Source organism: Zalophus californianus, chromosome 8 (genome assembly GCF_009762305.2).
Source record: "Zalophus californianus isolate mZalCal1 chromosome 8, mZalCal1.pri.v2, whole genome shotgun sequence".
NCBI classification, from domain to species: Eukaryota; Metazoa; Chordata; class Mammalia; order Carnivora; family Otariidae; genus Zalophus; species Zalophus californianus.
In genome coordinates, this window is record NC_045602.1 from 104,430,817 (window position 1) to 104,549,186 (window position 118,370).

Sequence of the window (118,370 nt, forward strand, 5' to 3'; positions counted from 1 at the left end):
ATTGTAAGTATGAATGGAGTATTTTCTCAATTAAATTTAAACCTCTGCTGCCAGGGAAAAAAAAAGTCACTGATGAAAGTTGCATACTTCAGGGTAAGTGGATTTAAGAATACTTCTCTGTGATAAAGATATTTTATTTGGCTTGTTGGCAAACTAAAAATTTGTGATCAGGAAATAACAGCATGATATGAAACAATTTCTGCAAATAAGTGAAATGAGCTCAGTCAAGAAAAGACAACATAAGCCATCTTGCTCGAGTACAGTGACCCAGCATTACAGGCAGATGTTACACTTGATGCTAGCCATTCAACTTCTGAAATGTCCCCAAGAACGAAAACCATCCAGGGATGAAGAAATAATAAAGGAAGTCTCAACTATGTTGCAAATGTTGCATTTCTGATCTTAAGAGGAGCAATTTCCAAAATAAATTCAACCATTTTATAGACATTTTGCCAGAACTGGATCTTATTCCATAAAGTTTTTAGCCACTCTTTTTAAACGTTTTGTACTTTCTTAAAGTCTTTTTCAGCCCTGATGATTTAATGTCTACAATTAGTATTTGTATTGACCTGAATCATAAAGCCCTCTTTACCAAGCCCATTTAGCAGCTTTGCTAATTGCACACCCATGTCCTTTTTCCACTACTGCCTCACTAACTGAACCCTGATTCTTTTTCAGAGCAGCAAAGTACCCAGCTAAAAATGCTCACCACTCCACCCTCCTTTGCAGCTGCCAGTCTTGGCCAGCAAAATGTTAGTGGTGATCACTAGCTGAAGCTTCCAGGAAACTTTTCAGAAGTGGAGAGAGATCCAGCTTGCTTGTACCCTTTACCTCTTGCTCTTCATCAATCATTCTTCTCATCTCATCTTTCCTGACATGGATGAGAGGCCATCCTGCAGGCTTGAAGTGTTGTACCTGAAGACAAAAGCCACTTACCAAGGCTGGCAGAGGGTGAAGGTAGAAGGAGCCTGGGACAATGATAACAACGTGGGATTTGCAGCATCAGCCCAGGTGTGCTGACCTCCAGTCTTCTTGTGACAAAAGAGAAATCCTCATTTAGAGAGACCATGATGGGCAACTCTCTGTGCCTTGCAGCCCCAAACAAACCCAACTGGTATATTCACTCTTTTCTTTAAAATAGCTCTGTTACTGGCAATAGGTAGAGTAATAATTCTCAGACTTGAGCGTGCATCAGAATCAGCGGGAGGGCTTGTTGAAATACAAATGTCTGAGTCCCAGCCCCAGATAATCTGATTCAGTAAATCTGGGGAGAAGCCTAGGAATATGCATTTGTAAATATGCATGGCGATGCCAATGTTGCTGGTCTAGGAATCACACTTTAAGAATCCACTGATAGAGATGCACAGAAAGAGGGCAAACCTATTTCAGATAGTTTCAGTGGAAGCCTGCCTCAATTGAGAGTTTGAAGTGGGTGATACTTCAATGTCCGTTTCTTGAATCCCCTAGTTCTGTGACTCTTTCTACACTGGCCAAAAGACCTGAATACTCTCCATATTCAGCTGTTGGGTGTTGGTAGTCAAACTCTCAAAGTGGCTGGCTAAATATTTTCAAGACATCCTAGGTATTTAGCAGTGGCTAAAAACAATCTGTGGTTGGGTCAAATAGCTTCATGAAATCTTATCTTTCCCTTAACATACCAGGGTATTTCTTGGGATCCAATTCACATATGTAGTGAGTTTCAGGCACCAACAACTTCCCTTTTGCTGCACCTGCCTGCAGGAACCACTCTTGTCCACAGCTTACTTGAGGGAACAACTTTTCTCTAATATCAGTGAGTTTAGAAGAAACTCAAGGTGACATTGTCTTACCATTCCTCTTTTGAAGACTCTCTCTCACACTAGCTACTAATAATTGCTAACTTTCCAAAGGATTCCGGGGAAATTGGTTTTCTGCAAAAGCTGATTTATGGCCAGCCACCTCTAAGAAGATGGCCTGAGTCACTCTCCTGGACTCATGCTCACTGCAGAATATTCAGTGATAAAAAATCTTCCATTTAAATGCTGAAAATTTATGGACCAACTTCAAGGTCCTCCCCCTAAACTCAGTAATTAATCTTGAGGCTGGATAGGCAAAGGAAATAAACACCATTTGCAGAGCAGCAAAAAGGGATGCCCCAAATTTGGGTTTTCAGGCATTATCCTCAGGTTACGAATATTGAGCCTTTGCCCTTCACATTCTTTGTTTTTTGTTGGTTTCTTATTTTTTCTTTTTTCTTTCTCTCTTTTCTTTTTTGTTTTTGTTTTTGTTTTGGCCCTTCACATTCTTTGTATTTCCCCAGTTAAGGATAAGGCTGAGTCTGCTCCAATAAGAAGGCTAAGTAGTTTAAAATTTAAGATGTTTTTGAGAATCTGCCAAAGAGTAACCCTAAATACTACTGCTGTTATCATGTATTGATCATAAATCCTTGTTTTAATGACTGAACCCTGAATTTTTAGGAAGTCATTTAGGCCTCCTAATGACCTCGTGAGATGAATTCAATTATTCATCCCATTTGACAGATAGGGCAAAGAGAGGTAGTTAACTTAACCTAAACCATGGCTAGTAAAGTGGTGAAGCCAAGGATTAGCGGCCCAGCAGGCTGACCTTAGACCTCTTAACCACACAATGTACCAAGCCAAGCCAAACCAAACCAAACCAAACCAACAAATAAAAACTCCCTGTGGTGGTAGTTGAGATGGCATATTTATGTAAGGAGGAAGTTTTATGAGGGTCAAACGAGCTTAGGTGTCTTCAAAACCAGACCAGGAGAGAGGTATAGGGCTCATTAACAATTATAACATGCCCAATTACTTATTATCATTTTGTACACTATAATTACATATGCATTTCATAATATATAGTTGACAATACATAATATATATGATATATATGTAATACACACTATTTGATCATCATGTCTTATATAATATGTGATATTTAACATATATAGTTTTTGGAACAGTTTTATCAAGATATTATTCACATACCATAACATTCAGTAATTTAAAGTATACATTTCAATAATTTGAAGTATAGTCACAGAGTTGTGCAACCATCACCACTAATTCCAGAACATTTTCATCACCCCGAAAGAAGCTCCATACCCATTAGCAGTCACTCGCTACTCCTCCCTCTCCTCAGTGCCTGGCAACAACTCATCTACTTTCTTTCTTTGTGGAGTTGTCCATTTTGGATAGTCCATATGAATGAAATCACATAGTATGCAGTTTTTTGTAATGGGCTTCTTTCACTTAGCATCAGGTTTTCCAGGTTCCTTCATGTTTTAGAATGTGTCCGTGTGTTATTCTTTTTGTGTCCAAATAACATTCCATTGTATGGATACATGACATCTGTGGATGGACATTTGGTGGTTTTCACTTTTTGGTGATTATAAGTCATGATGCTACTAGCATTCATGTACAGTTTTCATATGAACATGTTTTCAATTCTCTTGGGTATATATGTAGGTATGGGATTGCTGAATCATATCGTAACTCTATGTTTAACTTTTAAGGATCTGCCAAGCTTTTTTTCAGAAGTGGCTGCACTGCTTTACAATCCCATCAGCAAAATGTGAGGGTTCCAAACTCTTTACCCTCACCAACATTTATTCTCTGTCTTTTTTATTTTTGTCATCTTCGTGGGTGTGAAGTGATATCTCATTGTAGTTTTGATTTGCATTTAGGTAATGACTAATGATGTCAAGCATCTTTTCTTGTGCTATTGGCCTTCTGTATATCTTCTTTGGAGCAACGTTTTTTCAGATCCTTTGCCTATTTTTAAGTTAATTTGTTTTTGTCTTTTTGTCATTGACTTGTAAGTGTTCTTTATACAGTCTAGTCCCTTATCAGATATATGATTTGCAAATATTTCCTCCTGTCTACAGTTGTCTTCTCACTTTCTCTGTGGTTTCCTTCAAAACACAAAAATTTTTAATTTTGATGAAGCCCAATTTATTTTTTCTTTTGTCACTTGTGCTTTTGGTGTCATATCTAAGAAGTCATTGACTAATGCAGTATCATATTTATTGTTAGGTTCTCTGCCACGATTTTGATAATTTTAGCTCTTATATTTAGATCTTGGGTCTATTTTTAGCTAATTTTTGCATATGATGTGAAGCACACATCCAGCTTTATTCTTTTGCATGTGGATATCCAGTTGTCCCAGTATCATTTATTGAAAACACTATTTTTTACCCATTGAATTGTATTGCCCTGTCAAAAATCTATTGACTCTAAGCGTAAGAATTTATTTCTGGACTCTAAATTGGATTCTATTGATCTATATCTTTATCCTTATGCTTGTATTCACGATGATTACTGAAGCTTTTCAGCAAGTTTTAAAATGAGGAAGCGTAAGTTCTTCAGGTTTACTCCTCCTTTTTTAGGATTGTTTTGGCTATTCTCAATTTTAGAATAAGCTTGTGTAAATTTTAGAATAAGCTTGTCAATTTCTGCAAAAGTGCAGCTGGGATTTTGATGGGACAGGTTTTTAGTCTGTAGATCAATTTGGGTATTGCTACCTTAACAGTCTTTAGCCCTCTAGTCCCTAAACATGAGATGTCTTTCTACTTAGTTAGGTATTCTTTCAATTCTTCCAGTAATATTTTGTTATTTTCAGCATTCAAGTCTTGTACTTTCTTGCTTAATTTTTTCCTACATATTTTATTCTTTTGATGTTATTATAAATGGCATGTTATTCTTAATTTCATTTTTGGATTGTTAATTGTTAGTATATAGAAATACAATTGATTTACATATACTGTCTATTTGCAAACTCATGAATTTTTTATTAGTTCTAATAGTTTTTTTGTAGATTCTTTAGAATTTTCTACATGCAAGATTTTGTCATCTTTGAATAGAGATAGTCTTAATTCTTTCTTTCCAGTCTGAATGCCATTTGTTTAATTAATTAATTAATTAATGCCTAATTCCTCTGGCTAGAATCTCCAGTAAAATATTGGATAGAAGTGTTGAGAGCAGACCCTCCTCTTCCTGATCTTGGGGGAAAACTTTCCAATCTTATGTTGGTATGATGTTAGCTGTGGGCTTTTTCAGGTGGCCTTGTCAGATTGAGGAAGTTCCCTTCTGTTCTAGTTTATTGGATATTTTTATCATGAAAGGGTGTTGAATTTTGTCAAATGTTTATTCTATGTCTATTGAGATGATTGTGCAGTTTTTGCCTTTGTTCTATCAATAAGGGGCATTACATTATGTGATTTGGGGGTGTCAAACCAACCTTTCATTGCTGGGGAAAATCCCAGTAGATTATGGTGTATATTCCTTTCTATATGTTGCTTGATTCAGTTTTCTGGAACATATAATATTTTCATTATGAAGTATAATTAGGTCTCAGAAATTAAACAGACATGGCTAGGGGTGCCTGGGTGGCTCAGTCATTAAGCATCTGCCTTTGGCTCAGGTCATGATCCCAGGGTCCTGGGATCGAGCCCCACATCAGGGTCCTTGCTCAGCTGGAAGCCTGCTTCTCCCTCTCCCACTCCCCCTGCTTGTGTTCCCTCTCTCACTGTGTCTCTCTCTCTGTCAAGTAAATAAATAAGATCTTTAAAAAAATAAACAGAACTGGCTAGATAGAAATATAACCTCTGGCATCTATACTAATTGTGTGACCATGGGCAAGTTATCTCCCCAATCTTTGCCTCAACTGTAAAATGGAGATAACAATAGAATATACCTCTATTCCCTTGAGTTGTTGTGAGGATGAAATGAGATATCTAGAAACTTTTAGTATCTGGGACATAGTAAGTACTCAATAAATAGTAGTCATATGATAATTACTTTAATAAAACATTACGACCATTTCTCTAGCAGCCAATTTGTGCTTATTCGTGGAGTCAGTATTTGCGGCACAACTGTGGGGTTATTTACTTTGGCCTAAATGACTTGGAAGGTTACCTCATAAGGGGCTGAACTTTTTCATTGCAGAGGGCAGAAATATGCTCACATGCTAGCAAAAAAACAGCCCCTTGTGAGGGAGACACATGATCTAGAGTCAGAGGAGGAAGAGAGCTGGGGCTGAGGGGGCTGAAAGCAGGAGAAGGCCAGGGAGAATGCTTCAGCATGGTAGAGCTGGTACTAAACCTAACCAGAATGGAAGAAGGTTTGCCCCACGCAGAGCTAAGTAAGCCAACACAAGGGTAAGGTCGAACAGTCATGTAGAGATGGGAGTGGGAGCAGTGAGGGGCTGGTAGGACTGGTGTAGGGGCTTCTTTCTGTAGACCAGAGGCACATCTTCTCTATAGACAGAGGGTTCTCTCTGGGGGAAGGTCAGAGGGGTCTTGTGGCACTAGTGCTGGCCTCTAACATGTAGAGACTGACAGACCTGCAGTTTTGAGCATTGCCTGTAATGTTCTTGTAAAACGAAGATCTGATTTTGACGTTCTTCTGCTTCAAGCCCTTCAAGGTTTCTCTTTATCACCAGCATAAACCCCAAATTCCTTAAATAGTTTATAACATCTTTTGCATATTCTGTCTCTCCTCTTGCCACTCCATCATATTCAGGCTTCTTCCTTCTTGACTATGCCTTTTCATCACTGAGTTTTTGCAAATGCTGTCCCCTCCTCTCAGAACCCTCCCCCTTCTCCTCTTCCCCACCTCCCAGCTGCCTTCACATGGCAAGAATTCCTCCTCAATCTAAAGTTGTCAGCTTAGCCTGAAATTTCTCCCAGGAAACCTGATCCCCAAACTTTTAGGTAAAGGCCCTCCCATGTGTTTCTATAGCTCCCTGTTTCCCTATCTACCCCTCACATGTGAGCTAAATTATTGCTTGTTGATGGCTGTGGGCTCTGAGAAGGCAGAGGTGATGTGTGTCGTTCACCACTCAAAATGGGGTTCTCACCCAGCAGCAGCAGCAGCTGAGAGTATGTTGGAAATGCAAACTCTTGGGCCTCACCTCAGATCTACTGAGTCAGAACGTCTGGAAGGTGGGACCCAGGAATCTGTGTTTCACACACTTTCCAGGTGATTCCAGTGAGTACTAAATTTTGAGAAGCATTTATACAGTCACGTGCCTGGCTACTGGTAGATGGTCAGTCAATGAATAAATGCATTTACATGCATTTATTATATGCATTTATTATATGCATATATTATAGTAGTAACTATACTATTCATCATGTAATCTTCACCAGATCACTTAGCCTTGTGATTCTCATCTGTAATATGCTCACCTCCTCTCATAGGGTTGGGAGGAGAAAATGTAATGTCTTATGAAGAAGCTCCTGCACACTGTCTGACACATAATAGGTTCCTCCTTTCTTGTTTCTTCGTTTTTTGTTTTTTGTTTTTTTAAGTAGGCTCCCTGCTGAGCATGGAGCCCAACGTGGGGCTTGAACTCATGACCCTGACATTGAGACCTGAGCTGAGATCAAGAGTCAGATGCTCAATCAACTGAACCATCCAGGTGCACCTTGTTTCTTCATTCTTATTTGTAGTTCAATTGACTGCCTGCCAGGGTGGTCTTCCAACCCTCAGTCTGTTTACAGACCTTGGACAAGTTTGGAGCATCACTACCTCTGTTCACAGATCCAAAAAGGGAATAAATAAAATGCAGCTGATAGAAAAGAGTGTTCTTAGGAGTTTGCAGATGGCCCATCTGAGCAGGAGTTTGTCTGGTTATGTGGGTTGATCAACATATGTAGCAGATGACAGGATATTGAAATGTTTTCTTTCCCAGCTTCAAGCCTATAGGCTAGGTGAGAACCATCATTTTTATTTTTAAAAGATAAAATTTTGGTTATCAATATTTTTCAATGCCAAGTATAATAATTGCATTCAATCTGTTTATTAAATGGTTTCAAAATTTGAAGTAGTATCTCTCCTAGTTTTGTGGTTTTAAAGTTTTTCTTAAAAGCAAAGTAGGAGAGGATTTAAAAGTCCCTAGGCTGTTTCCTTTGACCACATCCAACCACATCCGAGTCTGGTTCCTAAGTTCCTAATGGTTTCAATCAAGGTCTCATTCTCCTTAAATTGTCATTGAGCTGTTAAAGAGGGTTATAATTTCCTCCACATTTATTTGAATTGAATGGTCAATTAAAATACACAGTAACTAACCCTTAAATCGACTGGACTTCTAAGAGATTTTTCAAAAGGTAGTTAAGGGGATATGAAAGTAAATGATGCTTGAATGGTTAAGAGTCCTGCAATTCTTTTCAAGGCCCACTTTAATTTAGGCTGAAATCTATGCAATATAAAAAGCACTACAAAGAACAGAGTCGGGGCAGTATGGGCGTTTGTGTTCTTCATCAAAGGGAAGGGATAGGTGGAAATTAATGGAGACATAGAAAGGGATGGTGGCTTCTGATCTTGTACCCTAGCATCTCCTTAGAATTCCCCACAAAGGAAAGCTTGACACTATGCTCTGGGAAAACAGTCTCAGCAAAGTAAGTATCCTGTATCCAAGAATGACAGACGACTGTCGGAGCCACTTTCATTCCAGGGATTGCACAAGTCTGAACAATGAGCATACAGGGTGACCAAATACCAGGGAGAATCCTGACCTCACCCCCACCCCCAATTCTATTCTGCATGCAACTTCCTGGAACTTTCTGTGAGCTGAGAGGTGGGAGAGAAGAACCCACATACCCACTGCGATTGAATCCTCCCTAACCCAAGTGAAATGAAGACTTGGAGTCAGCTACAATTTGATTTTTTTTTTCTAATTAAGAGTAAAGCATTGTGCCATATTTTTAAGCATGAGAATTTTGGGAAACAGAGGCAAGTTGACAACTTAAGTTAAGACTCTTCTCTTTGATCTCTGCATCTTCTTACCTCTGGTAAAGATGTCAGAACCAAGTAGACATGAATCAGGTAGGTACTTTGTGGCATGTAAGACAAAGGTTCCAGAACTTTTACTCGACAAAATGTACTCTACCTTGTCAGAGGTGGTGTAGAGTATAGCTAAGAGAATAAGCTGGGTTCTATCTGAACTTCTCCATTTACTAGCTGTGTGATCTGCAGAATGTTATTTATCCTCTTTGTACCTCAGTTCCATCATTTGTATATGGGGATAATAATGGAGTACTCTATAATATTAGTGAGATGATTAAATTAGCTAATATATTCATAGCACTTGGAACACTGTCTTGCCCAGGATTAGGGCTCAGTGAATGTTAGTATCATCATCATCATCACCATGATTATTATTCCATGGAGTGGTGTCAGGTGACTAGGGTACTAATTTGACTTTACTCAATTCCTTTTGCAAGACAGAAAGTATTAAATAAACTGGACCAAGATCAGCCATTTCTAAATACAGTTTTAGCACCAGAAATAATTTTCAAACACAAAATTCAAAAGGATCTTAGTGTATATATATATATATTCATTGATGTTCTTTGATTCTAGTTGCTTAAATCAACAAGAAAAATAAAAGAAATCTGTGGGCTCACACTACAAAATAGTCCAGGAAGATCCAGCTTCAAGAATAGCCAGAAATACAGGTACAAATAAAGTTATCAAGATCAGTTTTGTTTGCTTGTTTCTGCCTCCTCTTCCCCTCTGCTTTCCCTCTTTCTGCTCCATCCCCAGGATCACCTGTCCCTCCCTATCACAGGACAGCTTCTAGCAGCTCCAGAACAATATCCTTCTCAATTCTAATATACTGAAAAAGAGAGAGCATATTTTCTCTAGCATTCTCTGTGAATGTCCTGACTTTCATTTTGATTGACCTGGCGTGGGCCACATGTCCAAGGCTACACCATTCACGAAGGCCAGAAGAATGTGTTGCGCTGATTGGCTACTTGAGCCACACATTCCACCAGTGAGGCTGGGAAGAAGGAAGAAGCCCCATCCTTGAGAACAGACAAAGGAAATAAGCTATACCCACCAGGTTTGCTTTGCACCCTACCTCCTTGGCAGGGCCTTCTCAAAATCCCAAGTGTTCCTGGTTTGAAGCCCATTGGATGTGAGGATCTCTACATTCTGCAAGTCTGCCAGCTTGCAGATCCTATCAGAGCAATTACCATAGGAGCAGTCAGGGGCCTGAGCAGTCCCCTGAGGGAGGTTCCATTGAGTGTCTCTCAAATCGTAGCAGGCTGACAGCTACCAGCTCTACTGTCCCATGAGGCATTGCCTTGTCTCTGTGTGTCCTCATTAGTGCTATCATAGACTTGTGTACAGTAATAGGTAGGAGAATCATTTGGGTTGAGTTCTACACCACACTCTGTGCCATGAGCCTCCTGTTCCAGTCATTTATTGCAGCTTAAAACAATAATAATGTATTACTGTCTCATATGGTTCTGGAGTCAACCAGGTCCCTCTGGGCATTTCTGGCTTCCAGCTCTTAGTGGTTACAGATAGCAGCTAGGGCTAGCGTCCTCTTGAAGGCTTCTTCATTCATATATGTACTGCATTCCCTAGGCTGAGAAGATCAAATGGCAGGAGCTAGAACATCTGGGGCTCATTGTTCATCTCTCTCTCTCTCTTTTTTTCTCTCTCTCCATCTCAATGGTGTCTCCACATAGTACCCCTAGCAGGGCAGCCTCCAGGTTGTCAGATTTCTTATAGGGCAGATGAAGACACCAAGAGTGAGTGTTCCAAGAGAGCTAGGAGGAAGCTATATGCCCCTTTTCATACCTGGCCTTGGAAGTCACACAGTGTTATTTCTGTTGCACTCCTTCAATTGAGGCAATGACAAAGCCCATCCAATTTCAAGGGGTGGGAGCATAGATTCTATCTCTTAGTGGGAGGTGTGTCAAAGAATGTACAGCCCTCTTAAAACCATCTTACCCCCTGGGGATGACTTTGGGTCAACCTAAACAATGTGTGCTTTCCATGTCTCCAAGAAACCAATTCACACTTTTAAAATCACATTTTAGGGATTATCCTTGGTCATGCTGCTCTGATTCTGTCTTCCTCTTGGTGGAAATGAGGTGAGATTATCAGGGCAGAGCAAGAAAAGTGGTTTCTTAAACAACCATGTGCCAGAAAAGAGGCTTAGACATCACATGCAAATGTAGTGGTCTCCATCTGGGTACACTGACATATTTTTGATAGTTGGGATCCTTTTCAACACTTGTGAAAATATTGCAATACGTCACCCGAGTAGTTTGGGCTTTTGCTATAGAATACAACTAAACTCAAGAAAAATAGTAGTCAGGCACTCTGGAGGGACTGTGATACAATCTGTTATTACTTGGAGTTTGATCATTTCTGGAAAAAACAATGTTATCTTTAAGATGAGTTCTAGTGTTAATTGAAAACTTTGGCATGTCTTCATATTCAGAGTAAAAGGGAAAATATACAAACATCTGACTGCACCAAGGCTCAATGCTCTGCTTTCTGCAACCAGGCCATCCTTGTGGTGATTAACCAGCATGTATGTAAAATCAGAAGGCAGGGAGAAAGCAAGATAGGAATGCATCTACCTAACTCTTCAGAGGAAACCGCTTAAAAGTGGCTTAGGGAATCCTCATTCTCACATGCCTGTGATGGTGTTTAAGAAGGAACTGCATAGGGTGCCTGGGTGGCTCAGTTGGTTAAGCGACTACCTTCGGCTCAGGTCATGATCTTGGAGTCCCAGGATCGAGTCCCACATTGGGCTCCCTGCTCGATAGGGAGTCTGCTTCTCCCTCTGACCTTCCTCCCTCTCATGCTCTCTCTCTACCATTCTCTCTCTCTCTCAATAAATAAATAAAAATCTTTAAAAAAAAAAAAAAAGAAGGAACTGCATAGGCGAAAGACATGCAAATTGTCTTCCTTTTAATATCTGACACCTACCCCAGGTCTAACCCATTTCATTGGACCCTAAATGCCCTCAAAATAGTGGAAGAATAAAATTCTCCATTGTAGAATTGGCTTATTATTCGGAGCTAAGTTCTGCTGAGTAAAGAGTCCTAGGTAAAATTATAAAACCAGCAAAGAAGTTCTTTGGTTTTCTTCTCCTTAGTGTACTAACATTTGGGCCTGTTAAATCCATCCTTTTACTAGTGACTCTGGCAGAACTAACTTGGGAATGCTACAGCCAACATCTTTCTTCCCACAGCTTGGGACTCTGGTTAACTGGTAAATGTTTATGATGCTGGCCACTGGGGTTCATTCCACAGGCATTCACTGCACATTTATCGAGCGCCACCACATGCCAGTGGTTGTTCTAGGTACTTGGTTTACAAAAATCAACAAGGCAGTCATAGTTTTGATGTATGGAACTTATAATTTAGTACCATGTCTTTCTGGAAAAACAATTGGCTGGGGGAAGTTCTATACATTATTCATTTCAACTGTAAAGCCAAGAGGGAGACCAAGAGAAAGTTCTGAGCTTTACAGTTGAGTGATGCTCTTCCTTTTCCCCCAGTCCTGTAATACTTTCTAGAGAAAGTACAGAGAACCCCAGACATGGCTGATATAATAGCAAATGTTTTCCGGAAGCCTGAATCTATTAGTTAAATTTCCCCAAGATAGAAAATCACAAATACTTGTTCAAAGCATATGCTTGTCATTCTCTATCAGTGTGAAATTTTGTAGCTTGGGACAGAGCTGGATTGGACTCATTAACTTAGGGTTAAGCTAAAAGGGAAAGTCCAAGATGCTGTTGCTGGAAAAAAAAAAAAATCAAGGGGCAGGTAGAATACAGTATCCATTTAAGCAACAAATATTTATTAATTTCCCATAGGTCCTAAGGTCATTGTGGTAAACAGGACAAAAGGACTCTCTTGTGCATGTTGTATTCTAGTAGGGGAGAGAGAAAAGAAATGAATGCAAATAAATTCTAGAATTGCAGAGTGAGGTGAAAGAGAATGACAGAGGTAGGTTGTGTTTGAGATAAATTTATCACAACAAGATACTCTAAGGAGTTGAGATTTAAGCCAGATCTGAAGAGTATGCAGGAGTGAGTCATGCAGGGATCTACAGGAAGGTTTCAGGCAGAGGCAGTAGCATGGGACAAAGCAAGTGATGCCCCAGTAGAGACAGGACACACAGGGAGGCACAAGGAGGATGGGAACTTTCAGTAGCACATACCCAGTTGGTGCGGAGCCATCTGGTAGTGGGCTGTATCTGGAAAGAAATGATCCAGCTATTTAAACAGGATTATAGACAGCTCAGAGCCAGAGCATTGGGGAAAAATTGATACCATGAAAGCTGGGTAAATTCTACCTTCACAGGTCAAGATTGACCTTTGAGATTTGGGTAAAACTGAGCTGAGTGGTGAGGTTCAGCAGCTGCTGAGAAAAGATGTGGAGGCCTTGAAGCAGAAAGGGTCTGACAAGGTTAACTTTGGAGTCCACCGATGTTCAGAATTGAGGGTCAGGGGACCTCATTCTATGCGGTGAAGGTAGATGATGATTGCTTCCTTCTTGGCTTAATCTGCCATCCTGGAAATGTACTGGAGGACTGGGCTTTGTATAAACTTTAACTACAGTGTGTCTGAATGGAATTAAGCTTTAAAAAGAAAAAAAAAAGATAAAGGATCCAATGTTTTCTGTTCTGCAGTAGGCAGGTGAGAATAACCCAAAGTTTCTTGGGGCCCCAAAATACACAGAAATCCCCAAATCACTTAATTCACCCCAAATCACCTTAATTCACTGCAAGTCACTTAATTCACCCTACTACATCATGAGGCCAAGATCTTCTTGCTTTTGGCTCCTGAGGTTGTTGTAGGGCTTGGTGATTCTCTTGGAAGAAATTGCTGTACATCCTCAATAATGGAGACTATTAATCCAGAGTAAGGCCTGTTTGCTGCTTTCTGTGGATGTGGAATGCCTTCAGATTTCCTTCTTTTCTGAGATGCTATGGCCAGTGTAGAGTTGACTCTCTGCTTTCCACTGCAGGTTCTGCCATATTTCCTATGAAGATTATGATGTTTTTTGCTTCTTCTCTGATACCTCTCTTTGCTTCCTCTTCCTTTGGTCTATTCTCCCAAAATGGAATTTTCCTTGAGCATGAATTGCTTTCTACCTCTCAGGGATATGGACTATTCTTCACCCTTTGCTCCTATCTCTCGCTAGTCTACATGGTCTGGTCCAGGGTCTTCTTCCAGTACTTCAGTGGACCCTTGTTCTTCTTGGACATCCTAGAAGTAGAGAGGTTTTCCTTTGATCTTCCCATGGACTGTGTCTTCCATTTTTTAAAAAGTTTATCTAAGTAATCTCTACACCCCACATGGGGCTCAAACTCATGATCCTGAGATCAAGAGTCACATATTCCTCCAACTGAGCCAGCCAATTGCCCCGACTGCGTCTTTCAGTAGCATCAACAGAAGGTCACCAAAAGACTTCACTAAACTTTAAAGCTAAAGACCTGCCTCTCATGATTCCTTTTGATCTCCCCTGTTTCCCATAACTCTTGTCTACTCAGTCTATGGACACTACTCTCCCCATTATCAGGCTCTGGTAAACTACTTCACCCCAGCTTTGTGGTCCTTAGTCAAGCTTAGAGGAAGGTTAACTTCGCAAAGTTGAAATTGGCTCACCAAATCTATTTTTCTTTCTTCCTGGCTACACAGCTAGACTACATTTCCTAGACTCCTCTACAGTTAGTTGTAGCCATATACCTGAGTTCTAGCCAACAGAATGTGACCCGTGAAAATTTTCCATGAGCTCTCTACCATTTTGTTTTTCCTATCAACCAGGTGAATGGAGAGGATTCTAACAAACTAAGATGAGGAGTCATGAGATGGACGAGTCTGGGCCTTAACCAAACCAGGAGAATCTGGTGGAATTTATATGAATAAGAAATACATTTTTATATCGTTGGATTGCTGAAATTGCAGAGGTTGTTTGGTACAGCGCTAACATTATTTACCCTAAGTAATACAGTTGGTCACATCCCTTTCCTAAGGTACTGCTCCACACAGACACACATACAATCTCCTAAACACCCCTTAGGGGATGCCTGGGTGGCTCAGTCAGTTAAGCGTCTGCCTTCAGCTCAGGTCATGATCCCACGGTCCTGGGATCAAATCCCTCATTGGTCTCCTTGCTCATCAGGGAGCCTTCTTCTCCCTTTGCCTGCCACTCCCCCTGCCTGTGCTTGCTCAATCTGACAAACAAATAAATAAAATCTTAAAAAAAAAAAAAAAAGCCTAAACTCCCCCTAGATTCCAGACCTCCTGGACAGGTCTTCAGGTCACTTCCAAGAGGCACTGGGTCTAACTAGGAGAACATGTATAAGAAGCAGAGGCCCCTCTTTCCCAGACCAAGTCCATGATGGTTAACCTTTAGTGAGGACTGGCTAAATGCCAGTCATTGTGTTAAGCAAAGGCAGATTTAGAGTAAAGCCAGTGAAGCTGAAACTTGGGGCCCCTCACATGCAGGACCCTTCCCAAGGTTCTGGAAGGTGATTGAGCAGTTCACATTGTCATGCTTTCATAAAGTTTGCAAATGTAAATATTTTCATTGTTTTAATTTGTGGGAGGGGTTATTTGTGGAAACTTCAGGCCCCACCAAATGTAGATACAGCCTTGAAGCAGAATGTTCAATATGTATTTTCAAGTGTTATCCTCATAACAATTGTGTAATGGTTTCTATTATTTTAGAGAGAAGAAATTTGATGCATGAAGATTATAAGTCACTTGCCCCAGATCACCCAGCTCTGACTTGTTGGAACCAAGATTCAAGCACAGGCTCTCAAACCCAAGCTCACTGCAGCCCTTATGGGGTCTCTAGCCCATGGATTACATGCATGTGGTCCAGGCAATCTGAAACAGGAATGGCAATGGTTAGCATATTTCTCTTGGCCCCTCTCTGCACAACTTCCTTTGGACCCACCCTAATTTCTTTTTTTTTTAAAGATTTTATTTATTTATTATTTGAGAGAGAGAGAGCATGAGCATGAGCATGGGGGAGGGAGGGGCAGAGGAAGAGGGAGAAGCAGGCTCCCCGCTGAGCAGGGACCCCCCAACTCAGGGCTTGATCCCAGGACCCTGAGATCATGACCTGAGCCAAAGGCAGATGCTTAATGGACTGAGCCACCCAGGCGCCCCCACCCTAATTTCTTTAGTCCCAGATAAAACAGGCTGGAGAGCTTTTTCAGGGCTGCATTAAAGTGTTAATTTTATACACTAGGAAGCAGATAGGATTTAGCATTGTAAGACAGGAATTTTAGAATATGGAGATAATGGGGTGTTAATGGCACAGATTTTGCCAAGAGATTGCTGGAGGTAGCAGTCCGCAATTGAATCAAATGACTGTCAGGGGCTGTCAAAGGCAGTGGAACAGCTTGAGAGCTCATTTCTGCCTCAGCTTCCTGAGGCCCACACCGTGCAAAGGAACTGGAAGATGTAGAGGATAAACAGGCTGGCTTGGAAAGGGGGATTAAAACATACAACTCCAGATGAGCCTTCAGGGCCAGCAGTGCCCCAGGGCTTGTGGGTGCACAGCCAGCTGTTACCTGTGTGGTGGTTTTATCCCCAACTAATACACCAGCTGGTGGAGTTTTATTTCCTTGTTGACTTTTTTGCTGCCACCTGGGGAGTCTTGGTAACTGTCAACAAAGATTTAGAACACTAATAAAGTGTCAGGCGCCGATGCAGTTGACTCTGTGCAGATACTAAAATCAAGGAAGCTGTGGATGGGCAGCTGGCATGGGGGACCCCAGCCACTGGTGGGGAGCAGGAGGAGACCAGGAACAGGGAGTGAAAGAGAAAGGGATTTGGTTGTTGAAACCCCCATGTTCAGGGCCCATGGCTTAGGCACTTGCGGTAGATGCTGTTGGATGGGCAGGAGATCCCAGGCCCTGGCTGCTGTATTGGCTGCTAAGGGCTCACAAAGGCCCCGTTCCCCAAGAATTACCTTCATCTGATGCCTAGGAGGTTACATCTCTATGCCCCCACCACGAGAAGCCTATGGTAATGACTGACTGATACAGGGGTACAAAAGGCCAGCCTCCTTGCCTTAAGGAGGGGACAATGGTGTCAACATTGTGATTTATGGAAGGCTCTGGAAGCCTTTCATGGATCAGGCCAAGTTTAGATTTTACCTGAACACACATCTTTGACTGGCTTCTTCCCCTATCCTCTCTGCTTTCCTCCCTTAGATGCTTCTCCTAAAGGTCCTTTCTCAATGCACTACAGGCACCTGATTTTCCCTGTCTTGGGTTCTGCTTCTGGGGATGACCTAACATGGCACTGAGGATTTTACACGCTCATTGCCACAGCTAAGTTTGGCAGGAGGTGAGTAGGGATTTGAAGCAGGCAGTCCCCAGAGATGTGTATTCAGGCAAATCCTCCAGCTATGTGTATATATAGGAGATGGCTGGTAGAGATTGAAGATACATTTTGAGGAGCATGTGTCAACTCCCAGGGAAGAAAACAAGTGGGCCAAGGATGGATGTCAGGGTCTTAACCAGGAAAACACAAGGAGAGTACTTAGCAAGAAAACCAGAGACAAACCCAGTGCTACAGCCCAGGTCAGCAAAACCAGGGGCAAGAAATGCTAGGACGTGTAATATACATGGAAGTTCAGGGATCTTGTAAGACTCACCAAATCCTTGGTCTGTTGGTGGCAAGACTTAACTACATATTAACCATGTGAATCTGCACAAGTTAGTTTTCTTTTGTCAACCTCAGTTTCTTCATGTGTAAAATGGCAAATAGCATACATTCAGGAAATGGAAACTATTTTATTATATAAATAATATTCTAAGCCACCGTGAGTAATGGAACTTTTGCCTGCTATAAAACGGCCCTGGATATCTGTATAGGGCCCATGTGTACATCCAAACTTGGAAAGTGAAGAAATACAAAGCTATGCAATACAAAGTAGAGGCTGAAATAATGGCCAGACCAACCTGAAAGGTCATAATGATGTTTGCAGGACTCTCAGTGGTTTAGCATCTCAAAGCCCAGAGCCCTGAATTGCCATTTTTACATCTTCAGAGCCAGTCTTAGAGGGGAAGAGGGAAAGGGAGAGAGAGAAAAGGAGAGGAAGAGATGGGTATAAGCCAAGAATCCTCCAGCTTCGATCATCATTCATCCAGAATTGGATGACCCCAAGAGGGTCTGTTAAGGGAAAGTTGGCCAGTCAATAGTTATTGACCCCAAGTCTGAAATTGCAAGAGAGTTTTCCTTGACTTTGGTAGACATTACATTCACAATGCCAGATTCCCAGTGCCTAAATAAAACTGGAAATTCTAAAAGACAAAAACATCAGGAACCCTGAGCCACTCAAATGCTCTTTCACTAGGACCACTCTCTATTCTCTCTATACTTCCAGTATGGAGTTTTATGGTCCTTATTTTAGGAAAGGGTCCCAAGAAGCAGATCTTGAGATGATAATTCATGTGCAATTTGGCTTATAGAAGAGGTTCTCTTGGGAAAAACTGGGTGTGGAAAGCAGGACAGAAAAGGAAAGAAGCAAAATAGAGTTCACACAGGGGAGGTTGGAAGAGTAAATTACACCTCAGATTTTGGCCTAACCCCAAGGCAAGGGAGGTGGGCTTTCATTTTTCCACCCTAGTTCATTATTGGATAAGGACCACTCATTGAGAACACAAAATCCTAGGAATTTCTCTCACTGGCCACCCCAATGGCCCAACAGTGGTTCTTTATAGAGAATCACAGAGTTGGACAATTAGAAGCAAAACACTTAGAAGGCAAAGGAAGGCAAACTGAAAAGGTCAAAGGGACCCAAGGAAATGTGAGTAGAACACCAACGTATATGCTAACTTAAGATGTGCTAACAGATATGCTAACTTATGCATACTTAAAATTATTTTAAAGGTTTGGAAAAAGGCTAGCCAGTTCTGCAAATATGCAGTTTATTCTATATGTTTTAGTATTATAAGATGGGTAGGGCATAGGATTTAGCATTAGAATATGTTTTAGTCCTGGCTCTGACTCATATAAGCTATGATCTTGAGGGAGTCACTCAACTTCCCTGGGCCTCAGTTTCTACAGCTATAAAATGGGTTTTTTTTAATTATTTTATTTTTTTAAGTAGGCTCTACACCCAAAGTATAGACCCCGAGATCAAGAGTTGCATGCTCTGCTGAGTGAGCCAGCCAGGTGTTCTTATTTAGCTTTTTAAATATACATTGATATTTTCTGCTGGTTTCACAGGTTTTGATATATATTTTAAAACCTTGAATGGGATGGTAGATTGTTCTATTTTGTCTTGTAATTTAGTTAGTGGGTTTTTTTTCCTTTATATTTGAAGCCATGGTGTTACCTATTCAAATATAGAATTGATTCTTTTATCACAATGTATGTCTCTTTCTATGCTTTTTGGCCTGTGTTCAGTTTCATCTGATATTGATATAGCTATACAGCTTTCTATTAGTAATTGCCTTTTTGGCTTTTTCCATTCCTATATTTTCAAACTTTCTTTTTTTTTTTTAAAGATTTTATTTTTTATTCATGAGAGACGGGGCGGGGGGAGAGAGAGAGAGAGAGAAGCAGAGGGAGAAGCAGGCTTCCTGCTGAGCAGGGAGCCCAATGTGGGACTCGATCCCAGGACCCTGGGATCATGACCTGAGCCGAAGGCAGACACTTAACCATCTGAGCCACCCAGGCGCCCTTCAAACTTTCTTGATGATTATATATATGTGTGTGTGTGTGTGTTTCTATTGTAAACCACATACAGTTGGATTTTTAAAAGTCTGATAACCTTGTTCTTAAGACTTAAAGCATAAAAAAATTGACAAAGTTTAAGTTATTCAGTGTCTCTACCCTCCTCCCAAATAACCCAAGAACTTAGTATACTTTAATTACTCACTGAATACCTACTCCATCCATATTTTCCTTGGTAGTATTTGAATTATACCTAGTTATGTGAAAAGTATCATTCTCTTTTTGAGTCAATAGCAAACTACATTCATCATATTTTATGAAATTCTATATTATTGTTTATGTACTCTATTTCATCCCTCTCTGTTTCTCAGGGTGCTTTCTTCTTCTGCCTGAAATACATTCTTTAGTAGATATTTCGGTGAAGATCTGTGGGAAATAATCTCTTATTATTTCCATTTCATCTTGAGTAAATTCATTTCCAGTTGTTGATTTTATTGCCATCTTAGTATCTCATGTGTTTTGGAATTTTATTATTAAATGGAGGTTCTCTCCCTCCCTCTCTCTCTCTTTCCCCCACTCCCCCACCTCAACCCCCATGTCTCACAGTTTTGCAGATTTATATGTGGTTTCTTCTTCCACTACCTCCTAAGAACTTTCAGTCTAAAACCAGGTCTTATATTGGTAGCTCAGTGCTCCCAAACTTCACTGATATTAGAGTTATTACATATTCAGCAACTGAGGATGAAAGACTATTTCTTAAAGTTTCCCTGCCACACAGCTTTATATAAATGGTAGTTGAGACATGGTTTTAAGAATGCATTTCAGCATTGTTTTAAGAATGTATTTCAGCATGCTTTAATGGGTGAGAAAACCTCAAACTTTCTTCCAATTTCAAACAGTGAGGTGTTTTTATTTTCATTTTAAATTATTTTTTAAAATTATTATTTTTTATTATGCTCAATTAGCCAGCATACTTATTTATTTTTTTAAAAGATTTTATTTATTTATTTGACAGAGAAAGACACAGCAAGAGAGGGAACACAAGCAGGGTGAGTGGGAGACGGAAAAGCAGGCTTCCCACTGAGAAGGGAGCCCAACCTGGGGCTCCATCCCAGGACCGTTGGATTATGACCTGAGCCAAAGGCAGACACTTAATGACTGAGCCACCCAGGCGCCCCTAGCCAGCATATTTAAACAGTGAGCTTGAAGAGTAAGCCTCTTCCTTCCATGGGACACTTATGCTCTTGTTACTTCACAGGAACCCAAATTTCTCCATTTGCTTCTGGATCTGGAGTTAAGTGAGTCTGAAAACTCAATCCTAGCTACTCCTCTGCATTCACTTCCATTTCTGGTCTCCCAAGTGGTTTATCTCAGTTTCTAGAATGGTAGTATTGTCTTTTTTTAAAATTTTATTTTATTATGTTATGTTAGTCACCATACATCATTAGTTTTTGATGTAGTGATTCATTCATTGTTTTCGTATAACACCCAGTGCTCCATGCAGTACATGCCCTCCTTAATACCCATCAGTGGGTTAACCCATCTCCCCCACTCCCCTCCCCTCTAAAACCTTCAGTTTGTTTCTCAGAGTCCATAGCCTCTCATGGTTTGTCTCTCCCTCCAATTCCCCCCCTTCATTTTTCCCTTCCTTCTCCTAATGTCCTCCATGCTATCCCTTATGTTCCACAAATAAGTGAAACCATATGATAATTGACTTTCTCTGCTTGACTTATTTCACTTAGCATAATCTCCTCCAGTCCCAACCATGTTGATGTAAAAGTTAGGTATTCATCCTTTCTGATGGCTTGGTAATATTCCATTGTATATATGGACCACATCTTCTTTAGCCATTCATCTGCTGAAGGGCATCTCAGCTCTTTCCACAGTTTAGCTATTGTGGACATTGCTGCTATGAACATTGAGGTGCATATGGCCCTTCTTTTCACTACATCTGTGTCTTTGGGGTAAGTACCCAGTAGTGCAATTGCTGGGTCATAGGGTAGCTCTATTTTTAATTTTTTGAGGCACCTCCACACTGTTTTCCAAAGTGGCTATACCAACTTGCATTCCCAACAACAGTGTAAGAGGGTTCCCCTTTCTCCACAACCTCTCCAACATTTGTTGTTTCTCGCATTGTCAAATTTTGCCATTCTAACTGGTGTAAGGTGGTATCTCAATATGGTTTTGATTTGAATTTCCCTGATGGCTAATGATGATGAACATTTTCTCATGTGTCTGTTAGCCATTTGTATGTCTTCTTTGGAGAAGTGTCTGTTCATGTCTTCTGCCCATTTTTTGACTTGATTGTTTTTTGGGTGTTGAGTTTGATTTGATACCAGCCTTTTATCTGTAGTGTCATTTGCAAATAGAAACTCTTCTTTCACCATGTCATATTTTGTATCAGCTATTGCTGTACAATACACCACTCCTGAAAATTGAGTCATTTACTTTATCAGTCATTTATTCTCACTTGTATGTCTGAGTTTTGGCTTGGGTTTGGCTAATCTGGGATGAGCTCAGCTGGGCAACTCTACTTCACTCTGCAGGAAATAAAGGAATAAAAATTTTGGCTTTTTTATTACTTGCTATCCAGTCTCCTATTGGTAACCCACCCTACATTAGCCAAGCTCAGTGGTGGCCAAAGGACTGGGGTACCATTGAGGAATCCATAAATGTCAGTCCCCTGGGGCACAGAGATGATAGAGAAGATGCAAAGGGCAACAGAGAATATCCTAGCACATGACCTAAGGAGAGTCAGAGGCAGTTGGAAAATCACTGGGAGACACAGGGCATGCTCAAACAGAAAACCAAGACCTGCCAGTCTCAAAAGGGTGTGATTACCCAAGACACATTTTGGAAAATCACTCTTTTGGGGTTTTTGGAAACTGGTGACTTTCAGTTCAGATGGGGGATACAGAGGTAGAGGGGACTCTATATCTCTAAGTGGGGAAATTCTGTCACATTTGAAAGCTTGTCTTGCACTCAAAGAAATATTGCATCCTTTGGACTTTTTACTACTTAGGGCCCATTAACCTAGTCTTTTGTACTGGAGAGAAGGAGAAGGCAAATTTTTCCATTCAATTGATACAGGAGTGGTAGTCAGAAAAGCTATTGAGTTCCAGCTCTGCCCTTGTCAAGTTCTGTGACCTTGGACAGTTCCTGTGGCTTCCTGAGCCTCTGGTTTCTTCCTGTGGAAAATGAGAAGGTTGAAATAAATGCTGTTATGACTCTGAAAACTCAGTATATATGGCTTATAAATGGGATGAATGGCCCTTTTTTTAATTAAAAATATTTAGGACTGACTGTCCATGTTCTGGTCTCTTTACTGAATCACTGGGAATCCTGAGAAAGAACTTTATATTTTCCGTTTTCCCTTTCCTAATTTTTAAATTTATTATTTTCTTTGATGCCTCCCAGGCAAAGGAGAGCAAGATCTGACAGCCACCCTGACAGGCCAAATGTGGTTTGATGATGGTAAAATGAAAAAGCTAGATGCTTGTAAATTTAGATTTCCAGCATGTGTACTCATTTCCTGGCCTCATGGACATCCCAGTAATTATCTAGAATTATGCATAATTTACCTACTTCCATTTTCTAAGAAATTGTTGGTTTTAAGGTCGGAGTTTGACAATTTATTGGTTTGCCCTGCAGAAATAAATTGGGGGCATCTGGGGCTGGAGTCTATAATGTGTGCAGTTGGGGCCATAGATGTGAAGCTGCCTCCTATTTATAGCTGAGCAAGCTTAATTGTTGCTTTTCAATCTAAATAGAAAGGCTCTGTTTACTGCTGCTTTTAATTGTAACAAGCTGGTTAAAAAGCATGCAGGGCCTCTTCAGTAAAGGCAATTCAATAAAAGCATTTTGTCAATAAATTATTATTGCCATCATGAAAACCATGCACAGCATTCAAATATAAAGCAAGCAACAGCTCAGCTTCTCCCTTTGATGGACCCAGCATAATGCTTTTAAATTTTCTTAATTCATTCTCTTTTTCTCCTGTTTTCATTGAATGTTAGAGCTGATAAGGGGATTGTGGATCTTCTTAATCCCTACCCTTCATTTTACAGAGGGAAATCTGATTTCCCTATCCCCTTCATAGCATCCCTCAGCATGACTGGTTAATCCAGGGGTGGACATCTGGCCCAAGGGTAACCATGTATAGATTTGGCTGAGCTAATAAATTTTCTTTCTTTGGGAATTTGAAACACACACACACACACACACACACACACACACACACACACACACACACACACACGGACTATTGCAGCCTGCCAGTAGTGGAGGGCAGAGATATAAATTCTTGTAGCCTTGGGAGTGTGGCTGCCAATAAAGACTATGAGGAAGTTTGCAAGTAAATGGAGAGGTTCTGCAGAGAAGAGAAAATAGAGCAGATAGGCAGAAAGAAGAGATAGATACTTCAGTCCCTGAGATGTGAGAAAGCCCCACTCAGATTACAGAGCTGCCTCCCACACCTGCCACTGACCCTACACACAGGACAGCCCAAGTGAGCCTACAACTTCCCAGCTGAGCTCAGTCCCAATTGTTAGCCCCAGAAATAGGAGCTAAAGAAATAGTTATTGTTTCAAGTCACTAAGTTTTGGGATGGTTTATTATGCGGCATTGTTATGGCAACAGGTAACTGATAGAAAATGATTGGGAAGCCCTGTACAAACACACACAAACACACCAGCTCCCATGGACCCTGGAGTGTGGAGAAGACTGAGATTATTTGTAATCCCTGCATAGAGTAAGCCCAGCCCAGTGGATCTTGGCTCTGCCTTCTCAGTCTTTGTTCAGGGACAATCTCTTCCTGATTCAGAGAATTTCAGATAAAATGAGACCCTGAGGAATATTCTGTTCCTTTCTGAGGCTACCCTCAGCTTCCCAAGCAAGATGGAGAGAGGCCAGAGATGCCTTCTCTCCCGGAGATCAGGTTCTAACTCCTCAATTCTATAGACTTCATTCCATTCCTTCCACTCTTAGAGGTCCATTATCCCCCTGCCTTTAATCCTCATAGCATGTTGTGCTGTCAAGGCTAGCCATGGGCCTTCTCTAATTTGTATAAGGAATCAAGAGCTCTCATTTCCACTCAGAGAAAGGCAGTAGCTCTTTCACAAGCCACACAAAAGCACCTAGGTCTGTTCTGGAAAAGGTTAGTGCTCTTGCAAGATAGAAAAGCTTAAGGCCCTGAGAAAAGTCGAGAATTGATAAATTCCACAATCCCTTTTTACAAAGGGAGGATGTCCCTCTAGCCATATTTCCAAGAAACATTTTTTCTTTTTTAAGACCAACTCTGTCTCTGGATTCAGAGGAGTCAGGATAGGCTTTAATTAGGATGTTCCTGTTTCTTGCTACTTCTAGACAACTAGCTGATTGTCTGTTTGACTCGGTGTGACGGAGGGCCTAACCCTTGGACCCCTGGTGCTAGGTGTCTGTGGGAGGGGCAAAGGGAACAGCGAGCGTTTTTGGGGGGGACCATCTTGCTTGGGCACTGTACTAGGTACTGCAGGTATGTTTCCTCATTTGAGGTTTGTGACAACCCCCTGACATGGCTACTATTAGTATCTTCTTTTTATAAATAATGTAATAGAGGCTCAGAAGGGAAAGTATTTGGTAAAGGTTACTCAAGAAACAGATCAGTGTTCCTTCTTGAACCCTACGGGACCTTGCTAGTTACAGAACATCATACCCACCCCCCACAACGTACTTTTTTTAAATTTAAGAAAAAGTATAGATAATAATGATAACCACCTAATATCCATTATGAAGAACTGATCATTCCTGATATTTTGTCTTATTTGTTTCAAATATTGTAAATAAAATATTAAATCACTTGACCCTTACTTTCAACCTCATCCTACCATCTTCTTCCCACTCCCACCCCCAAGAATAAATCTTTACTGTAAGTCTCCTATTTTTTCCTTCCAGCCCATTTTTTTTTTTTTTTTTTTTTTTTTTAGACACTTCAAAGACCTTTCTGGGGGTGGAAAGTGTCATCCTCCTTACTGCTGCCTTCCAGGGATTTTGTGAATCCCTCTCCTTAGAAAGCACCAGCGACCGCCACCTTCCCCTCTGAGCTCTGTCTGCTCCCCACCTTCGCCCAGTGGTGTGTGAAGTTGCTGCTCACAGTGGGCTCAGACAGAGTGGTGGCCAAGTGGCCCCCACCGCGACCGGCTGCAGACACAATCCTTCGTTCTCGGCTCAGGCTGGTATTGTTCGGTTCCAAGGACAACTAGCAACACTGCCTGGCATGTTTCCTGTGCTGCAGGACAACTTGATAGGATGCCATCTAGTGTCCCAACCTTTGTCAGCAACACAAAAGAAACATCACCCAAAATAAAACAAATAGACCAAAAAAGAAAGAAAGAGAAAAGATGTTTTGATTAACTTAAAACTGAAGCTTGAGGGGTTTTCTTCTTTGTTATGACCACTGCCCTGCAGGAGCTACTGTACCCATCCTACACTTACTTCTTCAGCACCCAGTGGCCAGGCCACCAGCTGCCAGGATCTGCATACCTCTGGGGCCACTTTGCCCAGTGTAGGAAGCTGAAGTGATGGAGAATCAGTGTCCCCTTTAAAAGCAGCCCTCAACAAAGGACGGATGTGAACGGATGTGTAGTATAAATATCCCAGCTCCCTCTCTCAGGCAGAATAACAAAGAAGCCTGTGTCCAACACTTCCTGAGTTTTCCAATGGCATTAAGCCCCAACTGCCCAGAGTGCCAGCTGGCCCAGTAAGGGACCCTTTACTGGCTGTTTTTCTGTGTTTCAATCCCCTACTTCCCTGCCAGGATTTCCTTCACTTCCCAAGTAACCAAGTAAACCATTAGCTTTGGAATCTTTGTCTCAGGATCTCCTAACCAAACGAAACGTCTCTGTGGTACATAGCAAAAATGGCCACCTCTCCCTGCCCTCTATTTCTTTACCCAGGGATGTTACAGCCCCTCCCATCAAGCGGTGGGCCCGGCTGTGGGTCTTGCTTTTCACCAACAGAACATGGCAGAAGGGATAGCAGGAGGAACCTTGCACACTTTTACTTTTTTTCTCAAAACTCATAAGCAATAATAGTTGCTTTTTTAAAGCCACTGAGTATTGAGTGATTCGTCACATCACAAAAACTAACTGTTCTGACCTCCACCCCAAGTCCACATACAAAGCCCTCTTTTATGTGTATTTGCTTGAAGGAGAGTATGGTTTTTCCAAAAAAAAAAAAAAAAAAAAAAAAAAAAGGCAATTTCTCGGGCACAGAGAAGCTCAATAACCTTCTCGGAGTTGCCCAGCAGAAGGTGGCTGGCAGTTGCTGTCGGTCTCCTGGGTCATTACTTTGCTCCAGGCCTCCTGTGCTGAATCACCTTGTCTGGGTTTGCCTGCACACTGCTGCATTTTCTGCCCACCACGGCTGCCAGCCCTGGCTGCTGGTTTTTTCCAAAGCTCACTTTTCACAGAACTGTGAAGTAGGAGGCCCCTGTGTTTTCACGGATTGTGCCGATGACATATGTGTCTGACAGGGATTCAAGTGCCTGCAAAGCTGGCCCAAGATGGAGAGCTCACCAAAAATACTGCAGTTGCTGGACACTGGAGAATTTATCGAGCTTCAGAGGCGCGGGAAGCAGAGTAAACAACCTTGAATTGAGACAGGATGCTTCATCCCGGCTTTGCCTCTGGTATCTGAATTCTCTTTCCTTTCTAAAAGGACAGGACTCGGGGACTGAGTAGAGCTCATACAAAAGCCAAGCCAGAAAGCATGAGGTTCATTGTCTAATTGAAGGAAGTTCTGGTACGGCTAGAACAGTTGTTCTCAAACTGGGGTCGCTGTACCTGCGGCATCAGCATCACCTGGGAACTTGTTAGAAATGTAAAGTCCTGGGCTTCATCCCAGACCCTCTGAATCAGATTCTCCTGGGATGGGGCCCAACAACCCGTGTGTTAACAAGCCTTCCAAGGGATTTGAATGCAGGCTCAAGTTTGAGCACGGTTGATCTAGAGCCATGTTATTGCAAGTGTGGTTCAGGGCATTGGTATCATCTGGGAGCTGGTTAGAGGAGCAGAAGCTCAGCGCTATCTCCTTAGCCCTCCTGAATCAGAATCTGTATTTAATAAGATCCCCAGGTGATCTCAGTGCACATCAAAGTTGAGAAGCCCTGGGTATAGACTCTTGGTCACCAGCTTTGAAGATTGTGATTCACTAGATCTGGGGTGGGGCCCCAAAATTTACATCTCTAAAAAGCTCCCAGGTATTGCGGACCCTTCAGGGCAGAGATCATACTTTGAGCAGCTAGGCTCTAGATTTTAAGCCAGGCTTGCACTCTTGGCCTTGGGCTGGTTTCAAACCAATCTAAGTTGGTTTGAGCCTCTCTACAGATATGCAGGCTGTGCACTGCCCAAGTCTAGGAGGTGGGAGTTCCCATAGACTATGAGACAAGAACCTGAAACCCAAAGCTAAGTACAAGAAGAGGCAGGGGCTGGCTAAAGAGTGGGTTTTGGAGAGAGAGCTGGGTTTGAATCCTAACACTGTGGCTTACATAGTTGTGCAATCTTGCGAGATACATTGAACTCTGAGCGTCAATTTCCTTGTCTATAAAATGGAGACGAGCATACCTGCCCCACTATAGGAGAGACTCAGTGGTCAGCGCACAGCACAAGCCAAGGGGATAGCAGGTGTCATCAGACTTGGAGGCTCCTTCTCTTTCAGTTTCATCCTGGCTAGCGGCCTAATTGCCTGGTTCGGGCTGAAGGCCAGGTGAGCATGATGGGCTTTTCTTTAGAGCTCCCAGGGGTCAGATGAAGGTGAGACAGCTGTAAGTCAGTCTGTTTATATTAGGAACACTTCCCATGGGTTTGTACAAATCGATTCATAAAAATGACCAACGTGGCCAATTTCAAACCGCACCCCAGATTCACCTACCAAAGTCACAAAAGACAGTAAGCAGTTCCTGGATCTGCCAAGGCTCTCTGCGGTGCCCCTGGAATCACCCAGAGGCTTTGTGAGGGCACCTTGGCCAACAGGCAGGGAACTCTGCCCTCTTCCATGTAAAGGACCCAGCTAGACACTTCCTGTATTTTTAGGAGGAAAAGACAGTCAGGAATGCTCTGAAGCAAACCTAAAGACCAAATTAAAGTCCAGATTTGGGGAGAGAGGGTGAGGGGAGAGCCATTCTGGGTACAGAGCCCTCAGCGAAATGCTTTCAAAGCTCATCAATAACAAACCAACTAGGGCAACATTAAGAGGTCAGATTAATCTTGATGGTGTCAGAAACCAGACATCCCCAAATTTTCTTTTTAGGACGAGCAGAAGAAAAGTATTTTAAGGATTTTCTTTCTTTTTCTCTTTCTCAGGGCTGGCGGAATTTTTAGGTGGGAAGGGCAGCTGTTAGGCAGAATTTCATCCTAAAATGGCCACTAGAGGGCCTCAGAGATCCAAGAAAACTTTTCCAGTATTTCCAAGGAGAGGCCCTGAGGAGGGGACAGGTCTGGTCTGGGTGGGGTGATGAGGCTGGACCTGCTTCCTGAGAACCTTCTCAGCAGGTGCTCACCTTCCCATGAGAAAGAAGTAGCCAGCTCTGTTAGTTAAGTTAGGTAATTAATTGATCCGTTTATCCACTGATAAAAGATGTCTGCATGCAAAACCCTGTTCTGTCCTTGGAGTGAAAGTATAGGACTTTTATAAGAGAGTCTCTAGCTCAAAAGAAACCTAGTGTTAGGGCTCAGTACTGGTATCAAGGACAATATTGGAAGATGGGATCTAGTACCCCTTTACTTTCATGTGCTGCCCCATTACATAAAGTCAAAACCAAAACAGCATTTTGCTCTGCAAACATAGCCTCAAGTACAGTCCCATTGGGTAACCAGGTTGCCACACACTGGTCCCTCCTGGATAGAAATCCTAGCACTGTCCTGACCGGCACTTTGCAATGTACATTGAAGCAGAGACGAAGCTGTCTTCTCTATTACTGTTCAAAGGCCCTTACAGTGTACAATAAGAACACCAAAGAAGTTTAGGAACTCATCTTTCCTGAAGAGATCTAGAAAACAGGACAGGCTATCTAAGTAGGGGGACAAGCTAGAAGATGACTTACAAGTGTGTGCTCCAGTCAGAGGAGCTCCTGGTCGTGGGAACCAGAAGGACAGAGCACAGGACAGAATCTGCTTTGCTTCATCTGCCCACATCTGCTGGGGCAGAGACTCCTCTCCCTCCGCCTCAGGGCTCCCCAGCGCTCCCAGCAGGACATTTTGGCTAAGGAAGCCCTTTACCAACATAACCTACACCTGCTACCCTCACTCCCGCTCCAGCACAGCAGCAGCAACTTAACTGAGTAGGAAAGAAGGGTTCCCCAAAATTGAAAGGTCTCCCAGTCCATGGGTTTGCTCTGGGAGAGTGGAGTCCTAGATGACTTGCAAATATGGTCTCCTCTGTGCAGAGAATTTCTGGAAAAGGAAAGAAATTGGTTGGGTTTCAGCGTATTTCCTTGGTTATAGGAGACAGATGGATAAAACAAATGAGATGAATCAGATTATATTAAGCAATGTAATTGTTTCCCTTTTAATAGAAATTTTCTTTTCAGAGGCTAAAAACCCAGCGAACCTCTTGTATCCCAGTTTCTCATGGATGAAAGGAAGGACGTTTTCCTGTGAGACTCTCTATTGTTGTCTGGATCACCGTGGCCAGTCCCTCTTGCTGCTCTCTCCAGATGGCATAGTCTTGTAGACACTCTCTTGGTCTTGTTGCTCTTTGCTCCTTAATTCCCACCACATTAAGTCAAGCATCCTTACCTGGCTCCCAAGGACAGGTCATCCTTTTCACATAATACCCACCCTTTACTCTAATCCTGCTGGTCATCTCACTGTCCAATAAAGGACCCTTGACATTGACCCCTCTGAGTGTTTAGGTATGCTATTCCCCTTGTTTGGACACCCTTCCTTCTTTCTGGCATAGAAACTGAACCCAAGCTATATTTCCTTCAAAGGGTCTTTCTTAACTACTTAATCTTTATTGACTGCCTCTTCCTTTAAACTCCCATATTTTCCTACAGACAATGGGGAACTTAATCCAATACTGTTTCTTTTCCTCTTTGTTATCTTATTTTAGGAAACTTGATTGTGACCTGGCAATTAGATGGCTAGATTTTTTAGGGTAGAGGTTTGAATATAGCATCTCAAGACCCCGGCATGGTGACCCCAAGCACACATTAGAAACACAGTATTTACCTGGTTAACTCCTATGCATTCTTGGGATCCTAGGTTGAACCTCACTTCCTAAAGGTAGTCTCTCCTAATAGATCCAAATCTCCTACTATAGCTTCCCAGAGAACCATGTATCTCTTCTGCATAGCACTCTTCAAAAACAGAAATTTTTATTTATTTGTTTTATTTCATTACTCAGTTTCCTCCATGAAGGCCAGGTCTATGTCTAGCTTTGTCTGGTACACAATGGGTACTCTGTAAATATTTATCTAAATGAATGAATACATGTTGGTTGGATGGCTGAACTGGAATGTGACACAGACTTCTTGGAGAACAAGGAGAACAGAGTTGAAGATGTTAATCTCCTGGGAGCTGGTATCCTTGAGCACAGTCCTAAAAAGAATCTAACAGCAGAGGCTTAAATGGGCCAAATCAGCAAAATCATTTTAGGGTCATTATTGACTATGTGTAACATAATATTTTCTCAAAGATTTTATAATCAAGTCATAAAAGTAATACATGTTTATTGTGGAAAACATGTAAAGTTTAAAAAATTATAAGGAAGCAGAGGAAAGTAACTATAAGTCCACCCCTCAAAGGCTTTTCAAAAAATATTTTCTTCCAACACTAAGTACCTTTTTCTTTACATATTGGAAACCCTACTGAATATACAGTGTTGGATCTTGCTTTCTTTTTAATCATTTAACATTAAATGATAAGTATTTTTCTTTGTTATTGAGAATTCTTTGGGTTGGATTTTAATAAGTTATAGAATAGAATTATAATTTTAAATAGCTCTAGAATATTCCACAGTAAGAATGTACTCTATCATTCCCCAGTATAGGACGTGAGGGTTGATAAATGTGAATTTTGACCATTATGATTTTGAAAACATTCTAAAATCTAAAGACGATAAAGATAAATGTGTGACAGATTTCCCCAGGTGTTTCAAGGCAACGCCTACCTTCATTCATTGGCATCTTACTCTGGCTATCCAGAATTCAGCCCTATGCAACTGATGCTCCTCATCCCTGGCACCTTCATCCCCAGTCCTCTGCTTCTCCATCTTCTACTTCTCCCCATGTGGCAGGCACTATTGATGCCCTGCCCAACTGTCAACACTCAGCATTCCTGTACATGCCAATGGCTTCTTACTGCAAGCACCTCGGATTCTCTGCTTAAGGATTTTCTTGGCTGCAGGAGCATGCTCGGTCATGAGTGAGGCAGGCTGGGAGTGCCAAAGTATTAATGCCCCCAAATGGCCCTCAACCAATGACAAATGGGAATTAGCGGATAATATCCCAGCTTCTCATCGCCTGTGAGGAACAATCTGGAGGTGGGTTCTACACTCAAGGCTGAGTTGCAGTTAGTCATGGACATAATTTTCTCCTTAATGCACCTGTATTAGCTTTTCCTTCACTGCCTCATTTCCATATTCTCCTGCTGTGTTTCCTGGAGTCGTCTCAGAAATAAACCACTTGGATTCAAATCCTTGTTTCAATGCCCACTTCTGGGAGACCCAGTCAAAGATACCCCACTTCTTAGTTATGAGTTCTAGCACTTTGCAGCTTAGAGAGTTCCTCTTCTTTTTCACTAAAGTGGAAGCTAAAAGTCTGCGATCCAACACATATTTTTTTAAAGATTTATTTATTTATTTGACAGAGAGAGCGACACAATGAGAGAGGGAACACAAGCAGGGGGAGTGGGAGAGGGAGAAGCAGACTTCCTGCTGAGCAGGGACCCTGATGTGGGGCTCGATCCCAGGACCCTGGGATCATGACCTGAGCCAAAGGCAGACACTCAACGACTGAGCCACCCAGGCGCCCCCAACACATACTTTAAGGAACAGGGTAAAAATGAAAAATCATACCAGATGGCTGACTCTTTATCATCACAACGTCTGATAGGAATGCTCCCAAGAGGGAATAAATTATTCAGAGACTCTGGTCTCTTTGGAGGTGACTTTGGATTGTTCTTCCTCCTCTCATTTGCCCTCTCATTTCTCTTAATCTGCTTCCTCTGTAGTAGAAGCCATCCTAAACTGAACTATTTTTGTTGCCAATCCCTAATTAGTTTTTCAGATATAGCCATAAACCTGGATGTGAGCCTAGGTATGTTATCCGGCAAGTTCATGTTCATTTTATTTAATTCATGGTTACTACTAGTTACTAAAGGTCTGATGTGTGCTGAGCAACTCTACTAGGTTCTGCAAGAGATTCTGCAGGGACTAGTAAGACACTATCCTTGTTGAGAAGATAAGACATAAACACCTGGACTCCTGCAGGGCTGAGTGTGATGTGTCAATTGAGGGGCAACACACAGACCAAACAAATAACTCCAGGAATTCAGAGAAAGTAATGGTTCATTCTGGCTGGATTTTGAGAAAGCTTCTTGGATCGGGCTAAAAATGGTGGGTGGGTTGGATTTTATTAAGCCAAATAGATCAAGACAGAGGTAGAAGTGATCCAAACTTCCCCCATCTCAGTTCCTAAGGGACTCCTATTTGATGTTCAAAGGCAAACTTCTGCTTCCCCTCCACCTCCCCACAGGAGGTTAGGAAACTTTCAGTTTTCTTCTATCTCAGCTCCTCCAATACACACTGAGGAAACTATAGCATCTTTCTGATGTAAAGACTGGGCCAGACCCAAGTCAAACTGTCATGTAGTAAAATAGGCATATCCATTAGGAATGCATTTCATTTTAGATTTGAGAATGCCATCTCACAGTGGTTTAAACAAAATAGACAACCTGATTGTATCTCACGTTAAGAGAGGATTGGAGATAGGCATTTGCTGGTGCTGGTTTAGCTACTCAACATCATCAAGGATCCAGGTTTTTTTCCATCTTCCTACTCTGCCTTCCTTAAGCCGATGGCTTTTCAACCTCATGCTATTCACCTCCTGGTTGCAAGTTGGCTGCTTTGGACTCCGGCGTCACCAATGCCTTTTGGGCAGGAAGAAGGGACAAGGACAGTAACAGAAATTCCTTTTCTTCCTAGCAAGACAGCAAAAATTTTCTTAGGCGTCCCTTGCAAAGTTATACCTATGTATCATTGGCTAGGACTGGATCATATGCCCACCCCTGGCTGTAAAAAAAATTCTGGGAATGTAGGGATTTCATTTTTAGAAACTATAATTGTAGAAAGTAAGGAAAGGGGGTAAGAAATGGCTGCAATAAAGTTCCTACAAACTCTGCCTTTCTTCTGCTGTGGCCAAAACTCAGGGCCTTGCTCCCTGATAGCTGGTATATTAGTCAACTATGACCACAGCTATCCTGTAGGAACCACCCCAAATCTCAGTGGCATATAATAAGCAAAATTTTGAGCATAAGAGAAGCAAGCAGAAAGAGACAGGGACCACGGGAAAGAGCCCCACGTGAAAAACATTATGCACCTACAGCACTTTCCGTTGTTAAGCCTCTCCTCTCAAAAAGTAGGGTAATGATGAGGCCAGGATGCGGCCCTATGTACAAGCCGGACTTAAAATAGAGGACCCTGGCTCCGAAAAGCGCCAATGAGCTGCCTGAGTTGCCAGCCAATAGCGACCAATCGGGATGAAGCCCTTCTGACCAGCTTTCCAACCAATCAGGGTGATTTTTTCTTTCCCTCATTAGCATATTGGACCGGAGCGCGAACCTGAGCAGGCACTTTCTCTCTATAAGCGGGGTCTTCCAGGTGTTTGGGGAAGCTAGTATGATTGTTTTCGGTTGGGTGTAAGACTTCTCAGTTTGAGCTGTAGCGCTAATACAGACTTGCCTGTGCCTTTGGTTTTTGGGTCCGGCTTCGCTTTTATTGTTCTTTGGCTGAGGAGCCCAACCAAGTCCTTTAATAAAGAGGTGCTGCTGCCTCAGGTGCAGGCTCGGAACTGGCACATCTCCATTTTTGTCTATATTCCCCCAGCTAGAGAAGCCACACGGGGCCAAAGCAAGACTTTTTGTGGAAGGAACTGTAGAGTTACTTCGGCAGGGATGGGGACATTGGGAGGGATAAGGAATGGGGACAATTCCCATACCCTAGCTGGGTGACCTGTATTATCTGTGTGCGGCAAGTGGTGGTGGAGTTAGGATGTTAATGTGTGTCCCTGCTGGTGGCAAATGGGCCTTTGACGGGCAAGGACCTACTGAAGGCAATATCCATCAGGAAAGTGACCCTAGAGGTGTAATTCTAGACCAGGTGTGAGGGAAGGGGTGGATAGGGCACACTTGTCCTCTAGGGAGGGCAGAGCATGTTGTACCTTGAATCACCTTTCACAGGCGGCTCTTTTTACTGATGAGTATAATCTATACAACAAAAAAGGATTCTGAAGCTCAGCTTCCAGCATATATCAATTTGGCATTACCAGGGGCGGGCAATTCCTCTGGGTTGAATGAATCTTGTTTTCCCCAGTAGTGGCACCTGGGGCTGTTAACCTTCATTTCTCAAGGAGGCTTTCCTCAGTTAAACTCCATTTACTGTAGTTACTGTAATTTAAACCAAATATTGTGACAATAAGAATAGAATAGAGATGGAGGTGTTCCCCATGACGGTCATGATACCCAGATTTTTGTTGGTGCTGTTACATAGGGGTGCATACTTGACAGGAGGGCTGCCTTGGGGTTTAATTTAAATTCTGATGTGTGCTCAGAGGAAAAGGACGATACAAGCAAACTGTATTTAAGGACAGCGTGTGTCTCTGAAAAAACATGTACGTATTCTTTGAAAGTAGGAGTCATTCAATAAACATCTTCGGTTTCTCCTCTTTCTGGAGGCCACCTTGATGGAAGAAGTGTATATGAGCTCATGTGAGAAATCAAGGAATCTTCTAAGAAAAATATACATTTCTGCATATTTAGTGTTTAGTGGGTTTTTTTAGCACTTGTCATGTGCCAGACTCTATTGGTAGCACTTCACAAATATTAACTTATTTAATTTTTATTATAAATGTATGAGGTAGGTCCTATTTTTGACTCTGTTTCACAGATGGAAACCCAAAAGCAGAGTGAGTTTAAACAACTTCTTCAAGGTTGGGTAGTTTGAAAAGGGTATGGATCTCCACATGACTAATGGCAAAAGGAGACGAGGCACTCGGCGGATGATGCCATCTTCCTCATGAAACCACATGAATTCTGAATAACTATAATCAGTTTTGGAGAACTAAAAAGCCTCATTGCTAAGAGTCTTGATTTGACAGACAAAGGATTTGTCCTGCCCAGTAACCCTTCTCTCCCTTCCTAGCTACAACAACCTGATTTTCCCTTAGGAGAATCACTGTTCATCAGCTAGAGCATGTGGTTTGAATAGGCAGATCTGACCCTTTGTCTCCGAGGCTAGGAAATAAATCAGTCCTGGGGATTAGGTGAGAAATGAGCATCCACTCTAGGATTTGGTTCAGGCTTTTAGGAAAGAAGCATGCCCTTTCTGGTAGGGATGTTAAGGATGGGACGTAATGCTGGGATAGCTCGTGGCCATCTTGCCATGGTTGGAGAAACTCTGAGATTTAAAGCAACCCAGAGGGCACAGATGCCGGGGGACTGAGAAAAAGAAATTCCTAATGATGTTATTTGAGCCCCGGATTTTTTTTAAGGTTTTATTTATTTGACACACAGAGAGCATGTGTGAGAGAGCACAAGCAGGGGAGCTCAAGCAGGGGGAGCAGCAGACTCCCCACTGAGCAGGGAGCCCAACTGGGGGCTCGACCCCAGGACCTTGGGATCATGACTTGAGCTGAAGGCAGACCCTTAGTGCACTGAGCCACCCAGGCTCCCCCTGAGCCCCTGGATTAACCATGCTTTAGCTTCTCATTACAGAGCCTGCAGACTTTTTAGTTACTTGAGCCAATAGAGAACCTTCACTGTCAAAGCCAGTTTGAATCAAATTTCTGTCATTTGTACCAAAGATACCTGTCTGAAAGTGTACATATCACTTTCCAGGCCCCTTCTGCTGCCCTGGAGGCCTCCATCCTTTCTGTAACAGATCTTGGACAGTTAGGCTGATTCCCTTTCTCTGAAGCTTCCACCGACATCCACACATTCTTACCTGGAGCTTTGCTCCTTGAAACTTCACTTCCTTATTGACACCAACAAGAACAGAGGTTCTTTTCATTCAAAGGCTTCAGGCTCATTATTATGAAGAGAAAACAGGTCACATAGAAAATTAGCGTACAAAAGTTTCAAGTGGAAAAAATCTCACATGTTCTGACAGTCATGGTCTCTGATCCAGTGTTTTGTTTTTCCGTGTGGTAGCCATGAGCCACAGCTGTCCACTGAGCATAGCAAATGTGGCCATTGTGAGTTGGAAACTGAATTTTTAATTTTATTTAATTTTAATTAAAATTACTTTTAAAATTTATACTTGACTTAGTTATTGGAAGATATTTTTATGCATGCTTGGAATAACTCGAGTATATGAATTTTTCTTACCAACTGTATATTTTTTAAATCTAAATACAGATCAGTATTTTGATAAAAATTCAGTATCTGAATTGACACAAGGTATAAGCATAAAATACACATGATTTCAAAGATTAGATTTGAAAAGAAGCAAAAATAGTTCATTAATTTTTATGTTGATCACATGTTGAAATATTTTTGATATATTGAGTTAAGAGTGTTTGTTTTAAAGATTTATTTATTTGAAAGGGAGAGTGGGGGAAGGGTACAGAGAGAAGGAGAGAGAGAAGCTCAAGTCGAGTCCACGCTGAGCGCGCAGCCAGATGCAGGGCTCGATCTCACCACCCTGGGATCATGATCTGAGCCAAAACCAAGAGTCAGATGCTCAACCCACTGAGCTACCCAGGCACCCCTACAAGTATTCTTAAAATTTTACCTGTTTTCTTTTACTTTTTCAAACATGGCTTACACCATATTTCTACTGGACAGTGCTGGTCTATAGTTTTTGTCTAACCAGTGATTTGAAGACCCTACCGGTACTCTGTAGGGCAAGTTCACCAAACCAATGGTCATGGTGTTTTGTTCTGACAGTGTTCAGGATTTGTGCTTTTACCTCTGGAAAAGGCATTGAAGAAATGTGTCAGCAGCCCCTCTTATGTTAGTCTTCTTATAAAAGTCTGAAACAATCTAATTAAGTAGTTTTAATTATTTTTCATATCATTATTTGATCAATGAACAATCCTGTTTGTTCTCTATGTGATACTCTTACAGTTGAGGGTATAAAACATAAGTTCCTGAAAGATAAAAAAAGTGGGGTAATATTCTATTTAATGCAAAATACTAGATGTTGTATATTAGTTCCAGAAATCTTCCCTTATTTTATTGCTTTGGTTGCTGTTTTGTTAATTTTTTACTCCTATATGTCTGATATTGTTATTGAAATCATCTGACAACCCTGGGAAAACCCTGCTTTGCTTCATTTCTTCCACTTTCCAGAGATCATGATTCTAGAGTACTTCTTTCCACTCAGAAGCTGGAAGATAAAATTACAGCAGATGGTGAATGAGGGCTCAAGCTGCAAGGGACCTGCCAAATGGGGGGCTCCTGGCCCAGGAGGTCCCCTCCTGCATGGTAGGCACTCCCTTCGGATTCTCCTTTTGAGCATTCAAAGCTCCCTTGGAACAAACAACAAAACAAAGCTATGTTCTTCACCCTGGAAAGCTGAAAAGCAAAAGGTTTCTTTTCAAAGACTTCATGGTAAATCCAGAATATACCCTGCAAAGCATGTGCCAGATATTTGCGTGCTTGCTCTCTGATCCACTCTCCACATTTCCCCTGCTCTCCTCTGCATTGCAGAAGGCTCATCCTGCAAGCTACATTTCTCAGACTTTCCAGCCAGCTGGCTTCTGGCTCAATTCAGCTCATGGGAGGCATGGGTAAAAGACAGGAGGTAGGGCAGCAAAGGGAAGACAGGGAGGAATCAGGAAGCTTATCTCCCCAACTCTTTCTGAAGATGTGTCATCTTTGGTAGTGGCTTTGTGTCCTTTGTTTTCCAGCTCTTGTCACACAACCCTTCATTCTATGACCTTATATGTAAAAATTTAGAAAGCGCACAACCCTTCATTCTATGACCTTATATGTAAAAATTTAGAAAGCGCACATAGAAAGCGCACTGTATTATTACAAAATAATGCTGTAAATTGATTATGGACTTAAATTAATATTTTTAAAATGGATACATATACATGTTGAAATATTATGCTTGATGGAGTGGATCAGGGAATGCCCCTGGGGGTTAAGATTAAAGGAGACCTGATGTTCAACTGTCATGAATATTTTATTCTTTTACAAAAAGAATGAAAGGCCATAACATGAAGGAGAAAAGAAAAAAGAAAAACCACACTTTTGGACATTGTGGGGAAGAAGAAATAAACTTTATTATCATAATGTATTTTTTCTTACATAGGTTTTTTTTTCAGGAATTACTTAAATATCGTAATTATTAGTTTTCTGTTGCTGCTGCAACAAATCACCATGAATTTGGTGGCTTAAACACCACAAACTTATCATCATACAGTTCTGGAGGTCAGAAGTCTGACCCAGGTCTTATGGGGCTAACATTAAGGTGTCAGCATTGTATCCACCCTTTTTGGAGGCTCTAGGAGAGAATCTGTTTTTCTCTGTCTCTCCCAGCTTCTAGAAGCCAGCCACATTCCTTTTGGCGCCTTTCTCCATTTTCAAAGCCAGCAAGATTACACATCTTTGACCCTTCTTTCGTGGTCCCATTTCCCTCTGACTGCAGTAGGGAAAGTTTGTATGATTTTAAGGGTCCTTGTAATTAGGTTGGAACTACCCAGATAATTCAGGATAACACCACATCTCAAGATCCTTAACTTAATCACGTCTGCAAAACCCCATTTTGCTATGTAGGGTAACATATTCATAGGCTCCAGGGATTAGGATGTGGACATTTTGGGGGAAGGGCCCATTATTCTGGCTACCATGATGATTTACAGTAAGAAGATATCCTGCATCTGTTAAACTAAAGCCTCTCTCTGTCTAGCATGGATGTAAACCCTCCTCCATTTAGCATGCTATTTTTCTGAGAAGACAAAATGTTTATTGAAGTTCAAGTCTACAGCCATGAGGGTGTTCCTTATCTGATTATGCATAGCTGAGCAGGAAACTTGCTATACATTTTTACAATAGAAGACAACAAGAATTTTACCAGTTCATTACAATGGTTCTCATCAGGACAGCCCGGCAGATCTCAAATTAAAGTTATGACAGAGCTGTCTTGTAGATTTCCCCAAATGAAGAGACAAGCATCATTTGCTCTAATTGTTGCTTTGCTATCACAAATCATTTTGGCTATAATGAAAAATTAACACGGGTCTATGAGATATTATATTTTGCAGTGGTTGCAGAGGTTCAGCTGAAAATAGGTCAATTTCTTATGAAGAAAAATTTTGCTGAACTGGCTAGTTGTCTAGAAACTGGGGCTTGGAACTAATTATTAGAAAGTGCTAATGTTCACTGATCTATGAGGTACAAACCTTCCTTCCCAAGCAGATTAACTTCTCTTTAAGGAAAGAGGTAATGAAATTCAGAATCTTGCAAAGAGATCACAAGTAGACATTGGATTAAGCAAACAAGTTAAAGCAAGAACTTGGTAGATAATCATGAAAACAGTCCTTGTCAAGTCTTTTCACATTTCATTGAGCAATTTCATTCCTCCAGCAAACAAAGGAATAACACATTAAATGTTCAAGAAGTTGAATTATGCAATCAACCATCAGAAATACTCAAGCTGCTTGCTCTTCCAGTTCATCAGAGGTTAACTGCTTTTTTCCTGTCATCTTTTTGTAGGGCTTTTGTATGCTTAGTTTCTGAAAAATGATTTCAGCAGCTAGACATTGTTCCAAAATTTAAGACACAAGAAAGGGGACATTTCTCTGATTTCATAGCCCAAGTCAAATGTTTGTGAAGTTTGGCAAGGTGTCTAATCATAGTTATTTTTTTCCTGGCTGCTTTTTCTTTTTCTTGGACTAGTGGAAACCAAGACAAGTAGGGGTATGGCTATTGGGCTGCCAAGATACATTACCCATCCCAAATTGGGCCAGTAAATTGTGGGCCAGCTATATTGTCAGCACCTGGCTTCTCTAGGCCTCGCTGGATGCTGTGAACTTCACACTGCCCCCAGGATGTAGCGCTTTTTGCTTTAAACAGATTTTCATGCAGCTTCCCTTTTATGGATGCTTCCCCTTTTAAGGGACAGAGTGGGAGTTGAGTCTTCTATTCTCCCAGTCTTGAGAAATCCAACCCTGTCCCTGGCCTGACTTCTCTCCCTGTGAGGGAGAAGGTGAAAATTACCTTTTCATTCATTCCATAAGTATTTATTTAGTGTTGTCTTAGCTTAGGTTCCCTCAAAATTAGACCCTGGGATAAGATAAGGTAAGCAGTTTATTTGGGAGGTGACCCCAGGAAACACTAGTAGGGAAGTGGGAAGTGAGACAGGAAGGGAAGGCAAACATAAGGAGTGCCTTATTAAGTTACCGCTGTGGGCAACTGGAGTCAAGACCACTGGGGAACTCTGGGAGCCCTGTAGAAGACCCCGAGTTGAACTATGGAGGGCAGGGGAGCTGGGTTGTAGATCCACAAGTTCCTAAGGACCCTTGGTGGAGGGCTACCAGTAGTTAATTTCTCAGATTGTCCAGTCAACTGTGCTGAGGCCAGAGTGGCTTTCTGCTGTTTGGAAGAAAGCTGTCTGGCAAAGAGATGCAGATACTGGCCATTGGAAGTAGAGCAAGCTCACACTGTAGTAAGACAGTCATACAAACAACTTTGTGTTTCAGCCTATGAGTAAAGCATTGAAATAAGTGTTGGAGAAAAGGTTAATCTGCTCCAATTGGCACATTAAGCAGAAGCAGCTATGTTTTACTGGGTGCTCAGAATGATGTCAGGTGCTGGGGAGGAAGCAGCAGAAGTAGGAGGCATGGTCTCTCCCTGATTTTGAGGTGCTTCCTAAGTAGGGAAGACAGCCCGGACTTTATCATGTAACCTGGGTAAAAGAACAAAATTGAATGGTGCTGTAGGTGTTAGGGGAGGATGGGAAAAGCTTCATGGAGGAAGTAGGAAATAAAGGAAGGAAAGTGTTTGCAGAAACAGAGACAAAGCCCATACAGCTGGAGGAACTGGGGAAAAACATCAGCATTGGAGACAAAGTTAGCCTAGCATGTTGGTAGACCATGAACAAGCCCATGAGATTGGAGTAGAGGAGACAGGTTCAAGAGTGAGAATCTTCAAGCTGGATTGGGTAGGCAGGGCCAGCTTGAGAGGTTTGAAGGCAGAACAAAAAAGTCTTGGCTTATTATTCTCCTAGAGATATCAATCATTGCCTCGAGCCTATAATCCCTTGTGTAAAAGTCCACCCATGCCACAGTACTGCTGAAGAAGGGGTTGTGTCTCAGAAGAGGACCCTGCCTCCACAGCTGCATCTGATTGGGTTGGGGAAGACACCTGACCCCAGATGGGCTAATCAGATTTTGGTGTTTGGGTTGTTTATTTTTTTTTTTCCCTTGGCATTTGGCATTTGGACCTAGGACACTAAGAGTTCGAATAAGCTGATTTTCTGTAGAACGAAGGCAAGCGTTTCGTTTCCTTAGTAAGCCACAGCCATGTGCAGGCAACTACATTAGAGTAAAGCATCACAGGAAACATTGAATTGCAGCAAAATAGTTGAGTGCCTGTGCTGAGAGAAGCAGAGAAGGGAGACTATGTGGTCCCAACAAGTTACAGGTAATTTTCTAATTCCCCCAGGGCATGGTATACTTCTGTAAGCTTCCCATTCAAGCAAATTTGAGTGGGTTTCTCCTCCCTGGAGATCAAGGACACTTAACTAAAACAAAATGGTAGCCATTAATTTGCATTTTGCTAGTGCTCCAATTTTTAGTCCTAAGGGTTGACCTCATAGCTAGTGATCCACAGAAGAAAACCTGGAGATGAGAATCATGTGCAAATGGTTTCTTAAGGAAGGGCTCCAAGGGAGATAGTAAAGGAATAGGGGAAGCAAGAGGGAAGGGAAAGAAGTCAAGCTGGGGGTGAATTCAGATTAAGTCGGTGGAGCCCGCAGGGGGTGCTGCAGTGGAAGTCTGGTCTCAGGTTTGCTTTCCTCCTTAACCCCAGGCAAAGGAGAGGGGTTTTCACTCTGCACTGTCCCAGGGATGTGGAAGTAGCTCAGGTAAGACCCTTGCTCTCAACTCCTTTACAGCCTAGTAGGGGGAGATGAACTTGAAAAACACGTATAGGCAACTAGAAAAATGGCTTCCAGGTGGTAGAGGAAATCTAGACCCAAAGGAAGTTCTCTGCAAACAGTGAATGCTTTAACATCTATGTGCCATATGTTACCACCACCCACCCCAAACAGAGAACCACTGAACAGCATAAGCGTGGCTGACTTCCTCCCAGGTACTTTTGGTTTTTCCCTCTAGAAAGCAGAACTTCCTGAAGAATGATAAGGACCTGGCACCCAGTTTACCCTCAACAGCCTTGACCCAAGAAAGAAAAGAGTAAATATCAAACCCAACATCGATAAGACTGCTGTGTGTTTTTCCTCTTTTCCCTAAAGGCATGTTTGCTCTTTCAAAGACTAGGAACACACTGTTTAAAGTATTTTTGGTTGAAGGTCCAGGCTGCCAAGAAAGCAGTGGGCATTTGCTTGCAGTAGTGGGGTTTTTACCCCATGTGACCTCTAGTTAGGGCAGGAATTGTCAAAGTGTGGACCAGCATTCATGAGGCTTTCAAGAGTTTTAAAGGTTCAAACTGATGAAACGCTGAGAGGCTTTTTCTTTATTGTGAGCAAATGATACACCATATATCATTTTATTTTTTATATCTAAGCAAGTGCTATATACTAGTAAACTACTGTATGAAGAATTCACTATTACTAAACTTTGGTATTCATACATTTTAGATAGTACAATATTGGAGTTTACTGAGAACAGTAATTCAGGATTCCAGTGAAAGTCCGCTTCCCATAAGTAGTTCACAGCTGTGCACAGGTGGATAGGAGGAATTCCCGCAAGGTTTGGGGAAAACCTGAGCAGTGCCTCCCCAGTGAGGTCATCTATAGCTCTTAATCACAGCTATGCTTGATTCTTAATCATCAGCCATTGTTGGCTCAAACTCCTCTTAATCTACTTTCATATCTGGTTCATTTTCTCATGTGGTAAAATGCTGTTTTGGCTTGGGTCTCCCCAGAAGTAAAGTGTGAGAAGATGTGAGTGCAAGTAGTTTATATGGAGGGTGATCCCAGGAACCACTTGGAGGCAAAGGTGAGTGAGGAGATAAGACAAAGAAGGGAGAAAAGCCATTAAAGGTATGCTAATGAGCAGAATTTGCTCAGGCCTTTGGGGATCCTGGGGAGACTTTGCATAACATGCCTCCGTGTTGCCCCACCAGAAAGGTGAGGATTGGGGTATATACCCAACACTTCCCACTGGGTGGTGTTGAAGGGGGCTTCTGGAGGCATCAACTCCCAGATACTTCCAGCCTTCCTAGCACACTGGATCAGGCTCCTGCAGCTAGAGAAAGCCTTCAGGAGAGTTGCAGGTGCTTTATAAGAGGCTGTTCGGTGAAGAGAAGAATCAGAAGAGAGGACCAGCAGAAGCTGGGCAGGGCACAGGTCTGCTATGGATGCGTATTTCCACAAACAGTACTTGGAGTCCATAGTTTTCTAATCACTTGACTTTGAAACACCCATGTGTTGCATTCCAAAGAACTACATAAGCCCAAATTGCTTAGTAGTCACAGAGAACTTTATGTAAGGATATAATTTTAATGTTGAACTTGGAGGATGGGAAGAAGCCAGACATATGAAGAAGGAAGCATGGTCCTAAAGTCTTCTGCATCAGTTTGCCCATGTAAATTGAGTCTCGAATGTGCAGATTTAAATCCTAGATTGCTTGAAGAGTGATTCTTAGCAATCCTGTTCTCATTCAGAATGAAATTGTTTTGTTTTTAGCCATCTCCTGCAGGATAAAATTTCAGATTTTTCATTTGATCCCATTTTAACACCATGCTTCTCATTTCTCTGTGCCCACCCATTAGTCACATTTCCCAATTCCATTTTCACCAGTCACTGCTTTGACAGTTCCCAACTTCCATCCTAGGTTTCTCTCATCTAGTTTCTTAGGAAAAAAAAAAAATCCCATCGGAGACACAGAAATCTTCAATCCCTCTAAACGTGGTGAGGATGACAATTCTGATACCTGGTACGGGACTTGCTCCAGTTTGTCTGGTTACAGATTTCCCCACTTTGTCTTGCCCCTCAGCCTAAAGGTAATTCCGTATCTCTCAGATACTAATTCTGAAGCTTGTCTTCGGCTCTTGACATTCTGTGAGTAATTGAGGCACATTGAAACAGACTTAAATGAGTATGAGAACGGATGTCTTCCCCAAAGACCTTGCATCACAGATTTTTTTTTCTTTTTTTTTTAAATTTTATTTATTTATTTGAGAGAGAGAATGAGGTAGAGAGAGAGCATGAGAGGGAAAAGGGTCAGAGGGAGAAGCAGACTCCCTGCTGAGCAGGGAGCCTGATGTGGGACTTGATCCCGGGACTCCAGGATCATGACCTGAGCCGAAGGCAGTCGCTTAACCAACTGAGCCACCCAGGCGCCCCAGAGATTTTTTTTTTCTTGCAATGGGAGTCACTGTCAAATTGCCTGAGTCACACATTTTTTTCTTTCCAGTGTAACACACTCCCAAGGGACTTGTGGCTTCATCCTGAGCAAGTTCAGTCAGTAGTGTTAGAGGGAATACTAAGAACTTTAAAGAATTATGAAGCCAGCTCAGACCTCATTTCTTAAAAGATTTCCTGAAATCTTCCCTGTAGAAACAGCATCACTTGTCCTCAGACAATGGCATGTCCCCTTCAATCATATTCTACCATAGATGGCATCGCCCTTCCTTAGGCTTTCTCTGATGTTTCCGACCTTTGGAAGAATCATGATCTCCCATTTGTATTTGGACTTGTCACCTTCTCTGCACATGATGGTTTTCTATCTCTCAGAGATTCTTCACAGTGTTTGTTCCTCTGATGGAAAACTTTGTTTTTACATACCATTATGGATTATTTTCATCAACTTTTCTTTCATTAAAAAGGCTTTACAATGGAAATAGACACCTGTACTCTATCTGTAATTTGATTCAATTTTCAATAGCCCTTTCCTGTGACCTATTTTTTTCATATCTAGTAACACAAAGTTAGCTCTCAGTGAAGGCTGAATGAATAAAACATTTAGGTCATTGCTTTATAAGAAGATCCAACCTAGTCAAGCTGTATGCAGACTTCAAATATATGTGTTAAAGGAAGGTATCTGAGTTTCTGACCTTGTATCTGAAATCTTATACCAATTTCGTTGACTTTGTGGTGCTGGATAGCAGGAAAGGAAAAAAGTAATACATAAGCATATCTTTACGTAACTACAACAGGAAAAAAAATCCTCACCTCAAAGCTGTAAACCAGTATTTTAATCCACCTAAAACCTCTCCTCCAGTGGTTTTTCAGCCCTCTTTTTTTTTTTAAAAAGAATACTTCCAGTGATAGCAAACCCATTATCCCCTCACAAAGCAATTCAAACAACTTTCAGAAAGTTCTAATTGTTGAAGAAAAAAAAGAGTATTCAGGGGACCTAATTATGGACAGTTTTAGGTGCTGTGCTAAAAAAATGTGGAGAGCTTTCTGGGTTGGTCATCTTAATTAAGGGAACTCTGCAAAATAAACCATGTTACCAGCCCATGTGGGAAAAGAAAACAATTTATATTGAACCTCAACATCCCCTGACCTCTGTAAAGTCCTCATTCCCTAACCAATGGATTTGTTTATCCAGCAAGTGTGTACCCCTTTGGGTCAGTGTCTCATCAACATATTGTGAATGACTATGATTCAGTAATTGTGTTGAATAGATTTACTCTTCTTTCAACCTGTAGGTCAGATAAAATCATCATGGCCCAAAGGAGTATCTTTCTAGTTCTGTGGTGGTCATGTTGTCCTAGAAGGGTCTTTGAAGTAACCAGCCTGAGCCATTTGCTCTCCATATGTGACCTAGCACAGGTCCCTGTGTTCTGACTTCAATTATAGTCAACATCTAAGGTTGGTCCCCGAGGGGCATGTGAAGGGGTAAGGGACATTCTAAGCCTCCTTGATGTCCCCAATAGTCATTGTCACCGGTGCCTTCACATAGGCCCTCTCCATTTCTAGTCTGAATGGTGCCATATTTTATTGTCCCCCTCAGCCTCCGCCTTGCCGGGTCTCCCAACCCTTCCTGCTAGAGTGCTCTCTCTTTCATGCATCCCTGATCATGTCACTGTTGCTTAATTGCCTCATTGCCATCTATGTAAAACTCAGACTCCTTACTATGAAAATACAAAGCCTACGCCAACTTCTCTCACCACATCTCTTGTCTTGATCTATCTTCCAACCATGTGGGGTTACCTTTGTTCTTGGGTAGCATATGCGCCCTGCTGGTTCTCCTCCTCCCAGTCTTTGGCTACACCCACCCCTGAGAGCAAAGCCCTACTGCATAGCTTCCAGAAAGCTGGTTTTCCCTTACACTTTCTTCCCCAGTAGGATAGGTTCGTGCTCCACTACATCTTGAGCTTATCTCAATTGCTAGCACTAATCACTCTGTATTGTAATTACTTCCTACTCTACATCCTCCCCAAACCTGGGGCTTTTGGTGAGAACAGGCTGGGTTTCTATCTCTGTAACATCAGGATGTAACGTAGTGTAGCCACCCCATATTACAAATGCATGATGAATGCAGGTGCTCCAACTCAGAAGTGAATAAACATTCAGCGTTCTGAAAAATCTAATCATGCTGCTGAAGACTTTTCTCTGGAATACACCTTTGGAGTGAACTCTGAAGTAGCTATGTAATAATTGCTTTTAATGGAACTAAAATATTAATAGTAGTGATCTCTGGTGGTTTTCCCCTGGATTATGTTTTTGTCTTAGTTTTTATGTTCTCCATAGAGATCCTCTACAAGGAGCCATATGAATTACATTCAAAATCAGGAACAAAGGCTAAGAAACATTATAGATTATTTTGTATTTGCTTTTACCTTTATGGCAAATGTGTGCAAGGCAAAAGGACTGGGATAAAGTCCTCAAGGGGTGACCAGTGGTTTCCTCTAGAGTTGGAAGGATAGGTGATGTTTTTCTTATTCCTTCTAATTGGCATGTTTTCCTGTAGGATTATGTATTCCTTTTATAAGAAAAAGTGTATGTAAGTATTTAAAAATCAAACAACATGACTAATAATTGGAATAGTCAAATAATCAAACCACCTCCTGTCAAGAGACTACTGAACTTACTCAAATCATACTTACTGTCAAGCCCTTTAGCTCTTATTCTGAAAACCCATGGAGAACAACATAAATATAAGAATCTATCGTTTAAGATGGAAAAAATGTGATCCTGCAAATTATAAAACTAAAAACTTTGTTTTAGACCTTTTGGAAGTTAAGTATAACATTGGACTGGGAAGAGAACCTAGGTCCAGTTGTGAATTATAGAGTTGGCTTTTAATGGAATGTAACTATTTCTGTTGCTGAATCTATTGTCCTTTGGTACATAATACACCGGAGATTAAGGTTCCTTATATTCAGTAAAAGATTCACTGTGAAGCAGTAAAAATAACTTTAGTCATAATTTATACAGGTGCATATTTATAAGTAGAACATAAACATTTGAAAAAAGGCAAAGAGAAAGGTAGGAACCAGCATTATTTTAGAATTTATCTTTTACTTTCTTCTTTAAACCCATATGCTTTGTATTTATTATGAGTTAAAACTAAACACTCCTTCAGTATTTATCAAACAGTTAAGACTTTTCTCAATTGCATTTTACTCAGCTGTGAGAGCTGAGTAAAAATCAGTTGCTTGTGGTTGCTTATCGAAAAGGAGGTTAGGTATTAGTTTTTAGCCATTACGAGTTGTTCTTAAGGTTCTTGTATATTATCAATTATCATGAACCGAAAATATGATTTACGAACTTGACGATCAGTAATTTTCATGAATAATTAAATGTCAGCATAGACACTTCTAAAGTGTCCTCCAATCCTAGGCCTCAAACTCCTATCCTGAGAGCTACACAAATGCGAATACTTATACAAGTGGAAGGCCAACAATGACTGAATGATGGAAACATACATGTACTTAGCACTTTATAGGCTGATGGATAATAAATAGAGCAATTGCCTAGTATATATTGTCCCACTGTGTCCTCAACACAAATCTAGGAAGAAAGTTTATTAGAGTAGTTGACAACCTGTAATCTCAGCTGCTTATGACCAACCATGACAGAACCTCTCTCTGTCATGTCCGTTGACAGGCAGCTCTGGACCTCGCTCTGTGTCTCCTGGGCTGACAGAAGAGCCAGCAGCAGAGGAAAGTGAAGCTCAGAGACTCTCAAACCTGCAATTCAAAGCACCACCCTGGAAATGACAAACATCACTTCTGCTCACAACTCATTGTTCACAACTAGTTAAGAAGGGGGCAGGACAGGAAGTGTGGTCCTACAGTGTGTGGGGACAGGCTGGAAATATTTGGTGAATAGTACTAATCGCTACCACAGTGAGTGAGGGTCCCTATTTTACACATGAGGAAATACTCTGAGAGAGGTCAGTTTGCCAAGTCACATAGCTAGTAAGTGAAAGAGCTAAGATGCTATTAAAGAATTAAGCCTGAATTTTATAGCAAATTCTGAGCCTACCAATTCTATGCCACCTAGAAAGACATGGGAACACTAGAAACTGAACAGAGATGAGCAGGTATCTCTTGGTCTCACTTTCGTGAACTCTGAAATCCCTTAGCTTTACTTCCTACTGCCTACCTCAAAAGCTGGTGACCAAAAGTAGTGACCTTGTTACCAGAGCTCAGTTCCTTATAAAAATGTTCTGGCCCATGGAGTTCTTGGGTAGTTTTTTGGAGTATCAGGAGCAATGTGACTTGCAATGACTCGGAAGATGCTGTTAGCAAGATAAAGACAAATAACCCTCTGAAGAGTCAATACTACCCATCCAGTCTGCTTCAGTGATGTGCATTTTTTATTAAGGTGATTAGAAACAGGCTGATTACCAGAAAGGGGGGGCCGGGGGGGGGTGAGTGAAAGAGGTGACCAGGATTAAGAATACACTTACCGTGATGAGCAGTGAGTAATGTAGAGACTTGTTGAATCACTATATTGTATACCTGAAACTAATATTACACTGTATGTTAACTAACTGGAATTTAAAAAAGAAAACCTTATAGGAGTATACCCTGTGGAATTTTGTCTTAATGATAATCATTAATTATCCAAACTTGTGTGATTGTCACATATGGATTTTGTGGTTGTTCTATTAAAATAGGTCTCTGCTACAAAACTGGAAGCTCTATCAGGGTAGGGGCCAAGCCTGATTTTTGCATTTTATTTTCTCCTGACATGCCATCATGCCTGATACATGGCGAGTTAGGATCCAACCAGGGAAACAGAAACCACTCTGAGTTCTTACAGAAGGGAAGTTAATGCAAGGATTTGGTGGTGCCCCTGATAGAAGAGGCAGTGAGGCAGCCCAGATATGAACAAGCCGACACCATCCCCAAGCTGTAGGGACAGGAAGGGGGGGGTGGACCAGAGCCCAGGGGCCAGGTTCACCTGGTGGAAGCTGGAACCATGGTGGGGTGCTAAGGGGAGAGCTGGTGCCATGGGGAGATGGACAAAGTTATTGCATGGGAGCTGCCCAAGGGCAAAGAGAGGACTGGAGAACTAGCTTGGCTTCTCCTCTCCTTCCTTTCTTCTCCCATCTTTTACCAGTGTCTGCCCTTACCTAAATCCAGCTGGAAGCCAGGTGATGCAGAAACCTGGGTTTCTCTCCATGATACCCCACATGGGGCAAACAAGGAACAGTTCCTGGATCGTCCTTATCAGTGCTCAATAAATATATGCTGAATGAATGAATCTGACCAAATTGTGCACAAAAACTGTTGCTGGTTGATTCAAAATTCTAGTGGTACCAGTCTTGAAAGGTCTAGATCTACAACAAAAATGCACATGTTACAGAGATCTCTTGGTAGGGCAGAATCTGGAGAAACATAGCTTGGCTGATGTCATTTCATGATAATTCTATCGCTGACCAATCCTCCTTCTGGCTGACACTCTTCTTTCTATGTTGCTTTAGCTTGGGATCCATTCAGACTCCTCAGGAATACTTTGTCTATTGTTCGTTTCTTTCTTCCTGTCTTAATTTCATTATCTTAATTTTTGTGAGGAAATACTTATTTCTCTTATTTCCAACTTCTTTAAGAGAGAAGCATCACATTGGAGCCTGCATGTCCCAACAACAAAGAACATAATAATCTCCCAGGTTTAGAGAAATACATGGATATTTCAAGCCATCTTATAAAAAAGTCACTAAACCTATGGAAATCGAATCATCTTTTATGTATTAGTTCTTCAAGTCTTATTTACTGAAGATAAAAGGAAAAGACCATCATTATTAATCCTGAATAAAATACACACACATATGCATCACATAATACTCAACTATTTATCTGGGATAAAAAAATCTCCAGTGAATTCCAGAATATTAACAGAATATTTTGTTCTTCCTTATTGCCCAGATAAAATTAATGATGTAGTAACAATTACCTAAGGACCTAAGAATGTTAACATGAGCTTATCTGATGTGCACAAACACCTCATCTGCCTTCATTTATAAATTCCCTCCAGGATCCATTGTTAAAGAAACACAAATGCAGGAAAAAATATACCTCTTGTACAAATATTTAGAAAATAATAACAGTTCAGATGATATTTACTGCGAATTTATAGCTGTGGGTAGAAGGCATCTAAATTCTTCCCTTCCTCTCTTGTCATGCCACCTCCTCAAAAACAAACTGCAGGCTCAGTGGTTTTCTTGGGCACCTTCATGGCTACATAGGGAATCTGCTAAATTGTGAATTCAATAAAAGTTGCTAAATTAACCAAACTGGGGGGGGGGGGTGATTCATTTATACCAATTAGACATGACTTTCTCCTGAGCATCGGGTTTGAATGCGTCTGTCTATCTCTCACGGTTATAATTTTCAATGATTGATAATGCTCAACTCAAGCTTGAAGAAACAGAAATGACTTTCTCCTTTTAGGTAGCTGCTGAATTGACTCTCATTGCTGTTCTTGCTCATTCTGTATCGTTAAGAATGATTTAGACAAGTTTGGAAGTTTGTAAAAGTTACATTTCTTTTTAAAAGAGAGACAACTCTTATACACAATAAACACCAAGAAATCACCATCAAAAACTTTACACCCAAATTTTGCGCCCATAAACATGTCATTTGTAGCAGATGCTACCAAATTCCCCTTACCAGCTGACACACGCATTGCTCTGTGGCCTTGGCTGGTGGTTCAGAGCTCCCCCCTTCTCTGGAGGATTGCCATTGGCTGATGGGAGCCACCTTGCATCTGTGAGGTTTCTGTCCCCACAGGTGGCTGGCCAATGACTGACTGATGGAGGGTACAACAGTCAGCCTCCTTCCCTCAGGGCAGGGCAACCCCTGTGGTATAATCCATCCTCCATAGCTCCCCCTGGAGTCAGGCTCAATCTAACTTTCTCTTCCTTAGGTCCTCCCCCTGCTTTATCCTGCATCCCTCATGCCCTGAAAAGTCTCTTCTGTGAGCATTCCTGCAATAAAGCATTTACATAAGAGTTTCCATCTCAAGCTCTAGTTCCAGGGAGCTTGAACTAAGACTCTGTTTTAATAATTTATTTTCATTCTAGAAGTTGGGTTAGGCTCTAGAAACAAAACAAAACAAAAAAAGTAAACATTTGGGCCACTAGAATTAGTAAGGCTGGAATTAAGTGACTATATTCATAGCAAAGGGGTAATGTTCATCTTTCTCTGATTATCAGAAACCAGATAAAGAAAACATCTCCGTGTTTAAATCACTTCAACTGACAGTCTGAAAATGATTCTGCTTTGACGAACCTTTACTCTTCTGATGGTCTAGGTCTGGATCTCCATCCCTGTGCCTTCTTTTGGTTTACCTTGCCCCTAGAGACTGAAAGAGGGTTGAAAACAGGTCACTTACGGAGTACTGACTGCATAGACACAAAACTAGAAGCCTTACAGATGTAATTCCATTTGATTCTCATGACGGGTTATTGAGGGTCAGATTATTATCCCTACTTCATAGAGGATGACATTGAGATTCAGAGACCATTTGTAACTTGATCCAAGGATAGGCAGCTAGGAAATGGCAGAGTGAGGATTCAAATCCAGGTCTGCTGACTACAAAAGCCTCATTCATTTTTTTTAATTAACACATAAGATATTATTGGTTTCAGAGATACAGGTCTGAGATTCATCAGTCTTATATGATACCCAGTGCTCATTACATCATGTGCCCTCCTTCATCAACCAGTTACCTCATCCCCCCACCCTCCTCCCCTCCAGCAACCCTCAGTTTGTTTCCTATGATTAAGAGTCTCTTATGGTTTGTCTCCCTCTCTGGTTTCATCTTTTTATTTCCCCTCCCTTCCCCTATGATCCTCTGTTTTCTTTCTTAAATTCCACACATCAGCAAGATCATACGATAATTGTCTTTCTCTGATTGACTTATTTCGCTTAGCATAACACCCTCCAGTTCCATCCATGTTGTTGCAAATGGCAAGATCTCATTCCTTTTGATGGCTACAGAATTTTCCATTGTATGTATACACCACATCTTCTTTATCCATTCATCTGTGGATGGACATCTGGGCTCTTTCCATAGTTTGGCTGTGGTAGACATTGCTGCTTTAAACATTGGGGTGCAGGTGCTCTTTCAGATCACTGCATTTGTATCAAAAGTCACATTCTTAACCAATTTACACAGTGTCAATTTAAAGATAAGGACATACATGGAAGAGAGTATTTCCTTTTTTTTTTTATTTGAGAGTATTTCCCTCTAAACTTAAGCATCTACATCTTCATTTCTGCAGCAATGTCAGTGTCCCTTTTCTCATACTGCATCCACTGTCAGCTCCTGCAGGCTTTCCAACCACTGGTTCCCCCAGGACCCACAATTCAATTTATCGAATTGCCTTTGAGCACTGAGATAGCCTTACCAGTACTTTCCCTAGGCTGTAGTTATTAACAGATGCAGGAATCCAAAAGCCCAGTACTTTTTGCCTGTTCTCTATAGCTCTCCAGGAGTTAAAATGAAGCTGGGGGGGCGGGGCTTCACCAGAAAGCTCACCCTTATTTGGTTTCCTTCACTTCTCTGTCCTGCTCACCCCCACGACCTGCACTCCCCCAACCCCTTGTGCCCCGCCCCAGTGGTCTCCCCAAGAGTATTTTCTCAACAAATCACCTACTCCTGAATTCCTGGCTCAGTGTCTCCTTCTGAGAGAATCGTAACTAAGTCAATATACATAAAGGAATGAAGCAGATAGATACTACTAAAATCACCTGGCATTCTGGACTTCTGGATGAACTTGTTTTGTTTTTTTCAAGGAAAAATACATGTTTTTTTCAAAGAAAAATACATTTTCAAAGAAAAATACGTACTGTCTTAATTTACATTTGCTATACTTCTTTTTAACAATGAGCATGTATTACTTTTCAATAAACAACAACAAAAAAGTAATACATGCTCGGGCGCCTGGGTGGCTCAGTTGGTTAAGCGACTGCCTTCGGCTCAGGTCATGATCCTGGAGTCCCGGGATCGAGTCCCGCATCGGGCTCCCTGCTCAGCAGGGAGTCTGCTTCTCCCTCTGACCCTCTTCCCTCTCGTGCTTTCTAGCTCTCATTCTCTCTCTCTCTCTCAAATAAATAAATAAAATCTTTAAAAAAAAAAAAAAGTAATACATGCTCATTGTTAAAAAGAAGGACAGCAAATATAAATTAAAACAATAAAGGTCAATTCAGAATTCTAAAACTCAGAAAAATTACTATTTGAGTATTGCATATTTATGTCTGAAATTACTATACATACCATTTATACTGGCTTTTTTTTTTAAAAGATTTTATTTATTTGGGAGAGAGAGCACGAGTGGGGGGAGGGCCAAAAGGAGAGGGAAAGGGACAAGCAGACTCCCCGCTGAGTGCAGAGCCCAGCATGGGGCTCTATCCCAGGACCCCGAGATTATAACCTGAGTCAAAGTCAGACGCCTACTGACTGAGCCACCCAGGCGCCCCATGCTATTTTTTTTAAAATGTCTTTGACATGCTTTCTTTCTATGCCAGTAAAATTTCCTCTACAAAATATTTTTTTAAGCTTATGTAGTATTCAATACTGTAATTTTTGGGGGTGGGACCAAGCCATCAGGTGATGCTACTGGTCCATGGACCACTCTTTGATTAGTACTGATGGCTTTCTAAGGCCATCAGAGAACTCTGGCTTTGGTCCGTTTCAGTTTAGTGTTAATCTTGAAATAAACTTAGTCATTCGAATATTCCCATTCAAACATGTGATGAGTCATTCAAATGAATATAGACATATATGGGGAAAGAATTAATAGGACTTGACATTAATACTTTCTCTCAGTGTACATTTGCAAATGGCTGAAGGTGCAACTATAGATGCAACTAGCACTGAGGAAGTGTTGTATTCACTACGGTGACAGCAGAAATTTAGACCTTCTAATAGTCTGCTATTTTCCTTGTTCTTGAATAAAACCATGGGTAAGGCATTTCCCACCATATTCAGGAAATAAAATGTCCTCTAATTATTTGAGGAAACAACATGTCTTGTTCTCAGAAGCCACCTTGAAGGGGCTTCCACTAGCCAAATCAGAGACAACTGAAAATCAAAGTCATGTTAGTAAAGGATTATAACTCATTAAATAAAAAAGGAATGCATGGGTCCATACTTATTTAAATACATAAATTAATGGGTTAGAAGAAATAGTTCTGTCCCAAAGTAGAAAACCAACTAAGAAATGCTGAAAGAATGATGAAATTAGAAAATCATCTTATGATAGCCATCACTGTTATAACTATTTCAGACAAAAATCATGAATGTTAAAGTTAGTAGGTGAAAATTATGGGGGTAACAGGAAATTTATATAGTTTCATAGGTTCTATTCATAAGATACTAAGTACAAAGGGAAAAATAATAGCTTTACAGTAGAGAAATACCACTTCACCAGATGGATACCACTTTAACCAAGAGATTAGAGTTCACAAAGTTTACATCACATATCAACAACCTGTGCCTCCCGATATCATGTACTGAGAAGGGCACAATATCACATCTGTGGTATTCCTGCCTAAAATGTATCACCTGAAGCTATCTTGAGGAAACATAAGACATCAAAATTGAAGGACATTTTACAAAATAACTGGCATGCATTCTTCTAATATATCAATGTCAAAAAAAAAAAAAAAGAGAGATGAAAGAGATGGGGCAACTCATGCAGCCCATGATCTGGGATTTTCTTTTGCTATAAAGGATATGATTAAGACAAATAACAAAATCTGAACAAGGTCTGTAGACTAGTTAATTCAAATATGAATTTCCTAATTTTGGCCGCTGTAATATGGTTCTGTAAAAGAATGTCTTTGTTTTTTGGAGATACGTACTGAAGTTTGTAAGGTAAGGGACATCATGTCTTCCACTGACACTCCAATAGTTGAGGGAAAAATAATTATACATAGCCGAGAATATGGAGAGAGAAAGAAAGAAAGAAGCCATGTGGTTAACATGTAGGTAATCTGGGCGAAGGATATGCAGGAATTCTTTATAAAATTCTTGCAAATTTTCTGTACATTTCAAAACTTTAAAATAATTAAAAATAAACATATACACACAAAACTCATAAAACAAACAAAATTCAGTTCTGTCTAATAGCAAATCTCCAGGCTCCATAATATACAACTTGTAAGGAACTCCAGCTCAAGCCTGCCTCAGGGGAAAGTGGGCCTAGTTAGCTACTTGCTCACTCATCTAGCCTCCTCCCCACTCACTAGCTCCATTAAAGTCTCATCCACAGGTGGAAAGTGAGGGAGGGGATAAAGCAAAGTGTTTTTGTCATACATGGCTGACAGAGTTGTAATTTGGAGTCAGTGCTCTTTGCTAAGGCAATCCTAAAGTGAATTTCTGTCTGTGGATATTTTTGGCACTCCTGCCCAGCATTCACTGTATTTCCTGTGCGGGTGATGCCTCCCCTCACTTTTTACTCAGCAGTACACCTCCAGCAATGGTCAGTTTTCTGTCTCAATTTGGCTAGGTTATAGCACCCAGTTACTCAGTCAAACAGTAAGTGTAGGTGTTGCCGTGAAGGAGTTGTGTAGATGCAATTAACGTTTACAATTAGTTGACTTTATATAAAGGAGATTATCCTCTGTAATCTGGGTGGGCCTGATCCTCTCAGTTGAAAGGCCTTAACAGCAGAATTGAAGTTTCCCTGTGGAAGAAGAGATTCCACTTGTGAACTGCAGGGACAGCTCTCACCCTCTCACCTAAGAGCTTCCAGCCTGGCCTTCCTGATGGCCTGCTCTGCCAGTCCCACAATCATGTAAGTCAGCCCCTTGCAGTAAATCCCTTTATCTATCTATCTATCTATCTCTCTATCTATCTATCTATCTATCTATCTATCTATCTATCTATCTATCATCTATCTATCTATGATCTATCTATTATCTATCTATCTATACTCCTGGTTCTATTTCTCTGGTGGAATCCTGACATATCTCTTTTCCAGGCCACTGCCCTAAATCCCAATGGACAATTGTAAGGGTTCATGGTGGGTCTCTTAAACCCCCTCTTCTCCCTTGCTCCCCCCCCATACACTTGCCTTAAGAAAAAGTCACGTATGATATCTGGTCATTCTTTATCATATATACGTTTTTTTGGCATCTGGAAATTTTGCTCAAAGTTTCAGCTAGTGTATGAATACCACTTGAACTGTTTCTTAATTGCACAAGACCCTGGGGGTCTTGCTGGGGAAATGCTTATTTTATAGTAAACAGAAGATAAGGGAAGGCACTTTTTTTTAAAGGTTTTATTTACTTATTTGACAGAGAGAGAGCACAAGTAGGCAGAGCGACAGAGGAAGAGGTAGAAGCAGGCTCCCCACTGAGCAAAGAGCCTGATATGGGGCTCGATCCCTGGACCCCGGGATCATGACCCAACCTGAAGGCAGACATTTAACCGACTGAGCCACCCAGGTGTCCCAGGGGACACACTTTTAAAATTTTTGCTAGGGGGGCTCACAATCACAACTAGTACTGTAGTTGTTATCTTAATTTGGGTCCTTCCAGAAGCAACCTTGAGACAAGGGTTTAGGTTTATGTATTTCAGAGGTGATCTTGATAAAGATCTGTAGGTGTGGGAGAAATGTGGGAGGACAGAGAAAGGAAGGTGGCCAGTGAAGGGTGTGTTATCAAATTCTCACTGTGGGCAATGTGATCTTAACCTCTCAGGGGAGCTTTAGCAATCAGTAGGAATGTGCACTTCCAAACAATCCAACTAGGGCAGTGAGGGAGCTGGGGTGTTAATACACCGTATCTGTTCAGTTTCTGGTTGAGAGCTGCTTCCAGGAGGCTCTGATTCTCACGTACTTGGGTCCTACTGTGTCAGAGGCAGCCTTCCAGCATGTGGAAATCAGGCCTACTTCAATCCCAAAGCAGAGGAGAAAGGGGTAGAATGCTGACAGCGTCTGCTAGAGGTGATAAAGTTTATCTGACCCAAGGTATTGGATACATACCAGTATCTAATACATACGATGGTGTATCAGAAACAAACTCCTTCCTTAATGGATTAAAACTACTTCTCTTCCCGGGGTGCCTGGGTGGCTCAGTCGTTAAGTGTCTGCCTTCGGCTCAGGTCATGATCTCAGGGTCCTGGGATGGAGCCCCGCATCGGGCTCCCTGCTCCGAGGGAGGCCTGTTTCTCCCTCTCCCACTCCCCCTGCTTGTGTTCCCTCTCTTGCTGTGTTTCTCTCTGCCAAATAAAGAAATAAAAATCTTTAAAAAAAAGAAAACCTACTTCTCTTCCCTACTATTACATTGTTTTCATCAATTTCCACCAGAATTATAACTTGAGCAACATAATGACATACATCCTGTAAATTTTTTGTAATAATGTTATGCTTATAACCAAAATGCCATTTATTCCTCTACATCCTTAAAGAAGATTAGGGGGTTTATCCAGAATATGTAATTCATTGCAAAATAAAATACACACTTTCTAGATAGTTCAGAATATTTATAGTTGTTAGAGCAAAAACAAATGTTTGGTTACAAATTCTTAATTTGTGGATTGCTTTGACTTTGATGGAAATACCAACTTTCTCTGAAGTATAGTCCCTGGGCCTCGAAATGTTGACCGCAAGAAGCAGCTGCTGTGATTTAGGTCTTGAAGGCGGCTTCCAAGGCTTTAGCTTTTTCTGTGATGTTCTTCTGAAAGGGCATCATGAAGTCCTCAAAGTCCACCTCATAAGTGAACCTCTCTCGCTGCAGCTCCCTTTTTCTGATCAGCTCTGCTGTTGTGGCTTCAGGACTCCAGATCTTAAATAAATCACCATATTCGGAGCAGGCATGAGTAGGAAAGCCAGCAAACATGGCAGTATGCAGATAATGCCCAATATGGTTAATTCAAAACTATGAAATTTACTTCTAAATCTATTTTAACTTATCTTTTCCTCTTACATGATGTCAGTGGCTACATGGGCATCACTATTTCTGATGGTGACTATTTGGACAACTGGAATGATTTTAGTGACCTCTGATGATCCTCTGTTGTTCATTTTTAAGATGTCAAAGAAGGAAGTGATAGAGTTAGATCATTGGGGTTTGCTACCTTTATGTCTTATGGGGAAGTCCTGAGAAAATTATTTTCATAGTAGAAGGAAGAGGGGGCTGGTGGTCTCTTATTCAGCATAGTTGGATGGGCATTGGCAAGATCGCTCCTGTTTTCCAAAGATGTCTCCACCTCTTTAATTGTGGATGTTTTAGGCAGCTACTGAATAAAGCCGGTGTTGCTTAGTATGAAACTCCCAAGTGAAATGGTAGTAAGAGTACAAAGAGGAAGGTTAGGGTCTGAGAAGCATCAAGAAAATGTATCTATAGCATTTGATGACCAAATGGCTATAGGGAATGGCATTGACCAAAAAATAGTTTTTCAAGGACAATTAAAATGACAATATAGAAATAGTAGCAGGGAAAACTAGATATTGGAAGCTAAACAAGTTGGACTTAGTCAAAGCAGTAGGACCTGGCAAAAGGACACCTTCAAATTATAACTATGAAAGATAATCTTTGGATATTTGTTTTGGTGCTCTGCATAAAAAGTATTTAGAAAATGATATTATGAGTTTATAACATGTTATGAAGGTCTTTCCAAAGTACTTACCCTCCGTGGAATAAATGTGATATCCACTTTCTTGGTATAACCACTGGTAATCAATGAATGGAGATAAACCACATTATCCTTACGCATTTTCTTTTCCTCTGATACGGTTGGTATGGCATAAACAGATGAAAGCGGTTCCTGGAAATGAGACAAAAGAAAAACCAACCCTATCAATTACAAAAACCTATATATACTTTCTAATATTTACCATTCTATATCTTTCTCTGAAGCCAAGAAAAAATTAAAATTAAAATGCTACCATACAAATTATAATTTGAAATGAAATAGAATATTATTATAACTTTGGATGGGGAAAGATAACTAGTTTGCCTTGTTTAACTCTATCAGAGACAGATCATACAAGTCTTCAAAATATCATCCTTGACCTATGGCCATTGATTAGAAGAATTAAATTATTCTACTAAAAAATAATGATGTATGTAGTAGAAGCCTAGCCAACTGATCTTCCTTCACCTCTGCCCCCCTTACTCTCATCTTCCATGTTTATTGCTCTCTACTGTTTATTTTCCTCCATGTTTGTGACAATCTTTTCACCCTTTCCACTTCTTACTACCTATGTTTCTCCAACCCTTTCCAATTTGATAACATTAGAGCTTTTCCTTTTTGAATTTCACCCTGTCTTATGTCTGCAAAAAATCTCCAGGGATCCTCTTGCTTCCCTAAAAGAAGCTTCTAGCCTAGAAATACACTTGGGCTTCCCTGCTAATGACAAAGTCTTGCTCTCTCTGTAATCTGCCTGGGCAAAAACCTCAACCTTTTGCTGGTAGTTTAGAGGCATGCACATTATTCAGGATTACCAGGAACAGTCACTTTGGCACCTTTAAAACTTTCTGGAGTCATTCTGAGGGATATCCAAGTCACAAGTGGCTCAACATCCCCAGGGTTCAGTGGTAGTCATTAAAATTCCTTAGAAGGGGGATAATATGGGTAATGAAAGATTATGAGACCAAAATGAGGAAAATCATGCTTTGCTTCTTTCCTCTTACCTTCCTTCCCTGTCCGAGCCATCTCATCAAATCTGTATGACTTAGAACCAAATATATACATATCCGATACCAGTTATTTTTCCAATTCCAAAATTCTAATTGTATTTGGCTGAGCCAACTTGGTTTTTACATGGATTTTATTTGCAATGAGCACTTTTTAGAATTTTCAGTAAAAGGAATTTCTTTGCTAGGTATTTTTTTTTCAGTGCCACATAATAGTGCTGAAAATATGGCTTGCATATTATTTTGCCCATGCTGTGTAACAATGTGTAAATACTGACACTCTCCTACCCCCCGCAAGCTTTTACCAGTTACTAATGGGTAGTCGATCACTTTTCTTACCTCTTCTTTCTTAACTTCAGGGCCTTCAGTCTTCACTTTAGGAGGTGGCTTGCCTTTCAGTTTTTGATTTTCTGTTGGTTTTGGCAAGTTATCCAGCTTCTCTTGAATCAAACTAACTATTCTATAGTCAGCATACGCCTTTGCAACATCCATGGCAGTATGTCCTGCTCAAGACATAAATTCAGAGTTGCAATAAACAGACTGATAATAAACCATGCCGAAAAACCTCAGTACATCAGCCCCCGGCATGTGGCAGTAAGGGTGATTACTACAGCCAATGGTTACGTGTAAGGTCACCAAGCTCGATCAGATACTCTCTAAGGTGGACCCAGCTGTGAAATCTCATAGTTTAAAGTGCCATTTACTAGCAACACAACATTTTCTTGTTAATTTTTTTGAGGATGTTTCTTAAAAAAAATGGATAGGAAATATTGGTAGAATATTTACATTTGGATATTTGATTGATGGTTCTCTTCCCACCTTACACACATTTCCTTTCATGTGACAATTTTACACTATCCTCCCCTTTCCCTGATACAAGGAGGTATATTCAAAAAGGCCTGGGGAAGCTGGTGTCACAGTGCTCTATAGAGATGGCTGAGTATTATGACAACTGTAATATCCTCAGGCAGGCCTGAAACAATACTACCAGTGACCCAGGGGAAGCCCGAAGCAGCCAGAAGGGTTAATGCTCTCTTTGATCAAAAGGAAGCAATGGGTTCCACTGTAAGAAAATGACACCTCCAAGCAATGAGGTCAAACTTTTATTCAAATGCTTATTTTTTTTCAGGTTGTATATTTATGACATAAGATGGGCCCCTCCCATTTACTTCCCAGAGAGAGACTCAAAATCAGGAATTGTTTTGTTCAGCTTTAGAAAGAATCCAAATTCTACAGCCTTTAAAATTATGCCACTTCCTAGGGACTTGGTAGTTATGACAGTGTGATAACCCAAGGTATAGTCTGAAAACCAGTGTAAGCCCACAAACCAATGCTTCCTGGGCCACAGTGAAATAAGTAAGAAATTAAGACTGGGCATTTAGAAATTTTGGGATGGATTTGATAGAATTTTCCATCACTTTAATCTAGTGATAAAAAAACATTACATTTTATTTCCCCACTTCATTTTCTAGTAAACCACTTTTTACTGTACTTTACAAAAGTATCCATCCATGACAGATGGCAAACATCAGGAACTGATCCTTTCACATCAGTGACTTGAGAGGAACTGTATATGAACTTCCAGAACATTCAACTTAGGCTTGCGGTTGCAGTAGCGACTCGCGGGGAAATATGATCTTACAAGAAGAGAACCAGAAGGGGCTTGAAATCTAACATAAATTCTCCTCTCTGACCCGAACCATCACTCATGCGCCCACGTACCTTTTCTATTTTCCAGCTGGAATTTAGCACCAATATCAAGGAGGTACTTTACCGTATCCAGTCTACAGCTCTCAATGGCTCTAGTCAAAGGGGTGGAGTTGTTGATTGAGACCGCATCTATCACTGCTCCGGCTTTAACAAGAAGCTCAACGATATCTTGTTGGCCTGCATGGCATGCAAAATGAAGCGGGGTCCACAGGAAATTATCTGTTGCATTAACGTTGGCCCTATAAAATAAGATAGATGTACAAGCTAAAAACGTAGGTTGTTCCAAACACCAGAGGCTGGAAATGCAAAGCAAGATTTCCTATTAGTGTTATCAAGTTATTCAACTGTAAACCAGGGAGGCTCTAAATAAAGTTAAACTCTGTGCCATCATTTTTTTTGACTTGTGTTCTTCATTATCCGATAGTCTTAATTTGCTTTGTGTGCATATATATATATATATATATATATATATATACACACACACATTTTGTTTAGTTTTAAAAGGCACTTAGTTAGATCCCAGGGGCTACACTTTTTTGCAAAGGTTAAAATTAAGGAAAATTATATAACTGGATCTAATGAAGGTAAAAGCTGATAGGAAATAAAAAAGTCCTATTATTTCATTTTGTATCTACTTTTCCTCTGCATGTCATAGATTTTTAAATGCACCTTCATTATTAAAATTCTATGCATGAAAATGTATTATTTTAAATGTTAGTCCTTTTTAAAAATTCACTGTCCAAAATTTCAAATTCTCATTGATTACTTTATACTCCCTCTTGATAATCTACAAATCCGAATGCTTCTTTGACCTTGACCGTTATAGTAATAACAATAATACCCTTTTATCAAATATGCAATTACTTTGCTAATAAGTGCTTTACATATTTTAACTTATTTTATCTTCAAAAAACCTGCAAGCTGCATCCTAGTAGAGCCCCATTATAAAAATGAGAAATGTGAGACACAAAAAAGAAACTTATGCCAGGTTATTCAGCTATGGTAAAAGAAGGAATTAAACCTGAGTAGTTGCTTTAGAAGTTCAGTAAAAATGTCATGAGGAGGGAATGAGACATGCCCTAAGTCATCATGATCACTGTCCCGCTTGTTTGAATTTGCTAGGATCCCCAACATAGGAGACAGACTAAAAAGCAATGCAGAAAATGAATAAGTCCTAGAGATCTATGCAATACTGTGATTATAGTTAATATTGTACTGTACACTTATAACCTATAAGAGGGTAGATCATATTATCTGTCCCTACCACAACAACAACAAAAAAATTCTTTCGCTGGGCTCCCTGCTCAGCAGGGCGTCTGCTTTTCCCTTTACCCTCCTCCCCCACTCATGATCTCTCTCTCAAATAAATAAATAAAATCTTTTAAAAAATAGTTTAAAAAATTCTTTCAGTAGGGGCGCCTGGGTGGCTCAGTTGGTTGGGCGACTGCTTTCGGCTCGGGTCATGATCCTGGAGTCCCGGGATCGAATCCCGCATCGGGCTTCCTGCTCAGCAGGGAGTCTGCTTCTCCCTCTGACCCTCTTCCCTCTCGTGCTTTCTATCTCTCATTCTCTCTCTCTCAAATGAATAAATAAAAATCTTTAAAAAAAATTCTTTCAGTAATTTAAAATAAAATAAAAAGTGACTCCACACCATGTAGATAAATCTCTAGGCAAAGCAACTTCATGCATAGTTACTGGCAAACCATCTTTGGGTACACACACTCCCAGGTTCCCATTAGCCCACTTTCCCATACAAGATCTATCTGTAATCTCGACGTCAGGAATGAAGCACTTTCTTTGTCCTAAAATTCTGGAGTTGAATGTGAATTCAACCAAGAAAACACACCCTTTTTCAAGAAGAAACTTGACGGCATCTATGTTTCCAGTGGCACAAGCAGTCATTAGTGGTGTTTTGTAATAATTATCCTTCGTATCCACAGGTATTCCTGATTCAAATGCCTTTTTCAGAGAAGCCAGGTCTCCTGCCTTGGTGATGAAATTAATATTTGAAAATACCTTTGGTGGATCATCAATGTACCAAGCAGAGTCATCCTGAATGGGATGTTCTGGCGGCCAGTCTCGGTTAAACCGAAGGCTATCTGTTACATTCTTGTAGGTTTCAATCATGTAATAGGGCGGCCCGCCGTCACTCTGGCAGGGAAATGCGTGGTCAGGGATGATGCAGATTGGCAGCGGTAAGACAAACTTGCCTTTCTTTGGCTTTTTGGTCATCCCTTTTTTCTTTTTCTTAGGCCCATAGGATCCCAAGACATAAGACTTACTCAGGTACCTGGTTCCTTTAAAGAAATCATTAATGTTGACCCCAGCTCCCCGCAATTTCTCATGATATTGAGCTATCATAGCCAGCTGTTCTGGGGTCACATATTCTTGCCTCTCCTCCAGCGTCAACACGAAGTCTTCCTTACTGACTGTCCCATCGCCTCTGTCCACAAACGAAAAGGCTTCCCGAAGGAAAGTCTCATGTTCTAGCGACCAGTCGTGAAGTCTCAGGGCCCAGAGTGGATTTGGATTTTTGGCTCCTGGCCACGCCAGTTTATTAGCGGTGCGCTCTGCCCGCCGTATTTCTTTGCTTGCTGCTTTGAAGCCGCCTTCCTTGGCCACAGTCCTGGGTGTTTTATGATCTAAGTTCTTCCATTTCAGGTCACATCCTAAAACATGAAGCATCATTATCATGAATAGTGCCTAGGCACTTGCACGACTCTGCAAATGACATTCATACAACCATTTTCTTAAGCTTGAACTACTGGTCAAAAGTTTATCCCTAAATTATTTGTATAGAGCAATGAGCCCATTTAGCTATTATAATTACAAAGTTAAACTGTGAATTTTTCTTTTTCTGTGAGCTTCACTTTGGTGAATTCTGAGGGAAATCTGTTTCCAGTTTATATTCTCTGCCCCGAAAGGATTAGGACATGAATCCCTATAGATACTTGAAACAAATTTCATATTGGGATACTTGCTAAGGAGACCTCCTGCCAAACAGGAAAAGAATAAGGGTGGCATTTGAATTTGGAAAGAGACTGGGTTCAGACAGCTTACGAGGCCCTTAGGAACTCAGAATGCTGTACACCTGCTTCTTTTTGAAGGATTATGACTGCAAATCTGTGTACCATCTTAAACTATATTTATCTGTATTCTCCATGAATTCTATGTAAATTATATCGACCTGCTGTTTTGTGATTGGTCATGTGAACAACCTGATAGAGGACAAAGTCATTCGTTCATCAAATCTGAAAGGACTCTAGTATTACATTTGTGTAAATTAGGCATTAAAATTCATTTTCCTTCTTGGACCCTTCCTTAAAATGATGACACCAACATTATATGTAAGTATTCCTCAAATAAATAAATTTCTCTGAGTGCATTGGGGAGTCTACTTAGTGCCACTAGGAAGGCTGTGCTGTCTATAAGTGTCTTAAGATATTAAAAATCCATTATGTATATAAATAAGTCAGACTATGAAGAAGCTCTTTCTAGCGTTTTGAATCTAGAAGAAGGCTCTTCTGTTGCTTTGCTAATATCACATAATCAAAAAGATTGCTACTCAATCAGTATGTCTAGCAACCAAATACATAGGCAGCTGCGTGCAAAAATAAAACATGCCCCTCCAATACTTCATAGTTTTATTCCTTGTCAAAAAGAAAATGAGTCACCAGTGCTTTTTAAGATTAATACTTCCTTTGGCATTGTCAAAATGTAAAATTTTATAAGACTGATAATTTTACTAGTGGTAGAAGAACTCAAAAAGTATTATGACAATGAGGATTCTAAAATGTCCATATTGAACAGTTTTAAGAACAGTGACTTATTGAAAAGGGGACCTGAGACTGATCTCGATAGCATAATTCCATAGCAATTTCAAGCATGCTGTTTTTACTTAGTTTTTTTGCTTATTCAAGGTGTCTGGGTGTTTATCTACCATCTCCCAAGCCACTCCTATATTCACCCCTAAGGATCAAAGGACTTGAAAGGTGTTTTATCTTGCTTCCTTCTGCTCTCAGTTTCCTCCTAGTTAGAAGCCTTTATGTGGATAAAAGACTCCAACATCACAGCTTAAAGATCTGAAGGCCCTTTTCTTCTCCTTTTGCCTTGGGACTTTTTGTCTCCTCCTCTATAATTAGTAAAAAAAAAAAAAAAAATCCATTCATTCCCTTTGTGATGTATGATCTGTGGTCAAAGGTACTCAGCTTACAGCTGGTGTGCGCTGCGGAGCACCAGCAAAAGGCCCAAGAGAAAGAGAAGCCTCATGGGGTGCTTCCCTAGAACTGCTCCAAACTCCCAGCTTCTTCTGCCCTTGGACACAGCACTCATACTGCTTACGGGGACTTGTAAATTGTTCCAGCAGCAGGACCACGGGCAAAGGAGGAGAACACAGAAGAAGATAGTTTAATGTGGCAAAAGAATTCAGCCTTCACGTTTAAGTATAGAAGACACTGAATCCAGGGAGTTTACTCAGAAATGAGCATTTCATGGTTAATGCATTGTTTGTTGTTGCTCTGATTGCCTTAGATCCAAGACTCAAAAGCTGGACATTTAACTGGTCATGTTTCTGCTATGGAACTGGGTCCCCCACCTTGATCCAGTGAAGTGGTTGTACTTCCAAACATGCTACAGAACTTAGAGTACTTTCAGACCCTGTTTTAGAAACACGGTCTAGTCTCATGAGTCTGCCAGGAAGATAATATTTTTCTGCATCATTGGGAAGGCCTTTGGCATGGCCCAAGCTCTTACTAAATGTGTTTCTCAATTTGCTTTTTGTGACTTTCTCCCAGGAGTACATAAATAACAGAGTAGATGTCTGGTGATGTTTGTCCCAATAATAAAGTGGTCATTATGTTAAAGTTGAAGAAGCTTGTCTTAATCTGGACAGATCTTTAGTTCTTAGAAATATACAGTGTTAAAAATGTCAGAATAAATTGCTGATAGTAACAGATTTGAAAACAAGACTGATGAGACCGTTTATGGGGGCAAAAGTTGCATTTGATATATTTTCCTTTATTTGTTAAAAGTGTTTATTATTTGGGGGGTAGGGGGGAGAGTACGAGTTTGTATAAGTTCATAAAAAGTAGAAGTGAATCAGTTATTACACTCTTAGTTATACAGGCACATTAGTCTTATTTATATTGGTGGTTACAATACAGGATCTCTAGGCCCCAGGGACTTCTAAAATTCTCTGCTCTATCCTAGAATTGTAGAATAATAGACTAAGTTTTTGCCTATTTCTCAAACTGGAAAAAAAAAGAAAAAAACACTACCATAAAGTTCAGTAGAATGCAGTTCCACTTCTAATGAAGAGTTAGAAACTTTTTTTTAAATAAAGATTTTATTTATTTGCAAGAGAAAGAGACAGAGCACAAGGGGGCGGGGTGTGGAGGGGCAGAGGGAGAAGCAGACTCCCCCCTGAGCAGGGAGCCCAACATGGGCTTAATCCCAGAACCCCAAGATAATGACCTGAGGCAAAGGCAGATGTTTAACCAACTGAGCCACCCAGGCGCGCTGAGTTAAAAACTTTCCATGTACATCCAGTCAGCATGTAATTAACACCAATTTGATCCATAAACTTAATTAGCTAATATTACCACTTCAAGGAATACATTAAGCTATACATACATACTTCATATTCCTAAATTAATAGTTACATAGAAGCTTCAGGAAAATCTAAAATATTACTTACCTTTCAAATTTTCCATGAAAATTTTCATTTTATGTCATATTTGTCCCTAAAACTTTTCTCCCATAATTTCAAATTATTTAGAAAAGTTTATCCTTTGCACTTGATACAATTGAACATTTTTTAATAAAATTGTTAAAACTTCAGACTAAAAGACATAGTTTTCAGTATTCGTCCTTCAGATTGATGTCGACATTTTTTTAAAAGGAGTTTAATAACTATAAGCGTTTTAATAATTAGTTGACCCATGAACAATCCTGTTTAGATTTTTAACAATAACCTAAAAATATTTGAGAATGTGGGTTTTCATCACTTTAAGACAAGATTCATGATTTGACAGAAGGTACGGTAAGAAAAGATTCTCGGGCGCCTGGGTGGCTCAGTTGGTTAAGCGACTGACTTCGGCTCGGGTCATGATCCTGGAGTCCAGGGATCGAGTCCTGCATCGGGCTCCCTGCCCAGCGGGGAGTCTGCTTCTCCCTCTGACCCTCTTCCTTCTCGTGCTCTGTATCTCTCATTCTCTTTCTCTCAAATAAATAAATAAAATCTTTTAAAAAAAAAGATTCTCAATTTTCTTTCTACGTATATAACTGATGTTCGGCTATTGAAAAAGATAAGCAACTGACAAGTGACAGGCCCAGATTCTCTGCTCATCTACAACATGGGTAAATCATAAATACTTTAAGCATAAAATTGTTAGGCAATTTTACCTCGCTGAGCTATATATTTACAGCAGTCTGCAAAACCACCCATGGCAGCATAATGAAGTGGTGTGTTCCCATTCATTGATATCAGCCCCATGTCTCCATTGTAAGCAAAAAGAAGCTTCAATATCTGCAAAAAAAAAATCATAGATATTGTAGAGGAATAGCAATGTTCATTCATTGAATGAAGACTGGCACCTAAACGTGTTCTCCAATAGTTACTTAGGCTACATGTGGCTATTTAAAATTAAATTGAATTAAATAGAAAACAATTTTTAAAAATCCAGTTCCTTAGTTCCACTAGCCATATTTGAAATACTCAAAAGCCACATGTGACTACTGTATTATACAGCACAGATTTATAACTTTTCCGCATTGCCAAAAGTTCTATCAAATAGCATTGATCTAGAGGTTAGAAAATTCTATATTCAGCTGGGGCATCTTAGTGAATTCTAGTAATTCTAGAAAACATCAGCCTATGGGAAATATCATCAGGGAAGCAAATTCTTTACCACACGTGACTTCTATTGTGGTGTAGATTTTTATTGTAGGGGAGAGACCGAATGACAAAAACAAAGATAATTGTTAAAACTCAGAAAATTGATTAAAGAAAGTTTAGATGTAATTGAGAATTAAAAAAAAAAAAAAGGAGAGCACTGGGCGCCTGGGTGGCTCAGTTGGTTAAGCAACTGCCTTTGGCTCAGGTCATGATCCTGGAGTCCCGGGATCGAGTTCCGCATCGGGCTCCCTGCTCAGCAGGGAGTCTGCTTCTCCCTCTGACCCTCTTCCCTCTCATGCTCTCTCTCATGCTCTCTCTCTCAAATAAATAAATAAAATCTTTTAAAAAAAAAAGGAGAGCATTGGTTCCTATTTTGTTTCTGCAATGTCACTGTACCTATGAGATATCCTTTGCTGGTATATTCAGATAACCAGAATACTGAAGAGTTTAAAATGGAGGTGAGTCATTAGATGCACACAAAAAATCAGGGAGATAATGGGGCGCCTGGGTGGCTCAGTCAGTTAAGTGTTTGCCTTCGGCTCAGGTCATGATCCCGGGGTCCTGGGATCGAGCCCGGCATCGGGCTCTCTGCTCAGCGGGAAGCCTGCTTCTCCCTCTCCCACTCCCCCTGCTTGTGTTCCCTCTCTCGCTGTCTCTCTCTGTCAAATAAATAAATAAAATCTTTAAAAAAAAATCAGGGCGATAAGAGTATGTTGACATTTTTCTCTCTACAATTTGGCCATGCCGGAGGTATTATGAAGATTTTAATATGTAATAGGGGCATAAAATAAAGTAGTCCTGGTTGGCAAAACTTTTAAATTACCATAGTTAAGGATACAGAAAAACATGGTTAGTAATATTAAATGCATAAACTTGGCAAGCCAATAAAACTGAATACAGAGCTAGACAAAGTTAAAAGAGAAATATTTGATATAAAATATAATTTTAGAATTACTTAGGGAAATCAAGATGGTAATGTGGAAAAAATTCTTAATATAACCTATATAATATTTAAAAACTTGAGGAAAAGGTAAGTAATGGTGAGCAACAAATTTTAAAGCAAAGGGCAGATTCTTACATCAAAAAAGCCTCCTTTGGCAGCAAAATGTGCAGCTTGTTTTCTCTCATTGTCAAAGGCATTCACTTCACCTCCTCTTTCCAATATCCCTCGAACTAATTCTATCACTCCTTCTCTTGATGCTTCCATTAAAGCCGTTCGACCTGTGGACTGGACAAGAAGCAGATGAAATTCTGGTTATACTTGTCATCTTAAATAACACATTTGGTATACATATGTTCTCAATCCATTTGGCCTTAGATTCACACTGGCAGGTTTAGTTCTCTACATCTTTATTAGTTCCACAAAGCAAATAGGAAAAATGAAGTCAGTGCAGTGGGTCAGTGTAGAGAGTTCCAATATCAGATTCAGGGTCACACCAGATGTCCCTGTGAAAATATCATGCCTAAGATGCATTTTTTCTTTTTTTTTGCAAAGAAAGTAGGGCAAAAGGGGAGAAAAGAGGGTAAAATATTTGCTAAAATTAGGTTATAAGTGTTTTCTAATGAGAAAAAAAATCTATTTTTATTGTCTTGAAATGCCTCTTAAAAAATGAGAAAACTCAATAAAATTGGCCAAATGAGGAGAGGGAGCAAAATGACTAAGGGAAATAGCACAACTACATATTTTCTTTCCAAAAAGATTAATTTTTATTAGACATTGGTGATACCTTTTCTATTTTCTCTAATGATGTTTTACCATTATGCATAATAAATACCAATTTTCCAAATGTAATTAGGAAATAAACTGTAGAATCATGGCAACATAAAGATAATGAGAGTATATCATCTTAAAGCATTTTGAATAGAAATGAAAGTCTATAAGCTGACAGGGTAATTTTACCATATTTAAATGCAAAAAAAATTGCACTACTAAGACTCTATAATTGAAAAATAAAGGAATATTTATAATCACAGGACTAGTCATACTGAGTTGATAGCATTTGGATTAGCTCCTTTGTCCAGAAATGTCAGGCACGTGTCTTTAATATCATGTGCTTCTTCACAAGCTCTAAGAAATATTGGTTTTCCTTCATAGGTAGAGTTGTTGACATCTGCGCCATGTTCCAGGGCAATCAATGCACAGCGATAATGCCGCTTAGTAGGTAAAATGCAGTAAAACAAAATACCTGTGAAAAAATAGAATCCCCAAATAGTACTTCATTAATAGTCTCTTTATATTTGAACCAGATAGCAAAGAAAAACTAATAATTTTGAAATCCATAATTGGCTAGTTGAAGGTGGAGAGCAGAGGCATAGCTACCTTGCTTTTCCTTCTGAAACTGACTGAAACACCAAGACAAAGTCAAAAAGAGAGTCAACCTCTGATACAATTAGAAAACAGTCACAACCAAATGTGATAGGACCTGGTTCAGGGAAGAATCTGAGTGCTGATATGTGAGGCCCTGTCAACCTTGGGTATTTGGCATCTTGCAGTCCATGTGCAGGATGGTGTGTGCTGGAGGGCTAGTGGTGGGTTGCTATGTCCTGTCTGAAGCCGCAGAGTGACAAAGCAGATGGTACTGAATGATGAAATGTGCAGACTGGCCATGTTTATAAGAAGCAGGCTGTCAGTACAGCAGCATTAAGAAGAAAAAGTTGATGACAAGGGGCTCTGCCATTTTGGCGACTCGTTTTGTTCCAGTGAAGAGAGGAAAATGCAGCCCTCCACATAATCCACGTCAAAAATGCACTACAGATCGGGGGTATTGTTGTAATCTGGGCAAACAACAGTCAAACTCCAAACTGACTTTGTAATGACCTCACTCTAAACAGGGGCTTCATTCAAAGAGGAAGAGTAACCAACAAAAAAAAAAAAACCAGCATGTGACCTATGAAAAATACAGATACCGAAAGGAAGAAACCTGATGATAAAAGCTAGGTTAAAAGTACACGCTGGAAAAACTATACTGTGTTGAAAATTATTGACTGTCGTATTTCTATGATAGCAAAGAAGTTAAATATAACTTTTTTCCAAAACAAAAGTGCGAAGATGGACCAAGACTAAATGCAGGGCTTCTAGGACAATAGAAGATAAAGGAAGAAAAAGCTGAAGTTAAGCCAGCTGAGCTTAGGAAGAAATGGTAGAGGAAAATAAAACCACCAAAGAAAGGAAAGTCAAACTGGAGGCAGGAAAAAGGAGAGCGCAAAAACCATGGTCATGGAAGTGAAGAAAAAACTTGAAAGAACTAAGGAAAATGTAACAGATGGTGGAAGAGCTGAAATGGTCTAGAGAGTCAAAGAAGAGGTAACATATATGTAATTGGTGCTCAATAACAAAAAAACAAGTAGAACAGAAAAAATATGGAGATACAACAGAAGAAAACTTTCTTGAAGTGAAAACCTGAATTTGAAGATTTAAAAAGCATACTGGGGGGTTGCCTGGGTGGCTCAATCGTTAAGCATCTGCCTTCGGCTCAGGCCATGATCTCAGGGTCCTGGGATTGAGCCCCACATCGGGCTCCCTGCTCCACAGGAAGCCTGCTTCTCCCTTTCCCACTTCCCCTGCTTGTGTTCCCTCTCTGTGTTTCTCTCTGTCAAATAAATAAATAAAATCTTTAAAAAAAAAAAAGAAAAGACAAAGCATACTGGGGTCTCAGGAAAAATGGACTAGGAATAATCAATGAGGTGTGCCTTGGTAAAGCGAGGTAGAGGACATGTCCTGTGAGCCTCTGGGTAACAATTCAAGTCCTCTATAAAGAGGAAAGTCAAGGGGTAGGTGGGTGGCTCAGTCAGTTAAGCATCTGCCTTCAGCTCAGGTCATGTCCCAGGGTCCTGGGATTGAACCCCACATCAGACTCCCTGCTCAGCGGGGAGTCTGCTTCTCCCTCTCCCACTCCCCTTGCTTGTGTTCCCTCTCTCTCGCTATGTCTCTCTCTGTTAAATAAATAAAATCTTAAAAAAAAAAAAAGAGGATAGTCAAGCTGGCCTCCAGATTTTGCCACAGCAATATTCAATGCTAGAAAATAACTAAAGGATCTCTACAGTATCACTTGAGAAAGAAAATGGGAGGGTTTTTTGTACCTACCAAGCTGGCTGTTCATATATAAAAGCAGTAGACATGTAAGTTTAAGGATGCAAAAGTTATTGTACTAATCTCTTCTTTCATAGCAAAATATTGATGAGTACCATGTAAAGTGCTAATTCAACAAAGTTTTATGTATATGAAAAGCTATTAAATTCGCCATTAAAATAATCAAAAACATTTCTCTTCCCAAGGGGAAAAAAAACCTATATATGGTGGTGGGTGTTAACTAGGCTTATTGTGGTGATCATTTTGCAATGCATACAAATATCAAATTATGTGTACACCTGAAACTGATACAATGTTGATGGCAATTATACCTCAATTTTTAAAAGTCAATCAGTAAATAATAAAAGTAAATAAAACTACCATTCCAATGACCAAAAAAAAGATCTGAAAGCAGACCATTAACCTTAGAAAATATAACACACACACACCAAAATAAAGAACATATGGACCATATAGGAAAATATTTTTATATGTATTTATTTATATATTTATATATATTAAATATATTATACCCTCATAACATAAAATAAATGACAGCCCTGGGGCCAAACCTTTGGGCCATCTAGATAAATATAGGTTGGATAAATTCTACCATTAAAATAAAAACCACCATTTATATAAAATCAAAATCTAAATATATTTCATATAAACAGATGCATCTAATATAGGGTTACTCAGAACAGTTAAAAACAGAAAGATGGCCAAGGACATGGTTGAAAATAGAAAATCAAAGACACAACAAGTCATAGCAGGCAAAATTGGGCCAAAACAATAACAAACAACAATGTCACCTAGAGAATACCAGATGAGGCTGAATTTGTTACAAAAGGCCCTAAGGTACTTAGGAAATGGATACTTTATAATGATGGTAGGTGCAACTCACAGTTAAAGTCTATCTGGGTTGACTCTTTAAGCCACAATGAACATGAGTCAAGATGATAGACTGTAGAATTTGCATACTACATTTATGGGACTGGGTATGCATTCCTATAAATGGGAGAACCAATGGAATGGGTGCTATTAGGAGCTAGTCTAGCTTAACCCTTGAAGAGAACAGATACCATTCCATACTCCAGAATGGACAGACACTAATTAATCCTCTAGGACAACATATAGGAAAGAGCTTCTTGGCTTAGAGATTTACATTTTCCATGTTCTGCAAAATTTTTCAAAGTACAGTTTAACCTAGAGTATGTCCCACATCCTTCTAAAGATCCAGTAAGTGTTTTAACCATTTAAATGTTGGCTTGTCCTTTAGGACCAATGTGCAGTGAATGAAACATCAATCACTGGAGAATAGGATGTCAATGGCAGAGACTTCTGTGGAATAAGCAAAGCAGTTGGGCAAGTGGCAGCCAAACTGAGAGCTGTGCAAGGTGAGCTAGATTCGTTGATGTGGGGAAGACAGGGCTCGCAGTGCAATAAGCACACCATGGGTTAGACAGAATCAAGTCTCTATGGGGCCGGACTAACAAGGTCACGTGTGCAACAAGATTTATATTTGTTCCAAGTTTTATATTTTTAATTCTTCCTATGTGATTGGTCAGATTGTCTTCTCATACATTCATCTCCCAGAACCTTGACAGGTTTAATATTAATTTGAATGAGCTTAGATATTAACCAGATGGCTGTTGCATTTGCTACTAATATTCACGTGATCCTGTTTCTAATTTTACTTTAGTTTTAATTTTACAATTTTAGATTTTTATGATAAAATTTCTCAACCTTTTTTTTTTTAGCTTATATTTCTGTTTCAAATTCCAGAAGGTAAACTGTTCTCCACTATAGTGTTTCCCCAAAGTATATTTCACAAAACTCCAGGTATATAAAATGCCAAAAGGAAAAACTATTTCAAGGGTCTAAGACAAATGGAAAATGTCACTGTCTTTAGTCTGTCTGACAAATGTGAAATCAACACGTCTCAACTTGTTTTATCCAATGTTTCTCTAACGAGTTTGGCAGTGGAAACAATTTTGCATGTAATGCTTTTCAACATCCTAGAGATTCAGTGGTCCATGGAACACACTTTGGGAAATGATATTTTATAGAGCTTTAAGAGGCTTTTTTTTTTCTTTTTCAGGATTTAACATTTTAAAACACATTTGATCCCTGAATGAAATCCCTGAATTTCATTATGTGGTGCTATTAAGTAATTAAATGATTGTTCCTTTCCTGTCCTCTCCTATTATTTTAAGAAAGTCACTTATCAAATACCAAGTCTGGAGAGAATTATAAAAGCGGATTTTGTTCCTGTCAAAAAACATTAACACTAAAAAATGGGATTTATTTCTCCAGTGTGGGACTGATGTTAATGGCTTTGTACTTGAAGCAAGTCCTTGGGACAACTGATTAAATCTAGCAATTTATATTAAGCCTGGTGGTAATTTTCTTGGTGATTTTCATAGGGCTGTGTCAAGTCCTTCTGAAACCTTGAGTTATTTGGGCAAGAAGCTCCCAGACAAGGTGTTGAGATGAGATTAGGGAGAATAGAGCAGAGAAGTAGGGCTAGCTCACCTGAAAAAGCATGGAAATGCCATGTCTCAAGGTTCAAGTCAGGTTTCCAAATACATTTAAATTGACCCTCAAGAATTGGATTTTATGCCAGAATCCACCTTAGCCCTTCCAGTTCCCAGCTGCAACCCCTTTCTGCATCAGGCTGCTATTGAGAGGGGACACAATCCTTTTGGAGTCCAAGTTGAGTACTCTTTGAGGTTCTAAAGTATAAAAAAGATTAAGAAATTCTCTTCCTCATCTTTTGTTCTAAACAAGATTTTTGTATTTTATAATCGATGATTCTGTCTATAGTATTATCAGTGTGTATCATTAAAAATTCTCCACATTTAGAAAAACCACCAAACACAAATTAATCTAACTTAATTTTTTTAAGGGAGACATCTCTCAGAGCTCGTTTCCTAAGATATACCTTAATACCATTTTCAAATTGTAGGGAGTTGGTGTCCTTAGGTACAGGAGTGAGAACCTGGCTTTTCACTTAAACTCATGAGTAATTCACTTCCACAGTTGGAAAGCAAAAAAGTCCACTTTCTGGATTGCTGGCTACAGAGTGGATTGCACCTACTGCATAAAATGTTGGGATTTTTACCTTTTCCTTCATTATCAACTTTAGTCATGTCAGCCTTTGCCTTGGCTAATATTTCCATGGACAATTCATGCCCCAGCTCTGCAGCCCTCATTGTCGGAGTACGACCCATCTTGTCTTGCACATCAGGGTGAGCACCAAGGCTAAGGAGAAAGCTGACCATATCGACGTCATTGGAAACCGAGGCCAAGTGCAGAGCACTGTGTCCATTGAGGGGGTCTGTGAAATTGATTAGTTCAGGGTATCCAAGCCTGATCAGCTTTTCTATCTGCTTCGTGTCTTTGTTCTGAACGCACTGAAGAACTTTGTAGATCTGCAAGTTCTCAAGTCTCTTATCGGCTAAAGCCATACTCGACCACCTTCTTGAAAATGCTTTTCTGGACCAAAACAAAAACTATAGCAGCAAAAAAAAAAAAAAACAGAAACACACAATTCCAAGTTAATTTTGTCATCTTTAATTTGGCATAAATAATACTATTTTAAGTCTTCCCTAAGAAGAGAGGCTGTTTCTCACGAAATGTTATTACCACAATTTATTGCAATTGATTTCACAAAAAATATAAATTATACATAGAGAATATTCAGCTAGCATAAAGCTAAAATATTTCAAAACAAATGTTTCATCATAATTAATATCAGCCTTGCTGATGCAGCTTTCTTGCTAATTTAATTTCTTGTTTCATTTAACCCTCCTTCCTTGACATAGCCTCCCTATTCTATCCATGAAGAAGGTAAGGCTAACAGAAGTGCCAAGGTGAGGATTTGAGCTCCCCACTCTATGATTCTGTACCAGCATGTCCTTCTAACCTAGAGACGATACAGGTTTTGGTAGTTAGCAAATGTTATAAAGAACATGTGGAATTTTAGGTGCTCATTATAAGCAGGAATCTACTGGGCTCAGTGGGATACTAAATGTGATGGATGATTTGTGTCACTTCACATGGGAATGACGTAGGTAAATGGTTGAGAGACAACTATAATTTTCATAAATAATCCCACTGTTAAATTGTGATGAGCATTCTGATATGTAATTTTATCTCTTCTTTACTGTTTATGGAAAAACAATCTTTTGAATTGAGTCATAGGTCATGCTAGGTATACCCAGCTTGCTTTGCTTTCCTCACTTTTTTGGGAAAAGAACCCCATTATCATATTGGGGATCCATTCCAGATCATCCAGTCCTGCTATCCTAGGCCAAATCATTGCCACAGACTGCTCATTTGCCTCACTGCTCCCACAATGGACCCCTAAGGTCTAGTCTCTGTTCAGTCCTCAGAAAATAATTTTAAAAATGTAGATCGGATAAGGTCAGGAAAGCTTCCACCTCAAAATTTTTGATGGGGCTGCCCCTTCTATCCCCTGTGATAGGAAATGGGTCTGAGACCGAGGCTTAGCCGGTATGAATGAACTCTCTCCCTAGGTACAGTGAATGTCTCAAGCATATGCTCGGGAAAGACATGAGGCATTCAGCACCCTACAGGACCCTCCTGCTAGAACGTGGCCAGACTACTGTGTGCTGAGGCAGTTAAGCAGTAGGATGTGGGGCTGTGGCTGTGTGAGCCATGTTGGCTGTCAGGGAGCGTGGGTGTTACAGAGACTGAGACTGAGGGCAGATGTTGCGCTTGGGACTCCATTGTGCCAGAATTCACCTACCACTTTAGTTAGTCCACATGACATTAGCTCAGGGCTGCAGGAGTAAATATGCCCTCCCCACCCCCCTTAATTTAGATAAACTAGTTAGCCGAGTTTCTGTCATTTGCAATGGAAAGGATTTCATCGTACTATAAAATCTGAAACTGCACCACCTTTTCTCCTCAAGCCTGCTCCCTTGCCTACATTCCCTGTGGCGGTGAATAGCACTGGTGACCATTTGTTCCTCTCGAGCTGCGTCCCTCTAAGCAACCCCATCTCCGTTGCCTACTCCCCTTCTCCCTCACCACCCACTCTTCACCCCACTTTTGCTGGCTCCCGTCTTCTGTCAGAAGCCTAACTGTTGGGGTGCCCAGGGCTCGGCCCTCAGGACTTGTCTCTATCCTCACACACTGTCCTGATGGTCTCATCCCATCTCATGACCTTCATCCCAGTTTGAGGCTTCTGATTGTTCACTCTCAAATTTATACAGCCATCTCTGGCTCTCCCCAGAGTCCAAAGTGGTATCTCTAACTTGCTGACTCTTCATCCTCACATGGACCTCCACTAGGCAGATAAAATGTAACCCGTCGGAACAGAACAACTGGGAGCGTCCTGACCTTCTCCCGTTCTCCCCACTCCCGATGGTGCCATCACCATCCATGAGTCTACTCTGAGGAAAATACTAGAAGTTATTCCTCATTCTTTCCCTGCAGAACCCCCACTCTTTAAATCCATCAGCAAACCCCATAACTCTATCTCCAGAATATAGCCTGACATCAGCTGCCAGGGGTGCCATCCTCGGCCAAATCCTTGCCACGGACTCTAGGTCGTCTCCCTGCTTCTTCAGCAGGCCTCCAGAGCCCCTTCTTTTTTCAGTTCCCAGGAAAATCTTTCTAAAATGTAATCAGACAAGCCTCCACCCCGAACATTTTAGCATAACTATTTTTGAATACAAAGAAAAGTTGAATACCCATATATCTACCCCTGAGATCCTACCATGAATGCTTTACTTGCTTTATCACCTACCTATCCATCCTTCTGTCTAGCACGTATCCATCTTATTTTTTGATCCATTTCAAGGTAAATTGCAGACATATTCCAGCATACAGTATCCTTAACTAGAGTTCAATATTTGCTTACAGCTCCTTTTTTTTCTTTTTTGCCTTTTGAATATATAATGAAATGTACAAGTATTAAGGGTACCATTCCATGGGTTTTGACAAACACATACATCTATGTAACGCAAACTCCTGTTAGGATATAGAACATGATGTTCATGCCAGAAAGTTCTCTCCAAACTATCTTTTAAGAGCAGTTCAAATGCTCTTCATCTTAATCAGAATAAATCCAGACACCTCATGATGATCTTTTAAGAACATTTTCTCTGCCCCTCTGATCTTACTTCACTCCAACCTCCCTTGATAAGGTGATCTCCAGCCACATTGGCCCCCTTTCTGTTTATGGAACAAAAGCGCATTCCTGCCTCTGCCACTTCTTGTTCCCTCTGCCTGGGGTGCCCTTTGCTCAGAATTTGTCAGCTGGCACTTCCTACCGTTCAAACTGCAGTCACCATGTCACCTTTTCTTCATAATGAAACATTTCTGTATATTACATTTCTATATATCTGTAGAAACAGATATATTCAATTTATGTGTTGTGTGACTTCCCCACTAGTATAGAGCCTTCATGAAACAGAAGTTTTATATCGGGGCGCCTGAGTGGCTCAGTCGTTAAGCGTCTGCCTTTGGCTCAGGTCATGATCCCAGGGTCCTGGGATCGAGCCCTGCATCGGGCTCCCTGCTCAGTGGGAAGCCTGCTTCTCCCTCTCCCACTCCCCCTGCTTGTGTTCCCTCTCTCGCTGTGTCTCTCTGTCAAATAAATAAAATCTTTAAAAAAAAAGAAGTTTTATATCATAATGACCTTTATTTCTCCATCACCCAGAACTTGACTCACGTGAGGCATTCAAGTAATCGTTGCTCGATAAAGGATGACCAAAAGTTTTAAGATCGAGGAGTGGAAGGAACCAAAGAAAATGCCCAGGTTTCTGGCTTGAGCCACTGGCTACCTGTGTTTGCAATTGGGGAGCTCGAGATGTGGTCTGGATTGGTCAGAGAGCGTAGACGGTTACGCTTTGGGCATGCTGAATCAGAATCCACAAGGCAATAGGGTACACAATTCAAGAGACAGAGGTCTGAGCCTGGCCTATGGGGAGCTGTGGGGGTTTGGTGGCTGCCGGGCAGGCCGACACTGGGCAAAGTCAAGGAGGAGAGCATGTCAAGGGGAAGAGTGACCACCACTGTCAAATGCACGCTCCTGCCTAATCCTTTTCTCCCCACTCTTGCCTGCTGTTTTTTCTTTGTGCTTCCTCCTTTGCCACTGGGACATCAGTCATCACATGGCTTGTGGCTTCAATGTCCTGTTTGCCATGGCCCCTCTCTTCCCTTCTAATCTGTTTATAACACGTGGTGGACTAGGCAACCGGATAATGCAGCTGGTTAGAGCCATGTGTGTAAAGAGGCTCCCACTAAATCCTGAGCTGTCCCACAAGTCACCCACTTGGTCTCTGCTGCGTGCTGTGGTGATATTTACTTTAGCAGCTGTTTATGGTTTGTCTTATTACACAGCCATACCCTAGTTAGGTGCTGTGTCATCCTGCATACGTAGGCACGATGTACATGGAATAGGATTCAGTGCTTCCAAATAGCTCATTGACTCTCCTGAATCTACATCCCCTCATTCGTGTGAACAGAGACATCCGCATCGATGACTTCAACGCTGTCTCTGAGGCACCCACCCCAGACAAAGAATTAACAGCATGCGGGGTCAGCCCATCAAGTTACGCTGGTGAATTCCACAGTCCACGGGCAGGTTCTAGAGCTTGCACTCTTCCAGCTAAAGCCCTGAAAGGGCTGGGGCTGGTGAGAGCGGTGCCCTGTGCTCTCCTTCACACCCTGCTGCCAAGACTGACCAAGGGCTTCGCCCCTCTGGAGGAAATAACAAAAGTCCTGTTCTCTAGTTCTGGGTTCTTCAGTTTTATTATTTTTTTTATTAGTTTCAGGGGTAGAATTTAGTGATTCATCACTTGCATATAACACCCAGGGCTCATTGTAACAAGTGCCCTCCTTTATGCCCATCACCCAGTTACCCCATCCCTTCACCCACCCAGCAACCCCCAGTTTGTTCCTTAGAGTTAAGAGTCTCTTATGGTTTGTCTCCCTCTCTGTTTTTAATCTTATTTTATTTTTCCTTCCCTTCCCTTATGTTCACCTGTTTTGTTTCTTAAATTCCATATATGAGTGAAATCAGATGGTATTCGTCTTTCTCTGACAGACTTCTTTCGCCTGGCATAATACACTCTAGTTCTGGGTTCTTCAAAAACTTGTGTAGCATCTCTGGCCTTTGAGGGGGGCGGTCAGCATATATACACACATGCCCCCCTATGTATACTTTACCTCTGTATGACCCTGGAGCCACCTTGGCATACCCCCATCTCATCATCTATATGGACAGTCTCAAAAGACAAGGGAATAGAACAGGATTTCTTGCCCCAAGGTCCATGTTTGGGTCCGAATCCTCTAAAATTATACGACAATCTGCTGTGTGTGTGTGTGTGTGTGTCCAGGTGCATTTTTCTGTGGGCAAAGATCCGTAGAACTTATCAACTTCTCCAAGGAGTCTGTGACACAAAGATGGTTTGCTAGAAAGAGGAATGGAGGGAGACACGCCTGGAACCATGGAAAGAGTGTAGGATTGCAGGTGGGGAAATCTGTTGTTGTTTGTGACTCCCCCTTCTCTGCATTGTTTATACAAACTGGTTACATAAACCTGGACATCTTACCTACCTGGTTTGTGCCTCAGTCTCTTTACCTGTGAAATGGGGATGACTGAACCCATTCCATGGGCGGAGTGAAGAGGAAATGAGACAATCCTAGTGAAATATTTAGCAAAGTCCCTCAATGCAGGCTTGCTATGAATCAATCAAATGTCCATACGTTTCAACTCCCCCATAAACCACGGTGTACATTTGGGGGGTTCTTTACTGTCCCTTTCAGCTTTTTTTTTTAATATTTTATTTATTTGTTTGAAAGAGAGAGGGCAGAGAGAGATGGAGTACGAGCGGGGGTAAGGGGCAGAGGGAGAGGGACAAGCAGACTTCCCCCTGAGCGGAGCCCCATACGGGACTCAATCCCAGGACCCTGAGATCAGGGCCTGAGTCACCCAGACGCCCCTGCCCTTTCAGTTTTAAGTCTCAGAAAAATCCGGAAGGGGAGGGGTGGGTTCAGAAGTAATTTCAAGGGAAAAGCCAGGTGGCAGGGAGCAAGGTGCCAAGCTCACCTCTTAGTCCTGGGGGTGATCAGAAGCCGCGGATGACCAGGCACCGACGCTCCTCGGCCTGCGGGGGCGCCCTGCGGCCGCGGCCCTCGTTCTCTGCCACCTGGCGGGGGCCCCAGCTGCGACCGCGGGTTCCAGGAGCCCGGCTTGGGCGCCCAGCCGTGAATGGTGTCTACGTGGGCAGAGCAGGCGAACCGGCGCGCGGGGCTGCAGGGAGGGGGGGTGTGTGTCCATGGGCCCCGGGTCCGCCGCGGGCGAGCTTGCAGCCCGGTGAGCGCAGGGGGCGGGGTGGGAGCCGCCGAGACAGGGCCGATTGTGAGCTTTGGCCACGCTCTGCCCCGCTGCCAGGGCAACCGCTCGGGGGCGCGGCACGGCGGGGCGGGGCTGGTGTCCACCAGCCGCGCGGCCCCGCCAGGTGGCCCGGTCCCCGCCAGGTGGCCCGCCCGGCCCGGATGCTGGAGGAGGGTCCTGCGCTCCCAGCGCCGCGGATGGGCGGAGGCCGTGAGCCCGACACCGGGGTCCGCACCAGTCCTCCCTTCTTTCATCCTTTTCTCCCACCCCCTGCCCTTATTCTAAAAAGCATTTAATTCGCAGCGCTATAAACATAATAAAATTTTTTTAAAAAGAAATAAAAAGTATTTAATTCGAAACGTAAAGCTCCTATAGTAAAGCCAACCAACCAAACGATTACAATATAGAATAAAATAATTTTAAAAGTAAAGTTAAATGAAAAATACATTATACAATAGAATGAAAAAAATCTACTTGTCAGAGACAACTGCTGTAGATTCTTGTAAATCTTCCCAGACTTTTTCTTTGCATACTCTAGGATGCATATAGACTTAAAAACATTTATACACAAATAACAGCAAATCTATCGAGGAGGTCATTTTATTTCAGGGCCTACAAGTGCGCCCTAACATCCCAACCCCCAACACTTTTTTACAGGCAAATTCTGAAATTTTTGTTATGCTTTTAAAAATAGTATGCAATAGCTTCTGATTAAAAACAATAGTTCTCCCATCCCAATCTATTGTTTTCTACCCAGAGACTGTTTGAAAATATGATTAAGGACTATTTTATGAACACAAAGGAATATACTATGTAACATGTGGAAAGGATGGAGAAACAAAGCATACGTGGCTAAAGAAGTTTGCTTCTACTGCTGGATTCCCCTGTATATTTCTTCCCCAGACTGCACCCTCCCGTTCCTGTCCCCATAGGTAACCACTATTCTGAAATTTGTATTTAGCTCCCCCCTTGCTTTTTATTTATTTATTTATTTTTTAAAGATTTTATTTATTTATTTGACAGAGAGAGACACAGCAAGAGAGGGAACACAAGCGGGGGTAGTGGGAGAGGGAGAAGCAGGCTTCCCGCTGAGCAGGGAGCCGGATGCGGGGCTCAATGCCGGGCTCGATCCCCGGACCCTGGGATCATGACCTGAGCCGAAGGCAGCTGCTTAACGACTGAGCCACCCAGGCGACGCCCCGCCTTGCTTTTTAAAAATATGTTGCTTCATATGAATGCATCCCTAAAAAATGTGTGTTTAGTATTGCATATTGTGAGAATTTATAAAAATGGAGTAGAATGGTATGTATTGTTTTGACATTTTTTCCTTCCAACATCTTATTTTTGAAATACACCTTTTTTATGTTTAATTATAGCTCTTTTATCTTAATAGCTGTATACTGTTCCATTATATTACCATTCCATACCCCTTTTGAATCAACTCTACTATTGATGGACATTTAAGATATCTCCAGTAGTTGGTATTATAAGGAATGCTGCTGTGATCATGTTTGTACGTGTCTATAGATGCACACATTCAAGAGTTTTTCTAGGGTATATGCCTGGGAGTGACATTTCTGGACCACAGGTTATTTATAATATCAAGATAATGTCGACTTGTTTTCCAAGTATATATTGCAATTTAGACTCCCCATCAGCAGTGTGTGTTTTAGCCAAGACTTGGCCTTGTCACACTAAACTTTTTGCCAATCTAGTGAGTATAAATTGGTATTTCATGATTTTACCTTACATGCTCTGATTAATGATTGTTAGTCTAAGAGATTGATTTTTTTGGAAATATTTGAGTGTGACTTTATTGGCAAGCTACACTATTCACCCTCACCTACTTACCACATAACTCTCTTAGATATTTTAACAGAATCAATGTGAACTGTGCTTGAATTTATCAGAACTCTTGGTGCAAATATTGAGTAACCGTAGGGTAGACATTTGATAGTTGAATGAAATCTTGGAGATAATCAGTCTGACTCACTGTCCTCACTTGGTTTCTGGGACATTTTTTTCCCCTGAAAGAATACTCTCTGAGTTTCACAAAAATCCTCTTTGTTTTTATGAGCAAGTAGCTGAAAAGTAGCTTCTCCATGATAATCCTATTTGATTTCAAACTTTTTACAGTCTAAGGAGGCTAGGTATGCTGACACACTTACATAGTAGCTTCCTGTCCATGAGGGGGCAGGCAGAACATGGGCAAAATATTAGAGACCCCACAGATTGATAAGTAGACACGACCTTTCCCCTCTTTTGCCAGAAATTTTCAAAACACTGTGAAGCTCTTAACTTGAACTTTGTTTATATTTTTGCTCTTAGCCATTTAGCGGTTGAGTCATCCGAACTTGGGCGACAAAACGGAAGAATGGGAGTAAAGGGTGCTAACAGTTCTACTGCTTGAAATAAAGCTAATCAAAACGTGGCAGAAAAGTTTACGTAGTTCTTACCAATACAGACTATGAGACAGACTGATGCATGCGCTAAGTTCCCTACCAGTGATCAAATTTGTGCTTCCGTCTTTATCTGGTATTCAATAAAATTTTATCTTTAAGTTACAACTATGCAAAGGGATTATACATTTAGTACTTCTTAGGTAGTCCCAGGCATTCTGCAAAACACTTGGTAAATAAAGTGATTTTATTGAATTATTTCCCACATCTTTATAAAAATTGTCATTAAAATCCAGTAATAAATTGCATTAGCTACCAGAGCCCTTAAATTCTTATTTACTGGCCTGAAAGGCCAGCCCACGGAGTAGTTGTTCCTTAGCAATACTATATTAATTAATTTAAATGTGAAAATGATTGAAATATGAGTTAGTAACTGGTATGGCATTCCAGTGGCTGATGGTATATTTGACTGGAAATAAAATCTATTAAATTGTTATGGATCTTTTTGTAAGACTGAGGCAAAGTTTGTAGAGTTTATTGTTGTTACCTTTTTAAAAATACTTACAAAATTCATCTTTTATATTGTCCATGTGTTCATGGTTTTTTTTTCCTTCTAAAAGTAAATCTTTCAGGGTGTCTCGGAGTTATGTGGGAGGCTGTTTGCTATGTTGCACTGCACATTGATTTAAAGCTTTATGTATCGTACAAGTAAAGGATGGATTGCTGACATATTTAGTTGTTTCTTCCAAAAGGGAAATAAAAACATGTCAAAAAGCTTTGAAATGGAAAATACATTCATTGACAACATAGAGCACTGCTTACTACTTTCATTTAGGGCTTACACAGCTTCTTTTATATCATAGCATTTATAAAACATCTCTTTTTTTAATTATGTTATGTTAATCACCATATATTACATCATTAATTTTTGATGTGGTATTCCATGATTCATTGTTTGCATATAACACCCAGTGCTCCGTTAAGTACGTGCCCTCTTTAATACCCATCACCAGGACACCTCTTGAAGGAGTGAATGCTGAGCAGGCATAGAAAAGTCTGGATAAATGGATAAATGTATTCGTATCAGGATCTGTACTTTTCTCTGGCCTAGAGAATGATCTAGGATCTCTGATCGTTCTAAGATCATGGAGAAAAATGTGAATCTGAAATAAACACCTCAAAAGTTCCTTTGTCCCTGAGCATTTTTTGTATTTGTAGGTTATTGCTGTATTATTCAGATTTCCTAAGTACTTGTTTATTTTTAAATTTACTGTATCAATCTAATTCTTAGAATATATTAAATCTCTCACAGTTAGTATACTTTTATCAAGTTCTTCCATTTCTGGTAATTTTCACCGCCATACTGTTTGTGCATATAGATTTATTACATATCTGGTTCCTAGTTTTTGCTTTTTACTGTTTTGTAATGTCTCTCCTTTTCTTAGGGAGTGTCCATAAACTTTCATTCCTCCCGGACTAATAATCTTTTTGTTTGCCTTCTGTCCAATGTCTCATTTTTAAACTTTCATAATCAATTTACAGGTATATTTCTGTAAATACTATATAGCTAGGTTGTTCTATTATTATATCAATCTATCTCTGTCTTTTGATGGGAGTGTGGAATATATTGACATTTAGTGTAACAAGGGATATACTTGGTTTTAGTCTCTTAATCCTATTGCTTATTATTTCCTTTTCTTTGTTATGACCTCTTTTTTTCCCTTATTTTTCTGGTTTGCTCAAATTCTACCTTGTTAACTTGGGAAATCTGATGGACTTTTCCATCCCATTAATTGCCACCTTGCATTTTCAGGCACTGATAGTCTATTTTTTTCATTTTATAAAAATAAGATAACTCTTCCCCACTTATTTCCAGATGTTCTGTTCTCTCAATGCTTTCCCCACTGTCATTTCCCCAAATACTCTTCTACTCTTAGATCTTGGGGATGCCACATTTCTCCACATCTCTCTCAAGAGTTGACACCAACTGTTGAGTTTGGCCAAAATAACTTAGAACTTCTAATTTCAAGCATTTATGTTATCACTGGCAGTATGCATCTTCCACATCAGTGTGTAGGACACATTCCAGGAAATCTAACCTTTTTCATTAAAAGGCAGTTTCACGTTGTATGAGCTTGGGCATGTGAGTCAGAATGCCTGGGCTTGTGTCTCAGCTCCCCTGCCTACCAACCATGTAAACTTGGGCAAGTTAAATAACTTGTTTGTGCCTCAGTGTAGAGAATAATACCATTGTGGTCGGTTAAAATGTCCACACATTCTTTGACCCTCCCCTCAAAGAAGTGGAGCCTAATTCTGCACCCCCCATGTGTGCTGAATTTCATCTCTTGCTTCTAGTGACTAGAATAAAGTGGAAATGACAGTGTGTGACATCAGAGATGAGATCATAAAAGACACTGTGGCTTCGGAATCTCTCTCTCTCACACACAGTGTTCACTCAGGGGGAAGTCAGCTGCCAAGCCACAAGGACAGGCAGTCCAATGGAGAGGCCCATGGGGTGAGGAGCTGAAGCTTCCAGTCAACAGTCATGTGAGTAAAGTCTTCTAGGAAGTAGACCCTTCAGCTACAGTCAAACCTTCAGATGCCGACAGCCCTGGCTGACATTCTGACCCCGCCCTCAAGAAAGCTCTTGTGCCAGAACACTATTCCACATTCTTGACCTGCAGAAAGCATGAAATCATGACTGTTTGTTGTGTTAAACTGCTAAATTTGGGGGTAGTTTGTTAAATAGCAAAAGGTAACTAATGCATCCACTTTCCAGAATTGTGATGAGGAATGAGTAAGATAGAGCATGTAAAGAACTTTGCTATTATTTTTATTATCTAAGAACCCAGCAAGTTATGTTAAAAGATTCTTTCCTAATCATTTTCTCCTTTTCATCTCCCTATCTTGACATTTCTGTCTGGGTCATTTGTTTTCAGTTAGAGTTGTGCCTCTAGAATTTTCCACAAGCTGAGTACATAAATGCTAGATTTTTCTGAATCGCTGCATAACTTTGCAAATATTTTTATTTTACCTTGATGGGTAAATGGCATCTTAGTTGTATATTGAATTTCCGGGGTGAACCCTTTTCCCTTAGCACTCTGTAATGTTATCCTCCTACCTTCTAGCTGCTTCCATTTTCCTCTACTGGATAATTATTCTACTCCTGTCTAGCGGATGATGCCTGTCACCAGATAGTTTTTCCTTTTTGCTTTGTATATCAGCTGTTATTTTTTCCTTCAAGTTTTTTGTTTCCCTTTGTTATTTAAATTTTGGAATATAACCAGGATGCATTTAGATCTTTTCTTATCAATTCTGCATAGAAGCCAGGGTCCTCTTTCAGTATGTGAACTTGAGTCTTCAGCTAAGAATAAGTATTATTTTATTAATTGTTTAATTATTGCCTTTAGTTTCTCTGGACCCAGAAAGCCCCAGAACTGGTAAGGCAGTGCTTCTAAAACTTTAAAATGCATAAGAGTTACCTGGGGATCTTGTTAAAATGCAGATTCTGATTTAGAGTATGTGGAAGGCAAGTACCTGTCAACTAAGGGAGTCTGACACTCTGTGTCAAGAGGTAAGTCAGTAATAAAATATATGTGCATAAAGTTACTTATGATATACGCTGGAGACATCAGGCTCTTTTCTCTCTCAAGATCATCCTCCGGCCTAGATGACTTGTGGCTAGGCTAAGTGGGGACTGCCACAAAATGATTGATTTGTTCCTATCCCATTCCCAACCATGACACAGAAGGTATAAACAGGAGATAAGGGAGAGAGAAATACTCTGGAGGAGGTAGAGTTTAGGGAAGGGAAGTTGGTTTGGTGCCTGAACATGTCCAAAATCCAAGTGGATCGGGCAGAGTAGACAGAGGCCTAAACATAAAACTTTTGAAGTGTGCGTGTATGCCAGACCCTAGAGATGGTACCTCCTCCTCATCTGGAGATGACTGAAGGCAAGAGGTTTCATGAAGGATCTGAACCAACAGGACAGGCTGGGATCTCCAAGTAAGCAGTCATCCACCCTCTCTTCACTCTCCTAAGCTCTTGGAGGGCAGCGAATTTGACCCCACAAGTTTCAGCCTTTCCAAATGAGAGCTCTCTGAGATTAGTTGAAGGGCAGGAGCTGTGGGCTACCCTGAGGGTGGCACAATGGAACAATGGGACACACCCCCTAATGGGAGTGTCCAAAATAAGGCTAAATGGAGGTCTAGAAAATCATGTCCACCAGCTCTGTTGAAATCAGCATGTCAGTAATAATTTAAAAATCAGGGCGCCTGGGTGGCTCAGTCGTTAAGCGTCTGCCTTCAGCTCAGGTCATGATCCCAGGGTCCTGGGATCGAGCCCCGCATCAGGCTCCCTGCTCCCCGGGAAGCCTGCTTCTCCCTCTTCCATTCCCCCTGCTTGTGTTCTCTCTCTGGCTGTGTCTCTCTCTGTCAAATAAATAAATAAAATCTAAAAAAAAAAAAATCAGACGCCCCTAGGGCATCAGGGTGCCTCAGTCAGTTAAACACCTGACTCTTGATATCAGCTCTGGTTTTGATCTCAGAGTCCTGAATTCAAGCGCCACATTGGGCTCCATTCCAGGCATGGAACCTATGTAAAAGAAAAAAGTCAGGGGCACCTGGGTGGCTCAGTTGGTTAAGTGGCTGCCTTCGGCTCAGGTCATGATCCCAGGGTCCTGGGATCAGCCCCACATGGGGCGCCCTGCTCAGCGGGGAGTCTGCTTCTCCCTCTCCCTCTGCTGCTCCCCCCACTTGTGCTCTCTCTCTCTCTCTCTCTGTCAAATAAATAAATAAAATCTTAAAAAAAAAAAAGAAAAAGTCAGACACCCCTCTCTGCTCAGCACCTGGGCAGGATCAGCTGATGACCCCAGCAGTAGAAGGAAGCATAGTCCAGCTGTGTCCATGAAGGTCACCATCACTCATCCAGGCAGATTCTCTTTTCTCCCTTTCCTCCTGCTTCCTCCCTTCTCCCTCCCACCAGTACACACCAGTGATGGATAACGTGCTAATTCTGATAATACTTGGATTTCGTTCACTAATTACTTGTGACTGTTATAACAGGATTAGACAGAAAATCCTAGATTAGATTAGATTATTAAATGGGAAAACATTTAATTTTCTCATCACCAAGTGAGAATGAGGGCTTTGCAGAGAATGATATGATCGGTTAAGGACAGGTTGGCCCTGTGTAAATGGTTTGACTAGGACAAGCTGGTTTGCACCTTGCATTCAGGCTTCATTGTTAGGAGGTACTGCAACCATCAGACCATGAGGGAACGAGCCTCGGGATAATAGCCAACCAGCTAAGACTAGTAGAGCGAATTCCAAGAACTTGGAGGCTTTAACTTGAATTAACTTGGACCAGCTCTCTCTCTGACTTCATACTAAATGAGATAATAATTGCTTGTATTTTTAAGCCATCTTGAGATGAGCGTCTTCTTACAGACAAAAAAACCCATGACATTGCATCTTTTTGGTACCCAATGAAATGCTCATCAATATTTGATACATTCATTAAATATATCTTTTGATGCCTATGTCTTCTATGTAATATACATATGATCTGAATATCTATCCAGAAATTATAGCTGGTCTAAAATATAAAATTACTATAGGGCTTATATTAATTGATAGTTATTCCTTCTCAAACTTCTTTTACTATTCCTTATATGGGCAGAGTAAATCTGCATTGTTATGTTAATTATGCAAAACATAGTAGTGAAATCAGGAAGTTACTCTTCATTGTACATATATAACAATTATGGAAAAAGCCAAAACCTTTCTCTTTTATTTAACGCTTCTCTAGAAAAGCAGTTGAGATAAACTAGTATAATTCTAAAATAATCTGTGTACTAGATAGGCCAGAGTATAGGGATGTACCTACAAAAAATATAGGCACAGTTGTTCTGGAAATTAGATCTTCATGAAAAAAACAAACTTAAATGATTGACTAACTCAAGCTGATTAGATATTTTTATTAAATGCATCCTTAACCAGTGCTTCTTTTCATGGCTGCAATAATTAAAATATAATACATATTCAAATAAGTAATTGAATTTGTTAAAAGAACATGCTCAGTTCAGTGAAGACTTTTGAATAAATAGAATTCAAGTACCATGTTTTCATACTTCATAACACTTGCTTCATCTTAGTTTAATAACTGCCATGTCTAGATAAAAAAAAAATAACTGCCATGTCTTGTACTATAAGATTTTATTTTGAATTCATTTCATGCTATTCATAAGTTCAGATGTATGAGTACATGGGTCACCTAGGTATAACCATGGACTGAGAGTTTGTTAACCTTGAGATAAGAAGTACCCTAGAGACAGTCTGATTAGTTTTGCATACTTTCTGTCCTATTGCCCACTACCTTGCCAGGCTTTGCCAGTAAGATCAATGATATATTCACCTCATACAACCAAGCAGTGAAATGATGGTCGCACTGAGAATTTTGTTTGCTTTTCTGTACTAAGTTCTTAGAAACTTAAAATAACTCCTCTTCAAAACAGTGAAGGAAGACTTTTTAAAAAGACTTTGGAGGGCGCCTGGGTGGCTCAGTGGGTTAAGCGACTGCCTTCAGCTCAGGTCATGATCCTGGAGTCCCAGGATCGAGTCCCGCATCAGGCTCCCTGCTCAGCGGGGAGTCTGCTTCTCCCTCTGACCCTCTTCCCTCTCGTGCTCTCTATCTCTCATTCTCTCCCTCTCAAATAAATAAATAAAATCTTTAAAAAAAAATACTTTGGAAAGGAAACTGTTATTGGTGGTTGCTATTCTCAATATGTTAATGATTTAAAGTGTCTTTCAGACATTTTAGGAAGACCATTTAGGAAAAAAGTATAAATAATAAACTCCTATTGTGTTAAACGGTTAACATTTCTTTTTCTCTTCAATTCATTTTGAAATTATCTTTATGTATCTGTTGATACCGAAAGAAGAATCCAACAGAGTAATATAATGGAGCAATATGAATTTGTGTTCCAGTTCCTATTAGTTGCACCCTTGTTCACATCTAGAAAAGATCCAGCCATGCCACAAAGCCATTACAGTGGATAAGGGTGAAGGCAGACGATAAGATAATCGAGATCTTGGTCTTCACGGCTTTATCATTTAACTTTCATTGGCATCACAGAAATTCATTCATCATTCATTTTTTCCAGGGAATTTTGAAGAGATGAAAAATTTAAACATCATGTTCTGTGCAAAAGGATATTTATTCATTGATTCACTCATTTTACAAATGATTATTAAATACTTATGTGTCAGGCACTTTTCTAGGCACCGAGGTTACAGCAGTGAACAAAAGAAATAACTTCTCTATCCTCACAGAGTTCATAAACTAGTAGGGGGAAGAGATACATGCAACAAAACACATATGATAAGTCAGGAAATGATAGGTGCTATGAAGAAAAGTAAACCATGGTAGAGATTATGTAGAGTGCTGGGTGGACATGTTAGTGTATATGGGTTGCCAGAAGTCAAACCATAAAACTTTTAGCAGAAATATAGGAATGAATTTCCATGACCTCGGATTAGAAAATGGTTTCTTACGTGTGACACCTAAGTACACCTAAAGTACAGGCACCCAAAGAAAAAATAAATTTGTTTTAATAAAATAAAAATTTGTGCATTTTAAAACACTATCAAGAAAGTGGGAAATGGCATCTCTATCTGGGTCCTGAGATCAAGCCTCAAGTCAGGGTCAGCAGGGAGTCTGCTTTGGATTCTCTCCCTCTCCCCCTCTACAGCTCGGGCATGCACACTCTCTAACTCTAAAATAAATGAATATTAAAAAAAAAAAGAGCATAACAAAAACTAGAAGTGGGGTCCAATCAATAGGCACAATGGATGTGTTACTTGTGGTTACCCAGGCAACAGGAGCCTTCTCCTCTTGTTAATGACACTGATGACGTATAATGAGGAAACACACATGCAAATAAGTCATGAATAATTAGAGGTGGAGTCACACCAAGTCCAGGGAACTTCCTTTGGGAAAGGCAGAAATTGGGGTGGGATTGATGTGAGAGGTTGTGAGGAGATGGATTTGACTTCCAGGTGAAAGCAGAAAGTTGAGGCTCCTTCCAGGGTGTCTGGGACTGGGGAATTAACCAGGTGGCTACCTCACATTGTCCCCATGCCACACTGTGCGAGTTCACCTGGGAATGCAGAATCCAGACAGCCTGGGTTTGGCTGGCTCTCCACTTAGAAAGGGGAAGCACTGATTTTTGACGTGGGAAGAAAAAGCGCAATTTACACAATTCACCCTGCTCTTCCTGAAATATGTAAATGCCTGTTTTTTGTTTTGTTTGCTTTCTGTTGTCCTTTTTTCCCTAGTTACTGAAAAAATTCAAATTTTGTGTTTAACATTTCAACCTTCTTTTTTTTACTATTGTGAAAGGATTATCTTCACAAAATATCTTTGCTACTTGAAACTACTTCCAAATACTTTTCACATATTAGGGAGGAAATTTAAATAAAATATTTCCCTTGTTAAACCATTTCTTTATTAGTGATTAAAACAAAAATGAAAATGCCTAATTTTTTAGTGCACTGGTTCTCAAATTTGCCTGTACACAAGAATCACATGGGGGTGGGCACCTGGGTGGCTCAGATGGTTGAGCGTCTGCCTTTGGCTCAGGTCATGATCCCAGGGTCCTGGGATCGAGTCCCGCATCGGGCTCCCTGCTCCTTGGGAGCCTGCTTCTCCCTCTGCTTCTCTCTCTCTCTCCCTCTGTCTCTCATGAATAAATAAATAAAATCTTTAAAAAAAAAAGAATCACATGGGGATCTGGTTACAGATTTTGCTGGTCTAGGTGAGGCCTAAGATTCTGAGTTTATTATTACTTTTTAAAGATTTTATTTATTTGACAGAGAGAGGGGAGCAGGGGAGCAGTAGAGGGAGAGGGAGAAGCAGACTCCTCTGCTGAGCAGGGTGCCTGATGCAGGGCTCAATCCCAGGACCCTGGGATCATGACCTGAGCCTAAGGCAGGCGCTCAACAAACTGAGCCACCCAGGTGCCCCAAGATTCTGGATTTCTAACTAGTTTCCAGGCAATGCCATTGCTGCTGGCCCAAGGATCTCATTTTAAGTAGCAAGATTTTAATTCATCATATAAATGATATTTTGGTAGTTAAATGTTGACCAAATGCAATATATTAATATAATGTTTTGTTTCTTTTTCCTTTGTGGAAACAGATTTTTGTCAGATTTACTTTTCTTTCATAAATTCCACCAAGTAATGCATAGTTATAAAAGAATTGACCAATAATCGAAATAGATGGAGTAAAAGTAAAAAGTTTTCATTCTCCACTCTTCTCCTCCCTTAGTCTCTCTGCTCTGTGGATAATAAATACTTTGGTATAATAAACACTTTGTATATATAAATAAAAATAAATGGGAATAGTATAATGAAAGCCTTGGTATTTATTGAGAACTTTTATAATGCCACCCTTATGCTGCATAATAAACTCACTCCAAAATTCAGAGGTTTACAACTGTAAGCATCTGTCCGCATGCTTGAGTTCTCTGGTTGACTGCTCTTGTCTCATCTAGAATAGCCTTGTCTGGGCAGCTTTACTTCAGCTGTTGTGTTTCACGACGAAAGCTCCCAGCTGGGGTTGAGGAGTTGGCAGTTACTGAGGACATGTTCTTCTCATGGAAGAGCACAATGGCCAAGAAGACCAGCCCAACATTCAGGTTTATGTCATGTCTGCTATGTGGCCAAGCCCAGGTCAGAAGGAACAGCTGTCTCATCTCACTCAAAGTCTGTGGCAGAGGTGAGTAAAGAAAATGAGGAATCAGGGTGAATTTTTAATCTATGAAGCCACTGAAAGTTTTTCCTTTGTAGTCTCTCTTTTGTTCTCCATGCAGTCTTCCATCCACAGTGAAGTCCACTGAATCCTCAGCGAGTTGCATACATCGTCATTGAGCTTTTCCAACAGAAAGCATTGGGTGGAGAAAAAAAAGGTGAAACCCCTTCTGATCTTTGAGTGACTCCACGTTGGTGGTGGTCCAGAGCAATGACTAGTACAAGAGAATCACCCCTGTCCCAAACCAGGTTTCCATGTGTTCACGTAGGAACAGAGCCAAGCAGTTGGTATTTAACAGGGGTGAGGTCCTTCGTTTTTAGGCCAAAGCAATAAACATGTTGGTTTCTTTCCCAATTTGTTCTTCAGTAATAGCAAAGGAGATTTTTCTTAAGGAGATTCAAGGCCATTGTGAAGTTCTTGTCTGCAAAGTTGAATAAATAATCTCCGTTTCAAAGCTAATTTTAATTCCTTCGGACACTGTACTAATGAACTATTCTTTCCATCTAGATGCCACCAGGGGGTTGCTGCTGTTGTTTTTCTCCATGTTTGGACATTCTGCCCTTTGCAACATCATCTCAGAGTGTGTAGTAGAAGCTACCGATGTCCCCGTCTAGATCCTTCTGCCATCTTCTGGATTCCTTGACGCTGTAGTATACACTATCACTTTCCCCTCAACCATCCACATTCCTCTGCTTGCTTTCTCTGTCTGGAGGCTTTCTTAGCATGAGGGGAGCTTGCTCTGCCTGTGTGCAGGGCAGCTAGGAACTACAGTGGGCTCGTCAGGAATTGGAGCCCGTGCATAGACACCCCAGCTTCCCTGTCCCTCGGTGCGGCAAACTCCCAGAAAACCTGGATGCCAATAACCTGCTCATGCACACACCCTTACTGGCTGCCTTCCTCCCTGCTCTCCCTCCCCACTCACAGCACTTCCTGGGGTCACTCGTACCCCCAGGAATCAACTACTTGTACCCACATTCTTTCCTCAGGGTCAGCTTTGGAGCAACCCAAACTAAGACAGGTTATGAGCAGAAAAAGCCAAAAGCTTTCCCTAAAACTCAGAGCACCGAAAGCAATCAAGTAAATTAAGGAGCAGGTAAAAAATGGCTGGCAGATGGCATGGCTGTGTCAGAGTTGGCAAGTTGAAATGAGTAGCAACCAAATATCAAAAATGTTAATAGGGGGCACCTGGGTGGCTCAGTTGGTTAAGCGACTGCCTTCGGCTCAGGTCATGATCCTGGAGTCCCGGGATTGAGTCCCACATCGGGCTCCCTGCTCAGCAGGGAGTCTGCTTCTCCCTCTGACCCTCCCCCCTCTCATGCTCTCTATCTCTCATTCTCTCTCTCTCTCGAATAAATAAATAAAATCTTTAAAAAATGTTAATAGGGAGAAAGAAAAACTCCCACCTAGGTGTTGGTCTGTGTTTGAAGCATAGAAAAGGCGGAGTTTGGTTCTAGGCAAGGGCTATGTTCCTGATCCTCTGGCTTCTTCCACTCCCCAACTGTTCTCTCTCTGGCTACTCCTTGGTCTTCATGCCCCTTTCTTTGACTTTTGTTCAGAAGGGATTGGTATGATCCTGTGCTCATGATTGCCAGGACAGACAGATTTGCATTAGACTCATGTACTTCTAAGACCTGGTGGCAGGCCCCTCTTGTGCCCTTGATCACATCCTCTTTGCCCACCTTTTTATAGCAACCTGCTTGGTGAAGGGGTCACCAGCCTGCACCCTACATCAGTGGCAGCACTTATCTCTTGCTTTCTGCTCAGCAGCTTCTCCTTTGCCATGTCTAAAGATACCTTCTGGACACCATTCAGCTATTCTGAAGCAGGTGCAATCCTGGAAGTGCAAGGTCATGAACAGTGTCCGCCTGCCCCCATAACTTGACCAAGGGAAAAAGAAAGGTGATGGATAGTTTCTCCTTCTCCTTCTGGTGGACAACTTTGAGGTGTGTTCTCTGTACCTTCTCAGAGTACCCCTTGGAAGATGGAGCTCCAATTGCCCATGGTACTGTTGAGCCTGATAACATACTTTCCTTGTATTACTCTTTCCAGTCTCCCAGTCCAGTTCCTTGGGATGGAACTTCCCAAAGTAAACTTCCTGGATACACACCCCTGTGTCCATCTCAGCTTTCTGGAGAATCCAGTTCTGGTTAAGTCCACAGTCCAGGATGCGAAGCTTCCCCTGCTTCTCCTTTCCCAGAGGCTCCTTAGACATCTTACCAGCCCAGCTGTTCTTCTGGCACTATCATAGTCTCTTCTTCACTTCCAAGTAACAAAGGTAGGAACTAGAATTCTAAAATCTAGAATTCTGCTGCTGACTACTCTTAAGGAATTAACCGTTAGTAAGACATGAACAAATGTTTAGGACTCTAACTTCCGCTCCTTCCTATTGAATGTTTGAGGACTCTGATAAGCTCACTCCTCAGCTGATGGTCCTCCTTCATTCATTTTCACCTTTCTTTGCAATATACAGCATTTATCCCTGTAGCTGTAGATTTCTTGGGGCTTTATTGATTCAGAAACGTGTTTATTAATATTCACAGCACTTGGATTGGCACTGCTGACCATACAGAGCAGCTGAGAAGCAATTGCTAAAGTTTAAGGATAATCTAAGGGTGAGATAGGAAAAACAACAAATAAACAAACCACATAAAACAATGAATGTGATGTGTGACAAGTACAGTATTGACAGGGTGTCATGGTGGAGAGAGAAATCCCATCTGGGCAAAGTAGAAGGAAGCACGGATTTGACACTGGTCTTCAGTCGGGTAGTGAAGGGTGCCCCACTTGGCCCAGGCTGAGACCAGCAAAAGCAATGGTCGGTTTGGCCATGATGGCAAATATGCTCACGTTTGGTTGGCTTAGGCATTTGGAAGAAACATTTTTCAATTTCACTCTTGAACATTTTGGCGGCTCTAGATATTTCAAACTCCAAAGGCATTTCGACAAGTTTCAGTACTATGTTGTTGACTAGCATGTTTATCCTCTCCAAGGCTGAGTTTTTAGAGTTCTAAAATCTGTCTTTTCTGCATCTGTACTGTCATAAGACCCACATTTTTGAAGTATTAAAACTCTTCATGCCTCTTGGGTATTTCTGCTTGTTTATGAGAATTTCTTTGTTATTCATGTGTAGATGGCAGTTTGAATGACCTAGAAAGAACAAAACGTTAAAAATAATGATTACATAATTTATGTGATCCCTAATTAACTATGTTTTATTTTCTAAGAGCTACAGATGTTGTATTATTCATAAGTCTGTTCACATATTATTTATGTCACACAAATTAGGATGTTTGTTAGTGTAAAACAAGTAAATTCTGTGTGTTTCTTTAAGCTAAAAAAGCAGATTCAGGGTATATTAACTGTATTTTTTTGTGTCTACAAAACGAGGAGCTAAACTAATTGAAGTCTAAAGCCTTCTGGACTCAAGAGTGTGGTCTTCAGACCACTAGCCGCAGCATCACCTATGAGATCCTGCCCCCCGCCAACTACTGACTCAAAATCTGCATTTAAACAAGATGTCCAGTGATTTATGAGCACTTTAAAATTTGAAAAGCCCTGATCTGTTTTCTAGAGCAAGTTTTAAGAGCCAACTTTGGTCTTAATTGCAACTATATCTGACACATGGGACACTCTCAAGACGCCTGACGACCATGGTGCTTGGGTTGTAGAATGTATCAATATATTTTCAAGTGCTAATTTCTTTTTTTTTAAAGATTTTATTTATTTATTTGACAGAGAGAGACACAGCGAGAGAGGGAACACAAGCAGGGGGAGTGGGAGAGGGAGAAGCAGGCTTCCCATTGAACAGGGAGTCCAATGCGGGGCTCGATCCCAGGACCCTGGGATCATGACCTGAGCTGAAGGCAGATGCTTAACGACTGAGTCACCTAGGCTCTCCAAAATGCTAATTTCTAGTAAAGATATTTTTGCTCCTTTTTTAAAAAAAATATTTATTTAGTTTAGAGCGAGAAAATGTAAGCAGGGGAGGGGCAGAGGTAAAGGGAGAGAGAGGGAGAAGCAGACTCCCTGCTGAGCACAGATCCTGATGTGGGGCTGGATCCCACCACGCTGAGATGATGACCTGAGCTGAAACCAAGGGTCAGATGCTTAACGGACTGAGCCACCCAGGCGCTACTATTTCTGTTCCTTCTAAAACAAGCAGGTTTATAGGTTTAAAGGATCTTTAATTACTATGGTTCATTTTCCATGCCTCTAATCATTTGTATACTGATTCACAGGGAAAAGTTTTAGCTTTTAGAAACTTAGAACTATTTTAGGGGCACCTGGTGGCTCAGTTGTTAAGCATCAGCCTTCGGTTCAGGTCATGATCCCAGCGTCTTGGGGTGGAGCCCTGTGTCAGGCTCCCTGCTCAGCGGGAAGCCTGCTTCTCCCTCCAGCTCCCCTCAGCTTGTGTTCCCCCACTCGCTCTCTGTCAAATAAATAAATAAAACAATAATAAATTATTTTAAAAATAAATAAATAAAAATCTTTAAAAAATAAAATAAAAATCTTTTTTAAAAATGAAAAGAAACTTAGAACTATTTTAATGGTCACATATTTGGTATATCTCTTGGAGAATAAAAGAACATTTTTCAAATGATAAATGTCCAATAGTATATTTAATGATGCTCAACCATATTTAGAATTTTTAAACTGTTTTTTTAAAGATAGAATTTTTTCCTGCCTATCAGATTGAGTAATGAATGACATCATTACTCCAGGATTTGGGAAGGGAAACCAACCTGATGTACAGCTGGTAAGGATATGAATTGACATGAACTTTTTGAAGGACACATCTACCAACTTTTCAGTGGGCCTACATTCGGACCAAAAAGTTCCACTTTACAGATTTACTCTACAGATATATTCCCATATGTTTGCAAAGAAATACATACAAGAATGTGCAATGAACCATTTATATAAACATGAAAGCTGGAATTACCTAAATGTCTATCTACACTAAGAAATGATTTAATATATTGTAGCATGTTAATACAGTGAAATATTACATAGCTATTAAAGAGGAAGAGATAAGCTAGTGTCTAAGATATATATAATTAGATTCAGATACATATGGAGATTACAGACACAGATTAGATGAGCTATAGATATGGGTCTATGCATAGAAAATGCTCATAAGAATAAACACCAAGCTGTTCACAGTGGCTGCCTCTGGGAAGTGGTATGCAGGAGGATGGAGGATTTTTTATTTTGCAGTTTATCTACTGTTTGATTTTTTTTAAAAATCAAAATAAATGTATAACTTAAAAATATTTTTCTTTTGAATGTCTTCCTCCTAGCCAAAAAAAAAAAAAAAATTATGTGCAGCTAGATGGAGAAGATAGGCTTATAAATTTCAGAATCTGTGTGCAATCCAAAGAAATTAAAAATAGAAAAAAATTCAAGAGTTGCTCAAGAAATACATTTTAGTAATTCTCAGCTATAGGGTTTCCGAGAGATATCTGAATTCTGAATTAACATGTTTTCCATTACTAGATTAAGATATTTTGGAATATAAGCAACATTAAGCTCACAGGTAACTTTTTTTTTTCTGATACTCAGTTTTTATTATTTTATTTTATTTTGTTTCTTCACATTTGTATTTAAGTTCTAGTTAGTTAACATAGAATGCAATATTAGTTTCAGGAGTAGAATTCAGTGATTCATCTCTTACAATACCCAGTGCTCATCACAACAAGTGCCCGTCTTAATGTCCAACCCCCATCTAGCCCGTCCCCCACCCACCTCCCTCCATCAACCCTCACTTTGTTCTCAATAGTTAAGAGTCTCTTATGGTTTCTTTCTCTCTTTCTCTCTCTCTCTCTGTGTCTCTTTTCCCCTTCCCATATGTTCATCTGTTTTGTTTCTTAAATTCCACATATGAGTAAAATCATATGGTATTTGTTTATCCCTGACTCATTTTTCTTAGCATAATGCACTCTAGCTCTATCCACATTGTTGCAAATAGCAAGAGTTCATTCTTTCTGATGGCTGAGCAATATTCCATTGTATATATAACATCATCTTTATCCATTCAAGGACATCTGGGCTCTTTCCATAGTTTGGCTATTGTTGATAATGCTGCTATAAACATTGGGTACATGTACCCCTTTGGGTATTTTTGTATCCTTTGGGTAAATACCTAGTAGTGTAATTGCTGGATCATAGGGTAATTCTATTTTTAACTTTTTGAGGAACCTCCATACTGTTTTCCAGAGTGGTTGCACCAGCTTGCATTCCCACCAACAGTGTAGGAGGGTCCCCCTTTCTCCACATCCCTGCCAACATCTGTCCTTTCCTGACTTGTTAATTTTAGCCATTCTGACTGGTGTGAGGTGGTATCTCATTGAGGTTTTGATTTGTATTTCCCTAATGATGAGTGATGTTGATTTTTCAAAAGGCAAAGTAAAATGACATCATTTTCCACTTACCAAGCTGGCAAAACATTTGCCAATATTAAAAAGGGTGCTAATATTCAGCAGTCATAAGTAGGTATACACATAATGACTCGGGAAGATATATATTTTTAAATGAAACAACCAAGTTCAATCTGATATGTGTAGTCTGATATCATTTTGTAAGTACGTAACATATTTCAGAATAAGCATAAGAGAAAATTGGGAAGAAAAAAATACCAAGCTCTTGACAATAGCTATCTCAAGGGCAGGGGATTTGAGAACAACCTTTTGACTTTTTCCTTTCACAGAATTTTGTTTTTAATGTGAGAATATGGTAGGCCTTTTCTTCCCCAAATATTTTCAAATTTGAAAGATTTTATTTTATCTATTTACTTGAGAGAGAGAGCAAACACGAGTGGGGGAAAGGGCAGAAGGGATAAGCAGAGTCCCCACTGAGCGGGGAGGCTGACGTGGGGCTCGATCCCAGGACCCTTAGATTATGACCTGCACTGAAGTCAGATGCTTAACCAACAGAGCCACCCAGATATTTTCAAATTTTAAAAAGTGTAAAGAGAACCGGTGAAATTCATTTATTTAAGAACATACTCCACATCTTTGCAGTTATAACTCCTCTAGAGTTTCAATCTCCCTTTGAGAATTGCTCAAAGAAAAAAATTTTTTCTCCTTGTAATTAGGCTTGTGAAAAGACATAAGAGGTAAATTTGGAAGGGGATGTTTATATATGGCACCTTCCAAACTGGCAACAAAGAAGCGCATGGAATTCTATCCCATATTCTCATCTTAATGGCATTTAAAAGGGGAAAAATTATTGAGAGAAGGGATATAATAGTGTGTTTTCATGACTCAACGGGCATAAATTTTAAATTAAAAAATACTATCTTAAAGTGTTCTATGGCACTCCTTTCAGGGACACATTTGAAAGTTCTATGTATTGGCTTGTTTTTCTAAGAGCTTTGATTTTTAAGAAGGTATTGGGAACTGGGAGAAAAGAGGCATTGAGAATGTTGAGCCAGAATCATGATTCAGATAATTTTTATTGAAAAGTTGGGTGTCTTAGAGATTGAAAGAATTCTAGGACGTTTTCACCTTTTTTTTTTTTTTTTGCTCAGTGGGGAGTCTGTTTCTCCCTCTGCCCCTCCCCCTGCTCATGTTCTCTCCCCCTCTCTTTCTCAAATAAATAAAAAATCTTTTTAAAAAATGATAATTATTCCAATATATAACTCAAGCCTTACTAAAACCTAATCAAGTAGCATTCTTAAAGTATTTAAGAATTGTCAAAATTCCCCATTTCACTTTACATGTGAATGGTTTTGTTTTTGTTTTTTGTTTTTTAATGTGAATGGTTTCTTGAACAAAAAAATGTTTGATGCATACGTTCTGGATATTTTCTTTTCATCTCCAGTTTTGATCTCTAGCAGTTTTACTAAATAACATCTCTATGAAACACTATGATTTCAAGTCATTGTTGGTTCTTGACAAGTTCAAAAGGAGCAAATCACAGATTTCTTTTAGAAGAAGATTCATGTATCTGCCAAATTTAGACAAATATATCTGGAAAGGCTCTATTCCAAAGGGTTATTCATTTCATAGCCAGGTTTATTTAACTGAAGACTGCTTATAGTATGAATGAGAAAAATAATATAAACATAACTTTTGTGGAATCAGGGAATAGTTTATATGTTTACAAATCTCAGGTATGTAAGTTAATCATTCAAAAAAAAAAAAAACTCCTGAAAATGGACATGAGTATAATAAAACCCATCAGTAGCTGTGTAAAGTCCATCTTGCTCAAGTTACACTAGTGTTTTATAAACACCAGTATATGAATAAATATTAATTTTCTCCAATTCCTTTAGTCTGAAAAGTACAGGCACTTGCAAAGTTCATAAGTTGCTATGCAAACATTTTTGATACTCCCAGAGTTAAGAAAATCTCACAACTTCAAAGTGGAAATGCTGACATCAGGACATAAAATAACACATTTTAAGAGCCTCCAAAGGAATTGCTGCACGATAGGTTTCTTTCCATTTTTAAAACATGATGAAATAGTCTTCCTTTTATTTATTATTATTATTATTATTAGTCTTCCTTTTAATGAAGAATGCTCAAGCCCCTAAGAAAGCCTGAGGTGCATGAAGTAGAGATGAATGCAAAAGGATTTTAATTCCAAGGAGTAACATATCGCTGGCTACTGTGTTTCAATTCTTCCATCCTTCAAGCTCTTTTTGCCTGGTGACTTACAACCATCATCAGAAGGTGGCTAGGTCTGTTTTCCCACCTCTTGAATCTGAGCTGGCCTTTGGATGTGGTTCGGCTTACAGAATGTGTCAGAGGTGAGAGTGACCCAGTTCCTAGTCTGGGTGTCAAGGGACCTCTCACTTCCTCTCTCTCTCTCTGTCTGGTACTGCCAGCACCTTGGGAAAAAGTGCCTGCCAGGCTGCTATAGCATGAGCTCGCGTGTGCAGCAGAGCCCATCTAGCCCTCTCAGCCCCTAGCTGAGGCCATGCTAGACCAGCTTCTAGCCAACGATCCCCAAATATGTGAGAGAGCCCACCTGTCTCACCCCCCACCTGGTGTGTAAGGGAGTCCCGTGAGCCCAGAAGATCCACCCCACTGGCTCATAAACCTTTGAGCAGTAAATACCTACTTTTTATTCCTTAGGCACTGTTTTTAGGCTGCTCTAACTCTTGTTGAGAATGCAGTTTTTTAGAAGACCTAAATGTTTTTTGCTTTTGTTTTTATTTTTGGTTTTGGGCTTTTTTTTTTCTGCAGAAACTATTTTCATGCTAGATTTGCTCAAACTCATGTTGGTTATGTAGTTTTGAGGAGAATTCTTTGGCTTAAGCCTGTTTTCACAGAAACTCCTGCGTGATATCATTTTGTCCTATATCTTAGGCTACAAGAAGCCTCGTCATGCCACTGGCAAAGAAATAGCTAAATAATTTCAAAAAGTGAAGAGTCCAAGGGCGCCTGGGTGGCTCAGTCAGTTAAGCATCTGCCTTCAGCTTAGGTCATGATCCCAGGGTTCTAAGATCAAGCCCCAGCATTGGGCTCTGTGTTCAGCAGGGAGCTTCTCCCTCTCCCTCTGCCTGTCTGCCTACTTGTGATCTCTCTCTGTCAAATAAATAAATAAATAAATAAATAAATAAATAAATAAATAAATAAATAAAATCTTAAAAAAAAGGGAAGAGTCCAAATCTCCCCTCCAAAAACAAAAGTTTAGTAAAATGCGTATTAGTTTGCAGATTTAAAGGCTGGTTCAGTTGAACTGAACTAGAGAAAGCAGAAAAGATGTCAAGAAGACAGAATTAAGTCTGAATTATAACTTTTCTCTCAAAATGCCAATGTATACATTAAAATGAAAAAAATACGACAGATCAGGCAACAGATACATGTTGTATAAAATACAGATAATATAAGGGAATATAGAAAGGGCAAACCTTTAAGGGATGAAAAAGTCCAGACCAAGAAAACATTAATAAAATGTTCGGGGCGTGGTATTAATATTGGAGAAGTTCAAATTTAAGGAAGAGAAGCTTGAAAGAAACAAAACACAGAAAGACAAAACGTCTAATCCACAGCAAAAATTACTAAGTAGCAAGTTGCAAAAAATGTTAACCAACAAATATCATAACGAAAAAAATGAACCACAAATGTTAAGAAATGCTAGAAACGAAACAGACCATAGATATGTAAGAATTGGAAGTTCTGAACAAAATAATTAAGGCTAAAGTCATCAAAGTATATTAAATTCTATATCCTAATAACAAAGAATATACTTTATTTCAATCATATTTCCAAAAAAGATTTCCATGAATTAGGACAAAAAGTAGAAATAGCATAGACCACATTCTAGGTATACACACATACATACACAAAGCAAAACTAAAAAAAATAATAACCAAATCAAAGAGAAAAACTGCAACTACCTAGAATCTTAAAATTTTTCTCCCATAAAATGTCTGGGATCAAAGAAGTAATCAAAATTGCGATCGCAGAGTATTTACAAGGTTATTATAATTAAAACAATAAACATTGAAACTTAAAAGCAGAGAAAAATACATAGCCTCACAATCTATGTAACTAACAAGAAAGGGTAAAAGCAAAAGAATGAGCTATGGAAGGTCCAAAGGTAGAAAGAATAATGACATAAACTTAAGGAAGAAAATAACAAATACAAAAAGAAACTTAATGAAATAGAAAACAGAAAAAAAGGTGGATAAAGAAATTGAAAAGCAAATAACTAAGGCAAAATAGTAATACAACAGGTAACGTACCAACAAACCTAATTAACAAAGGAGAAAACACAATATTAACATTTCAAATGGAGAATAAAAAACAGAGGAACTTAAAACTACCCAAAGGAAGTATTTTGCAAATACCATTAAACTTGAAAATTTCTGGTGAGTTAGTCTTGAGAAGCAGAATTCACGAGATTGACCCCAGTCAGAGAATATAACGTATTTACCCATTAGCTTCCTGGAAGGAAGCATAAAAATTTAATAACAACATTTGGAGAAAGAAACCTGTAGGGGAAGGAGGGACTTGCACTTTTCATTTCATCCTCTTTCAAGTCATGCCTATATACTATTGTTTTTAATCTTCTGGGTTCTGTGGGTAGGGCACATGGGTTGGAGATCAAGGAGTCAGGTGGGGTGGTTGGTGGGGGTGGGGCAGTGGAGATTGGAGGAAAAGGACCCAGAGACCAGATTCTGGGCAAGTTTCATCTGGAAGCAAGGAAGGGGTTGAAGGAGGAGGTGGCTAGCTAGGGGTCAGCAGCCAAGCCAAGACAGGGAGAGAGAGAGGCCATAACAGAGCCCCTGCATGAAAGCGGGCCCATCGCTGGGCAGGGACCACCTCAGAGCATCCAAGTGAGGCTGCATCAGGCTTATCTTTGCAGCCTCATCTTTTGGTACCGCTTGGCCATCTTTCAGAATCTCTCATAGTTGTAAAATGCACTATGTGTATTTGTTTTTCAATATTATATTTTGTAGCAAATCTCTGAATGAGATCTATTTAACATAATTGAGTGTTAACATGATTGGATTTGGTGCTCCTGTTTGGGGACATGCATATTACACCAACAGGACTGTCGCTGATGCAAACCTTTTTGTTCCCTCCACCACAGCAAGGGGAAATTAGTAAGGGCAGGTTCCTCATTAGTAAAAGAAGCAAGTTAGTTGAAATACAATGTTTCATTTCTTCCATTTGAAAGTGCATTTTAAACAAGCGAAATAGATACCAAATGGCCTGTCAGTCACTTGACACTGAAGAACAAGACATGATTTGTAACTTATTTCCAGTTTCCCACAATGAGTGTTAATTCTTCCCTGCTTTTGCTCTTGCTGTTTCTCATGAGCAGGACACTTACTTGTTCATTTTCTCTCTTCTTTATTTGGTAAGCTCCAAAGCAGATTTAAACTAAAAAACTGCTTTAAGTTTAAATTAAATACCTCCATTTTGGTGAAGGTTTTCCTGGTAACCGCAGGTAAAATAAACCACCACAGCCGTGAGTTCATATTGTTTTGCTCACATCTGTAAGCATAGCACTAATTTTATATTGTGACTGTAGTCCTATCTCCTCCTATTAAACCACAAGTTCTTCAAAGGTCCAGTGCAGGAACTGCAGCCCCTGAAATGTTACAGATTTTTTTAAATGTTAAGATAAATGTATTAGAAAATTAAATACTTGAATATTTTAAAAGCAAACTGAAATGTATTCACATTATAAACTTTGGTCCACAAGTTCAATTTTGCGTTGCAGTTATGGTACTTGGCTTTCCTAGGTTTACTCCAAATTTTAGTCAATTAAAATAGTTTTAATTTCCAGAGGAAATAATTGTTCTGTATTATGATTATTAATTAGATCTTCCAATTAGGTCTGATTGAAGAGAGCCACGGTTTTAAATATGTCTGTTCATTCCTCATTTTATGTAGCACGTGAATACATATGACTGTATTTGGATTCCAAATATGTAATGAGAGAAAGAGAAGCATTTGGTGTTAGAAAAGAATGAATCATACCACCCCAAGGTGATCTGTTTGTCTGCCCTGATAACTAATGCAGCTTTCTTTGATATCCAAGAGGAATAAGAAATACCTTGCAAATATACTATATCTAAAATAATGTTTTATTTATTTTTTAAAAGATTATTTTTTGAGAGGTGCTTTTATTCATTTCTATTTTTTTCAGTATACTAAATACCTTATTTTTTTTAAAGATTTTATTTACTTGTTTGAGAGAGAAAGAGAGTACGAAAAGTGGGGAGGGGCAGAGGGAGAGGGAGAAGCAAGCTTCTGCTGAACAAGGAGCCCGATGCAGGGCTAGATCCCAGAACCCAAGGATCATGACCTGAGCCAAAGTCAGATGCTTAACTGACTGAGCCACCCAGGTGCTCTGGAATAATTACTATATTTAATAAAAAAGAGAAAAATCACTTGCTTCAATAAGTTATCTCATTTGTGGTCAATATCTGTTAGGTGATATTCCGAAGTGGAAATTTTGAAACAAGTATGGTATCCCATATTATTAAAACCAAATTTAAATAATTCGCAATTGGTTATTTTTATTATAATCTATTTCTGCCAGTGGTCTCTAAGAATAATCAATTACTACAAGAATGCTATTTAGCTATTTATCCATAAGAGAAAAGTTTTGCTCTGCTCTTAATGACACCTTACTATTAAGTAAAGACAAATTGAGTAAATAAACATAGTGGAAGAGAACAGAATTCACAGAGATTGTAGTTTAGACAAACTATAAATAAGGGTATGTATTTTCTGGTTAATATTCTGGACTATATTTACATATTTTATCTCGTATAATCAACACAGCAACCTATTTGTCAGTTTGGGCAAATTTTACTAAATAAACTATGGACTTGTGAGTGTACATGACTTGCCCAAGTTCAGAGCCAGTCTATGATAGACCCAGGATGTTGCTGCCCCAAAGTCCCTGTTCTACCAAGACAGCACTGACATTTGGCCCTATCTATGTACACTCATTGGGAAGCTGAGCCACCAGCAGTGATGACGGAGGCTGAGGAAGGAGTTCAGAGGACACATGATGGAATAATCTCCAGCCTTGAGAAATTGCCACAAAAAGGGCGGACACGGCTTCCACACACTTCTTTCCAGCAAACAGCCCTGATTTCTTTTTAACTGAAATCATGGAAAATCTCAAAGAGTAAAGCATGTGGATTTCAACTCCTATATTTAACTTCACTCTGGCAATGTTAAATCTGCATTTTATTTCATAGCAAAGAAGGACCAATGAATAATATTGATAATGCTATTGATTATAGAAATTTTATCCTTTGATGTCTTGTGGGTATATTCAATTATTATTCAGCAAATACTCATCCCTCTCATGACCTCCATGGAAGAAGGAGTGTATTTCTTTGTCCTTCTGATGTCATGTGACTTTCTTAGGCCAAAGGAATATGATTCAATGCGACAGTGTACCATTACCCACCTATACCTTAGTGTCCACAAGGGTCCCTCTCCTTCTTGAGAAGATCATGCTTCAAGTAGCTGTTGGTCCAAAGAGGATGAGGGACCTGTGGACCAGACATGGACCCAACCTGCAGCTTGGTGCCCAGCCCCGCCATGTACAACCTACATCAACTCCATATTAGCCAACTCACTGTGGCATTATTGGTGATAAGTGGTTAGAAGGCTAAGACTACCAGATTACAATATTCACATTACTCTCCTTCAGGTGAGGAGGAGCTACAGCAAGTCTTCAAGCATAAAAACAAATACCACATTATGTTTTACCAAGATTACTCTGGCAGCAATGTGTAGGACAAAGACTTCAGATGGGGTTTATTCCTATAGCTCCTCCCAAAGAAGAGGAAAAAAAAAAAAAACAACATGATTTCAATTTGATGCCAGACTTTTATTTTTATTTTTTATTTAATTTTTTAGCTTTAATTTTTTTAGAGAGGGAGGGGGAGTTGACAAAGGGAGAGGGAGAGAGAGAATCCTAAGCAGATTCCACACTCAGTGCAGAGCCCGACGTGGGGCTCGATCCCACAACCTGAGATCATGACCTGAGCTGAAATCAAGAATTGGTCACTTAACTGAATGAGCCACCCAGGAGCCCCTGATTACAAGACTTTTAGCATGCATAAGGCAGTATGAGGAATGACTACAACTATGTGAAGAACTCAGGTTTAGACATTTGCAGCATGATGGCTTAATACCCAAAGGAAATAATGAACCCAGAACCTCTGGAAATATGGTTGTCACCTAGTTTGAGTGTCTTGAGCAAGAACAATCACATAGTAAATATTCTGTAATTGCTTGTTTTCTGCGGTCTCCACTTGGTCTTTATTGATAGAAGACTTCAAATGAGGCCTTCAGGTTAATTGTTAAGTTAATCGAGTTAATGGTTGTATTTTCTCAAAAGTATCTGAATGGCCTTCCTAAGAATTAACTACATCTGAGCATTGAGTAAATTATTGACTTATCTTGTTCAAGACTGAAAGCAAATCTAATAAATGCTGTTGAAACCTGTTATGAATTGTTTTCAATTTACCTAAGAACCTACAGTACTTATTTGTAGGATTTCCATGGTGGGGGCTACCAGCATTGAATTCTTCATCATGAGGAGCTAATCAATGGGGGAGACCCCATATTTATTAATGCCAAGAACAAACCAAATGATCACTGGCTAATAAAGATAATTCAGTGGGAGAGAGCTTAGATTAGTTGTTTCCTGGCCAGTCCATTCTGGCCATACATCACAACCATTTGGGGATATTTAAAAAATAAGACCACACAAACCTACCCATATTGGGATTTTGCCCCAGACCAAACAATGATTGTTTATTCAAAGTTCTCTGGGTGATTTTACTCTGCAGCCAGGGTTGAGACAAGTCATGTATGTTTTATGCAGTTTTTAAAAAGCCAAATAAGCTGGGTAATTTACCTAAACAAAATGTCCCATAAAGAACATCATTTCCTAAAGCCTAGTTTTTAGAGCCAGGCTAAAAAAACAAAAACAAAAATAAAAAACCTACTTTAATTTGTACATTATTCTATATATTAATTCAGAAACAATATAATTTTGCCAATATTACTATTCACTTACTTTTTTTCTTTATTATTGTTTTCAATTGTGGTAAAATTCACAAAACATAAAATTTACCATCCTAACCATTTTTAAGTGTGTGGTTCAGGGCACCTGGGTGGCTCAGTCGTTAAGCGTCTGCCTTCGGCTCAGGTCATGATCCCAGGGTCCTGGGATCGAGGCCCGCATCGGGCTCCCTGCTCCACAGGAAGCCTGCTTCTCCCTCTCCCACTCCCCCTGCTTGTGTTCCCTCTCTCGCTGTGTCTCTCTCTGTCAGAAAAATAAATAAAAAATCTTAAAAAAAAATTGTGCGGTTCAGTGTCATTAAAGACATTCCCATTGTCACACAACCATAACCACCATCCATCTCTAGAATTCTTTTAATCTTGCGAAGCTGGAACTCTATACTCTTCATTTCACCCTCCCTCCAGTCTCTGGCAATCACTATTCTACTTTGTGTCTCTATGAATGTGACAATTCTAGGTACCTCCTCTAAGTGGAATCATACTGTATTTGTCCTTTTGTAACAGGCTTATTTCACATAATATCCTTAAGGTCCATCCATGTTGTAGCACCTGTAAGAATTTCCTTTTTTAATAAGGCTGAATAATATTCCATTGTATATACATACAATATTTTGCTTTTTCATCTGTCAATGGACAAGTCTACCCTTTAGCCATTGTGAGCAATGCTTCTATGACCATGGATGTATGAATATCTCTCCAAGACCCTGCTTTCAATTTTGGGAGGTATAATACCCAGAGGTTGAATTGTTGGATCATACGGTAATTCTTTTTTTTACTTTTTTGAGGAACTACCATGCTGTTTTCTATAGTGGCTGCACCATTTGACGTTCCCATCAACAGTGCACAAGGGGTCTGCTTTCTCCATACCTCTACTAACACTTTGTTCTTTTCTGGTTTTTAATAGTAGCCTTTCTAAAGAGTGTGAGGTGGTGTTTCACTGCAGTTTTTATTTGCATTTCCCTAATAATTAGTGAGATTGAGCGTCTTTTCATGTGCTTATTGACTATATATATATATATATATATATATATATATATATATATCTTCTTTGGAGAAATGTCTGTTCAAGTCCTTTTTTGCTTTATAATTAGGTTGTTTGTTTTGTTGTTGGTGGTGTTGAGTTGTAAAAGTTCTTTATATATTTTGGATATTAATCTTTTATCGGATACATAATTTGCACATACCTTCTCCCATCTCGTGGGTTGCTTTTTCAATCTGTTGTTTGTGTCCTTTGATGCACAAAAGTTTTTAAATTTTGATGCAGTCCGGTTTATCTATTTTTACCTTTTTTGTCTGTGCTTTTGGCACCATAGTCAAGAAATCGTTGCTAAACAATCCATTTACTTTTAGCAAAGCCTGTCTTCTAAGGCACAAAGATGATTTACAATGCAAATCAATTGGATAACCTGGATTAATTTGCCCATTCAAAACACAGGCTATTAAAAATGAATAAATCAAAATTGGGGAACTCTGAGCTTTTACTGAAACTTTAACTTTTGAAAAAGTATTAAATCTTATTTAAGTAGTTGATAACTTTGCATGCGTTTTCTAATTCATGTCAAGTTCGTAGACTCTTTCAAACTGGAACATAATGGGAACCCATATGAAGTCAAAATTTACGTATTACATGTCTTTGTTTGGCCAAACTGTCTAGTTCCCTGAGTAGCAATAAGCACCTACTCACTAAAGCCTTAAAATAATAAAATATTAGCCCAGGAGTGGCAATTAACACTATTTATACCATGTACTTATTTTGTGGATGAACTAATTGAGATCCTGAAGGAGAAGTAATGTACGTGGTCAGTAGAGAATACAAAAGAGATGTCTTGCTTGCAGATATAAGACAAATGCAAAGTTGTAGATGTTTGGACAGCCTGTCTGAACTAATGGGATAATTGATGCCTATGGGATGCAGGTATGCATATGATGTCGCCAATTAATTATGAGCAGGTGGTGCAATAGGAATGCTGGGATAAATTTTGGGTCTCTAAGAAAACTTATTCCAAGAGTTTTTCCCTCAGTTGTATAAATGCTCCAGAAAACTGTCACCTTGTCCCTTGGGGGCTCCCACCTTTCATGCATCCCCCAGGTATCAGCAAGACATTTTGAGAGATGCTAAAAGATCCTCTATGCAGGTTGCCGTCTTGGTGGACCACATTTCATATTTCTAAGTCATGTTACTCTATAAAATGTACAGTATTATAGACCTGAAGGAGCCTTCCAAGTCATTGGGTTCACATTCCCTTCTTTTCAGATCAGGAGACAGAAGCTTAAGTAGGCAGTGACTTGACACAAACCGCCAATGGAGTGTGGTCAAGATCCTAATTGGACTCCCAGGTTCAAAAGCTTATATATTATTAGGAATGTCACCAAAAGCAGAAACAAAAAAGAAATAATGCATTCCTGGAATGCATTCCAAAACCTGAGTTCCCTCCTTATCTTGCAGCTTCTGAAATCTTGCTCTCCCTCAGCCATCCACAAAGCCAGAAAAATCTTTGACTTCTAACATTCTAACTGCCCCAGCCTAGTAATAAAACCACAGGGATCCTGGCCATGGGAACTTCCCCTCACGAGCCTTAGATAGGCTTTAGCTGGTCTCAATGCCACCAGAAACAGGATGGCTGGACCCTGTCCCGATTTTTTCCACTTTCAGCTATCTTTGATAAAAGGGGCTTCATTCTGTAAAGATTAGCTTACTTGAAGTGTTGCTGTTTCTGAACTCAGACAAAAAAATTACATTGAAAAGTTTGCCAATCTTCCAAAATGTTCAAATTCATCTGACCTTCTAAATAACAACATCCACTGGAAAATTACTGGACATCTGGAGAGTCATCTGGGGTTGAATTAAATTTTTGATGTGCTGTGAAATTGGGTCAGTGCATTAGAATTACATTTTAATAGTTATGAATGCACTAATAAAATGCTGTTCTTCGGTGCAAATTGGCAACTTTCCCAGACTTTGGAAGCTTCGAAGAAATGAATTTCAAAATTCTTGATTAACAAATATGTACAAGAAGTCAGAAAAGACAAATTAAGAATCCTCTATTAAAGTACACAATAAACCCTGGATTTATTTTACGAGTTATGACTTTAAATGGCGCTTATTTGCACTGCAAAGGGCAACATTGTTCAATGGTGTGAGTAGCAAGTAGAAAATCAGGAGGGAAGCTCCTTTTTCTTCTTAGGATTTGTGGTTCCAGTGAAGTCATTGTACTTAGTCAACTATTTTCTAGACTGCTTAATAGAGCATAAATAGGACAAAGAGTTGGCAGTTGCAGGGGCTCAGACTTCTACTGGATGTTATAAAGAACTTCTTAACAATGGGCTGTCTTGTGCATCTCATGAAAAATGTTTAAGCAGAAGTTGAAGAACCATCTTTCAGGGATATTGCACAATAGATTTCTTAATTGGATGAGAAGTGTATTCAAAGACTTTCAAGGTCCTTTTGAATTTAAGATGGAGCTGCTACATTCTATAAAATAAAGCTAAAAGGAGCCCTAGTTGAATCACTGGTAAATAATATGTCTTAGAAATGAAGTCTCACTTAACAGCATTTAGAATTTCGCTAAACTAAAGCTAAGTTTCTGGAACCCACATAGAAGCTAATGGATAGTCACAGCATTGGATGCAAAAAAGACCTCAAGGAAGCTGCATCAGCCTGGTAAGACATGCATACCCAACACCCCACAGGGGCAACAGGTCTCTGAAGGCACCTGTAAGGCAGGTGTGCAGTGGGAACTGAGGGCAAGCCTCAAGATATTCAAAATGTAAATCACCTTTGTCTCCTTTTCTTATCAAATCATTACCATTGACCTAATCCTTTACAATAGGAACACACAGAAGAAAAAAGAACTCTGGGACAGATGGCAGAAACCATACAAGAAATCTTTGTTGGGGTACAACTGTGGCTCATTACCCCTGAATGCTACCACAGTTGAGTGTAGAAGTTTCTTAGGTATCCAAAATATCTACAAAGCAAACTTGTATTATGGTCGGCTTGGTGCCCTTCAGTTTATTTTTTTCTTAAGATTATTTATTTATTTGTCAGAGAAAGAGAGAGAGCACAAGCAGGGGGAGCAGCAGAGAGAGGGAGAAGCAGACTCCCTCCTGAGCAAGAAGCCCGATGCGGGGCTCGATCCCAGGACCCTGGGATCATGACCTGAGATGAAGGCAGATGCTTAACCGACCGAACCACCCAGGTGTCCCAGTGCCCTTTAGTTTAATCATACCCAAGGCTTGAATGTCATGGCCTTTTTCCCCTTCTCCATACTCCTCTCCCTCATCCCTGCCCCTTAGTTCATCCCTAGGATCCCTGACTTGAGCCAATGCCTCATATTCAGGACCTGTTCTTCTGCCTCCTTTGAATCAAAATTGACCTAAGCTGTGGTCTCATCCTTCTGTGACTTCTAGACAAGTTGCTGAGTGAAATAAAACATAAAGACAAATACATATACACTCTATGTACCGCTTTCATGATATTTCATGATAGTTGAGTTTTCTTAGAATTGAAAAACCATTTCACAAAATAATGCCTCTGTGATTGTAAAGTGAACACAGGTTGGCAACATTTAGAGGCAACCGTTTAAAGTATGGTCTGATTGTACCCCACATCCCACCAGATAGCTTACTCATGCTATGTCTGTATATAAAATTAGAAACTATGTAATGGAGAATTATTTTTCAATCCCTTACTATAGTCTGTACTCATTCAACAAAATGTATCAATTTCTTGGGAAGAACAGTTATTATACTCTTGAACAAACACCATGACTGAAACATGGGTAACATTATTAACCTAAAGTCAATTTATTTTTTTCTAAAAGTTTAAGTGTTTTTTTTCCTCTTTTGGTGCATTTATTTTTAATTTTCCCCATTCCTTTTCCTTTCACTTTATTGATTAGGAATTGTATATACTTAATGAGTACAACTTGATGTTTTATGTGTAGCATATAATTATAATAATGTAATAATAACCTATAATATTAGGTTATTATATTTAGTATATATTTAAAGTGTATAACCTGATGTTTTGATATACGTATTCGTTGTGGAGTAATCACCACAATCAAGCTAGTTAACGCATCATCTCATGTAATTATTTTCCTTCTGTTTTTTTTGTGTGTGTATGTGGCGAGGATGCTTAAGGTCAACTAAAAGTTTAAGTATTTGTTGTTCGTGGGACTAAGCTCATTCTCTTTTCCTTATTGAGTCAAAGTTTGCTACTTTTTTGGTAAGGAGTTTATTTAAGTTATCTTACTTATAGACTAAAATGATTTTTTAATTTGTTGGGGAGAAATACTTTTAAAAGTTTAGACACCAAAAGTCCACAAGGCAATCAAGATGAAATATGAAGACAGGGCTTGGTTTTAAGAAGCCGTAATCACGATGGCTAAAATTGGATCAATTTACCACAGTCTTCTGCAAACAAGCCAGATATTGTTCCAAAAAATATATCTACATGCCATAGACTATATAGATTTATACCATAAACACCGAAACACAGACCACCTATGGTGGCCATTTACCTGACAAAAACCAAGACAAAACTGATCCATCTCTCTCTCCACGGGACCAAAGCAATAAAATAGAGTAAGCAACACAATAATTCCAAATGAGTCCAGTTTCAGAGTTTGGAGCGTTATCATTACACTGCCATGACTTTTCCCCCTTAAAATCTCTAGAGTTCCAGGGCACCAACCAAAAGTGGAATAAGTCTCCTTTCTGTCATCTCACATGTTTCAAACACCGCTTTTGCTCCAAGGACCATTTGAAAACACACTGTCCACTTGAGGACAGCTACCTGGAGTCATGGAAAGAACCCATATATAGAAAGAACATCCATTTTCTCAAGCTTCCCTTTCTCCCAAGTCTTCTAGTCAAACTGTTAGAGAAGACTTAAACAGAAGTTTCAACTCCTTTTGACCTGTGGCTAACCGATGCTTGGGAGAGGAAATAACACAGGTGGGATTCCCTGATTTGCTGGGTAAGTGAGACTCTCAGCTGAAAACAAAAATGGTTTGTAGTCCCTATAGAGGCTGCCGACTCCATTTTTGAAAAATGAGGGCAGTGCTATGAAACACTGGCTTTCTTCCTCTCACCTCAAACATACATGTTACTTGTATGATCTCGTTCACAAAAGGGATGATTAAAATGAACATGACACCTGCTCACCTTAAAAATAACCTCATACAAAAAAAAAAAAAAACCTCATACAGAAGAAAAGATGCTGGTGGGTCCAAATTCCCCAAGGAATAAGATATAATACTATACACAAGTTTCTTTTATTTAATAAAACGTATCACTCAGCAGTCGTGAATCCAGAATCAATGGGCTAGAAGCTGATCTAATTTGGGGGACAAGATGTCTTTAAAAAAATACCTCTCCGTTGGGTGGGTGAGACATTCTGCAGGTTCTCCCACACACCTCCTCCACCACAGAGAGCTCCTCGCTCTCTAGCAGACAAAAACACGCTCCTTGCGCCTCTTCTCTTGCAGCTGGAAAATGGACGGGGAGCATCCCGGACCTGACTCTCCCCATGTTGCCTGCAAATGCCTTCCCAGTAGCACTGCTGGAATCCAGCACCCAGACTCTGCCCTTGCTGAAGTCACAGTGTTTGTCCATCCCTTTGAAGAGATAGAAGAGGACGAAGATGAATATACCTGTGGTTGCTATTAAGGAAACAGCAAAGAGGAGACCAAAAGTGGCCAAAGCAAGGGTGAGATCCACCATGAAAATGATCAACTTGGCCAACATGTCTGCACTTCTCCTCATTCACAGAAGAGATTTAAAACTTTTCCAAGGCTCCCACTATGCAATTATGTCTTTATAATATGTGGGCAGGGAAAAGGACATTTCTAAACATGCTAAAGTGTGTTGTAATTCTTCCAAGTATCTACCAGGAGGGCCGTATGATGAAACTTTGATTTCCCAACTGGTATGAAACAGTGGCTAAAGGTAAAATGTGGTAAAGGATGGGATATTGCTTCACCACTTGCTTCTCTAGTGGAGAGAAGTTCAGGGATTTATTTTACCCCCTTCACTATGTAACTGAGTCACTTGGACTGTAATTGCCAAGGGGTAGGAACCCACTAATGTTGTGCATTTACAACACGTAAAGCTACAGTAGAAATGTGATGTTTCTTGGGAAATTAAAATATGCCAGTAAAGTGTGAAAGGAAAATAAAGCCATTTTTCAAACATTCAAAGACTCAGAAAGTTTACCTCTCCTGCATGTGTTTGACAAAAAAAATTTATTAGAGGATATAATCCAACGAAATATCTCTTTTTTAAAAGAGGAATACTTGGCATATAAAAAACTGAATTTAACCAATAGAGCAATGGAGTTAAATTCCAGAATCACAGCTCAGCAGCAGACATAAAAGGTAATAAATTCAAATTAGAAAAGGAAGTTGGTAGGCTACCAGATATAGCTTTTAAGAAGACAGTCACCTTGCTATATTAAATGGTATGATTAAACATTTTGATGATCTAAAAACAAAATGACCATATTTCTTAGTTAACAAGGTAAATGAAAGGTAATAAGAGAATCCAAGAAAATACATAAAGTTGAATGATGAAGCTCAAATGAAGCAAACTAAACTGAAATGTGTTTTTTTTAAAAAAGATTTTATTTATTTATTTGAGAGCAAGACAGACAGCACATGAGTATAGGGAGGGGCAGAG

At 40.2% G+C, this 118,370-nt stretch overlaps 1 protein-coding gene and 1 long non-coding RNA gene across 7 annotated transcripts; both read right to left on the reverse strand.

The window, feature by feature from the left end:
- Nucleotides 1-58,462: 58,462 nt before the first annotated feature.
- Nucleotides 58,463-82,985, reverse strand: ANKEF1 (ankyrin repeat and EF-hand domain containing 1). Of its 6 annotated transcripts, XM_027624039.1 has the most exons (11): nt 82,668-82,985; nt 79,359-79,495; nt 76,704-77,094; nt 71,497-71,696; nt 70,589-70,738; nt 69,018-69,141; nt 64,462-65,284; nt 62,628-62,854; nt 61,245-61,408; nt 59,896-60,033; nt 58,465-59,051 (listed from the first exon to the last, which is right to left on the reverse strand). In XM_027624039.1, the coding sequence occupies exons 3-11, from the start codon at nt 77,047-77,049 to the stop codon at nt 58,893-58,895; spliced, it is 2,331 nt and encodes a 776-aa protein (XP_027479840.1). In that variant the 5' UTR covers nt 77,050-77,094; nt 79,359-79,495; nt 82,668-82,985; the 3' UTR covers nt 58,465-58,892. The 6 variants fall into 6 exon arrangements, with proteins under 6 accessions (XP_027479842.1, XP_027479844.1, XP_027479843.1 ...); XM_027624041.1 differs by lacking the exons at nt 79,359-79,495; nt 82,668-82,985 and adding an exon at nt 76,115-76,314 and having other exon boundaries at nt 58,463-59,051; nt 71,483-71,696; nt 76,704-76,843; XM_027624040.1 differs by lacking the exon at nt 79,359-79,495 and having other exon boundaries at nt 58,464-59,051; nt 64,906-65,284.
- Nucleotides 82,986-94,762: 11,777 nt separating this feature from the next.
- On the reverse strand, nt 94,763-117,828 carry LOC113938585. The gene is made up of 2 exons (XR_003524903.1): nt 117,066-117,828; nt 94,763-98,313 (listed from the first exon to the last, which is right to left on the reverse strand). It is a non-coding gene; the product is annotated as an uncharacterized LOC113938585 (long non-coding RNA).
- Nucleotides 117,829-118,370: the final 542 nt, after the last annotated feature.

What these genes read in the sequence shown, in the direction of transcription:
- ANKEF1 (XM_027624038.1), bottom strand. Translation starts at nt 77,049, where the DNA reads ATGGCTTTAGCCGATAAGAGACTTGAGAACTTGCAGATCTACAAAGTT. An exon ending in AAGTTTCTTCTTGAAAAAGG is followed by an intron (nt 62,855 to 64,461) that starts GTGTGTTTTCTT and finishes CTTATTTTATAG; the next exon opens with GGCCAACGTTAATGCAACAG. An exon ending in CTGAAGTTAAGAAAGAAGAG is followed by an intron (nt 60,034 to 61,244) that starts GTAAGAAAAGTG and finishes TCTCATTTCCAG; the next exon opens with GAACCGCTTTCATCTGTTTA.